Source organism: Erinaceus europaeus, chromosome 15, assembly GCF_950295315.1.
Source record: "Erinaceus europaeus chromosome 15, mEriEur2.1, whole genome shotgun sequence".
Taxonomy (NCBI): Eukaryota; Metazoa; Chordata; class Mammalia; order Eulipotyphla; family Erinaceidae; genus Erinaceus; species Erinaceus europaeus.
In genome coordinates this window covers 11,991,960-12,132,846 of record NC_080176.1, presented here as the reverse complement: position 1 = coordinate 12,132,846, position 140,887 = coordinate 11,991,960, and the positions used below count along the sequence as shown (strand labels likewise).

Below are 140,887 nucleotides of genomic sequence, written 5' to 3'. Positions count from 1 at the left end.
TGTCATAAGGTACCATCTTGGATGAGGTGGAGTCAACAATCAAAGATGGAAGAGCAAGACAGAAGGAATTCGGGATGTCCAATAGCCTGTGGTCCCCAAACAACCCTGGACAGCTGACTCTTAGGTTGTTAAGTGAAAGAGAAATAAAATATTATTTATCATTGGAATATGGAAATTTTATGAGCAACAAGCCATGTTGGACTTAAGATATAAGCTTGGTTGCTGAAACACAAGCCCCCACACTTAGAATACACTTATAACTTGTTATTATATAAGATACCCACACTCACTTCTTCTTCTAGCGTTTTCCCTCCTTCCGTAGCCAGTTAATGGCTTTGAAAGTGACTGGGATCCATGTGGATTCAGTCGGCTAGGAAGGATCGTCAGTTTCCCCAATGAATGGGTACTCACGGGATGCACCACGGGAAGGTCGATCCAATGCATCCCCCCACACTCACTAAATTGTAGCCAGTGTTTATTTCTCCATTTTCCAGATGAAAGTGGGAATGAAATTGCAGGCATTTAGAGAGGTTTACAACAGGGGTAGCCTTTAAAATAAGTGCCGTAAGAGATGGAACAATATTGGATTAAGATAGCTCTTTAGAGAAAAAAAAAATACAAAAGCCAGTAATACATTTGTTAAATCTGTGTGGATGCATGAGACATAGTTTGTAATGGAATAGGGATTTAAAAGTGAATTTAAGCTCCAGCAAAATGAAAACATCGATTCTCCTGAAGGAAACTAGGGCCAGGAGGGAGGAGACTGTGGAACCTCCAGTGGCTGGTTCGTTTGAAAGTGGCCAGTGTCCTTTGTGCCATCAGAGATGTTTTGGGCCAGAGCAAGCCCTCCTTTCCTCAGTGACTGTAGATTGTGAAGCTATGTTCCTGTTGCACCTGTTTATTATTCTGGGTGGTGAGCATGGGGCAAGCCTAGGTTTTATTGTAGGCCCACTGGCCCACAAAGATGGGGACTTGGGAGGGATTTGAAGTGTTTGTTGGCCCCCCAAAAGTAGCCAGATAAACCACAGTGGTGTTGAACCCCCAGAATGACTGGACCATCACCCCCAACTTGAGTCTTCTACTCTGGAAGTCTTTCTGTAGGCTCAGAATTCCAGAATCCAGTAGACCATTTGCACCCCAGGCTGATCTCAACTACCACCCAGAATACACTCTCAGTAGAGACGTATGTGGGTTTTGCATTCAGGAAGACCTGAGTTTGAATTTGAACTCTGCAATTTCCTCACCAGGTATGTTAACTTAAAAAAATGCACTTTTTTTAAATTCAGAATTCTTCATTTGTAATGTAGGATTCAGTCTTCTTTATCTCATTGCTGTAAGTGCTTATATGATGATTCCCCCCCCCCCCAGATTGGTTGGGAAGATTAAGTCTGGAGAGGAATTGATCAGCTTATTGGCAAAACATCCCCTTTCTGATGGGCATTGTTCAAGTGAGAACATCAGAGATTGACTTTTGAAGTCCAGAGTATATCCGCGGAGCAAGCTTGACTAAGAATGTGAAGTCCTGTGACACAGCAGAATCGATCACTGATCTTCCTCGGGAGAAATCAAGTAGGAATGGGCGCTGGATTGGCACAGAGAATGGTACCAGCCCTGACTCTCCTGTTAACTTAGGCTCTGGCATTAATTGTGCCCTTCCCACCCACTGGCCTCCATTTTTCTTTGTTTCAGAAATCCTCTCTCTGAGGATGATAACATCAAAAGCTGAGCATCCCTGGTATGACTTGGCCATGTCCCAGAGAGATGAGCTAATAGTGAGATTGGGTGCTGTCTGGAGTGTTTCCTGCTGCTTTTCACACCTCTGATTGCACCTGCCCAACATGCATTTCATGTGCCCCAATTCCCTCCTGCACTTGGATCACCCCAAGCCCACTAGGCCTGCAAAAAAACCTGGATCCCCTATGTTTAGGAAGACCCCTCTGCCCCATCAGACAAATGGCCAGCAGCACAAATTCCACTGGAATCTGCCCATTGCCTTGTGGGTGTTCTCTCTCTGCAAGGAGGCTGGAGTCTGTCAGGGTATTTACTTACTCAGAGCTGCATCCTGTCAGCTCCCTCCTCCCTTTTCAGATGGGCATTGTTCAACTGAGAACATCAGAGATTGACTTTTGAAGTCCAAATTATATCTTTGGAGCAATTCCAATTTTGTGCTACAAAGGCTCTTTCAGGAGAGCTGGAGGGTGGGAAGGAGCATTTCATGGGGTGGGTGGGGACAGGAGCCCCAGAGAGGCCAGGCATGGAGGTCACCCCCTCATAGGGTGAAGTCTTTGAAATGAAAGCAGAGCCAAACAGAATGAGAGATGAAAGGCTGAATGCTTCCTGTGATGCTCTCTACAGCCCAACCAAGCCTTGAGTTGCCAGGGTCCTCACTGCCAGAAACATGGAGCTCAGGTTCACAGGGACAGCACCGTGGTTGAACACAGGGCTTGTGTGTGGAAGGTCTCAGGTTTGATGCCTGGTACTGCCTTATACCAGAACTGAGCAGTGCTCTAGCATTTCTATCCCCTTCTCCCATAAAAATTTAAAGCATAGTTAGCTCACCAGGAGGAGCATTCACCTTACCATGCCCAAGGTCCTAGGTCTGAACTCTGGCGCTATCAGTCAGCACCATGGACAGCACCAGAGGAGCTCTAGAGGTGGAGTGGTGCTGTGGAATCTCCCTTCCCTCCTTTCTTGGTCTTTTTCTCCCTTCTCATTCTGTTTCTCTAAAACAAAGAATGAAAAACTCAGCCTGGGGAGACCATCCAGCAGTGGTATTGTGCGGAATCACAATTTACAACTGAAAAAAATAAAAACAACTATTTTTGAAGACAACTTTTAAGACTTATCAGTGTCCACCTGGCAAGATCTGACATCTTCTAGGGTGTCCCAAGGCCTCTGAAGCTAGAAATGGTGACAGGGACCCAGGACACTTGGCAGCAGCCAAAGTCTCACTGGTAGCTAGGAGCACTTCCACGTGATTCTGCTTACCTTTGCCACGTGTCTTTCAGTGGTGAAAAGTGTGTCACTTCTTCTCACTCCATTTTGCCACAATCCATTTTCATCAACTGCTCCTTTTTCAGGCGTCTGCCAAGAAGGAACTGCTTTGGAATAATCAGGTGAGAAATTAGACTGTTAGTCTGAAGGCTGGCAAATTTCACCCTCTCCCCACAGACAATACATCAGACACAGTTACAAATGAACTTCAAACACAGACATAATGCATTGGCCACACACACAGGGTGTGGGACTAAACTAGCAGCTCAGTTTGCTGTGCACTTTTCTCTTGCCTATTTGGAGCTTGTCTTGCAGGTCTTATTGGAGACTCCAAAATCAGCAGAGTCTTTTAGGGCATCACTATCTCAAGGAGCTGGGAGTGCACTCAGCAGATAGAGCATGTGCCTTATGGTACATGAGACTCTCGCTTCCTCATTCCCACATGGGAGCACCATGGACAGCACCAAAGGGACAGCCCCCCCACCATGAAAATGTTGACCCAGTAGTAGTGGGTTAGAGTCTGCTCAAGGTGCCAGCAACTTTCTCTCTCTCTGGAAAAGTGGGTCTGTGATTTAAACCCAAGCAACCTTACCACAAGGCCCAAATGGTGTGAACTGCTGGTTACAATGACCCAGAACTTCAACAACAATCCTGGTCACCCCGCTCAACCCTGCCTCTTGCTTCCTGGGAAGTCAAACCAAGTCATTTCCTTCCCTCTCTTGAGCCTCTGTTTCTCTTCTGCAGAGCTGAAACGACAACTCTGCCTCTGTCCCAGGACTGCAAGACTGCATTGAGACAACAAACAGAAAGCCTTTTGCCCCATTCACACAAGAGGTTAAGGCTGCAGTGGAACTCAGCTCTTCCAGGTAATGTGGAAAAAAAAAAAAAAAACTCCTCTGAATCAAGAAACACTTGAAACTTTGCTGTAAGCACTGGGAACACTTATGTAAATAAGGAAGAAAGTCTGTATCATTGAAGGTTTTCCAGTTTTGTTTAACACCTGGGGCATCTTCTAAAAATGAAATGTGAAACATAGATGAACAGAGGCAAAGTACTGTGTGTCACGGGTGGCACCCAGACTTATTTCAGGAGCTTCGTGGACAATTGGCTAATTTCTGACTGTTCACATTCCCCTTCCATGTCTTCCTTGGTCTCTGTGATGGGCTGAGGAGGAAGAGTCAGTGCCAATATGCCTTTAACCAGGTACAGTTGTAACATTCCCCTTGGACATGTAACATCAATACTAGTGCTCTCCTATCACTGCCCAGTCTCCCTTTATAGTAAAGGAAGAGGCTTGACAGCTACTTTTAATTTATCATGTGCCTACAGTGACAGTACTGTGTATATATTACTAAGGCTTTCCTATCACAGTAGTCCTTCTGAAAAAGAATTATTTATTTTTACGAGAAAGAGAATAGGAAAGGCCGGAGCACAGCTCAGCTCTGCCTTACATGGTGCTGAATCAAACCTGGAGTTTCAGATTTACAAGCCCTTTTATTTACCATTTAGCTATCTCCCTGGCCCTAAAACTCCTTTTAAAATGCACTTGTACAGGGGCCATTGCATAGCTCACCTGTTAGAATGCACACTTTACCATGAACCAAGAACTTGGGTTTGAACCCCAGGCCACCACACAGAAAGACCATAATAGAAAGAGGAAGCTTCCCAGATGGTGGAATGTTGCCATGGTGTTTCTCCTTTTTCCTCTCTGTGTCTCACCCTTTATCTAGGAAAAGGAAAAGGAAGAAAAAAAGAGAGAGAGAGAGAGAGAGAGAGAGAGACTTCCAGGAGTGGGTGGAATCATGCAGATGCAAAACGCTATAGAGCCCTGGCAGAAATAAAAATAACAAAACTCACTATGGAGGCCCAGGAAGTCAGTTATATTGCTAGCACTGGCTGGAGAGGGATGCTGAGAAGTACCACCACATGGCAGAGGGGAAGTGGGGAGAGGTCTCTGGACTGCAGGGAGGTGAGAACTGGAAGTTCAGAAGTGGTCATAGTTGGCCAGTAAGTGTTACTGGAGGTGACTGGTCTTGCTTCCTGGAGTTAGGCAGGTGTGGGAAAGAGAAAGAGAGGGGGACAACAGGGTGGGGAAGGGGAGGAGAGAAAGACAGACAGTGAGCTCCATGTGCAACAGACTGAAAGGTGCTTTGAATCCAGATCTCTCTGAAACAGGCTGATCACACTTGTCTGTTTGTCTCAAAGCCAATGTCACATCCTCAGGGGCCTTTCCCAGACCCACAGACCCCTCTGTCTATCGGGCTCAGGATACCTGGCACCATTGGTGATGATAGTTCTGTTTGTGTGGTGGTTGGGTTAAAGCTGGACCCTGGCCACCAAGCCCCCCTTGAATTCCTTATCAGGGCAGACACAGTGCCTCCTGGGGTTGCTGAGTGCACCCTGTTGCATTGCCGGTATCCTGCTGAGTGCCAGCATGAGGTAGGACTCAGTCACGTGTGTCTAATCACCCAGCCCCTGAAGTTATTCATTCATCAGTGCTTGTGTTTCCACTATGTTTGTCCCCAGGCCCCAGTTCCCCAGGCTGCCGTCTCCTGCTCCCAAGAGCAAGAATCAAATATCTGGCAGGCTCTTGTTTGATCTTGGAAGTGTCTAATGCGGGCGGTATCCTGTGCATAATTTCTCTGTTTGCTTTCATCTAACGGTCGTGTTTTCAATTACTCATTGATGAAATAATTTAGCTTCCTTGCCCACAAAACATATTCTGGCAAATTGACTTTCCAGGAAGATGCACCATCCACCTTCTGTGGCTCCCGTCACCCCCGCTGCCCACTCCCTTCTGAGAAGCTTGTCCTCAGGGGCCTCTTGCATTCAGTCAGCAGGTGTCAGAGCTGTGAAGCCAGCACCACCGGGACATGGCAGTGGCTGCTACCTGCCTCTTTGGAGCTCTTCTTCCTCATTCTTTTCCCAGCTTTGCCCCTGTTCCCCCCTTTTTTTTTTTTTATCCTCTTTATATTCTTTTTTTTTTTATTTAAATTTTTAATTTAAGAAAGGATTAGTGAACAAAAGCATAAGGTAGGAGGGGTACAACTCCACACAATTCCCACCACCCAATCCCCATAACCCACCCTCTCCCATGATAGCCTTCCCATTCTCTAGCCCTCTGGGAGCATGGACCCAGGGTCGTTGAGGGTTGCAGAAGGTAGAGGGTCTGGCTTCTGTAATTGCTTCCCTGCTGACCATGGGCGTTGACTGGTCGGTCCATACTCCCAGTCTGCCTCTCTCTTTCCCTAGTAAGGTGTGTCTCTGGGGAAGCTGAGCTCCAGGACACATTGGTGGGGTCTTCAATCCAGGGAAGCCTAGCCAGCATCCTGGTGGCATCTGGAACCTGGTGATGATAATATTAACTATTGATTGTCTTTTTGAACCCTAAGACAGCAGGAACCTCACATCTTCACTATAGAGCCCCTACTTCCCCCAGTCCTGGCACCCTTGGATAGGGCTCACTTTCCCGTATGCTTCTCCCAATCCATACCAAATAATATTGCATCCGCCGATCACAACCTAACCAAAGCAACGATTGCCATCTCAACATGCTTCACCTCAGTGTGTATCCAGAGACTTCACGTGTGGAATGACAACCCTTCAGCTTCATTACTCGGGTGAGACCTTTCCTTTTATAGTACACTCTAATTTCATCTCAGGTAGTTCACTTTCTAACAAAGTCCCATAACCTAGACATACACCAGTTTCTGTGAGAGAGAGCGTATGTGCACACGTATCCATAAACTACTGCAAAATATATACCTGAAAGCAGGATTACACTAGAGTTTGCAGTGAGTATCTCCCTAACACTTCCTCTCCACTATTCCAATCTTGGGATCCATGATTGCTCAACAAATTGTTTGGCTTTGTATGTTAACTCTCTTTTCAATCACCAGGTTCCTGTTCCCCTTTTTGACCCTGCGTGGGACTGGGTCTTCCATCTTGCTCCTCTTGATGCACATGAATGAGAAATTATAGGACCTTCCCCTTCAAACTTGAATATATGTCAGAACTATCCTTTCCCTTCCCCAGAGTCCTCTGACCCAATAAGTCCCCACGAGACTCCATGAGATCCCTGCATTTCTAAACAAGTTCCCAAATGACAAAGATATTGCTAGTTCAGGTTCTCTCATTTGAGGACTAGTGTTGACATCCCAACTCCACTGCACTTCCTGGCAGGATTCATAAAGTCACCTGGGTGTACAGGCCCAGGCCCAGAGCCACTGAGTCAACCGCTTGAGGAGAGACTGAGCCACCCCTGTGCCCAGTGCTCCTCGCTTAAGTGGCTATAGAGCTGACTCAGTGGAGCCATGTAGGACTTGGCTGTGAGAGTGTGGGACTATTTGGAAGTTTGGTAGAGCTTAGGGAAGCTACCCCCATCTTCACAGATGGAGGTCTGAAAAGACACCTCTCTTGTTAGCCTCTCTCCATAGAGATGAGCCAAGAGAGAAAAGTCTATCAGACTCAGCTTGCCCTTTGTCAGACTCCCAGAATTCACAAAGAGCCTATACCATCTCTCACTTAAGTTCCCCTGCTGTCAGCCAAATAGTTGCCTGCTTTAGAATTCACTCACTCAGAGTCCACACATTCCACTTCACCTTTTGATCACAAAGGAAGAGCACATCCTGTCACACACTCCTAACACCGGACAAGTGAGAAGCCCCCAAGACCTTGTCTCCTGGAGCCCTCTTGATGTCCTTAAAGCCTTGTTCTTCCTTCTCTATCTCACCTTACTGGTTCAACCACTAGTCTTCTCTCAAATGCCTTTGGATAATTAAATGCCTGCATCAGGAGACTAATTGTTTTGATCTTTATGTATCAACTCTTGTCACACCAGCCCCTGCCATAGGGGCATACTGACCTTTAAGAAACCTGTGAATTCTGACATATGTGAAAACTGTTCTTTGTCTAGCCTTCTATATTAACTCAAACCCACCCCCCAATAAACGAGTGTGTTCGTACCAGAATCCTTCCCGAGTTTTTTCTTTTCACGTAGTCTCTTGAACCAGTGATGAGAACTCGGTAAGTTTACCTTCCTGGCTGAGAGCCAACCCACGTGAGTGCCGGCATGAGAGGGTCCCAAGTTCGATCCCTGGAACTCCATAAGTCAGAGTAATGCTGTGGTCCTCTTGTTCTATCTCTAAAAAAACTCATGAAGAAAGTTAAATTTGGGGCTGGGGCAACAGCATAATGGCTATGCAGAAAGACTTTTATGTCTTTCATGCCTTACTCCCTGAGGTCTTGGGTTCAATCCCTGGCACCACCATAAACTTCAGCTGAACAGTGCTCTGGTCTCGCTCTGTATCTTTCTCTTGGTATCTCTCTTTAATTACAAATAAATAAAATAGTTTTTGAAATACTTAATTTTTCTATTTTCAGCTAATTCTAATGTTATCTGAAACCCAGAAAAGTTATGATTGGCCAGGAGGAAGAGGGGGTATCACATAGTAAGGCTAGATAGAGCCCAGGCCTTGTGTCTCTTAGTACAGAGCCCCCCACCAACCCACCCTGTCTGGCACATCGTCTGGCACCTGAACTGGCAGACTCAGGCTCATTAGTGTAGGTGACTTTACAAACAAGGACACTGAGGTACAGAGAGGTGGTACCCCTGCCTCAGCACGCAGGGCTGCCTGGCTTCATTCTGCTCTCTCAGTATGGAGGGTACCTGGGCTATGCGAGTGGAGGTGCCCACATTTGGCCCAGATGCACTCGGGTGAATAACAATCCCCAAGGAAGTTCAGACCTCGCCCTAAAGGAGGAAATGCTCTGCTCTCAAGGGACCTTGTGTCTGTCCCTGTTAATCTTGTGCTCTCAATTCCTCTTTCTTAGTCTCTGGGATCCCCTCCTGTCCCCCAGCCCCAGGACCCTGAGACTCTAGCAGAAATTCACTTGTCTCTTTGCACATCAAAAGTCAGGAAAGAGAGAGAGTTTTCTGCTCCTATTCACACACTATCTCTTGTTCCCTACAGCCACCTTCCAAAATAAGTTTCTCTGTTCCCCCCATTATTTTTACTTTTATTTTTTGGCTTCCAGGATTATCGATGGGGCTTGGTGCCTGCACTACAAATCCACTGCTCCTGGCGGTCATCTTTATTTCATTGATGTTATTTTTGTTGTTGGATAGGACAGAGAAAAATTGAGAGAGGAGGGGAAGACAGAGAAGGAGGAGGGAAAGATATGAAGACCTGCTTCATCACCCATGAAGTGATCTCCCCCACCCCTGCAGGTGGGGAGCCAGGGGCTTGAACCAGAATCCTTGCTCTAGTCCTTGCGCTTTGCACTATGTGTGCTTAACCTGGTGCACTACCACCCGGTCCCCTCTGTCTTTTAGTTTTAGGGGACAGGAGGTTCTTGGGGGCTGGACCAGAAGCAGACCCAGGGTGGTCTGGCTGCAGAGGGCAGCTCTCCTCAGGGTGCTGCCTTGACTGTGACTATGTGTGTATTCAGGACAATCATCCATTCCTGAGGGAAGAGTAAAGCCTGAATAAAACACATGCATCCCCCAGACCAGGCCGAAACAGATAGCAGGAGAGGGCTGGTGAGCAGAGCTGCTCCTCCTCCAGCCCCTCCTCCCAGGGCAGCTTCCACCTCCTCGCCCAGCCTTCCAGACAGTGGGGGCTCCAGTCTGGATGCTGGAAAGTCACGCCAAGTATCTGGCAGCTTGGATTTTCTGGGTGGCTTGTGCTGCCCATGTGCTTGGTGGCACCCTCCCCTCCTCCCTTCCTCCTGAAACTCTCCATTCTCTGAACCAGCTTTCTGCTTTGCTCTCACAGGACTCCCAGGGCTCCCAGGGAAGCTGGAGGTGACACGTTGGGGTCCTGGGGCCCTCCATGTGGAGCTGGGGTGAAATCCTGAGCCCTCACACTAGAGGAAGCAGTTCTCCACTTGGCCCTCAGGACTTCTTCCTCTTCTTTCTTCATCCTTCTTTCCTTTCTAATTCCTTCTTTCCTTCCTTTTTCTTCTGCTTTCCTGAATGACATGGATAAACTTCTCAACACCCCCTTGAACTTGAATTCATTAAGAAAATGAATTTCAGGGGCCTGCAGGTGTCTCTCTTTCTCTGTCTCTAATTTCCCTGCCCTCTCAATTTCTCTCCGTCCTTTCAAATAAAATTAGAAAAAAAAAATAGAAAAAAGAATAGCCACCAGAAGCAATGGATTTGTGCTGGCACTGAGACCCAGCGATGACCCTGGAAGCAAAATGGGGCACATGAGGCAAAGCCAGGTTAAGTGCTCATGGTGCGAAAGTGCAAGGACTGGTGTAAGGATCCCAGTTCGAGCCCCTGGCTCCCTACCTGCGGTGAGGGGGGTCGCTTCACAAGCGGTGAAGCAGATCTGCAGGTGTCTGTCTTTCTCTTCCCCTCCCTGTCTTCCCCTCCTCTCTCCATTTCTCTCTGTCCATCCAGCAACAACAACAATAATAATAACAGCAAGGGCAACAAAATGGAAAAAATGTCCTCCAGGAACAGGGGATTTGTAGCACAGTCACTGAGCCCCAGCAATAACCCTGGAGGGAAAAGAAAGAAAGAAAGAAAGAAAGAAAGAAAGAAAGAAAGAAAGGAAGGAAAAGAGAGTGAGAGTGAGAGAGAGAGAGAGAATGAATTTCCTGGGGGCTGGGCAGTGATACACCTAATTAGGCATACATATCACCATGCTCATGGACCAGGGTTTGAGCCCTCACTCCCCACCTATAGGGGGAACACTTCATAGTGGTGAATTAGGTCTGCAGGTCTCTCTCTTTCTCCATCTCCATTTTCCCTCCCCTCTCAATTTCTCTCTGCCCTTTCAAATAAAATTAGAAAGGAAAAAAAATAGAAAAAATGGCCACCAGGAGCAGTGATTTGTAGTGCTGGCACCGAGCCCCAGCGATGACCCTGGAAGCAAAAAAGCCAGCAGTGGAGCACTGATTGAGTAGACTTATTAACACGTGCAAGGACCTGGGTTCAAGTCCTCGCTCCCAACCTGCAAGAGGAAAGCATCATGAGTGGTGAAGCAAGTCTGCAGGAGTCTGTCTTTCTCTCTGCCTCTCTATCTCCTGCTCCTCTCTCAATTTCCCTCTGTCCTAGCAAATGAAAATATAGAAAGGAAACAAACAAACAGAAGGCTTGTTGTGGGCTCAGGCAGAACCCCCATGCTGGTGACCTTGGGCAAGCCAGGTCACTTAGGCCTGAGCTCCACGTCTATCTGCAGGGACGGCACATGGGCTGCCTCAGCAGATGGGGTTACACACAGGCGCCTAGCACGCAGACAGGGCCCAGTAAACGTGATCTGTCTTGGCAACTCAGTTCATCTTCCTAGCAACTCTTCATGTGGGTATTGTTGCCATGTTTTTACTGTGCTTTCTTAGCTGAGGCAACAGAGTCTCGGTGAAGTTGCCCTTTGCAAAGCTAGCAAGTGACAGAGCAGGGGTGAGAATCCAGGGCCTCTGGCAGCAATGCCTGGGCACCTTACTCCCAGGAAGCCAACATGGTTTCATGACCTTGGTCTCTGCCCTGAAAGAGATGGAGGAGACAGACAGTAGGGAGGAGAGTGGGAGTGGTTGGCAGGAGTAATTGCCCTAGGCATCCTCTGGGAGAAGGATTTACTCTCCCTACTCCCCGCCTCTGCGTGTGTGCCCAGGACAGAGGAGGGCCTGGGGGACAGAGCTGGAAGAGGTCACTGGGAATAGGGTCAAGTGCAGGAGAGGAGAAACAGAGAGACAAGGGGAGAGGGGGAGGGAAGTAGGAGGGACTGACAGAGAGGAGAGGGGTGGAGACAGCACAGGACCCTCATCCAGAGCAGGCAGGAAGGGGGGGGGCATGATGGTGAGGGGGTTGGCAGGGAGCTAGGGAGGGGCGGGTGGGGAAGGGGATGAACAGGGTCCCCTCATGGTGGTGAGCTAAGCTCTCCTGGTGGAAGAGGTGTTGTCATGGCAACACGGAGCACCAGATCAATGCTTGGTGTTCTCAGTCACTGCCAACTCCCTCCCCTCTGCTCTCATCTAAAGTGGGTGAAATAGGGTGGAGGTAAAGAGTGTTGGGGGGTGGGCACGGGTCATTCCTCTCCCTCTCCAAGCCTCTAGAGTGGCAACAGGGGTCTCCACAGGGCTGACGTTGGACTTAATAGGACTGGGGAGAGAGGAGGGCCCTATCCAATCCCCCACACACCCCAGCTCCCCTTTCAGTGGGATGAGGAGGAAGTACTGGGGTTCCTCAAGAGAAGGGGGGAAGATCCTGACTGCCACCACCAGGGCACAGAAGTCAGGTGTCCCTTCACTCACACAGAGAAAACCCCAGGCGAGGGTTGCGACTTCTTTCTAGACTTTCTGTCACGTGGGAATTGACAGAAAGGACCAGGTCTTCTCTGTGATTCCTTCCAGCTCAAAAAGCAATGTCGTATTTATTTATTTATTTATTTATTTATTTATTTATTTATTTATTTATTTATTTATTTATATTGGGGAATTAATGTTTTACATTCAACAGTAAGTACAATAGTTTGTACATGCATAACATTCCCCAGTTTCCCCTATAACAATACAACCCCCACTAGGTCCTCTGAATCCTTCTTGGACTTGTATTCTCCCCACCTACCCACCCCAGAGTCTTTTACTTTGGTGTGATACGCCAATTCCATTTCAGGTTCTACTTGTGTTTTCTTTTCTGATCTTGTTTTTCAACTTCTGCCTGAGAGTGAGATCATCCCATATTCATCCTTCTGTTTCTGACCTATTTCATTCAACATGATTTTTTTAAGGTCCATCCAAGATGGGCTGAAAACAGTGAAGTCACCATTTTTAATAGCTGAGTAGTATTCCATTGTGTATATATACCACAACTTGCTCAGCCACTCATCTGTTGTTGGACACCTGGGTTGCTTCCAGGTTTTGGCTATTACAAATTGTGCTGCCAAAAACATATGTGTACACAGATCTTTTTGGATGGATATGTTGGGTTCCTTAGGATATATCCTCAGGAGAGGAATTGCAGGATCATAGGGTTGGTCCATTTCTAGCCTTCTGAGAGTTCTCCAGACTGTTCTCCACAGAGGTTGGACCAATTGACATTCCCACCAGCAGTATAGGAGAGTTCCTTTGACCCCACACCCTCTCCGGCATTTGCTGCTGTTACCTTTTCTGATGTATGACATTCTCACAGGAGTGAAGTGGTATCTTGTTGTTGTCTTTATTTGCATTTCTCTGACAATCAGAGACTTGGAGCATTTTTTCATGTGTTTCTCGGCCTTTTGGATCTCTTCTGTGGTGAATATTCTGTCTATGTCCTCCCCCCATTTTTGGATGGGGTTATTTGTTGTCTTGTTGTTGAGTTTGGCAAGCTCTTTATATATGTTGGTTATTAAACTTTTGTCTGATGTATGGCATGTAAAGATCTCCCATTCTGTGAGGGGTCTCTTGGTTTGGGTAGTGGTTTCTTTTGCTGTTCAGAAGCTTTTTAATTTGATGTAGTCCCATAGGTTTATACTTGCCTTAGTCTTCTTTGTAATTGGATTTGTTTCATTGAAGATGTCTTTAAAATTTATGCGGAAAAGAGTTCTGCCAATATTTTCTTCTAAGTATCTGATAGTTTGTGGTCTAACATCCAAGTCCTTGATCCACTTGGAATTTACTTTTGTATTTGGTGAAATACAGTGGTTCAGTTTCATTCTTCTCCATGTTTCAACCCATTTTTTCCAACACCATTTGTTGAAGAGACTCTGCTTTCCCCATTTAATAGTCTGAGCAACGTTGTTGTTGTTTTCCCTTGATGACCTTAGTGGATATATTCTTCCAATTTTCAGGCAAAGAGACCGAGTCTCAAAGAGGTTCCTTGTATTGGCACCCATGCGGTGCTAGATTGGGCAGAATCCTTGCCTGGGAGAGGCTTAGGGCTGGAGCTGAAGACAGCTGAGGGCACCATGGTCCAAGTGCCCCAGAGGGAAAGCTTCACTTCCCAGGGGACCAATTTGGTGACCTTGGGCATGTCCCTGCACCTTTCTGGACCCTTCTTGTCACCACAATGGACCCTCACCTTCCAGACTCCTGAGCAGGAAGAAAGACAAGGCACTGCACCTACATGTAAGCACAGGGCCCTGGGAAGATTTCAGTTTAGGGGCTGGGTGGTGGCGCACCTGGTTGAGCACATATATTACATGTGCAAGGACCCGGGTTCAAGTCCCTGATCTCCACCTGCAGGAGAAAAGCTTTGGAAGTAGTGAAGCAGGCCTGCAGTGTCTCTCTGTCTCTCTCCCTCTCTATCTCCCCTTTCCCTCTTGATTTCTGGCTGTCAATATCTAGTAAATAAATAAAGATAATTAAAAAAAACTATTTAAAAGGGAGTCGGGCGGTAGCGCAGCGGGTTAAGCGCATGTGGCATGAAGTGCAAGCACCGGCGTAAGTTCGAACCCCCAGCTCCCTACCTGCAGGGGAGTCGCTTCACAGGTGGTGAAGCAGGTCTGCAGGTGTCTATCTTTCAATAACTGCAACAACAATAAAAAACAACAAGAGCAATAAAAGGGAAAATAAATTAACAAAATTAAAAACACTATTTAAAATAAAAATATTCAGTTTATAGTCTTTATTTATTTAGGTCAAATGGACATAGAATGTAAGTTTCAGATGAAGCTGGAGGTATAGATCAACCTGTCAATGCCCATGTTCAGCGGAAAAGCAATTACAGAAGTCAAATAATACTGCAAAAATGGCCACATAAGTCCAGTGTGCATACATGGCCCTATGTGATTGCAGGATATTTTATCTTGTTTTATTTATTTATTTTTTTATTGCCACCAGGGTTATTACTGGGGCATGGTGCTGGCACTACAAATCCATTGCTCCTGGCAGCCATTGCCCCCCCCCCTTTCTGCTTTTATTTGACAGGACAGAGAGAAGTTGAGAAGGGAGGGAAGATACAGAAGTAGAAAGAGAGACACCTTCAGACCTGCTTTGCTGCTAGTGAAGCTTTCCCCCCCCTGCAGGTAGGGAGCAGGGACTTGAACTCAGATCCTTATACATAGTAATGATGTGCTCAGCTGCATGCACCACTGCCTGGCCCCCAGGATGTTTTCTCTTGTGATGAGAACTTTTAAATTTTTTTAATAATTTTTTTATATTTATTTACTTATTCCCTTTTGTTGCCCTTGTTGTTTTATAGTTGTAGTTATTATTGTTATTATTGATGTCGTTGTTGTTGGATAGGACAGAGAGAAATGGAGATCGGAGGGGAAGACAGAGAGGGAGAGAAAGACAGACACCTGTAGACCTGCTTCACCGCTTGTGCTGAGCAGGGTACGGGGGAATGGAGACAGTGAGTGAGCTGAAAATGGCTGTGGGTGGTGGGTGGGTCATGGGTGTCATGTGGGCAGCCCGTGTGTCGGCCTCCTTCGGCACCAGACATGGGTCCCAGCTTCCCACCAGTAGCTCTTGCAGGGACTTTGAAAGATCAGGACCTAAACCAACCCTCACCAAGCTCCAATCTTCGCATCTGGGTGTATAAACCATAACTGGTGGTGGTGGTGATGGGGAGATCTTATGAAGGTGCAGGGTTGAATCCAGTAGATCCAGAGTAGATCCTGAGTGTTCTTCATTCCCAATGCCTCTGATCTGCAGACCACACTCTTGAGTGGTAAGTGACTACAACTGCAAACATGCCACACTTATTCTATGTGTGGGGTACCCAATCCATGTGCAACTTGTATTTTCTTGACCAGAGAGAACACTGATCAGCTCTGGCTATTGGTGATGCTGGAGCTTGAACCTGGGGCATCTCACATGCCCATCCCTTGTCTTCTCTCTGTGCTGTCTCCCTGGCCTCTCCTTGTGTTCTAAAACTTGCAAATAGCTTGCTTCTTTCTGCTCTGATTTTTCCCCTCTGCATTCCAAAGACACTTCCCTAGCCCTAGGCTGCAGAACCATCTGGCTTAACTGTGGTAGGAAAAATAAAAAGGAAAGGCGTTTCCTCTAGTGATACCTCAGTATTGCCCCAGTGGTGATTCTTTATATATATATATTTATTTTTCCCTTTTTGTTGTCCTAGTTGTTTTCTATTATTGTCATAGTTATTATTATTGTTGATAGCATTGTTAGATAGAACAGAGAGAAATGGAGAGAGGAGGGGAAGACAGAGGGGGGGGGAGAAAGATAGACACCTGCAGACTTGCTTCACCACTTGTGAAGCGACTCCCCTGCAGGTGGGGAGCCGGGGGCTCAAACCAGGATCCTTATGCTGGTCCTTGTGCTTTGTACCATATGCGCTTAACCCACTGCGCAACCGCTGACTCCCTCTTTTTTTTTTTTTTTTTTTTTTACCTCCAGGGTTATTGCTGGGACTCAGTGCCTGCACTACAAATCCACTGTTCCTGGAGGCTATTTTTTCCCTTTTGTTGCCCTTGTTGCTCATCCTTATTGTTGTTATTGCTGCGTTATTGTTGGATAAGACAGAGAAATTGAGAGAGGAGGGGAAAAGAGAGAGAGGGGAGAAAAAGACATCTGCATCTGTCTTCCCCTTCTCTCTCCGTTTCTCTCTGCCCTTTCCAACAACAACTGCTTTACCGATTGTGAAGTGACCCCCCTGTAGGTGGGGAGCCGGGGCTCGAACCAGGATCCTTATACAGGTCCTTGTGCTTTGTGCCATGTACGCTTAACCTGCTGTGCCACCACCCAGCCACCGTGTTGATTCTTAATTGTTAGTTGTCATTAGAATCATCTGGAAAGTTTGTAGAGATGCAGACTGTTGGAACTCATCCAAGAGTCTCTGACTCAGGACACTGGTATTTCTAACAAGTACTGACATGAGGCAGATAGTGTCAGCATAGGACCACAGGCTGAGAATCACTGTATTACATGTCATAAAGGGTGTTTTGGTCAACTTCAGACCAATATATGGTGTAGGTTTACAACAGGCTACACCACAGAGCTTGGTCATATCATCTAGGTTTGTATGATTTGTCCTAAGATGTTCACACAATGACAAGAGAGCTTAATGCATTTCTCGGAATGTGTCCTCAACACTAAGTGATATATGATGATTTGCTTAGGGCAGCATTCTTTAGCCATGCCTGTTGGCGTTAGATTTACTCGTGCGTCTGTCATCCCCTTAAAGGAGCATCTAGTATGGAGTCTAGATCCCTGGCTTTGAGTCCTGGCTGCACCTCTAGCTCCAACAGTGACTGTGTCTGTGGTAGACTGGGTTGACTGCACAGGATGAAGGACCTGAAGAGCAATGGTATGTAGAAAAGTAGAGGGGGAGGGGAGACAGCATAATGGTTATGCAAACAGACTCTCAAGCATGAGGCTCCAAAGTCCTAAATTCAACCCCCCACACCACCTGATAAGTGATAAGTGCTCTAGCTTAAAAAAAAAAAGTGGTCTGGGAGGTGGCACGATGGATAAAGAAAGCACTGGACTGTCAAGCATGAGGTCCTGAGTTCAATCTCGGGCAGCACATGTGCCAGCATGATGTCTGGTTCTTTCTCTCCTCCTATCTTTCTCAGTAATAAATATTTTTTTTAAAGAAAGAAACAAAAAGTAGAGGTGAGCTGGGGAGATGTGAAGCAGTCATGCAAAAGGGCTCTCATGCCTGAAGTTCCAAGGTTCTAGTTTCAGTTCCCAGCACTGTCATAAGCCTGAGCTGTGTAGTTCTCTGGTCTTTCTCTGTGTGTGTCTCTCAATGAACAAACCCATAAATAATAGAAAAACGGGCTTATGTATTCTCGTGTGACACCAAATTCAGAGGCAGGTGATACAAAGTTAATGCAGTAGCTCCTGTATATTATCAGTGGTTCAGACTCCTACAATCCTGCTCTCACCTCCTTACCATGTGACCCTAGTGATCAAGATGCCTTCATGCCTCTGACCTTCAAACATGTGTTCTAGAAGAAGGAAGGGGAGAGCAGCAAAGGCTGTGCCTTCTAAGTCAGGCCTTCCTTGAAGAAGACTTTTCAGAAGCTACACCTAGCAACCTTCTGTTTCACTGATCAAAAAAAAAAAAAAACAGTCACATGACAATCCATTCCTGGAACAACTGTTGGAGAATGCAGTTGTTCTTAACCTAGGTTTATCACTGCCAACAACAAACTCTTGCTCATCAGGACAAAGAAGAGAGCCTTCATTGCTTGGGTCCCAGCCCCAAGGAACCAGGGCTTCATCTCTCCAAACAGAAAATGAAGTTGAGCTTATTGATCAAAAAGACCTTAGTCAGTCCCAAAGTTACCAGAGCTCCCAATTCTGTACTTGAACTCATTGGTGGTGCTCAGGAATAAAGAAAGAGCTCAGTTAGTCTGAGCAGTTATCACAAATGCCTGCAGTCTGGTGAAATGTCAGAACACATCCTGTGTCTTCCTATCCGTTCGTTCAGACACCTACCACACACATTTTTCAAGCACTTCCTCTCTGCTAAGTGCTAGCTAGGATGCCACACTGAACAAGTCAGACATGGCTCTTACTCTCGGTGACCCTGGCGTTTAGCTAAGAAGATAAGACATGAACAAATAATGCTGTCAGTGTTTGGCCATGAGAGTGGATGTATTATATTTAAGTGCCATAAAGAAAATGGGGGTGTGGTTAGGTGGGGGAGGCAGAGAAGATCACCCCCCTCCCCCATGATCATTTCGAAGCCAAGACTCAAGGGAGAGGAGTCATCACTGCACAGTCAGAGGAAGTGGACCTGAGACAAAGAGAACAGCCAGTTCAGACACCAGCCCTGAGGCAGGAAAGTGCCAGCTCCTTCTAAGAAATGAAAGATGGCCCACATGTCCAAATGTCATGATTGAGGAGGAGGCTGACTCAGGATGAGGACAGAGTGGTCAGTAGATGCCGCAGCCCAGAGGACTGCACCAGTCCCGGGGGCAATGTGCATTCACTCCAAAGGCAGTGGACAGTCTCTGGTGTGTTTAAGGTAGAGGAGGGGCAAAGTTGTCATGAGCAGAGCTGCGGCTTCCCAGCATCCTCTGGGAATGTTTCAGGGGGCAGAGTAGAGGTGAGGTGTCCTGTAGGGACATGGGGGTGGCAATGAGTAATCTCCTTGAGTACTATCTAATACATTCACCCACCCATCCATTCACCAACCCATTACTCCATCTATCCATCCACTCATCTCTAATTAGAAGTATTCTGTTCATCTACCCAACCATCCATCTATCCTATTAACTACTTATCATCCCATCTTATTCCCTCTACCCCTTCATCAACCATCCATCCATTTATCTACCAATCATCACATCCATCCATCCACTGCCCACCTATCCATCTACCTGTCATCTTACCATTCCATCCATACATCCATACATCCCTACACACATACAAGATTACATCAGTATACCCATCATCCACCCACTCACCCACCTACTCAATCAGTAGAAATTTAGAAAATGTCTTTAAGGGGGCCAGGTGATACCACACTTGGTTAAACGCACACATTACAGTGCACAAGGACCCAGGTTCAAGTCCCTGGTTCCTGCCTGCAGGGGAAAGTTTCATGAGTGGCGAAGTAGGACTACAGGTATCTCTGTCTCTTTCCATCTCTATCTCCCCTCCCTATTCAATTTCTCTCTGTCTCTATGTAATAAAGAAAAAGAAAAATGAAAATAAAAAAATAGAAAATGTCTTTAAGTGGCAGGCTCTATGCTAGTCATGTCGAGCGAATAAAAGTGTTCATGCCCTCTGGGAGGTCATAAGTTAGAGGGGTAGAGACACACACAAACAAGTCAGCACAGTTCAGCACAGGCCATAGAACCAATGTGTTGTAAGAATGGGGGAAGAGACTCTCACCAGTGGTGATCTGTTTGCCTCATGCATATGGAAGGGGGAAAAAAACAGCATACTGAGGATGAGGGCTTTCCTGAGTCACAGTGAAATAAACACATTTGAGTGCAAAAGCAAGATAAGAGGAAGTTGACAGACTTGGAATATATCTTGAGGGTAATAAAAAAAAATCCAAGGGGATGATTGGAAAGTTGACATATCTCCAGAAGGAGGGAACAGCCCAGGCATCTTTCCCAAAGGGTCTTTCTGCAAGAGTCTGAAACCTTCTTGCTGACAGGCCGTTGGTAAGTCATTGGCTGGACTCCTGTACTTGTCAGCGAGAACACGACTGTCTCTGCTTGAGGCCCCAAACAAGCCCTTCAAACCAGGAAGCCAAGGATCTGGGAACAGAGAGGCATGGGGCTGAAAGCCGAGGGGCCCATAAAGGCAGTTCAGCACAGTGGTCAAGACCTTGGCCACCAACTGCTTGGATTCCCAGCCCATCTCTGCTGGCTGCTGGCATGTGCCTTGGTAAATTATTTGGCATCGGTGTGACTCAGTTTCCCATCTCACAGGTGATAAAAGTGTGTCTTTCTTGTGAGGGTTCAAAGACTTAATGTTGCTTTGGTGCTGAGGTGTGTGCCTATTGAGCAGACCTGTCCTGTCTTGGCGCTTTTCATCAATTCCTTAGAGGTGCAGGCTTAGCCCAGGTGCTCTGTGGCTCCCAGGGAAACTGTACCCCAGGGTTAGCCATGAAGTGTGCTGACATCAGTTGTGGTATTGTGTCTTCTGGATGTCTTTCCCTTTATTCCCTGAAATGGTTGTTCCAAGGACCTTGCTTCCTGTTCTAGATAACTTGTTATTCATGCCCAAGACTGTCCTTCCATCTGTCTCAGGCCTTGGTTGGTAGAAAGACTGTGGAAATGGAACAGCTTTGGGCTTCAAACTCTGTTCATCTCTCTGCATTTCATTTAACCTTCCTGGACCTGCACTGGTTTGACATTCAGGTTGTGCAGAGGGCTGTGTGGAAGATACATGGAGATAAAACAGACAAAAAGCTCAAGTTCAGCTGAGCGGTTCACACTGAAGAAAGTGAGAGGATGGGAGAAATCACGGGTCAGCCAGGTATGTGATATAAAGAATGACAGTGTGAACTCAGAGCCTGAACCCCTGGCTTCAGATCTTCCAGTTTCTTCTTTTGTATCCTATTTGGGTCTAGAAAACCATATGCCCCAAATCACAATCACCCCCAGGGAGGGCAATGCCAGTGTGTTCCCCTTTGTCACTACCACACCCAGAGATTCTGTCTGACCCTTCTCTACAATATTTGAGGGGATATTGTGTTGTAATGTAACTTAGAAAGGGTTTTTGGTGGGGCTGCTGAGGCGTGTAAAAGGATTCACAACGGGGAGGGGTCACACAATATTGTCCTGTGTCTGAAGGCCTGGGTTCAATCTGACATCACATGGAGCAACATGGATAGTGGAGTGGTACCCTGGTGTCTTTCTGTCTTTCTTCTCTCTGTCTGTTTCTCCCTCTTCCTCCACTCCCAAAATGAGCCAGGGAGGCCACTCAGTGGTATCATTTAAAAAATTAAATTTTTTAAAATATACTTTTTATTTTTATATTTTTTAAGATTTTATTTATTTATGAGAAAGATAGGAGGAGAGAGGAAGAACCAGAAATCACTCTGGCACATGTGCTGCCGGGGATCAAACTCAGGACCACATGCTTGAGAGTCCAAAGCTTTATCACTGTGCCACCTCCTAGACCACAAAATTAAATTTTTTTTTTTGAGTAGTTCCAGTTGATGTATTTTTCTTCAAATCTACCCAACAAGCATCCCCCACCCCACCCCCCAGCTCTTGAGAAAATGTGATGTGGCTGAATGCTTGCATCTTGAGGTCTGTTCCCTTATTGAGTTTTTCTGGTATACAAAGTGCAAGTCACACAGAGAGCAAAGTCAAAATCTGGAGATCATTCTGACTCAAGAAGAGATGACTTTCCTGGTTGATAATCAGTCATTTCAACCAATTTCCTTGGTGTTCTGTGCCTTAAGGAGCTCTGGGTTCCAACCCCCGACTTGGCCTCTCACTCACTGTCTCATCTCAGACCCATTTCTTCACCTTGTCTCTGTTTCCCTTGCAGGCGAGGGTTCTTAGTTCATGGTAATGCCCACTTCCTAGGGTTGTGGTGGTGAGTCAGCTGGTTCTCCTTTGTCAAAATGCCAATCCCAGTGCCTCAAACTCAGTCTCAACTCAGCTAATGCCATGTCCCCTCAGCCACCCTCAAGGACCATTTCAGAATCATCTATTGACAGTGGCAGGTGAACATCTTTGCTGAAATTGGATTTAGGCTCTGCTCCCCACCCTGGGTACAGAGGCACTGAGTATAAATATGACCTCCAGCAGTTTTTAAGTCTTTGATCGCTTTGGCTGGGGCTGGGGTGGGGATTGTGAGGGCCAACTCACCAGTGCTGAGAGGTCTTGCTCAGACAACCAGGCGTGGGCAAACATCTCCAACTTCAATTAGCAGTGAAGAATTAGAGACCTTCTGGGCAGCTGTGAGAGAATGAGTCTTGGTTTGCACAAGCTCTCTCCCCGCACATGCCCCTGCCCCCTACTCTGTTCTCAGCTTCTTGATTCCATTCTGAGAAAGGGGGAGGGGTGATTTAGGCTTAGGGACTCAAGCAAACCTGAATTTGAATATTGTCCCTACTACTAAATCTCACTGAACCTGAGATGCACCATTGTTTTATCACCAAGAATAAAAGAATAAACAAATACAACCTCCCAAGGGCTGTGGAAATGGTTCAGAGGATAGAGTGCAAGCCTTGTGTACATAAGGCCCTGGTTTCTATCTCCAGCACCACATCTGCCAGGGCAGGCCTCCAGTCTCTCGTCCCCCCCCCCCATTAAACAAGCAAACAAATCTCTAAGAAAGAGTTGCTTTCCTTTCTACATAAGTGAGCATGCCAGCACTTAGTAAGCAGCTGCCACATGCCAAACCTTCAATCAGACACAAGCTCACACCCTCTTCATAGTGACCCTCTGCCCACCACCCTCTGCTTTGCAGAAGAAACCAAGCTCCAGAAAAGTGTTCTGACTTCTTCAAAGTCACAGAATTTATACCTGCCCAGACTTGGACACCCAAGCATACTGCCTTCTCTGAGCTGCCTCATAGTGAGTTCCCCATCACTGAGGGTAATTTAATGCAGAGTGGACAACCACACAGTGGTAGCTGTGCTGAGAAGACGATCTAATCAACACACAATGGGCATCTGTAAATTTGTAAATTACAAGCAGGGACCAAGCAGGAGGGAAAAATAAAAAGACTTAAGAGCTTAAGTGACTAATAACTGCAAAGTCATGATTGGGATAATTGGGCTAGCTGGGACTCAACCCCAGGGTTGTCTAGCTCCAGAATACCTTCATCATGGAGCTCAGAAAAGAGGAGTTGAGGCAGAAAGTAAATAGCCAAATAACTACTCAATTCTTGTGAACATACTGGTAGGGGTTATACAGGACACTAAGTGGGGTACTGTGGTAGAGAGGATGGAGAGAGAGAGCTTCTAGAAGAGAAAGAGACATCCGCTCTCAGATCACTCCTGTCTTGAAGATTAAATCTGCAGCATCAGATGTGCACACCGTGTATTATTCAGCACCTAGGAATTCCCCGTCATGGTAGTCATTGTTAACAAAAGTAAAATGCAAACTCTTCCTCAAAGCTCATAGTGAAACGGAACAGGCTGCATGTGCTTTGCCCTACCTGCAAAATCCGGATCCAGTGTCTTGGGGGACAGGAAGGAGGAAGCTGGGGTCACAGGGTTGGGGTGGAGGGGGCGGGCAACTGGGGGACTCACACAGTGCTTGGTGACTCCACTCAAGGCAGGGCAGAGAATACCCAGGGGCCAAGTCATCTTCCCCCACCCGCCCACCGTGGAGCAGGCGTATGACCTTGGGTAAGTCATGTCTCATGTCTGGGCATCTGTTTGCTCATCTGTGAAATGAAGGTTGGGTCTTCAAAATGAAGATCCCTTTCTGCTCTCTGCCTCTGTAATTCTGACCAGAGCGGCCCACTTTGTGCTGGCATGTGCCCACAGTGCCCTCTATTGGCCATTTAGTAGAATGCAGGGGACAGTGCAGATGCAGGAAGAGGGATTCTGTGTTTGGCTTGCATGGTGCTGGAGAAGTGGAGTCTTCTAACTACCCCTCTCTTATGAAAAGGGGAATTGGAATCATCGGGGTTCATATAGAAACTAGCTACCAGCACAGGGTAAGGGAATATGACTTCCTAGAATCACAGAAGTTTGGAATAGGAAACACTAAAATCATGTCATTCTTCCCAGCTCAGCTCCTGTAGGTCTAGTGTTAACCTCACACCACCTAGAGGTTGCTCAGAAGAGGCATGTCTGCACTGAGTCTGTCTTTCCCTTTTCCTATTTTTTATTATCACCAGGGTTATCACTGGGGCCTGCACAGTGAATCTACTGCTCCCAGTAGCCATTTTGGTTTTTGCCTTTTTGCTAATTTGCTAGGACAGAAAGAAATTGACAGGGGAGAGAGAGATAGAAGAGAGAGAGGCAGAGAGACACCTGCAGTACTTCATCGCTCATGGAATTTTCCCCCATAAAAGGGGAGCAGGGCTCGAACCTGGGTCCTTGCACATGGTAACATGTGAGCTCAACCAGGTGTGCCACCGCCAAGCCCCATTTTTTCCCCTTCCCCTTATGCCACACCTAAGAATGAACCCTAGATCTCATGCATGAGCCCTATTCCCACTGAATGGTCCTGTCTGGCTGTTTACTTTTTAAATTCTTTATTTTAGGGGGAGAGAGAGCAGGAGATACACCACAGAACTCCCCCTGGTGCTGTTTGTCCATGGTGCTCCCATGTGGTGCTAGAGATCAACCCATGACCTCCAGCTTAGCAGGGTCCATGCATTGATTCTCAAGAATGAGCACTGGGCCATGCTTTAGCAGGCAAGAAAATGGCAGAAAAAGAGAACAGGCTGTACAAAGGCCCTGCGGAAGGAAGGGGCCTTTGACTGCTCAGGAATAGAAGGAAAGGGAGTTCATTGGTGCTGGACAGTGGGTACTCAGAACAGGAGCACCATTTGTTGGGTGGAATTATAAACACCTTGGAAAACGGCTTGGCAGTATCTACGCAAGCTGAGTCTCTACGCGTCCCCAGAAATAGGCCACTTGTGCTCCCCCGAAGCCACGGGCAAGCAGGCAGCATGCCCCATACCTGCTGACAACTGGAAGCAGCCAGCGTGCCCTCCCCCCCCCCAGAGTAGTCAGGATGGATAAAAAGGCTTAGTTCTTCCCATCAAACGATATCGGTCAGTGGAATGACCAAACTCTTTAACTAAACATGACAACTTGGATCAGGTTCACAAAGACAAGGTTGAATACAAGATGGAGTCAAGAGACAGGCATTGTGTGATTCCTCTCACACAAATTTAAAGAGCAGACAGAAGCGCTCCACAGTGCCAGCACATGGTAAGGAGTAACTGAGGGGCAGAAGGGGACTTCTGGGGTTGATGTCTTCCTAGATTCTGAGCTGGTCCTGGCCACACGGGAATGTCCATTTTGCTAAAATTCATCAAGTCAATCCCACAAGATGTGGTCGTGCTGTGTGCACTAAACTCCAGTTGAATATAGTGGACACATTATGTGGCTGCCAAACGCCTTCACCTTTGTCATCACAAGGACATCACTGTCCTTGTGTCCTTGTCGGCAGGAACAAGCAGCACAGCCACCACTCTGGGGAGGGCAAAGCCCTCAGTGTCACTCCCCATTCCCCCCGGGACCCTTTGAGCAGAGAAGACACTGAGCAGACTTCTCCCTGCCCAGCATTTCAGGAGCAAAGCCAACTGAGGCTTCTGAGTCCAAGTGGACGAATGGGAGTCTGTCTCGAGACAGTCCTGTGTGGCCGGAGAGAAAGGTATTTGCAGGGCCCCTTCACAGCCTGCCACCCTCCTACTGAGAGAGTCATAGATCACTAGATTTCCTGGCTGGGGTGTCATGATCTTAATTGACACATGGCCCCAGGGTGGCGGTGGGGGGGGGGGATCATTGACTTTCCTGAGCTAGTCCATCAATAGGAGTTAGACCAAAAGAGGAATAGTCCTTTCCCAGTGCCCCCTGGTATAAAGGGGAGGGGGGATAGATCATCTGGGAGCTTTCTCTGAGTCTTAGGGTCCTACAGCACTTCTGAGTTCCTGAGAGTGAAAGGATCTGGAAGATGACTCAGGAAGCGTGATTTTTCTAAGCAGTTGGCCTCAGTTAACTGCAGCTGCTCACACACACACACAGACACAGACACACACACAGACACACAGACACACACACACAGACGCACATACACAGACACACACACAGACACACATACACACACACAGACACACACACACAGACACACACACAGACATACACAAACACAAACACACATACACAGACACACACACCCACACGTTTGGCCACAGTTCTGAGGCAGGTTTGTAGCTGTCATTGTGGTGGAGTTTCAGGATCATACAGGGAGGCAGTGCGGGGGACTAAATATAGCTTTGGCAAAGGGTCACTTCATTTTACAAGGAAGGAATTCTTTGGGCAGAGTGGAGACCGCCTTGAAGCAGATAGCCATGGCGGCATCTCCCTTAAGCATGTCTCCCCAGAAGCACAAATCTCCTTGCTGGAATTTAGAGGAGACACCCCTCTCCTGCTGAGCCTTCTTTTGTTAACTCCCTCCCCTGCTCTCCAAGACCCCCATCTCCTGCTGAGCTTATGCACTGAGTCTTGTGGGTGTTTTACTTGGTTATTCTGAGTCTCTTCTATGTGTATAGCAGGTATGTCTGCTGTCAGCTAACTTCCCCTCTTCTCAGTCCGTTTAATGCTTGTTGGATTCCTTTCCCAGCCTCTGAAGAAGACGAGTGGTACAGGATGCTTTGTTTTGTGTCCCTCACAACACATATTTTAAATTTAAGGAGATCCCTGAGCTCAGATTCTGTCACTTCGTTGCTGTACAGCCTTGAGCAAATTTCCTTAATGTTCATCCTCTCATTCAGCATCCTCACCCGTAAAAGCTGAAAGCAGGTGTGTGCCCCACCTGCGGGCAGCAGATAAGTGGCAGGAAGTTGCCATCTGTATGATGACAAGAAGCCCCTGGTGCCTCTCTGTGCCTCAGTGAATTCCTCTGACGTGGGGGTAACAAGCCCTACTGCAGAGGATTGCTGGGAGGGTTAAGTTAGGCAAGAGTGGGAGGCATCTGACACCCTAGTTGTATACCCCATGTGCTGGGGGGGGGGGGAGTGGCTCCCTTCCTCATGCTCCTTGAGTCAAGTCCAAGGATGGTCTCCTTCTGGCCACATGCAGGAGACTAGAGGGTAAAGAGACTCAAGAGTGGCTAGGGAGATAGCTCAGCTGATAGTGTGCAGGACTTGGCTATACAAGGCTCCTGGTTCGATTTCTAATACTGCAGTTTTCCTGCTTTGCCTCTTGTGTGAAGCTCTCTCTCTCTCTACCTTATATGAAATTTGTAAAATGAATCTGAAAAAGAGATGCAAGGAGCATCTGAACCCATTAATGGGAAGAAGAAGGGACAGCTGTGGTGGTCCTGGTGCTGGTGGTGCTATCTTTTGCCCCCCCCATGGGTGTTTTACAGACACACACACACACACACACACACACACATTGACTTCTTGCCATTTATTGACTTTCTTCCTTTGTCACTGCTGCTTCCCCTGAAGGACTAGGGCTGGGGGCACTTGTTTGGGTCTGGGACCCAGAATCCAAGTGTTTGCCCTTTAGAATTGTAGCGCTCCATGAGTTTGCAGCTGGACTAAGACATGTCTGGTCAGTGTCTCTCTGCAGCTCAAGTCAGCATGGGAAGGACCCACCTCACATGGGGTTCCCAGAAATCCAAGGTTTGGCAGAATCCCACACAACAAATAAAAAAAAAATCCTTTTGTGTCTGAAAGTTCTTCTCTGTAACTTTCTAAGCTGTTCATTGCCATTTGCCTCCTCTGGGCATTCAGTTCTACACTTAGTCTCCCCAGCCCCATATGGGCTTGGGGTTCTCTCACTGCTCCCAGACACACATGCATACACACACACACACACACACACACACACACACACACACACACACACACACACACACACACAAAGGAGTAATCACCCTTCAGCTTCTGTCAGCTCAGCTGGTCTGTCTGTCCCTGTTTAGTTGACTGCCTCTGCTTTTCTGTGCCCTCCACCAGCCGCTTCTGGAAGCTCTTTCAGGACAGAGAATACGGCCTCCCTAGGGGCAGCTCAGCTGTCTCCTTGCTCCTCCATTGCCCTTCCAGGCCAGAACTTGCAGATGCCAGAGCCACCGTCATTTCCCACCTGCCTCTCTGTGAGTGTAGCAGCTCTGCATCCTCTCACCAGAAAATGTTCAGGAAGCTGCTATTCATGGTGCAGGAAACAGAACCCACGGGGCTAAGTGAAGCCTCTGCTGTGGTGGCCCCTGGGGACAGCTGCCCTAGAAGCTCCGGCATTTACTACAGACCTGCCTGTCCCATCTCCTCACCATCCCTGGGTGGGTCGCTGGCCTGGCAGCGGGCGATGCACTGACCCAAGCAGGGAGATTAGATCCCCATGGCTGACTTGATGCTGTCCCCAAATTCGGAAGTGACATGAAACCACAGTGTCGATATTGACTCGAGGATGAACAAGCAGGGAGAACTAGTTTCAGAGAGAAAGGACCGTGACGAGAAGCCCACAGAGAGGCAGCTGGGATGGCTGTGTGGCTTCGGCAAGGTGATGGGGTGGAGGGGAGACTGGACACGGCGGGGTTTCCTGTGCGTCCGGCTTGTGTCTTCTGGCCCTTAGACTTCATGCCCCTTTGTCCTTGTCATTTGCTGCCCTTTTACCAGGAGTGGGGCTCTATTTCTTGTACCCAACTCTGCTCTGAATAGGGGGAGACTTTGGAAAGACTTCTCTTGACAGGTAGACAGGCTTTGCCCCCCTTTTCCTGCCTCCTTCACCCTATGTTATTCTCTGTGAGGCCTGCTTGGAGCAGCTTTCTGTGCAGCCGTGGGGAGGAGAAGCTTCTTCATGTGTGCCTTGCTGTGGGGTGCTTTGTGAGGATTCATTAAGGAGTTCTCCCCAGGCTCTGCTGCCACAGCCCACTGGCAGGGCCCCTGTGACCTCTTCCTCTGGGATCTTCCTGCTTGAATCTCAGAGCAGGTGCCCCTCTATTCCAATCAGATGTGGGGTGACAGCAGGTCTGCATTCCCCTCCCCCATGGGGCAGGTCCAGAAGCTCTCGGGCCCCAGGGGAAGGAGTCTGTGTCAGTTCCATGGAGTGATGGGGGCAGGGGAGCAGTGGGGACCAGCCTCCCCATGGCAGGGTCTATGCAGATGGCTCTTTGGTGCATTTCCACAGCCAGTGCCAAGACCACAGTTGGGGGAGTGAGGCAGAAGCAAGCACCTGCTCAGCTCATTAGTCATAAGTGGGTGGTTGGGAGAAGTCACCCCTTTTTTCCTCCTTCCTCCCAAGAACACCAGACCAGTTATCCCCCTGGAGTTACAGACACATGCCACACCTCTGGGAAAGGCTGGGATCACAAGGACATTGAGAAAGTTTACTCTCAAGGGTCCATGGGAGAAGAACCTGTTCGTGATCTGGAGGAGCTAGAGGGAGAACCAGAAGCCATCATCACCAGAGGGAGTGGGGGGCACACCGGTGTCCAGGCCAGGTGGCCAACGGAGTTCTCAGAACAGCTGAGCCAGGAGGACTGGGACGAGGAGGCTGGGCCAGGCTGCCATGAAGCCTGAAATGCAAGAATTCTGAGTGTCAGGGGCGACAAAGACAGAGTTTTGGGACTCAGCTGGTGGGCCCCTGGCTCCTGTGTACAGTGGCAACAAAGGCAGAGTGTCCTTTTTGTCTGGTCTGGGTGGCAGTCCCTGGAATGTGGCACCAAGGGTCTTGTGTTTGGGGCAAAGCTATCCAGTGACCAGGCAGTTTCTCCCTTCCCTCTGAGCACTGGGAGCAGGGTTTTTTATTGCCTGTGTGAGAGATGTCTGATCTGCCCTTTCCAGGTCTGGTTCATAAAACATTCGGACTGGGGAGCTAGCTCAGCCCATTATGGTGCCACTTGCATGACTGAGGTCCTAGAGGCTGAAGGTTCAATACCTGGCACCACCGTATACAGACCTAGCCACAACTCTGGTTCCATCTCTCTTTCTTTTCTTTCTTATTCTCTCTCTCTCTCTCTCTGTGTGTCTCTCTGTGTTTCTGTTTCTGTCTCTCATAATAAGTTAATAAATAAATATATTTTAAAAGGCAGAATTTCCTAACACAGCAACTTGACAGAAATCCAGGCCAGATGACTTGATGCTTTAGAGACCCACCTTGGTCCTCATTTTTATTTTGTGAATAAATAAATAAATAAATAAATAAATAAATAAATAAATGGTCTGGGTGGTGGTACACCTGGTTAAGTGCATGCATTACCATGCACAAGGAACCAAGTTCAAGCCCCCCACCCCGTCCCCTCCTATAGGGGGAAAGCTTCACAAATGGTGTGAAGTAGGGCTGCAGGTATCTTTCTGCCTCTCTAACTCTCCCTCCCTCTCAATTTCTCAGTAACAGCAAATAAAATAAAGTTAATTTTTTTTCAATTACAAATGACTTAAAACCTCCTACATGATTCTCCATATCTACCTTCTAGGGACAGATGAAGAAGATCCAGACCAGGACATGGGGGGAACACTGGAATTGCCAGAAGTTTCCAGAAGACAGAAATCTGAGTTCCCAGTCATGGCTAGACTCAGAACTGCCTCCCCCTGGGTGAGTCAGGGGGAAATATACTATCGTCAAAAAAAACCAGGGACTGTTTGTCATAGCAGCTAACATGACTGACTAGTGCAATCAGGTGTAGTCATGTGACTAGGCATTAGCCAATGACGTGGAGGTGGAAGGACTTAATGTGACTTAAAGCTCTTTGACTACCATCTGTCCTCCATCCTGTTGCCCAGGTTTGAGCTCTGGCAGCCATCTTGGGCCATCAAGATGAGGGCTCACACCTGAAGATGGTAGAGAAGTGAGCTGGAAGGAAACAAATTCTGGGTGACTGCATAGTATTCCCCTATGAGCTGCTTTTGGTTTTCATTTGTATGCAAAAGAAACAAGCTTCCATCTTTGCTAAGTGGTCTGTCACACTTCTCTCTTTTATTGAGCTATCGGAAAAGTCACAACAGATTTTTGCACCAAAAAACAGAAAAAATATGTCATTACTTCCCCATCAACCCAGTATTTCTAAACAACTTGAACATTTTATTGTCTGTTTCCCAGCTGGAATATGAACTCCAGGGGCCAGGTGGTGGTGCACCTGATTGAGCACACATGTTACAATGTGCAAGGATCTGGGTTCAAGCCCCCAGTCCCCACTTGTAGGGGGAATACTTAGCGCATAGTGAAGCAGGGATGCAGGTCTCTCTCTCTCTCTCTCTCTCTCTCTCTCTCTCTCTCTCTCTCTCTCCCCCCCTCTCTATCTCCCCTTTCCCTCTCAATTTCTAGTTGTTTCAATCTGATAAATAAAAAGAGTACCAAATAAATTTTTTAAAAAAGAACATAAGCTCCGTGGTGGAAGGAGCCTGACTTGTCTACCTTCAGAACACCTGACTGCTCTACCTTTGGAATCCAGAACAGGCCTGGCACATAGTAGCTGCTCCTCAAACATCTGACTCACCTGCTAGGCTGTGAGCATCTGGATGGCTTTGCCCACATTAATGCCTGGCATTATTGGGGTCTGAATGAGTGAGTCCTGAGTTAAAAAGAGGGAGGGGAGAGTCAGGAGGGAGAGTTCAGGGCAAGAGAAAGTGACCAACCTGCAGTGCTGGGGGTTCTGCTCATGACGCCAAGGGCCGAGGCACCTGGGGACGGAAGAAGAAGGTTAGTGTCCTCTCAGTTGAGCTCCGGTGGTTGCTACAAATCCTCTCATCCCATCACCACAGCCAGTGATGCCCCACACTGGGGTACCGACTACCTAGCTGGTACTTAAAAAATTATTAGTGGGGTTAATGGTTTATAGTCAATAGTAAATAAAATTGTTGGTACATGTGTAAAATTTCTGTTTTCTGCAAAACACCCTCACCCCCACAGCCTGGGCCCTCCAGAGGGGAAGGACTCTGGGGGGAGGGGAGGCTGGGGAATGATGGTGGATTTTAAATTGCAAGTTTCTAACCTCCCAGCTACCCTTTGGCCACCTGAGGCTCAACTCGGGCAACTCAAGGCAGAGCCTTCATCATGGGACAGCTTCAGTTTACCCATCTTGATGAGGCACTGACCTCCTGAGCCCCTGGAGGGCACTGCTGTGATAATTCACATTCATGTGCTTAGCACAGGGCCAGGCACAAATTATCATCAATATTTTTGCTATGATTACTAATTTCTAGCAACTATAAAAGAATTACTAATATTACTGATAAATAAATGTTACCACATCTTCATTTCTGTAGGACAACAAAACAATGCCGTCTGAATTTCTGAATTCCCTAACTTTGGCGAGAAGTGAAACCAAAGTAATTTTCAGTCTCCCTGAATGCATGTTCTAGAATGCTGCCGCTGGATTTGTGCGAGACAGCCAGGGGCCAGAAAACCACATTGGGTTAGAATCTGGATTTCATCTTAGAGATACTGAGTTATGAGGATGTGGGAGTAGAAGGAAAAACGAGAAAGGCTTGGACTTGGAGTGAGAGCCAGCTAATCCTAACTCCAGTCGTGTGGGAGCTGTGGGCCTCAGGCAAGGCACTTCATCCCTTTGAAGCTTCATCTTTTCAGCTGTAAGTGGAGTGCAGCCCGGGGAGGTGGAAGTGAACTGGTGGGTTCTGAGAGCTTGGCCTGGCCTGTCTCACAGGAGGCCCAGCACAAGCAGTAAACGCAGCTGCTACTGTTTCCCACAGCAGCTCACAGAAACAGGTTCACCAGAAGAGGCTGCGCTGAGAGGCAAGAGAGGCCCGAGGCTGTTGGGGTGGTGGCCCAGGCACCTGTGGTCAGCTGGCAGTGCCTGGCTCAGCTGGCTTTGTCCCCAGATCTCAGCTACTTACCTCTGCGGGTGATGGGTCCCAAATCCAGAACCCTGGCTGGATTGAGAGCTGTCACTTGACTGCGGAGCCGATTTTGTGAGCAGGACTGTGAGGATGGAGAATTCTCATGTCAAATGTCAAAGCCCCTAAGAATGGGAACTACTCCCCAGAGGACTCTAGCTCTGATGCTGTGGTTATCACCTTCTAGAAAGTTCCATGTCATGCCAAACTCCCCTGAGGCACCTGCATTTGAATCTCATCTCTCTCTCTCTTTTAGCTATCTAATTTGGAACTAATTTCACCCCTATATTTCTGTTAAAGAATGACTTCCAGGGCCAGGTGGTAGTGCATCTGGTTAAGTGCACATAGTACAAAGTTCAAGTCCCCGATCCCTACCTGCAGGGAGGACACTGGAGGCAGAGAGAGAGAGAGAGAGAGAGAGAGAGGGAATAACTTCAACTTTTGAAAGTTAACAACACTAGGTATGCCTGTGACACCAAAACACAAAATAACCAGCCAACAAATGGCAGCCATTGTCAAGCAGTGCCAGATGGACACTGGAGTCGCACTGCCTTCAGACCTGATTCCAGCCCTAATATTGTCTAGCTGTGTGGTCCTCCTGCAGGGGACTTCTATATGCTTCTGTTTCCTCATCTGTCCACTGAGATTGCTGAAAGAATCTGCTGCAAGGATTATTGTGAGAATTAAGCAAGTAAGACATAAGGACATTTAGTGCAGTTACTAACAGAGAGAAAACACAAGACAAGATAGTTGCTAATAAAATCATTTAAATGTGTCTTGTGGCCACCCCCCCAAAAAAAATTAGTAGTAGACATGCTAATGTATTTGCTTTGCTTCTGGGGACATAGTGATTGTCGGAAAATAGATTTTTTTTTAAGGAAGACTAAAATCTACTCATTCATCTTTCCTTCTTCCATCCTGTTCATTCTCCCACCCACCTTCCATTTTTCTATCTCTTCATCCATCCAGCCTTTTTCTTTCCTTATTCGTCTCCTTCTTTACAGTTATTCTTAAATCCAACTAAGGTCTATAAAGAGTCTATCAGATGTTAAAACCCATGTCAAGCTTGGAATCACTCAGTCCCAAGAGATACTCACCGGCTGGCATTGTTCACTGGTGGAATCGCACAGGTGAACCTCACAGTGCAGATAAACCAGGTCATAATTCCCAGCAAACATGAACATCTGAACCGAGAACCGGCTTTCTGAGGACACCCCATTCTCTGCCACATAGATGGTGGCATCATTCTGATTTGGGCAGCTGGGAGGAGAGAGGACAACAGTCTAATATCTGCAACAATCAGGGGTCCTGAGACCCTTGGCTGCACCTCTAATTTTAAAGAAGTCACCAGAGAGAATAAAGTCCTCTTAACTTCCCTCCAGCCTGGTAGCCTGGACTTCTTCTGAGCCTCAGGGCTTCCTCCAGATTCAGGGCTGGAAGGAAGTTAAGATTCAGGGCTGGGCAGTGGTGTACCCACTTGAGTGCACTTGTTACAGTGCACAAGGACCCAAGTTCAAGCTCCTGCTCCCCACTTGCAGAAGGGAAGCTTCACAAGCAGTGAAACAGTGGTGCAAGCGCCTCTGCATCTCTCTCCCTCTCTATCTTGAGTTCCCTCGGCCTCTATTCAATACATAAAATTAATTAAAAATATATTTTTTAAAAGACATATGGTTTAAGTTTGGGAGGCAGCAGGGGGGCACATCCTCTGGAGTGAGAGAAACTGGTTTCAAATTCCAACCTGATGCACTTTGTGAAGTGATCACTGACAGGTTACTTCAACTGACTGCATCTCTATTTTCTTATCGCTCAAGTGGAGACAGACATGGGCAATCTTCACAACCCTCCTAGAGCCGACATGAGCATTGAAGAAGCTAATCCATGTCCAAGCTTAGCACGGTGCTAGGCACTACAGCTAAGCTCTGCAATGCTTCGCAGTCCTCGTATTACCTTTTAGATCATCATCTAAACCCTTGGTTTCACTGCCAGTTAATGACATTCAAGCTGATTCCATATTAATCAGAGTCAGCATTAGCAATCATGGGCTATCATTAATCACCCCCTATTTTCAAGCTATGAGACACTTGCCAAAGTTATAAAAAATATTGAAATGAAAAGAAAATGGAAACCCACTGAGATCTCTTCACAATGCCCACAGTGCATGGATACTTTAGGCTGGAGTTTTAGGACTGATCTTCCCTGGGTAAAGGGTCATCATATATAACACCAATTTTTTTTTTCCAAAGAGGAAAGCCAGTTGAGACAAGCTTCTAGGCAGAGATGAGGTGATCATTTTCCTCTCAAACCTCAGGTAGAGCTAAACGAGAACTCCCAGAATGCTCAGTTACCTATTTCTGATGATGAAATACTTCACGGGGTCTTTCTTATCCTTGGTGGGTGTGGCATAGCAATTCCGCAAGAGCAGCTTGAACTGGGACGTGTCCCCTCTCTCCAAGATGGCGCCCACATAGAGCATGGACTTAACAGACAACAGGACGGCTTCATCGCCTTCATAAGGAGACGTGTAGTTCTGGTCCTGGAAGAGGGCCATCCTGACAGTGAACTCTCCCTGCCCACTCAAACTGACGTTCAGTGAACTGAGAAAAGGCAAATCAAGAGAGGGAACATCAGGTTTCAATCAGGACAAAGAAAACAAGCATTGCACTTAGGTGAGGCTATAAAAGCAGAGGCATGTATCTGATCCCTAAGCAAACAATTCAGTCGTTTGCTTAAGCTGAGCATTTATTGTCTTCTAGGTGCTGGACCTGACAGACCTCACTAGCTCCTTCCTTCACTTGAAGGGCAACCAGAAGTGCATGCCTCTGTCCTCTCCCCTGGAGTGTGAGGCTTGGAGTCAGTTCTGTGGGTCTCTTTCCCACAATCTTCAGCAGGAAAGTATTAACCAGATGAGTGGCTTTATTTGGTTATTCCTATGAAAGCTGGACTCTACCACAATAAAGTAAGGGAGATAAAAAAAAAATCTGTGTACACATATGTTCTTAGCAGCACAATTTGTAATAGCCAAAACCTGGAAGCAACCCAGGTGTCCAACAACAGATAAGTGGCTGAGCAAGTTGCGGGATATATACACAATGGAATACTACTCAGCTATTAAAAAATGGTTACTTCACCATTTTCAGCTGATCTTGGATGGGACTTGAAAAATTCATGTTAAGTGAAATAAGTCAGAGACAGAAGGATGAATATGGGATGACGTCACTCCTAGGCAGAAGTTGAAAAACAAGATCAGAAGAGAAAACACAAGTAGAACCTGAACTGGAATTGGCACATTGTACCAAACTAAAAGACTCTGGGGTGGGGGTGGGAGAGAATACAGATCCAAAAAGGATGACAGAGGACCTAGTGGGGGTTGTATTGTTATATGGAAAACTGGGAAATGTTATGCATGTACAAACTATTATATTTACTGTCAAATGTAAAACATTAATTCCCCAATAAAGAAATTAAAAAAATAAATAAAGGGGAAAGAAAAAGCACAGAACTTGAAAAAAATTAATGACTTTTGATTACATATTTATTTGTTATTGGATAGAAACAGAAATTGAGAGGGGAGGAGAAAGCAGAGGAAGGAAGAGACAGAGAGATACCTGCAGCCCCACTTCACTTGTGAAGCTTTCCCCCTGCAGGTGGAAACTAGGAGCTTGAATCTGGGTCCTTGCACACTGTAATGTGTGTGTTCAACCAGGTGCACCACCACCTGGCCTCAGAAATTGAAGATGTATATTCATATTCATGCCATTTGGTGAACCCACAAGGCAATGGGGAGATAAGAAGGGCACCCTGGATTTCTGACAGCCACAGAGCATCCCCTGGCAAGCTGAGGAATGCTAAGGGCTTCATTTGCCCCCCCCCCCCCCCCACTACAGAGTGATGGAGCAGGGAACAAGACAGACAAAAGCCCCATCTCAAAAGGAATTCTATCCACACTATTCTTTGGTTCTATTTCTGGTGATTTGGGGCTGCTGTTTTATCCAATCAAAACTGATCTCAGCTTCAACCCCAAGTCTGCTGGGAAGCCTTCCTGGCCCCCTCCACCAAGATTAGGTCAGTGGCCTTTGTTCCCTGACCTCATAACTCCCCCTGCTTTGCCTGCACTGCATTCCTCTTCCTTGGAAATAATTATTGATGTAATTAGCAGTTTAATGCCTTTCTTCCTCAAGATAAATGGCATTGCCATCCAGTTTGGGTCCTTAGCACATTTAATTAACACTGCTGCGTGTTGCTGCATTGCTTCTTAATAATAATCTTTAATACCCACAACACAGCCTACATCTGCCTGGTTCATGCTGCACATTAATATGTGATCAACTAGTATTTGTGGGGTGAACCATCAGTGCATGGAGAGCTCCGAAAGGAGGCAGGTAGCACCATGTGGGCACCGAGACCTAGGCCTGAAGTCGCGTGACTGATGTCGGGGTTATGGGTCAAAGGGTAAGGGGCAGTGGCCTACCTTACGATGGGCTGTAGGGCAGTTTGGAGGCTGACTTTCATGTCCAGTGGGTAGGCACACTGGAAGCTGACCTTGAGGATGGTGTCTCTGATAATGAAGTCATTGACCAAGGAGACGGTGTTTTTGTAGATGGCATGAGTTTCGTTTCTCTTTGGCACATAAAAAACAAACAAACAAACAAACATGGTGTGTATGTGTGTGTGTGTAACTGATACTAAGATCTATGTGACTCCATGGTCTATGTTGTCGACCCCACTGCCTTCCCTGACTTCTGATCTCAAGGAGGTTGATGGGGGCTCCTCCCCAGTGGCTCTGAGACTTGCTTGCAATGAGACAGTGAGAAACTCTCAATAGAACAACAGGGGCCAGGGAGATAGCTCAGCAGTGAAACTTGTGCCTTGCATGTATAGAGATTAGGGTTCCATCCCTGGCATGAAATACTATTATTTTTAAACGTAGGCATCTGGGTGAGGGGTAGCTCAGTGGGTAGAGTCAGCACTTGAATGTGCGGGACCCCACAGTTGAGCTTCAGCATCCCCCTACACTGGAGCAGAACCCAGGCCTCTCCCTCTCATAAAATCAATCAATCAATCTAGAGATAAATAATTGACCCTTGGGAAGTGGCAGGACCCTCATCATTCTGAGCTGAACTGCTCTGAGTACAGCTCACACCGACTGAGCCTGAACCTAAGATTTCTAGATTCTGCACAGACCACTGTGGGTGTAATCTTACCTCCCCCCACCCAGAAGCCCAGAGTCAAAGAAACTTGCCCAAAGTCACAGAGCTCAGAGATGGATCCTACCATCCTTGCTCCTAGTTTCTGGCAGCAAAGGTGTCAGTCCTCTTACCTCCAGAATGTTCCCACAAGCAGCAGCCTGAACGGGGCTGATCACGGACATCCAGTTCCTGTCCTCTCTTTGCATGATGCTGCTGCAGTTCCGGTCCTGCAGGTAGGCACTGACCTCATCCCCAAATCCGAGGCTGCTCAGGTGACACCGGTCCAGGGACACCTTGATCTCACGGTCCCCACAGTCCAGACGAGGCTGCAAATCGTCGACACCTAGAAAGGTGAGAGGGGAGTTGGTGGAACTGGTGGGGATCTGGCTGCAGAAGGCAAAGCCACTCTCCCAGCCTTTCTGGAAAAGTCTCTGGTCCCACTGGGAGCGTGGGCGGAGTAGAAGGGCCCTGGGATCTGGGTGGAATACAGATCTGTGTTTGCAGAAGGTGATGCCGGCAGAGAAGCCTCTAGTCCAAGATTACCAGGCACCCAGTGTGCAAGTGTGGGGAAGGGGTCATGTCCATTTCACTTTGGGGTCTCTGTCCTGCATCCCTAAGTGATACTCATGGTGGGGTGTTATGTATTCTCCCAGCAAAATCCATCGATTCATTCTTTCACTCACTCATTTGTTCATGCCTGTATTAAGGTTCAGAGAGGATGAGTGCCCTATTGCAGATGCCAGAGCTACCTTGTGGCAAATCCAGGACTGGCATAAGAGCCTGCCCTGAAGATGTTTAATGCTGGTTCTCAGGACCTTAGTCTCTTCTGAGTGCAGCGCCCCCCCCCCCCGCCCCAGGCCAGAGCCACTTCCGGAGACTGTGGTCCAGTGGCTGACCTGCAAGCCTGTTCCATCCCCGCCCACCCATCTTTGCACCTGCTGTGAGAACCCACATTCCCTGGCCTCGTTTCCAGCCTCACAGACCCTGGCCCATGTGTTGTCCTCTCTTTGAAGGCCCCTTCCTCCTATCAGCCCACCAGGGTCTCCTCCCAGTCAGTGGGGGTCCCCTGTGCTGGCCTAAGTGCTTACCGGTGCTGTTGAGATCCTGTCTGCAGAAGCAGCCCCAGACACCGTTCTGAAGTGTGCACTCCTCCTCCGGGCGGCAGTCCTGCTCACACTTTTTCTGTGCGGTGGAGGCGTCTCCAGGGTGGAAGCACAGAACAAGAGAGTCAGGATGCTGAGCAGGGCCCACCTCAGGCCACCAAGGCCAACCTGTCCTTGTAACACCCAGGGCTCTGTGACTTGGTAGAGTGAAGGATCAAGTCTCAAGCTCAGATCTTCTGACTCCCAGCCCAGCCAATTGAAGAGCTCGGAGCTGTCATCTTAAAGCTTCTCTCATGGCAGATCCTGTGCTGAGTACTTGGCCTGCATGACTTGGTTCAGGTCTCACGGGAACTACATGAGACAGGCTGGCCTAGTGTTTACTCATATGAAGCCAGAGCACCTGAGTTCCAGTCACAGATCCACAAATCTCACCTCTGGGACAGCAGGAGAGTGTGACCTCTCTGTGTGACTTCCTACCCTACCCCAAATCTAGGATAATTAAATAAAATCTAGTTTTTACTGGAGTTGGTGGGAAGATTGAAGGAGTTAACGCCCTTCAATGCCTACAACAGAAGCAAGGACTGTGTAAGCTTCATGCATCAGCTGTGACTGTCGACATTACCCACTTTTTCACGTGAAAAAAAACTTGAAGAGGTGGATCCTAAATCCAAATAAGCCTGGCATTGTTTCACTTTTCCCAAAGGGGCACCAAGGAATGAAACATGGGCCTCACACATGCATCACCCTGTTCTAGTTGCCCATTTTTTAAAATTAATTTTCATTTTTATTAGTGATTTATTATTGATTTACAAAACTATGAGATAACAGGGCTATAATTCCACACCGTTCCCACCACCAGAGCTCTGTGTCCCCATTCCCTCTATGGGAAACTGCAGCCGTCCTCCCAAGGTCACAGATATGGGTTGACTATTACATACACATCCATTTTTTTTTCCTATGGTCCTGCCTTCCCTTCTACATTAAACCCTGCTACTACTTCTGAATGTCTCTCCTTTTTTCCTCTTCTATCTCTGGGTCCTGGTGGAATTGGAGTTCAGAGCCCTCTGGTCATCTGGACCTAGAATTTTCCCCCCACTGGGAGTATGGACCAAAATCCTTTGTGAAAGACGAAAGGTGGGAGTTCTGACTTTTGTAATTGCTTCTCTGCTGGACATGGATGCTGTAACTTCCCAATTTGTTTCAACACTAGTGTCACTTGGCTGAGGGAATGTTGATTGGCAGGGTTGTTGATGTCAGTGGATACCCTTCCCCAGGACAGATGCCAGTAGATCTCATTCTCCACCAAACCATTGTCCTGTTTCACCACAGGGACTTGGGCCCAGCCTCCCCTTGGTGCTCCTCCCTCCTCCCCCATTTCCCTGTCCCCAAATCTGCATCCATAGAACCCAGTCCACTGAGGTTTAGCCTGTACTGCCCTTTGCTTTGTTCCCTAGATCTCATCTGTGAGTGAGATCAACAGGAATTTGTCCTTCTTCCAGCCCAATTTCTAAACATCTTATATATTGAGAGAGAAAGACAGACATACATACAGACAGACAGACAAACAGAGAGGAGAGACACTACAACGCCATTCCACCATCCATGGATTGATCTCCCTTAGTGCTGTTCATGGTGCCCCCATGTTTGTCAGGGCTAGAATCCAGGGCCTCACACATGATATGATGGACACTCACTCTACCTGATGAGCTATATCCTAACCCCTGAGTTCTTAGTAGTATAGCACGCATGACACACAGGTATATATATCAAGATAGATTTCTCAGGAGAAAGTCTACCCTTGAGTCAGACTTTCTGGCTATATTTGAAATGTAGAAAGACGCAGTAACCCTTGACACTTTTTTTTGCCTCTGGAGTTATTGCTGGGGCTCGGTGCCGACACTACAAATCCACTGCTCCTGGTGGCCATTTTTTTCTATTTTATTGGATAGGATAGAGAGACACTGAGAGAGGAGGGGGAGATAGAGAGGAAGAAAGAAAGACACCTGCAGACGTAATTCACTGTTTGTAAAGTATCCTTCCCCCGCCTGCAGGTGGGGAGCTGGGGGGCTCAACCCTGGATCCTTGCATGGTCCTTGCATTTTGTACTATGTGTGCTTAACCAGGTGTGCCACCGCCCACTCCACCCCACCCCTGCCTTGATGCTATTCCCAGCTGAGCAATAGCAGGCAGGAGCTGGGTGGGTGGAAGGGGAATGGGGATGCCTGCTTCAAACCCCCTGGTCAGCCCCACCCACTCTGCCCAGCCCTGGGCACTTCACTGGGCAGCCCTGGCTCACCTGTGCAGTACCTCAGAGTGCACGCAGGGGTGCCATTCAGCTGGTACACATAGTAGCCACCAGGACAGGCCTTCACCTGGATCTGCTGCTTCCAGAGGCAGCAGTTGCCACTCCAGTGTGCGCAGGCCCTGAGGCTGACGACGCCCTCCTCCACGGTTGGGTGGGTCCCATTCAGCCACATGGGTGCCTCTGTCTGGCAGCGCTTCACCGGGACGCAGGTGTCAGCCATCTTGACTCCTCCATCTCCCACAAAGCGGTACCAGCCACTCAAGTTACTGTCACACCTTGCACCAGAGTCCACTGCTTGGTTCTCTGAGCTTCTGGAAGGTTCGTCCAGGGAGACGTAATTCTGGCAGGGGTCCAAGTCCAGCCCGGAGGAACTGATATCCAAGGGATTTCTGTAATCTGGAAAGCAACCATGGGCTTGGGGTTACTGAGGGACCCCAGAACCTGTGAGACTTTCATCCTCTCAACACACTCCTGTGTGGGACATGCTGGGGACCAAATAGGTCCAGAAGTTCAGGATCCGGCATTTAAACACATCACCTCAGGGCCAGATTATCAATGAAGTCGCTGTGCAGTCTTTAAAAAAAATATTATTTATTAGACAGAGACAGGGAGAAATCAAGAGGGGGGGAGAGAGAGGGAAAGAGAAAGGGAGACATCTGCAGCCATGCCTCGCCACTTGTGAGGCTTCCCCTCTGCTTGTAGGGACTGGGGGCTTGAAACCAGATCCTTGCACATGAGAGCATGTGCTCTCAACTGGGTGTGTCCCGCCCAGTTCCTTTGTGGGGTCTTCTACACAGAGAGAGATAAGGCAGGGTCTCTACCCAGCACAACCCCAGGGCCCCAGGGTATAGTTTCTCTGTGCCTCTACACACTTGATTCCATTTAAGCAATAGCTGTGTCTTCATTCTAAGGGTCTACACGCCCAGCAGAGAATCCTTAAAGAGCAGTAAAAGAAACAAGAGTAGGAGTGAAAGCTATAGTAAGACGACTCCCTGCCCAGAAAGACATTTGCTATATAGTATTCAGATCTCTTCTATGCATGTGCTGAAAATAAAAGTTAGGGGCTGGGAGAGAGCACAGTGGTAATGCAAAAAAAAACCTCTCATGCCTGAGGCTCTGAGATCCCAGGTTCAATCCCTGGCACCACCAGAAGCCAGAGCCAAGCTGTGATCTGCTAAAACAAAAAACCAAATAGCTAAAAATTAAAATGATTTGAGAGGGGCAGCAGAGAGAGCTCACTAGGTAGGATGCATGCCTTGCTTTGTCTGTGGCCCTGGTTTATGTTATGCCACCAGAAGAAACTCTGGTGTTGTAGGGTATCTCCCTCTCTCTACCTCTATGTCTCTATCTGAGTAAAAAAAACATCCTGGGACAGTGAGGTCCTAGCCCTGCAAAAAATAATAAATAAGAAGTAAACAAACAAAATAAAAAAGTGACTTTTTACTTTTCTGTTAGCAGTAGGTATATACAGTGTAAAATTTCTTGGCCTCAGCACCATTGGCACTGGTTTGTGGGGACTGTCCTGTGCATTGCAGGATGATTAGAGGTATCTCTGGACTAGATGCTTGCAGCACTGCTAGATGTCTCCCTGGAGAACAGAACCACTTGTCACATAGGACCTGAAGGAGAACCACAGGTCACATAGGACTACCTCCTACTGTTGACCTTATTTACTTATTACCAGAGCACAGCTCAGCTCTGGCTTATGGTGGTACAGACGATTGAACCTGGGACTTTGGAGCCTTAGGCATTAGACACTTTGGAACCTTAGGTATGAAAGACTTTGTATAACCAATATGCTCTCCCCACTCCCCAGCCCACTGCTGATCTCTTGTGCAGTTTTTAAAAATAGATGCAGGGACCCAGATGTGTGATGAGCAGAGAGGTGAGGGGGCCCCAGGCTGGTCAGTCTGGCTTTAGATGCAACTCTGTACCTGCTGGCTGGGTGACCTTGACAGGTGGTTCAGGTCCCTGAGACGCATCAGCAGATCAGCAGCTGTGAGCCACTGGTTCCGGTCAGCACCCATTCCCACGCCCTGGGGGCACGCTGTTTGCCACACCTGTCTCCCCAGACTGTTATTTACTTAATGTGTTCTCTTCCCGGACTCCTTTATGAGATTTTCTTCCCCAGGAACAATGCCCATGACAGCCCAAGTGTAAAGTGCCAGAAATGTTCTTAATCCACACGAGATCTGTATGTAGGAGTGGTCTTTGAAAGGCTATATGAATCGGTTAGGCACCCCATATTGGGAAACAGGTCCCTGGTTTGGGGAAGTAAAATCAGATGCAATTTAATTATGAAGATTATTCTGGGGCCCAGGCAATGATGAACCTGGCTTAGCACTTACATTACAGAACATAAGGACCCAGGTTCTACCCCCTGGTCCTCACTTGCAGGGGGAAAGCTTCATGAGTGGTGAAGAAGGGCTGCAGGTGTCTCTCTGTTTCTATCCTTCTCTATCTCCCCCTCCCCTCTAAACTTCTCTGTCTTTATCCAATAATAAATAAATACATATTTTCTTTAAAAATATTATTCTGTTTCCATTCAAGGTCACCTCTTCTGTACTTTTAAAAATATTTTATTTATTTTTAATGAGAGAGGGCCAGAGCACCACTCAGCTCTGGCTTATGGTGGTATAGGGAATTGAACCTGGGACCTCAAGAGCCTCAGGCATGAGAGTTCTCATGATAGCATGAGAACCACTAGGCTGTGTGGCCAGCCCAGCTCACCTAGTCCTGATTTGTTGAGTGAGCACTTGGGTGGTGAACCAGGGGGACATTTAGCAAAAGAGATGCTCCTGCCTTGTTTATGTGCAGTCTCCACACTTGCTGTTCTTGGCTTAACTCCTCTTGCTCTGTTGTAATTTCTCAATCGTAAGTGGAGTCCTTCTCTAGCTCTTTCCTGGAGCCCCAGCCACAAGTTCTAGGATACTTTTGGCCTGGTGTTGAGCCTGAGAACCCCTCCTCCAAACTTCTAAGATGCCCAACCCTTTGATTTTTTAGAAGAATCACAGAAATATCACTAAATGCAGAAGGAATGCAGAGGAAGAAGGCACTCACAAGAAAACAAGAGCTCCTGGGTGATTCACATCCTCATATATCTGGGCTTCCCTCCCACATCCCGGGCACAGGGCCTTGTGTTAACTCACTCCCATTGTCCTTCCAGGGGGAGTTTCCAGGTTGGCTCATGGAGGGACTGTGATTGATTACAGTCTCTCATTCTGCTCCCCTTGACTTCTCTGTCAAGGTCCCAAGTCCCTTCCTGCGCTCACTCCCAGGCAGGGCCGGGCCCCAAGGACACCAGGCAGGCAGACAGAGCACGCACCTTGCTGCTGTGTGGACACCAGGCTCAGGACACAGGAGGCCACGGCCAGCCACAGGGCACAGGAGGCGGCCATCATTTCTGGAAGTGAGATACACGGTCACTCTGCAGTGTGTGGACTCTGCGTGCAGCTGGGGGGTGGGGAATGCATATACAGTGAGGGCCAGGGGACGGCAAGCCTCACGTCCCAACAGCACCAGGGCTGTGCTAAGGCTCAGGGTCCCTCAGCTCTTTTAAGACTCTGAGCCTCCCTCCAGGGAAGGAAGTATCTGTACCCCCACTTCACAGAGGAGGAAGCTGAGACTCAAGAGCATGTTTACCCCAGAAATATTGACTGAGTCCCTCCTCTGTGCCAGCACCACCTGGGAGGTAATTTGCTTAAGTCCCCACACCTGTGTTCTCAGGAATGGACCTCTGACACCTTAGTGGAAGGCTGCCTTGTTTCTTTTTTATTTCACAATGATATAATATAATGTAATACAATTAATACAATACAATACATATATTAAGTATATGCCTTCTTGTTAAATATTTATTTGGGATAGAGACAGAAGTTGAGGGAGGAGATAGAAAGAGAGACAGACAGAGAAGGACCTAGTGGGGGTTGAACTGTTATGTGGAAGAATGGGAAATGTTATGCATGTACAAACTATTGTATTTTACTGTCAACTGTAAACCATTAATCCCCCAATAAAGAAATTTAAAAAGCTGAAAAAGAGAGACAGAGAGACATCTGCAGCCCTGTTTCACCGATCATGAAGCTTCTCCTCTGTAGGTGGTGGCCAGAGGCTTGAACCTGGGCCCTTCTGCACTGTAATGTGTGCGCTCAACCAGGTGCAGCATCCACCAACATTACTGCTGTGGCTCAGTGTCTGCACAGCAAATCCCCTGCTCCAGGAACCATCTTTCCTTTCTTTTTTTCTCTTTGATAGAGACAGAGAAATTGAGAGGCAAGAGGGATCTAGAGAGGAGAGAGAGACCTGCAGCACTGCTTCTCTGCTCATGAAGCTTCCCCCTAGGTGGGGACTGGGGCCTTGAACCGTGGTCCTTAAACCTGGTTACTGTGCACTTTACCTGCTGTGTCGCTACCTGGTCTCCTCTTTTTCTCTTCCTCTCCATCTCTCTCTCTCTCTCTCTTACTCTTTCTCCCCCCCCCTGCTTTTTTTTCCCAGTTCCAAGGAACAAACCTAGAGCCTCATGCAATTGGAATGCCACTGAGCTGCCTCCCAACCTAATTGTTTTATCCTCCTATTGTTAGAGAGAGAGAAAGGAAAAGACACCATAGCCCTGCTGCACCCTGCCAGGAGCTCCATCGGTGCTGTCCATGGTGCTCCCATGTGCGCTGGAGGTCAAACCCCGGGCCTGAGGTACGTACGGTGAGGCACGCACTTTGCCCTGAGAGCCACATCCCAGACCCCCGGGCTGCATTGTTTCAAAGCAGGCATGACTTGCGGAGAGAAGATGGGGTTATAGGAGTTGCAGTTTGCCAAGAGGAAAGCCAAAAGCCAGCTCCCAGCTGGCTGGCACTGCACAAAGTCCTTGAGGCTCTGAGGCCAAGGGGTCCTCCAGGCAGAGGGAAGGGCCACAGCACCGTCAGAACCTACAGACGAAAGGGGCATCCACCCTGCCTTGGTCCTGAGCATCAAGCACTGACCTGCAGGGCTGTGAAGCATCTTCTGGGGTTGGGGGCATGCTGACCCCTCCAGCACAGCACGTGGCATGCAGGGGACTTCAGTCAAGGTGTAAGAGATGAAGAAATGGATACATTCAAGGACAGGGGGCAGAAGTCAGGAGCTGTTATGGAGAGCCTGCTCATGCTCAAAGGAATAACATTTCCTCTTCTGGAGAGCTCTGTCCTTAAATAGGCAGACCACTGGGTGGCCTCTTATAGCCTCTGAAAGACCTCAGATGGAGACAGAGATCTCTGTCTCTGGAAAAGTTCTGGTGAACAGGCTCTGAGCGACAGCAAGGACTGGCAGCTCTTAGAGATGCCCACCTGAGGAGAAGCTTCTCCTGTTGGGAGCGTCCAGGTGTGGGTAGAGAACCATCTTTAGGTCTAAGACAGCTTGATGGAAACTGGGGGGTCATGGCTGACCGGACACAGAGAGGCCTTAAGAACACTTGGAAGAAACAGGGCATCAACCCCTTGCTGGTTCTGAATGTTTCCAGAAACAACCCTCAGCAAATTCAGAGGGTCAGGGGTAGGGGACCCAGGTCCCCGCATTCCTCCAAAACAGGAGGAAGCCTGCTGAGGTGTGAAGCAGAACTTACCTTGGAGTGAGAACAAGGAGCGGGTTCCTTCTCCTCTGGCCAGTCATGGGAAAGCAAGCCTGCTGTGAGTATTTATTTACTTATTTTTTTTACTGTGATTTCCCACCCATGTGCCTCTCCATGATTGGTGCTGAGGTATGACTGGATTGGTGCTGTGTATGCCAGGCGTACACAGGGCCTGTTGGGTGCATTGACGATAAGATAAGCGATGGACCGCAAAGGATGGGGAAAAAGGGGATGGGGAAAGAAAGGACTTCTGCCACCACCTCTCCCCCCTTCTCCAGTGCATAGCCTCCAGCCTCCCTGCAGTTGGTCTCCCCCTTGTGCAAACATTACTCTGTAAACAAGAGTGAGACAGGCTGACAGCATGGGAATGCTCCGGTGCCCCAGAGTGCTTTGCGCTCCCTACTTCTCACATTTAATCCTCATGCTCACCCAGTGACTCTGGTGCCATGTTTATTACCAAAAACTAAACACTAATCAAAAGGAAGCCTAATACCCACAGAAGAGTGGAGATAAGTCAAACAGGCATTTGTTTGCACAGTGCGTTTCCAACTGTACTCTGTGTTCCCAGCTAATCACCTTAGAACACGTCTGCTTCTGTCTGAAGGCTGCTCTGCTGGGAAGCAGTGAGACAGGGTGGTAGGTGGTGGAGGTGGGGAGGAGGGAGGGTAAAAAGAAAGGAGAGTGGGGGCTGGAGAGCTCCCATTTGGGGTCCAAGGAACCTCCCCTACCTCAGAGTCAGGGGAAGTGGAAGTGGGGGGATGGGTGGTGATGGAGAATGATGGAATCACACAGGTGGACAAGCCTTCTGGGTTAAAGCTGTACACAAGGCTCTGGGTTCAAGCCCTGGCACCATCTGCGAGCACCATAGACAGCACTGGAGTCACTGTATGAGTGGCAGGCCGGTGTTGTGGTGTTCCTCCTCCCCCTGCCCTCTCTTTCTCTTTGCCTCCAGGGTTATTGCTGGAGCTTGGTGCCTATACTACAAATCCACCGCTCCTGCAGCCATTTCTTTGCTTTTTTTTTTTTGGATATGGCAGAGAGAAATTGAGAGGGGATGGGATGATAGAGAAGGAGAGAGAAAGACCACTTATGAAGCAACCCCCCTGCAGGTGGGGAGGCTCAGACTGGGGTATGTCGGTCCCTGTGCTTCATCCTATGTATGCTTAACTCAGCGTGCCACAACCCGGTCCCCTGTCCCTCCTGTCTTGCTTCTCCTTCTCTCTCTCTCTCTCTCTCTCTCTCTCTCTCTCTCTCTCAAATAAAGAAAACATGGCCTGAGGGTGCTGCTTAGCTGTGGGACAGCACATGTGTGAGGCTTTGGCAGCACATTTTAAACAGCAACCAGAATGGTTTCTCCTCCAACCCCTCTAGAAATGCAGGTTGCCTTCGAGATGAGAAAACATGCAGCTGCGAGGAAGCTGTGGGTCTTGGGCTTTCAAACTCCAGACTTGAACCTCGCTCTCAAGGCAGGGTAGACATCAAGGAGTTCGTCAGTGAGTCAAATCTTTAGAAGCCAGGGTCTGGGCAGTGGCACGCCTTACTAGAATACAATGTGTAAGGACCCAGGTTCAAGTCCTTGGTCCCAGTCTGCAGAGGAAAAGCTTCACAGGTGTGTCTTTCTGTCTCTGTCTCCCCACTTCCTCTTGATTTCTCTCTGTATCTACCTACTCAATAATAAGTACAGTATATATATATTTTAAAAGAAAGGAAGATAAATCTTGCAGGACAAATGGTGACTGCCTCTTCAGTGTCACCCCAGGGCTTTTTAAGGAGCCAAAGCTATTTCTGGTGGGCGGGAGCACAGAGATCCTGGCATTGACAACAATTTCCAAAATGTCAATCTGAAAAAAGAAGTCCTCTGAGTCCCCTCTTCTAGGCCTTCTGCATTTGGAGGACTGGCAGCTCCTTACTGTGGAGTCAGTAACCACCACACATTCAGGATTTCAGTATTCACCCAGGTGCACAAACCAGCCCACGGGTCCACTCACTCTGGCCAGGGACTTGTCCAAGTCTCCCCAGAGGCCACTCCCAACCTTTCCCTGCCTTTCAAGTGCTCAGTCTTGCCACTTCCCTGGCACCCCAGTTCCAGCCACCATGTCAGGAGGGTGTTTTTGACCACCTAAGGGGACCCCTTGCTTCCACCCTAGTTCCCTTCCATACTATTATCTCCCCCTGCAGCCAGATGCCACAGTGTCACCTCCCAGCATTAGCCCCACTTTCAGCATTTGGAGCTGACCCCCTGCCCATAACTCGTCCCTCACACACAGCTCTCCCCACCCGCCTTGACTTTCTGTGGTTCAGCCAACTTTGCATCTCAGAGCCTTTCTGCACCTCCAAACCATTGCACATCCTCCTCCTCCTGTTGGCTCCGATTAATCTTATCTCTTAGATTCCTTCTCCGGAAGCCTTGTCTGATCTGGACAAGCTTGTTAGGGCTGATTACAGTCAGACCCGACCACCCTCTAAGGCTGTGGGATCTGTGTGGCCCTGTGCCCTCACTTGTAAGCAGTGCCTCAAACCCATGGCTGTGCACATCCTCAAACCTTGCTGGGGAGACAAGGGTCCTGCCTCCAGCTCCCCTGCACCTCTTTTCTTTCCCTTGCCTTGTCCACAAAGCGTTTATTGCCACATGTCATCACCGTTACTGTTGGACTGTAGCCGTGTGTAAACTTCAGCTTCTTTCCAGTGGGACTCATGTTTTGGGGGTTTTTGGTTTCCTTGGTCTTCATAAAAGCTCCTGGCCTTGAATTCAGGTTCAAAATATCTGTTTTGAATTAAGTGGAAGACCTAGCTAATGGAGAAGAAAGGAAGGGAGCAGTGTGGCAAAGGAACTCATTTGGCTGTGCTTTCTGGTCTTGCCTCGGACCCTGGTCTCTGTGCTGCCCTGGGTTCCGCCATCCCTGAGTCAAGAGTGTCGCTGAGGCTGCTCAGGGGTCCGCCAGGCTCAGCTCACAGTGGACAGGCCACATCCAAGGAAAGCGCTTACATAAGACATCATGAGATTAGAGGCCTCTTAGCTCAAGACAGGCTGTTCCCAAAGCCCCACTTGCTGATACACACATGTGGCTTTTCCAGGGACCGTGGGGGCTCTCAGGTGGTGGCAGGGCCTTGGCCCTTCCTGGAAAAGCTTCAGGTGGAGTCCAGGGAGGCAGCTGGTGCCGAGCAGGCCTTTCCCATTGTGTCAGCTTCCACTGACCCACTGGACAGGGAGGTTCAGAGACCCTCGGGGTAACCCAGTCAGTGGGGCACAGCTGTTGCTTGGCTCCTGGCTGAGCCTCAGGGAGCCTCCGGGATCCCCTCCTGCAAACTGACCCCTCCCACTGGGTGACAGGTCTGCTCACCACGGTTGCTGTGACAGTGACTGAGCAGCTCTATATTTCCCAGGTTGGAAGGCGGAAGGGCAGTGACAGAGGGGCCCTGGAACATACCTGGCACTGCTGTCTGTCCCTTGTCAGCTCTAAGGATAAAGACCCCTGGAGGCAGGGGCTGTGTTTGTGCAACCACTGGTTTTTTCCTGAGCACCATGCCTAGCACATGTTACCTACTCAAATAAAAGCTTCTAAAAAGCTGAGTGAGCCCTGGGAGGACATCTCTGTCATGATGATATCATACAGCAGCCTATGCCATAATGTATGATTATGGAGAAACAGCAGCCTGTCAGACCACTGCTTTGACAATACCTCATAGGCTGTAGTGATCTGGCCAAGTTCCCCTTCCCTTCCAGCTGCTTTAGGGCATAGGAACTGTGTCTGACCTGGGTCTCCAGAAGTTGCAGAGTGCCTGGCACATAGCAGATACTACGAAAACAGTTCTTGGATGGATGGATGGATGAATGGATGGATGGATGGGGCAAATATTTCTAGGATGGATGGATGGGACTATGGCTGGCTGGCTGGATGGGTGAATGAATGATGGATAGAGCAAATATTTCTTGGATGGATTGATGGCTGGCTGGCTGGCTGGAGCTCAGAGGCATGGCGCATTCTATCTGAGGTCATGCACCAACACCAGAATTGAACTCTGTCTCTCTGAACAGACTGTGACCTCCTTGCAGACAGGGATGGGGTCCAGATATTATTGGGCAGTGCCTGCCTGCACAGACCAGATGCTCAACAGACACTTGAATGAATGAATGAATGAATGAATGGATGACTTCAAAGACTGAGCTTTTCAAATTGCTATTTTGCAACATTCTTTTTAAAAGATTTTTTCTTTAATTTGCTACAAGAGATCCACAGGAGACAGAGAGAAAAAAACCAAGAACCCCCTGGTCCATGCAGTACTAGGCAGTGAATCAGGTGCCCCGGGCATATACGTTGAGCTATTTTCCTGCCACATTTTGCCACACTCAACGGGGGACTCATGTGTAGACATATCACAAGCTGCATGTTGACAGAAGGCAGTATTTAAAGGCAGGGCCTGTTTTTATGGAAGCAAAGGCTCAAGTGTGGGAGACAGAAGCAGGCTGGCTGAAGTGTGTGCCCCCTTTTCTGTGCCTGGTGCTCAGACTGTCACCTTCCCAGTCGCACAGAGGGAGCAGGTGGGCACAGAGTTCAGGGTTGCCATCACTGAGCCACCAGGGTGAAGGTCATGGGCAGAAGCAGCAGCAGCCAGGCCTTCAGATACCCTGAAACAAGGGCAGACATGGAGGAGTCACTGCTGTGAGCACCACTAGGCCTTCGTGCAAACTCCCCTCACATCCCCTCCACACCGACCGGCCAGGCACAGCTGCCCTCTCTGAGCTCATCTGTCAGAAAAAAAAAAAAGAAAGAAAGCTTTCTCTCTGTTGGCCCCGAAATCAATCAGAAGAACAATGCCCACTCTGGGTAGAAAAGGAGGAGGCACCCTGCCAGGTGGGCCAGTCTGAAAAAGGGAGTTTTTCCTCAGGCAGTAGTTTTAGCACTTTTGTGCAGTGCTCAACCTGATCAGCAGTCCATTGGTGACCTTGAGGGGTAATTACCTCTCAGGAGTATGTTGCTCCTAGCTCTGAGCATGCCAGCATGGGGTAAAACTAGCTCCCATTAAACATCAAGTGGTATAATGACTCCCTCACATACAGGTGCCAGGAACAAGGAACCAGGAAGGGGAAACCATGAGCCAGATTCACTTTATAACTAGCTTTTCAGATGACTCAGTGGCCACAGACGTGCCACCAGTCCTGGGGCCTTGTGAGCAGAGGAACAGGGCTTGCAGATCTGCTGTGTTTGTACCAGGACCAGACTCAGTACTTGGTGGGTAGTAGCACCCAAAAAATACCTGTCACTTGCAGAAGGACTCATCACACAGGTATATGAGGGCTAGGGAGGCAGCATAATGGTTCTGCAAAAGCCTTTCACGCCTGAGGCTCTAAGGAGACAGGTTTGATCCCAAGCACCACTATAAGCCAGAGCTGAGCAGGGCTCTTGTTTCTTTCTCATTAAAACTCAATAATATATATATATTTAAAAAGCAGGTGTGTGAGGTGAGTCTTGACGCTGCAGGGAATGACCCCAGTGCAGAATGAGAGTGTATCTGGCACTTGTGTACAGGCTGGTGACGAGGGTGTGTGTTACCACGCATGCCAGTACACACACACACACACACACCTGCAGTTGTGTGCCCCTGTGAGTGTGAGTGTGAGTTTGATTGCAAGCACATATGGGTGGTTTGTGTTCTCCTAGTCCTATTTGTGTGTATGGGGCCTGCCATTTGCACAGATGCAGATGTCCAGGTTTCAGAGCTGAGACCGAGCAGACCAGGTGTTCCTCTGCCCACAGGTCACAGCTGCCCTGGATGGAGGCTCTGGTGCAGGCGCTGGACTTACCCACGTAGCTGGAAGCAGCCCTGGAGGCTGGGGCCTGGACGCCTGGGGAGGGAAGGCGGAAGATCAGTGTGGGGGGAGGGAGGGCAGAGCTCCCCTCCCCTTCTCAGCCCACTCATCTTACAACCAGGGTGGTCGTTTTGATCCCAGTTCAGACCACATTACTCCCCTGCTTTGAGATCCCCTGCTGCTCTCAGGAGAGACCCCCAACCTTGGCAAGAGCTACAAGGCCCCACATGCTCTGCCCCCTTACCTCCCCACTCCCCCATATTATCCTCCCCCATCTGCCTGGCCTTCTCTGACAGCATCCCTTCCACCACAGGCCCTTTGCACATGCTATATGCCCTCTGCCAGAGATTATCTCTTTCCAACTCTCCATGTCCACCCACCCTTCTTTCCTTGACCCTCCCACCCCCCAGTTAATTTCTGAATCTTAGCTCCATTTTGCCCCCATCTTCACACTGGCTCTGGTCTTCTTCTAAGAGCTCAGAGGCCCTAATACATCTGCTTTATGGCCCTTATAGCAGTTACAGATGTGCACACTAGAGGACTCGACTAATGTCCCTCCCACTGGTCCCTAAACTCCATGAAAGCCCAGCCTGTGTCTGTACTTGCTTGTCAGGAGATGCCCAACCACCAGCAAAGGACATGTTATCTATCTATATGCAGAACATAGCTGTAGAGTGAATGAATGGACAGATGAATGAATTAGTGGAGGAATGAGTGAATGAATGAGTGAATGAATGAGTGAATGAATGAATAAGAGTTGGATACAGGAAGCCAGCTTACATTGCCCAACTTGCCCCAGAGTCCACTTGCTCCCATTCTTCAAATCCCAACAAGATTCCAAGAGCCAACACCCCCCCCCCCCCACCTCCAGAGAACATTCTCAGCAGGGTAGGAGGGCAGGGGGTGAGGGAGAGGCTCCTACTTTGCCGTTTGATGGGGCCCAAGTTCAGCACACGCGTCTGGTCTATGGCACCTCCACTGTGAAGCCTGGTCCTGGAGCAGGTCTGCAGGGAGAGAAGGGCCAGGGCAGAGGGGGCTGGGTGTGGCCCTGCCTGTCCCCAGGAGCGGCCTCCTGCCCCCCAGCTGCGAGTTTGGGGATGTGGCAGGAGGCAACTTCAGCTCCCTGCTCTCTTTATTTGTCAGATGCACAACTGCAGAACACTGAACTCCTCCTCCCAGCCTCTCCTCTGAGAGAGATAATAGCACAGTGCCTCCTAGAGTTGTGGGGAGACAACGAAAAGTAAGGTGCACAGGGTGGTGGGAGGGTCTGTTTCTGTGGCTGTGGCATGAGCTGCAGAGGCACTGCTGGGGTCCCAGCCGCCCGTACCCCATCTTTCTGCAAGCTCCACCCCTGCACTTTGGTGGAGCAGAGACAGGGCAACGGACACATCCCCCCTCCAAGTAGATCTCTAGAGCTGGGGCTTTGAGGGAGCCAGATTCCTCCAGAGAAGCTGGAGAACATTATTGGGGTGTCTCTTTTTGGGGGAGCAGCAGTTATTTTGCTGTGGCTGATGGTGGCCTTCTCTGGCACCTCGCCACCATGTTCTGGCTGGGAGGTGGGGGCACTCACAGGCTTGCACCTCTCGGTCACCGTGTCGCAGAGGTACACTTCACAATGCAGGTAGACCAGGTCATAGTTCCCGGCGAAACGGAACATCTGGACAGAAAATCGGCCCTGGGGAGACTCCCCGTTCTCCACCACCTGGATGGTCGAGTCCTCCACGCGGGGACACCTGGGAGGGGTGACCATCCCAGCACACATCAAGAGGCCAGTTAGACAGACACTCTGGCTTCTTCTGGACACAAATCTCGCTCTGCCACCCATTTGCTGAGCGACCTGGGGCAGCCCATTCAATGCCTCTGTGCCTCAGTTTCCCTGTTTGTGGACAGGAAATGATGGTTACAGCTGTGAGATAACCACGAGGGTTAAGTAGGCTGAGTTTTCTGGGATCTTAGCTGCCCTTTGTGTGTCCATGCAGGCGATGTGTGAGGAGAAACACTCTCAGCACCGAGCAGAAGCTACACCAGGTTAGAACTTCCCGACTTCCCACGGGGTAGCATTCCATTACAAACTGGCCCTCTACGTACTATGTGCCTGGGACTCGTCAGAGCCATGAGCACTGCTGGGTACTGTGGGTACTGACCGAGGGGTTTGTGTATACCCTCCCACGCACCCACCATCGGACCCAAATGCACTGAGAGGAAATTCAGTGCAAAAACTCACACATGTGCAGGGCTAGGCCTAGATACACAGGCACTGGGGTGGGTACACTGGGTGCCACCCCTTCTGCCATCTCACACTCCTGGCTCTGAACCAATTAAGAAAAGAGCTGAGTACTGTGGAGATGACACAGTGGTTCTGCAAAAGACTCTCATATCTGAAACTCTGTGGTCCCAGGTTCAATCTTCAGCACCACCAGAAACCAGAGGTAAGCAGTGCTCTTATTTCTCTCTCTGTGTGACTTTCTCTGTGTATCTCCCTCATTAAAGAAAAAATAGGATGGGATACGGAAGTCTGGTGGTGGGAAATGTGTGAAGCTGTACCTCTCTTATCCTATGGTTTTGTCAATGTTTCCTTTTTATAAATAAAAATTTTAGATAAATAAGTAAATAAAGGGGCTGGGTAATGGTGTGCCTGGTTGAGGGGACATGTTACACTGCACAAGGTCCAAGGTTCAAGCCCCCAGCTCCCACCGGCACAGGAAAAGCTTTGCAAGTGAAGCAGCGTTACAGGTGTTTCTCTGTCTTTCTCCCTTTCTATGACACTCTTGCCTCTCAATTTCTGGCTGTCTTTATCCAATAAACAAATAAAGATAATAAAACAAATTTTAAAATAAATAATCAAACATCATTTTAAAGAGCTGAATGCTGGCTATGCAGAGGACAAACTGAGAAGGGAAATTCTGGGGGTAGCATTCACTCTCCACGCTGTCACCCCCTCGCTTCATATCCGACTCTGAAATGCAAAGCCCAGGAGCCTAAGAAGTGGCTCAGTGTGAAACACAAATGTCTGCTCTGAGTGAGGCTCTGGGTTCAAATCCAGGTAGCACAATGGGAGTATCTTGGACAGCGTCAAGGATGAGAATGGGTGGAGTCCATAGATGCTTAAGCTGTGCACAGAGATAGAGAGGGAGAGACAGAGACACCTGCAAATCTGCTTCACTGCTCCTGAAGCATCCCCCCTGCAGATGGGGAGCAGGGACTCAAACCTATCTTTACAATTTTAAGCAAACACACTGACAGAGCAATCGATGGCATCTAATAGAAGTTCTAATGTTGCAGTATTCAAAAACACTCAGGAGCATGACTGTTTTCAGGTCTCATGAGAGTTTGATGCTTTGGTGATAGACTGTAACATGTGCACTCTAGCTGGTATGCCATCTCCTGGTCCTGGTAATGGCAGGAGGAGGGTGAGATTCCAGCTAGACTTAAGTGACCTCAAAACTGTGCTCTCCCCCAAACAAGTTAAAAAATGCCCCTACCCCAGGCCTAAGCCGCAAGCCATGCCAGAGCCTTTGTCTCACCCGTCCTGAATGATGAAGTACTTCAAGATGTCTGTGGCGTTGTCGGTGGGCGTGGCGTAGCAATTGGTCATTAGCAGCACAAAGCGGGACAGGTCGCCTCCGTCCAGCATGGTGCCCACGTAGAGAAAGGCTTCTGTGGACAGGGCGACAGAGGGGCCCTGGAAGGGCTCCAGGTAGGCGGGGCTCTGGAAGAGCGCCATGCGCACGGTGAACATGCCAGTCCCCCCCACGCTGATGTTCAAGGCGCTGCAGACAGAGAATGGGCCGGTGAGAGGCTGGGGCTGGGAACAGCAACGGCTCAGCCCCCCTCACCTGCCCGCAGCACAGGCAGGGTAATTATGTGTGCTTTTGTTGACCTGGAATCCGCCTGCCATTGTCCTGCAAATGGCAAAGTGCACACAGGCCTGGGCTCTAACTAGACTGAGCATCACAGCTGGAACCAGAAAGATACTTTTTTTTTTTGTATTTATTTATTTTCCCTTTTGTTGCCCTTGTTGTTTTTTCATTGTTGTAGTAGTTATTGTTGTTGTTGTTATTGATGTCGTCGTTGATAGATAGGACAGAGAGAAATGGAGGAAGGGAAGACAGAGGGGGAGAGAAAGACAGACACCTGCAGACCTGCTTCACCATCTGTGAAACGACTCCCCTGCAGGTGGGGAGTTGGGGGCTCGAACTGGGATTCTTACGCCAGTCCTTGCGCTTCGTGCCATGTGTATTTAACCCACTGCGCTACCGCTCTACTCCTGGAAAGATATTTTCATACTGATGGGTTGCTCCCTAGAATCTGAGGGGCTTGGTGACATACTCACATTCTCTAGGACACTGCTTGGCCAGGTGGCTGCAGGCAGGCAGGGAGCAGCCTTTTCCCCCAACCCCCCAAGTCAGCCAAACCTGCACCCTCACTGGTACCCAGCACCTCTCCCAAGCCCACTTGGCCTTGACAATATAAGACTGTGGGCAAGCTTCAAAGTGAAGGGAATGGCAGCTGGGGTGACAGAATAATGGTTCCGCAAAAGGCCATCATGCCCGAGACTCCGTACAAGGGGAGTGACAACCACACGCCCCTCCTGGGCGCTCTAAGCTCGAAAGGAGACATTGCCGGCTGCACACTCAGCATTGTGTCCGCCACAGAGTCAGCTCTCTGTGGATGCCTGCTATGATCCCAGTATCACATATCTGTAAGCCACCCTCTTCAGAGACTCTTGATCTTATTTAGTAACAACTGACTCTTTTATTAGTATTTTTTTAAATGCTGAAACTTCATGTACCACCAGATTGTGTGAAACTTCTCTGGTCCACAACTCTGATGCACTGCTATAAAGACTCTCAAACTCCAGAGAGGGAAGAATCTGCCATCTCTTTAAACTCCTTCCAATAACAGAGAAGAAGAGATGACCCCAATCCAGGATATGATTAGCTCTGCCCCACAGTGAGTCTGACCCCAAACCCCATAGAGGGCTTGGGTTGGGACCCCAGCCCCATAGCAGGTCTGATCTGGACCTCAGCTTCCCTCTGATCCAAACCCCTTGCCTCTCTCATAAAGCCAGAGTCCCAAGTACTAATGTTTATATACAGAGCACGATCATGCGTCTCAGAAAAAGCAAAAAGCAGAGTGCAGTAGGGGTAGCCAGCATCCCAAAGCTACCTCTTTAGAGAGTAACAGTCCCAGATTTGACTCCCAGCTCCAGAACTCCTCCCTGGGCTCCTCCATTGGGAAATATGCCTCACAAGCACCCCTCAACTCCCCCAGTCCTTATGGGTGGCAGCTGTCAGGCTGGACCCAGTGGTTAAGGGACTATGGGGTGTCCCTATCCAGGGGTGCTGGGGGTCCCCTCTGGCCGCACCTGACCATTGGCTGCAGGGAGGTCTGCAGGCTGACTTTCATGTCCAGGGGGAAGGAGCAGGCAAAATTGATCTTGATGTTGCGATCGCGGACGATGATCTCATCTGCCAGGTAGAGAGTATTGCTGTACGTGGCGTGGGTTTCGTTCCTCTGCATGGGGGGGGGGGGGAGAAGCCTGAGAACCTGAGTCGACATGCAAAGATGAAGGAGCATCCTCTGGTCAGTTCTGTCTCCCTCCCGCCATCCACATCCCAAAGTCATATATGAGCCTATGTTATGCGTTAGGTCCTTGGCTAAACGTTCCATATGTGTTCACTCCTTGAGTGACCCCAAGGGACAGGGCTACCACCTTACTGACTAGTGATGAGGTGCTGGGGGTGCAGAGACACTGCCCCACCCTGAGTACCTACCCAGAGTCTATGGACCCCAGCAAGCCTGGAGTCTCCCCATTTCTCTCAAGCACTATTTATACTGAAAACCAATGTCAAGCCACCATTAATTCAGGGTGGAATTTTAAAATCTATGCTTGGCCAATGGCAATAAATTTTCCTTCCTTTTGTCATCTTTCTTTCTTTCTCCTCTGCTTTAGGGAAGGAGGGAGGGAGAGATGGGTTCTACCCATACAGCCATCTTCCGTTGGGTCCCTTCTCAGGAAGTTTCCACAAGGCTGGTCCAGTGTTAGGTTCTCTGAACACAAATGCTGTAGACCCTGCCTCCTGTGTCAGCCAGAGATCAGCAGACCTGCTCTGGACCCAGCAGGGAACTATCATGGCCCCGTCTGGGTCTGCTTTGCCCCATCTGTAAAATGGGGTGCTGTCTCTTGAACCACCTTCATTCTTTGAAGCTAACACTTACTGAACACCGTGCTAATCATGCACTTTTGGCCTGCCCTTCTTTTTTCTTGTTAATACTTTATTCATTGGATAAAAGCAGAAACAAATCAAAAGGGAAGAGTAAGGCATAGATGTGAGAGGGACACCTGCAGGACTGTTTGTGAAGCTTTCCCCCTGCAAGTGGGGACCGAGGGCATGAACCTGGGTCTTTGAGCATTGTAATAATGTGCGCTCTACCCACTACCCAGCCCTTGACCTGCCCTTCTTAATCTGGCAAAGTAGCTTTATGATCACTCTATTTTGCAGCTAGGGAAACTGAGTCACAACCAGGCTAATGACCCTCCCTGCCAACCAAACTCACGGGCCTTGTGTATATGTAACGAGAGTCAGGACTTGAGCCAGGCTGTACTGCAAACCTCTCCCACACTTCCAGGACCTACCGTCATCACTGTCCCACAGGGGCCATGCCTGGCTGGGGTCACCACAGACATCCAGTCCCTGTCACCCCGCTCGGGGAAGCCTGAGCAGCGGCTGTCACGCAGGTACATGAAGACCTTCTCAAAGCCCAGGCTCTTCAGCTGGCACTTGCTCAGGGACACCTTGATGTTGTCCACCCCACACTTCAGCCTGCGCTCCAGCAGTGAGATATCTGAGGTGGGTGGGAAGAGCAGGGGATGGGTCTGGATGGGGTCCCTGCTGGCCTCTGGTGACCCCTCAGAATGATGGTCCTTGTCCTTGGTCACTGCCTACCATCCCCCACACAGAAAGGTCCTTGCCTCCCAAGCACATGGTCTCACCAGAGATGCTGAAGTCCTGTCTACACTGGCAATGTCCCCCATTAGTGAGCTGGCAATCACCAGAGATGCTGAAGTCCTGTCTGTCCTGGCAATGCCCCTCCTCCATTAGTGGACTAGCACTCACCAGAGATGTTGAAGTCTTGTCTGTCCTGGCAACGCCCCATTAGTGGACTGGCACACACCAGAGATGCTAAAGTCCTGCTTGCACTGTCAATGCCCCCATTAGTGGACTAACAATCACCAGAGATGCTGAAGTCCTGTCTGTCCTGGCAATGTCCCCCCCTCCATTAGTGGACTGGCACTCACCAGAGATGCTGAAGTCCTATTTGACCTGGCAATGCCCCCATTAGTGGACTGGCATTCACCTGAGATGTTCAAGTCCTATTTGCCCTGGCAATGCCCCCATTAGTGGACTGGCACTCACCAGAGATGCTGAAGTCCTATTTGCCCTGGCAATGCCCCCAATAGTGGACTGGCACTCACCAGAGATGTTCAAGTCCTGCTTGCACCGACAATGCCACATCCCATTAATGGACCGGCACTCCTCGTCCACGCTGCACTCGTCGCACGTCCCCTCCACGGAGCTGGGGTCTGCAGGGCCCCGACACACAGAGACAGACAGTCACCATAGAAGGATGCAGCCCCACCCACTCACCCACCCACCCTTCCCCGGGCTGGCGGTGCTGGGGGGGAGGCTCACCGGTGCAGTAGGCCAGGTGGCACTCGGGGGGCGCCGTGAGGTTGTAGACGTAGTAGCCACCGGGGCAGGCCTTCACCTGCACGGGCACGTCCCACAGGCAGCAGTGGCCGCTCCAGTGTGCGCAGGCCGTGCGGCTGACGATGCCGTCCACGCTGGACGGGTGCGAGCCATTGAGCCACATGGGCGCCGCCGTGTTGCAGCGCAGGACGGGGACGCAGCTCTGTGCCAGGCGCACGCCCCCCTGCCCCACGAAGCGGTACCAGCCGCTCAGGTTGGTGTCGCAGGAGAAGCCCGGCCAGTACTCGGTGCTGCGCCAGTACTCGTCCAGGACGCTGTGCTCCTGGCACGGGTCCGCGCACACCCGCGCCCCCTGCGCGCCGCCATAGTAGCCGTCGGGCACACAGTCCAGGCCCCGCCCACAGGAGCCAGGCGCGCATGCGCAGTGCCGCCCGTCGCCCAGGTAGCCCTCGGGGCACTCGCACGAGTAGTTGCCCTCGAGGTTGACGCAGGTGGCCAGGGGGTGACAGTCGCTCAGCCCAGGTTCCGCGCACTCATCCACATCGGTGCAACCAAGGCCGGGCGTCAGGCGGAAGCCGTCCAGGCATGTACAGGTGTAGGAGCCGGGCGTGTTGATGCAGTTGCTGTCGGAGGAGCAGTTGTGCGCCCCTTGGAGGGCGCACTCGTCCAGGTCCACGCAGGTCAGCCCATCGCCGGAGAAGCCCTCCCTGCAGGTGCACCTGGTGACAGTGCCGTCCTCCAGGCAGGTGGCGTTGCCGTGACACTCAGCGCAGCTTCCTGTGGACAGAGCAGCCCAGCCTCAGAGGGGGGCCAGCTCAGGGGCCAGCACTCTCCCAGAGGCTCCTCTAGTGCCCATGATCTTTATTTACTTTTTAAAAGATTGATTTGTTCATGGGAGAGGGAGAGGGAGGAGGAGAGAGAGAATCAGAGCATCCCGTATGATGTCAGGGATTGAACTCAGGACTTCATGCTTGAGGATCTAATGCTTAATCTACCGTGCCACCTCCCTGGTGCAATAAGCCCAGGGTTTAAGGCCCAGTCCCTGGCTGACCTTCCACTGCCTGCACCAGGAGGAGGCAGCTGGAGGGGGCAGAAGGAAGAAGAAGGAAGAAGGGAGGAGGAGGAAGGGGAGAAAGGAGGAGAAAGAAGAGGGAGAAGAAAAAGGAGAAGGAGGGAGAAGAAGAGGAGGAAGAGGAAAAAGAGGAGGAAAGAAAGAAAGGCAGGCAGGCACAAAATAATAAACCAATCGGTCATAGAGCCCAGATTCCCACCATCCATTCTTCTCCATGAAGCACCGCCTCTAAGATGTGTTTTCTTTGGAAACAACCACGTTCTCCAAGAACTCAACACTCAACTAGGATACAGGTGAGTCTGTGCCCTTCACCCAGCTGGCATGTTTTCTGTCTTCTGCTCTTCTCTGATCCCTCGCCTCCTCTTTGAAGATGTCCCCAGTTGTCCCTGGCAGGTGATAGGTCACACCTCCATGCTGGCCTGGAGGATCACCCTGGTGCTTGGCCTGGCTGTAAATGGGAAGCTGGAGTACAGAGCACCACACTTGGGCGCGAGCCCCTGGCTTCCTTCCCAGGGACAGGCTGAAAGCGGGTGGACACAGTGCATGGAAGGAACTCTATGGAATGATCTTGGAGAGGAGGGGAGGTGTTTGGAAGCCAGTTCTTCTGTGTGGCTGAGTGTGTTCCAGTTAATTATTTATTTATTTATTTGATCGGACAGAAATTGAGATGCAAAGAGGAGAGATGGAGAGAGACAGAGAGCAGCCCTGCAGCCCTGTTTCACCACTTGTGAAGTGTCCCCTCTGCAGGTGTGGATTGGGGATTTGAACCCAGATTCTTGAATCTGGTAATGTGTGCTCCATGAGATACACCATCCTCTGGCCTTCTTGATCTTCCAGCAAAGAGTCAGGGGGCCTCAGGGATGCTCTAGACTATAGTCTCTCAAGGTGAGATCCCAGGACCACAGCTGCACTATCATCACCTGGGAGCATGCTGGAAATGCGGAGCTCTGGGCCTCACTCCAGAACCCCAGAAGGGATCTGCATGTTATCAGAACTGCCTGAGTGAGTCTCCTGTACCAGAAAGTGTAAGAAATGGACCCAGAATAAGGTAAAATCTCCATCATGCTGGGAGAAGGATGGAGACCCAGATCTGCTTTGCGGCAGATACCCCCCCACCCCACCCCACCCCACACACCACTTACCTACTTCCAAGGCAGCAGTGGCTGCAGCTATGGTGACAGAAGTCAGCAGCACTACCAGCTGTGTGGAGCTGGGAGAGAAACGCTGGCCCATCCTTCCTGCTCTTCACAGCCACTTCCAGTCTGAGAAAGACCTGTCCAAAGACAAGAACAGATGGCCCCTGGGCTTTCTTCCTGAGCATGAGCCTGAGTGCCTGGGAACAGAGACAGGAGAAAAGGGGTGAAGGTAGGACCTGAGTGCTGCCCACAGCAGGAGGAGTGCTTTTCTTTATTTCTTTATTTTTTATTGTCACCAGGGTTATTGTTAGAGCTCAGTGCCTACATGATGAATTCACTTCTCCTGGTGGCTTTTTTAAAATAAGTTAAAACTCAAGAAGAAATTGGGGGAGAGAGAGAGAGAGAGGAAGAGACAGAGAAAGACCTGTGGCACTATTTCACCACTTGTGAGGCTTCCTCGCTGCAGGTGGAGACCAGGGACTTGAACCCAAGTCCTTGAGCCCATTGTGTTACCTCCCAGCCCGTTGAGGATTGCTTTGTGCACTACACAGCTCCTGAGATGACCCGTCTCTGAAGAGCCCCAGTTCTGGGAAAGGCTTGTCCCTCTGTGGCCCAACCCATGCCCCAGCCTCCATTCTCATCACTTTTGGAAGAACTGAATTTCCATTTAAAACATGAAGCCCCAAGGAAGCACTGGGGACTCTCCCTCTTACTGCTGGTAGCCTGGGTTTTTGGTTTTTTTTTAAAAACATGCCTAGCCCCTTGCCAGGCAGCTTCCAACTCACTCAAATCCATTCATTCACTCAGCAAACATTTTTTTGAGTGGCTACCATGTGCCAGACAGGGAGCAGGGCACCCTGGGAAGTGATAAGAGGGACAGAGAAACCCCCTGATGTCTCCTTACAGCTCTGTGCTGTCCCCAGGAGTGATTCCCCCCCATGGTGCTCTGTCATGTTTCCAGAGCTGCTTATTTTACCCAGTGAGGGAAATGATCCTCTGTGGATCCCACCATGATCCCAATTTTGACAGCAGCAAATAGGATTTGGCATGATGAGCAAATGCCTGGGACTTGGAGCCTGGGCAAGAACTCAGCTCTCTGTGTAACTAATTGCAGTGGTGTGACTCTAGGCAAGGTATTTCTTCTCATTCTTTCTTATTTTTGTTGTCACCAGGGCTTCACTGTTCCAATCTTTTTTTTTATCCTCAGGTGAAATGTAGATGATATAGGTAGATGTATAGATACAGATATAAAAACAGAGAAAGACACCATTGCACCAAAGTGTCCTCTGATGTGTCAGGTTCACTTTAAAGTCTTTATGTATTAGGTTAATTTTTTCAAGCCTCAATGGCCACAGTCTGCTATAATGATCTATTTATCGATTTGTTAATGGGGTGCCAGGGAATGAACCCAACCCTCATACAGGTGTGATACCACTAAGCCACCTCCCCAGCCTAGTTTTCATTCTATTTTTTTAACAAAAAAATTAGATAAACAAGGGAGAGAGGAATGCTGAAGGAGAGAGAGAGAAAGAGAGAGAGAGAGAGAGAGAGAAAGAGACAGACAGACAGAGAGAGAGAGACAGACAGAGAGAGAGAGACCATAACCTGGTTCCACCATCCATAGAGTTCCCATGGTACTTCTGTCTGTGGTGCCCCCATGTAGCAACAGGGATTGAGTCCAGGACCTTGCAAAAAGTAAGGCATATATATTTCCCTCTCTGCCATCTCCTGGCCCCTATGTGAACAATATTTTATGACCCACTGCACTGACTTTTACAGGCACACATGCAAAATATTTTTATTATTTTTTATTGCCGACAGGGTTATCACTGGGGCTCTGTGCCTACACAATGAATCCATAGTTCTTGGTGGTCATTTCTTTCCTTTTTTTTTTTTTTTAGATAGTACAGAGAGATGTTGAGAAGGGAGTGGGTAGATAGAGAGGGAGAGAGAAAAAGAGAAACCTATAACCCTGCTTCACTGCTCATGAAGCTTCCCCCCTGCAGGTGAGTAGTGGGGTTTTGAACCTGGGTCCTTGCACATGATACCATGTGTGATTAACCAAGAATGCCCCCTGCCAGGCCCCCACACATAATAAACTTTACAGAATATTTATCATTGTGTGCATTGCCTGCCTAGTTTATCTTTTGATTCTGGATTCAATTCACAGATGATTCCACCATCCACTGGTAGGTGGATTCTTCCAAAGTTAGTGGAAATTCAGCCCTCACCAATTTGAAAGCCACTGTGTGGGTCACAGATGATGGGTCATTGTCCCAGGGCTTTACTAAGATGCAATGGGGAAGGCAGGACTCCTGTTCATTGCTGTGTCCCCAGTGCCTAGTACATACATGCGGGACATTTAACTGGTTCGTGTTGAATACTTGAAAAAATAAATAAAACCATTGTTGATATCAGGGAAGCGTGGGGTTAAAAATGGGACTTACCAAAGATCATGAAATCAAGAACCAAGAGAGGAAGGACCCAGTCTAGGACAGACCTCAGTGTCCAATCTCTTATGTTCCTGTCCTCTCTTCCAGGTCAGTGGGAGCTGCAGACAGCTAGATGGGGAGCAGTGGGAGCAGAGGGGCAGAGAGTCTTACCTGGAGCCAACAGAGCGGAGTAAGTAACCCTCTGCCAGGCTGTGCGTCCTATATATGCCTACCCACCCTCTGCCCCTGCTGGCGACCTCTCCTCTGCTGGTTGTTTTTCTCAGGCTGGAATATTTCTTGCTTGGGGCCCCATGTTGCGTTCTCCTAGGCTTCAAGGTGGTTCTGTTTCCTGGTAGGTGGAGAGCCCACCTGACTGGCATTGGTTAGGGGGAGGTGGAGGAGTGGGGGGGGGGGTCACACTTGTGCCTGAGAATACTAGCCCCTGCTCTGCACCTTTTAGCATCAAGAGATTCCTTAGTTAGGAATTAACTGGGCAGTGGTACCAAGGTGCTAGCAAGGATAGAAGGGAGGTTGGAAGGGGGCAGCTTGTCCCTGGGGCCAGGCTGCCGGAGGATAAAGGGGACATGTATCTGTGGCCACTCAGGGTCCCAGTATTAGAGGAGCCCCTTTCTGAGGCACCCCCATCCTCATGGTCCTCCCCTGCTCCTCCCTGAGTCCAAACATGAGCAGGGGGGAATCTAAAATGGAGCTGATCCAGACATGGCAGCGCCAGGCCCACTGTTTGACTCAGGAGTCCCAGAAGGGCAGCTCCTGTGGGAGAGGAGGAAACCTTTTGGAATGGGCCGATTTGGGAACCAGTCGAATCCTGATGGGCCGCCTCTCTTGTACCAGTGGGTTCACTCCTTGGCCCTCCTGAAGTCACTTCTTTGCCTACAAACGGCTACATCTTAGAGGCCATTGTGAAGATAAAAAGCGGTGATGCAAATAAAGTCGGGCCACATTGATCCCACAGAGGGAGTCACAGCTAGTATCACAGGGATGGAGAAGGAGAGCCTGGGTCCACCTTCATGGCTCCCGACCTGGAGAGCCCTGCTGCTAGAGACCCCACAGGGAGGCATCAAGGACCAACTGCCCCTCTTCCTTATACTGCTCACCCGTCTGTGCCCCGCTTTCTGAGGTCACTGGTGCACACTCCTTTCCTGGCGCTCTGGTCAGGAACTCTGTTCCACATGATTAACCTAACACACACACACACACACACACACACACACACACACACACACACACACACACACACACACACCTTCCTCTGCCAGGGGTCTTCCTCTTACTGGCAGCCGTGTGGCCTTAAGGCTAAGGCAGGTGAGCTGCTCAGCGTGTCCTGAATACTAAACCTGCCTTGTCAGGGCGTCAGGCTCCAGAGAGTCTGCTGTTGCTTTCTCGTCTGGAAGTGGCCAGATTTGGGTGCTAGGGAGTGGGTGTGGGGGTAGTAGTGCTCAGGAACTGGCTCTGGGGGTCTGAGAAAACACAGGCTGCCTCTCTGTTACCTAGCAAATGGGAAGGAGAGGTTTGCAGAGACCCTGTTCACTTGACAAACATCTCTCTGGGACCTTGAATGTCTAAGGTCCCAGGTTCAAGTCCCAGCACCAAATATGCCAGAGCTGAGTGTCACCCTGTTCTTCCTTTCCCTGTCCCTGTCCCTGTCCCTCTCTCTTTCTCTCTCTCTCAGAAATATAGATGAATCTTTTAGAAAATACTTATTCTTTCCCCTAAGAGAGATTCAGTTGTCTCCAGGCTGAAATGACTGTCAAAAACCATCAGTACGAGCCTGTGACCAGCAGAATACAAGCCCTCAAATATGCCTGTGTCTCCATCCCCAGAATCTCTGCCATCTCCAAAGGACACTTTACAGGGTCTTAAGGAGAATAGCTGGGGGCTAGGTGGTGGTGCACCTGGTTTAGCACACATGTTACAATGCACAAGGACCCTGGTTCAAGCTCCTGGTCCCCACCTTCATGCGGGGGGGGGGAGCTTCACAAGTAATAAAGCAGTGCTGCAGCTATTTCTCTCTCTCTCTCTCTTTCTCTCTCTCTATCTCTGCAGGTTAAGTGCACATGGTGCAAAGCGCAAGGACCGGTATGAGGATCCGGGTTCGAGCCCCAGCTCCTCACCTGCAGGGGAGTCACTTCACAAGCGGTGAAGCAGATCTGCAGGTGTCTATCTTTCTCTCCCCCTCTCTGTCTTCCCTTCCTCTCTCCATTTCTCTCTGTCCTATCCACAACAATGACGATATCAATAACAACAACAATAACTACAAAAATAAAAGCAACAAGGGCAACAAAAGGGAATAAATAAATAAATACATAAATAGTCTTTAAAAAAATGTAAGCCGCCGCTGGAATCTAGAAAGTGAAGAGATTTTTCTAGAAGGACTAGCCCTGGTGACACCTTGACTTTGGCCCACTGAAGCTGATTTCTGAGCTCCAAAGCTTAGGAAAGTCACTCATAATGGAAGGTGTCTGTCTGTCTCTCTTTTGAGATGACTGTGAAATGATGTATCACAGTGACAAGGTGCTGGCTGGTTTGGAATGTCATTTGATCCAGGGATGTTGATTAACTGAGCATCTGCTATGTTCAAATAGAGTTCCAGGTGTTGGAAGTACAGGAGGGGAGAAAAAAAATATCATAGATGCATATTCGCATGGGTCTTACAGCCCTGGGGTGAATGAGAGTTAGCAGACTCTTATGATGCTTTCCAGTGCTGGTACTGAGGGAGATCTTGCTGAGGGGGTGAGCTTTGAACTGCAATTTGAAGGATGAAAAGACAACAGTTGTTTGAAGATGGGGTGGGGAGTTCTGTATAAGTTGAAGCAGAAAGAGTAGTCTTGAGGAGAGGGATAGAACTTGAATTGTTCAGATAGACAGGAAGTGTGGCAGGAGCCTAGAGAAAATGAGTATTTCTGTAGGGCTAGCCCTTCCTGGACTCTGAATGCTTGGTAAGCAGATTTGGTTTTATTCTAAAGGCAAAAATGATATAACTGAGTTTAAGCAAGATAGAGTCCTACGCCCTCCAGGCTATGGTTTTGAGGGTTTTTTTGTTTTTGTTTTTGCCTTTCAATTTCTGTCTTATCAAATCAAATAAATAAATTTTAAAAAGAGATAAACAGAGATAAAAAAAAAATAGACCAGATCATGTCCCAGCTTATGGTGGTGCTGGGGTTGAACTGGGAACCTCAGAATCTCAGGCATGAAAATCTTTTGCAAAATCATTATGCTGTCTTCCCAGTCCTGGAAACCTAGTCTTAAGGTTGGATCTCATCCCTATGGTGTCAAAATGCAATGTGGAAAATGTCCACCTTCTTCAATAGGTTCAATTCAAATTCTAGTGACCACCCCCCCCCCCGCCCCCATTCCTGGTAGAGGATGCACAGTGGTGAATGCACAGTCTCTGGACTTTACAGTTCTGTGTTCTTGACTGAGTGCTTGACTTCTCTTTGTCCTGGTTTCCTGATCTGTCAAAAGGAGATAATAAAGCCTCGCTCTCAAGGGCGTGACATCGAGATAAATACCCAGTGTGTGATGTTCATTCAACGTTGTCATTATGACTTTCTTTGTTGCCCTGTCTGAATTTCAGGCCAAACAGCTCTTCAGAGCAAAGCGCCACCTACCAGAAAACAGGGTAATGAACAAGACAGGGCCAGCTGTCTTAAGACTTTTATTACCCAGCATCTGCATAATCACCATGGTGATATATATTTTTATGGGACTATGTCCATTCGGAAAAATGATGCCTGTCCTTGGAAAGAAAAAAAAAAAAAAGACCAAACAAACCTATAATTCTTCCTTCCTTTTGGGTTTCATCTTTGGTGCTGGAGGCCCAGTTGGCTTTGGTGCCTTCTCTTTCTTCTCAGTTGTCTCCTTGTGTCCAGCAGGCTCTGCCAGCTTGGTCGTATTCTCCAGCTCAGGTGACTTCTGTTGAGGTAATTCTTTCTTCATGAAAGGTGCCTCCTCTTCCTCAACTACTATGTCCTCGTCCAAGCTTTCATTTTGCTCAATAGCTAATAGCTATTCAGGAAAGGAAGGGAAGGAGAGACAATGAAATAGAGGCAAGAACAATATGACCATTGTGACTGTTTTGTTTTGTTTTTTATACCAGGGTTATCTCTGGGGCTTGGTGCCAGCACTACTAATCCACCACTCCCAGTGGCCCTTTTTCCCTTATTTATTTATCTTTCTATTTCTTTGACAGGACAGAGAGAAATAGAGAGGGGAGGAGAGATAGAGAGGGAGAGAGAGAGGGAGTTGAGCACTGGTGCACCTGGTTAAGCACACATAATAACTAGTCGCAAGGAACCAGGTTTGAGCCCCCACTCCCACCTGCAGTGGGGAAGTTTTACAAGTGATGAAGCAGGTGTGCAGGTCTTTCTCCCTCTCTATCTCCTCCTCCCCTCTCAAGGTCTCTCTGTCCTATTAATGAAAAAAAAAAAAAAGTAAAAATGGCCACCAAGAGCAGTGGATTGGTAGTACTGGCAATGAGCCTAAGCACATGGAGGCAAAAAAAGGGAGAGGGGAGATAAACATCTGCAGACCTGCTTCACCTACTCATGAAGCACGCCCCTCCCCCTCCCCCGCAAGTGGAGAGCAGAGGCTTGAACCTGGGCCCTTGAGCATGGTAATGTATACACTTAACCAGGTGCTCTACCACCTGGCCCCAGACTACAGTGATGGCCACCACCAAGCCCTCCTTTTCTGGAAGCATCCAGAGGTGACTGGACTTGAGGCTTTTCCTGAATGCAAAAGGGCATTTGTCTTGGGGCTGGGGGGGGGGGTGATTGACCATCTATGATTTTTGCCCGTGTTAACGAGACCTTGGAAACCACCCTCTCTAAGTCCACAGGTATGACTGGGCATGTGACCCAGGACTCGTTAATGATATCTCTGTCCAGGATATCTGCCGTCATTACAAAGAATCAGGTGCTTTCTAAGCTGGAGGAGGTATCGATTGAGAGATTTGGGGCAATCTCTGTCCCCCTGTGGAGAAGTGAATGTTTGTGAATGAAGTCAGCAGTGAGAAAACAGAGATGGGGAGGCAGAAAATGAGTTTAAATTCTGTGTCTGTTCATACCTGACAGTCCACCAGTTCTACAGGATAAATCCTCAAAGTTAGCTCCGTCATAGATAGTTCAAAGTTAGCTCTGTCATAGATAGTTCTTCTAATTCTGCAATTTCCGGGGTTCTGACTAATCTAATGGCACCTCCCAGCAGAAGGCCACACCAAGACATGAACAGGCTCCAAAGAGAGGGGAGTCTGTCCCCTCTCATTGGAGAACAATGTCCTCAAGACATCTGGTGACCAGTTCAAGCCTCAGGGTCTTAGCTCATCCAAATGTTTCTAAAGTCTGCTATTTCTGCTCCCTTGCAAATGCCCTTGAAGTCAAGTCATTCCAACGGGATGGTTGTCTTTCCATCCTCAGTCTCTCTCTGGATATATTTGCAGATATTTATTTACTGAGCATCTACTATGTCCAAGCAGTGTACCAGACAATGGGGATATAGCAGGAGAGAAAAACAGACTTGTGACCTCATAGCACACCAGGGAGATAACAGGCAATATTCTCTGTGTGTTGGCAAAGCACAATGGTGGGATGCTTTCAAATGTTGGTACCTAGGAAGGTCTCTATGAGGTGGAAACATTTGAGCTAAGGAGACTGGTCTGTGGTGCACTCAATTAAGCACACATATTTACCAAGTGCAAGGATCTGGGTTCGAGTCCCTCTCTCCACCTGCAGGGGTTCCAGTTCACAAGCAGGTAAAGCAGGTCTGCAGGTATCTACTTTCCCTCTCTCTCTCCCTCCCCCTCCTCTTTCAATTTCCCTCTGTCTTATCTAATACAAAATTAGAGAAAAAAATCAATGAGGAGCAGTGGATTCATAGTGCCAGCATTGAGCCCCCAGCAATAACCCTGGTGGCAATAAAAAAAGAAGAAGGAAAAAAAAGAAAAGTGAAAAAGGAAGGAAGGAAGAAAAGAAAAGAAGAGAAGAGAAGAGAAAAGAAGATAAAGAAATATTAGAACTACAATTTGAAGGATGAAAAAGGCTAAGATGCATGAAAATCTAGATGGGGGTGTACTCTGTGGGCACAAGAATACAGATGTTTTTTGAGGGGGTACCAGGGATCATACTTGTATGATTTCACTGTTGACAGTGGATTTATTCTTGCCTGCCTCCTTAGAAAAAAAAAAGAGAGAGAGACTACAGCACTGTATCACCATTTATGGAGCATCCTCATGGTGCTAGGGGCTCAAACCTAAGTCCACATATGTGACGAGGTGTGCACTTTGTCAGGTGAGCTATCTCCCAGCCCCAAGATGCTGGCACTGTTGACACAGACTTGGAGGTGCAGCATAGGACAGAGCCCTCAGGGGCGGCTGGGTTGACTTACCACATCTTCACCCACAGAGCTGCTCTTGATTTGACTTTCCAGGAAGCCAGAAAAGCCCTCCAGGGTGTGTTCTCCCTTATACTGCACAGACTAGGAGAAAACGAAACAGGTTAGAATGGCAGCTTCTTCCCGAAAACCAGTGAGAAGCTTGGACATTAGCCGGGGCTCACAGTCCTGACATTCTGAGGGTCCAGAAGAGTGGGTTCCATCAATACTAGTAATATCTGCTGATGATAACACCAAAGTGGGGGCTGGAGAGACAGCCTGATGGTTATGCAAAACGACTATCCTGCCTGAGGCACCCAAGGTCCCAAATTCAATCCCTAGCAGTGCTTTGGAAAATAAATACGTGGTGGGGGGGGGGGGGGATAGCATAATGGTTATGTAAAGAGTCTGTTATGCCTGAGGCTTCGAAGTTCCAGGTTCAGTCGCCTCCCCCTCCCCCACTATAAGTCAGAGCTGAGCAGTACTCTGATAAAAAGAGAAGAAAAAAAAAGTGATTAAAAATAAAAAAACAAAACAAAATATCAAAGTAGAAAAGTCTCTGGTAATCTCTAACCTGCATAGTTTTTTTTTTTCTTTAGGGTGTGTCATACCTCAGTACTCACATGGTGATTCCATTAATTAGCTAGTACGGGAAGGGGAAGAACTCTACCCCTACATCAGAGGGAACACGTACCCTGAACCTGACCATCAAAACCCTTCTTCCTGGACCACGAAGACCTAAGCTGGACCCATCTGGAGCTAGTCTTGGGACTTTAGTGGACACTGATGGAAAATGCTCATTAGCTTGACCCTGAGAAGCTAAGGGGGGGGGGGGCGGAGGTGGCAAGAGCTGAGAGTGAAGCTGATTCAGTCGGAGGCAGAGCTGGAGAAACAGGGAAACTAAGTCAGCACACTGTCAGGTAGGTGGGTCCCAAGAGCCCATGCTCACTTCTTGCGAGTCTGTGGGGAAGAGCCTGAAGAAAGGGTACCGTTCCAGGTACATCAGCTGGATGTCGTTGGCTGTGATGTCGATCTTGGCGATGGTGATGGTGGAGTGGTTCTGATACCTCCTGCCCAGCTCCTCCAACGCCGGGAACAGAGCTCTGCACTTTTCCGACCAGGGTGCATCTGCAAGGGAAGGGCTGTTGTTCTGCTTCACTCCAATAAAAGGCCACGGCTCCCCATGAACACTGTCCTTATCCCCTAGCAGTTGGGACTCTTGGCAAGTTACACTCCATCTTTTATGGCCTTTTGTGATTGTAAACATTCCAGACACAGTACCTGGGTTGCCCCGTGGTATAATGGTGAGTCCTCTAGACTGAATCCAGAGATTGAACATAGTACCTGATCACCTTTAAAATAAATTAGATATCATGGGAGGGAAGGGGATACGGAGTTCTGGTGGTGGGAATTGTACGCCCTCTTATCCTATGGTCTTGTCAGTGTTTCCATTTTATAAATCAAAATTTAAAAAAAAAATTAGAAAAGCATTAACCCTGCCCACTTTCATTCAGGTGTTAACCTGCCTAGCAGGTTAGGGTGCTTTCTTCCATTTTTTGTTTTTGTTTGTTTGTCTGTTTATTGCCTCCAGGGTTATCTCTGGGGCTAGGTACCTGCACAGTGGATCCACTGCTCCTGGTGGCCATCTTTCCCCCTTACCTTTTACTTGATGAAACAGAGAAATTGGGGGCCCGGTGGTGGTGCACCTGGTTAAGTGCTCACATTACAGTGTGCAAGGACTTGGGTTCAAGTCCCTGGTCCCCACCAGCAGGGGGAAAGTTTCACGAGTGGTGAAGCAGGGCTGCAGGTGTCCCTCTCCCTCTCTGTCTCCTCCTCCCCTCTCAATTTCTGGCTGTCTCTATCCAATAAACAAAGATAATTTTTTTAAAAATGTTTTAAAAAACAGAGAAATTGAGAGGGGAGGGGAGTTGTATATACAGAGAGAAAGAGAGACACCTGCTGCCCTGCTTCACCACTCCTACAGCCTCCCTGAAGCAGATGGGGACAAGGGGCTTGAACCCAGGTTCCTGCATTCAACCAAATGTGCCACTACCTAGCCTCTGTTTTTCTCAAAATCAAGAAAAATACTAATGCTAGTGCTAGATAATGATTCCTCATGTTTTTCAGAAAGAGAGAGAGTGAGTGTGTGTGTGTGTGTGTGTGTGTGTGTGTGTGTGTGTGTGTGTGTGTGTGTGTTACCACACAAGTTTCCAGTTGTGGTTATCTGCCCACAGGTCAAAGTCAGCTGGTTAGTTAAACAGCAAACATGGGGTCTGAAGATGAACTGTTTTGACCTGTGACCATTGTGCCACACTGCCTTTAATCCAGTGGAGAAGAATGTGCTCAGCAAGTGCACGCGGGGGGCGGGGTCAGGGGTGACAAGCTCTACGGCCTCTAGAAAGGAGATACCGGACTTCCTTATGGACGGTTACTTAAATCAGGGACCGAGTCCAATAGGGAAGAAACCAACCCTCACAGGCTCACTGGCCCATGAACGTCTCTGGCTTTGTGGCCGCACAGCCCTCAACACTGAACATTTGGAGGATTATCTTTCCATTTACAACTATGCCTGTATGGCTACCCTTGCTGGGGCCATCTTGCTGGGGCCATCCCTCTTCCCTCTTCCTCTAGGAAGCCCTCCGAGCACTCCATGGGCCCAGGGTAGGAGCAGGAGGGAGTGTAATGACTCCGGCTTCAGGGACTGATCTGACAGGCCTGCTTCCCAGAAAAGGAAAGAGGCTGCATTTGCCTTTTCCTAGTACCACCTAGGCATATTTCTAGTCCCAGGTGCCAGGTAAGCACAGACAGACAGCTGGCCCCAGCTTCCTCTCTTGGGGCAGTGGCCAGTCCTTAGAGGCCTCTCCCTTTTGGGGGGAGTGGATGAGAGAGCATTTTTTCCTTATTGGGGGGTTTAATGCTTTATAGTTGACAGTAAAATACAGTAGCTGGGGGGGGGGGGGTCCAAGTGGTAGCACTGTGAGTTAAGCACACATGGAGCAAAGCGCAGGGACCAGCGTGAGGATCCCAGTTCGAGCTCCCGGCTCCCCACCTGCAGGGAGGTCACTTCACAGGCAGTGAAGCAGGTCTGCAGGTGTCTATCTTTCTCTCCCCCTCTCTGTCTTCCCCTCCTCTCTCCATTTCTCTCTGTTCTATCCAACAATGAACAACAACAAGGGCAACAATAACAGTAACAACAACAAGGGCAACCAAATGGGAAAAATGGCCTCCAGGAGGAGTGGATTTGTAATGCAGGCACTGAGCCCCAGTGCTAAATCCTGGAGGAAAAAACAAAAAGGGAGGGGAGTATAAAAAAATTTTTTTAATACAATAGCTGGTACATGTGTAACATTTCTCTGTTTTCCGCATAACAATCTAACCCCACACCTAGGTCCTCCTCTACCACCATCTTCCAGGACCTGAACACTCAGGGGGCAGCATTTTACAGGAGGTACTGGATCACCCCAAGGTTGGAGTCAGCCCACTCCTGTCACCCTCCAGGAAACGACAGCTTCACAGTGCACTTGGAACTCTGTGCCTTGTCACTCACCGTGTGAATGGGGTAAAAGCTGGGTAGTCTAAGTCTGGCTTTCCTGATCTGATCTGGATCGTGGGAAATCAACTTTTTTTGTTTGTTTTTTAGGAGGAAATAAGACAGATTCATTGTAGGTGTTCACTCAAGGGTAACACTGCCTGGTTTCATAAGAGAGACGTCTGGGGAGCAATGCTCCAGCCAGGCAGAAACAATGGGGAGAGGGTGAGAAGTCTAAGGGGAGCACAGGAAACAGACAGTCACAAGAATGCTAGCAGCCTTGACAGCTGTCATTTATCAAGGGCTTAGCCCACACCAGGCACTGTGCCCATCAAGCCTTTCACAGAAATCATCTGAGTGTCCATTTGGGCCACATCAACTCAGGTGCGTTAAATATGGGAGGCTTGGAGAGCTAGATCCCCAGGTAGGGCCCTGCCTGGCCATGTGCACTCTCCAGAGTCAAGCCCTGGCACCACATGGAAGGTGTTCTAGCACTGGAGGAAGTCCCAGTTTATCCCTGGAGCTTCCCAGGTGTAGTCCATGGTGCTCCCATGTTTTACTAGTGCTCAACACCCCCCTTTTTTTTTTTAAGTTTTCTTTTAAATTACTTGGAAGGGCAAAGAAATAAATTGAGAGGCAAAGGGGAAGATAGAAAGGGAGAGAGGGACAGAGACACCTGCAACATTTGCTTTGCTGGTCTGGAAGCTTCCCTTTGCAGGTGGGGCATGGGGGCTTGAACCTGGAACCTTGTGCATGGTATTGTGTGTGCTTAACAACGTGCACCACCACTCAGTGGCCCCTATTTTTTTTTCTTAATAATAAGAACTATACAGTGAGAGGGAGCAAATTGTCCATCCACCACCCATGGAGCTGAGGATGGAATATGGAGACTCGAGCCTCACACGCATGACTCAGACATTCGACTATTGAGCCACCCCCTAGCCTCCAGGCACCTAGAACTTGATTTGGGGGTACTTTGTACGGTGACTGGTTGCAAAGTCTCTGATTATGTGAAGTCACACTTGGCCAGTAGCTCTGCTGGGTCCTGGAGTATCTGACGCCCAGGCGCCCAGGAACACCATTTGTGGAGAACATCAGGACCAATGCCTCCCTCGGCCTCTGTGGAGATACTTACAGAACATCACAAACACGTCCCTCTCCTTGTCAAAGACCACCAGGTTGAAGTTCTTCCCCACAAGCTGCTTCACCGGCTTCTGGTCCCAGTATTTTGGAATCTCTTCACTGGGTTGATGTTTCTAGGAGGCAAATTTGGAGAAGTCCTACAATTTCTAGGAAGGTCTGAAGAGTAGGAACGCCCTGCCCTGAACAGGAATGAGCATTTTCTATTATCCGCATGAGAGCCTGAAGGGCGGAGCCAGGTCCTCATATCAAGCTTGGGTGGTGCAGGGCGAGTTGGGGGTCAGAGACCCCACTGAGGGGTGAGTTCCTACAGATCCAATTCACCGTGGTCTTGAGGAGTCCGAGATGGGAAAGGCTGAGAGCTCTTCTGTCAGACACAGTGTGCTTCCCCTGCCCCATGCCAAACAGCTGCCCCCACTAACTCCAGATGAAAGGGATTCGCCTGCACAGTTTGCTTGCTGCCAACCCCAAATTCATCGCCATTCCTCTCTTGCTTTCCAACCAGGCTGGCCCTCCACTGCCCCATTGGGCTCTTCTTCCTCTCACCTCAGGTCTCTGTCCCTGCTCCTTCTTTCTCTAGAGGACCCCCACCCCACCCCACCCACCCCCGCTCCCTTCCTTCTGTCTAGTAAGTAGAGGTAAATCTTTCCGGATGATCTCATGGGAGGACTTCCCTGCCTCGCCCCAAGCAAGCTCAAAGTCCTGAGGCCTTAAGTTCTCACAACACTGGCTGCCTTTCCTTATATTGATTATCCATGCTTATCCTCTGTATTTGCTTTCTGGTTATGTGATGATTCCATCTCTACCTCCCTGGACAGAATATCAGAAGGGACTTTTCCTCCCAGTATATTCTGTGATGTCAGGGCATGTTCTAGAAATGACTGAATGAATGAGCTTGCTTGAATGAATGCATGAATGCATGAATGCATGAATGAATGAATGAGTTCTTGCTCCTTTGGAAAACAGTGGCAGATGCCTCTGAATGTATATTTTCTCTATGTCCACTGCTTTGTGAATCTCTCCTGACTTCACCTCTTCCTCTCTGTGTCTCTTATAAATCAATGTAATGTTTAAAGATTATTTTCTTTTTGTTTGTTTGTTTAATTTATGAGCAATGGGGAAGAGGACACTGTTCTGACACATACAGAAGCTGGGGCCTCACACATGCAAGTCCAAGTCCTACACTCCGCCAGCTGAGCTATTCTTCCCCCTTCACCTTTGCAATTCTTGAATACTTTTAATGAGTGTTTTCAAAAGTATCCTGCTTTGAAAAATAAATAAAACGGTGACTTAACTCAACATCCTGGTTGAGAACGTAGCTGGTACTAAATAAACAGCACGTGATGTTTCTGCAGCCTCTCCTGTCTCCGCAAATGGAATCTCTGCTCACCCCACCCCACTCAGTGTTCCCCAAAGTCTTTGCTTGAGAAGTTCCTCCCTGTGTCCTCCCAAAGCAAGCATCTGCCCTGGGGTCAGCTCACTGGTCACTTTAGACAAATGTTAAGGCTTGTATTTCAACTGGAAAGTCCTGCCAAAGAAATGCCTTTACACATAGAAAATAAATGCTAAAATTATGGGATCCGGAGGAGTCCAAATGTTGAATAGGTAGGGTAGGGCACCAAAGGAAAAACCCTGTGGTGAGGGGAAAGGTGGACATTCGGTTTCCCGGGCTGGCGGGCGGGTGGGTGGGAGGGGACACAGTCTTTTGGTGGTGGGAATGGTGTCTATGTACACTCTACTAAAGTGTACATATAAATCAATATTTAATTAATATGAGAGGGGAAAATTTATTGTGTGTCTCGAACTTTTTAAAACACGGACTGAGTCTTTTTAATACATAGGCTGAGTCTTTGATATGTTGACTTTCTCAAAAGCCTAGACCAGGGAGAACAGAAGCAACCAGTGGCACAGCTATATACAAGATGCTGGGTATTGTACAGCAAACCCTAACAAAGGGGCTTTTCAAAGTTAACCCAATTACCAAATAATGTGATGATAACAATAACTATCCATTGTCTTCTAAGGCAGCAGGAACCTCACATTTCCACTATAGAGCCTATATTTCCCCCAGTCCTGGAACCTTAAGGTGGGGTGCACTTTCCTGCATGCTTCTCTCAATTCATATCAAATAATATTGCATCACAACCTAATCAATGCAACGAGTGCCACCTCAGCATGCTTCACTTCAAATTGTGTCCAGAGACTTCAGGTGTGGAAAGACAACCCTTCAGCTTCATTACTCAGGTAAGACCTTTCCTTTCATAGTAATCTCTAATTCCATTCATAGTATTCTCTAATTCCATTCCAGGTGGTTAACTTCCTAACAAAGAGTCCCAAAACTTAGATATAGACCAGGTCCCCTGAGATAGAGCATATGTTCACACGTACCATAAACTAGGGCAAAATATATACCTGAAAGCAAAAGTACACAGTAGTCTGCAGTGAGTACCCAACACTTCTGCACTATTCCAGCCTTTAGGTCCATAATTGTTCAACAATTTGTTTGGCTTTGTGTGTTAACTCTCTTTTCAGCCACCAGGTTCCAGATGCCAGCAGGATGCTGACCAGACTTCCCTGGACAGACAACGCCATCAGTGTGTCCTGGAGCTCTGCTTCCCCAGAGACCCACCCTACTAGGGAAAAAGGCAGGCTGGGAGTATGGATCAACCAGTCAATACCCATGTTCAGCGGGGAAGCAGTTACAGAAGCCAGACCTTCCACCATTTGCAACCCACAGTGAGCTTGGGTCCATATTCCCAGAGGGATAAAAAATAAGAAAACTATCAGAGGAGGGGATGGGATATAGAGATCTGATGGTGGGAATTTTGTGGAGTTGTATCCCTCCAATCCTACACTTTTGTTAATGTCTCCTTTTGAAAATAAATTAGAAAAATGTTGAATAGATTTTAGTTGGGGAGACAGGCAATTGCCCTCCATTGGACCCTGAGGTTGAGCTGTATTCTGTGTCCCCTCTCAGGTCACTAAAGCCAACAGGATAGGGAATGGGGGACACTTCTGAAGTACTGGAATAATCTTATTCAAGAGCAAACTAACCTTGGCATTTCTTCTCAGGAAGCTTTGGCTGAATTTCTTGAGGTTTTCATAGGTTATCTCATCTGAAGGCATCTTGTACCTTGCATCAGAGCTCAAGTTTAGGATCTGGACAGACGGGATGTCTACCTCTGTGATCCGGAAGTATTCAAAGATACGGCCGTTTCTGGGTTCATCTGCATCCACGAGGATGAAAAGGATCTGCCAAAAAGCAGAAGGGAGCTGTGTCTCTCTGGTTCATTTATGGAGGGATGGAAACCAAGAGGAAGCTGTGGGAAGGCACTTGTGGAATGCAAATAGCCAGTTTGTGGAGCATCTCTGAGTGGTGCAGCAAAGGCTTCCTTACACCAGGTGGATGCGGCCCTGTCCCAGTATATAAGCAGGATGGAGAGGCTGGTCTCTCCAGTCTTGTACAGGTGCCTTCAACACAACCACAGGAAGTCAGGTGCCAAACACGTAAACACAGGAAGTCGGGTACGAAACACCGGACCACAGGAGGTACAAGGTGGGCTTCTACCTCCACCACCGTCCTCCTTTCCTTGGCCAAACCAGAACTGTCCTCAAGAGAACTGTACCTTGTTTTGAAATTCCTTCGAAGCCAATTTATAATGCTGCATGATCAGACCAAAAGACTCCGAGGTTTTGGAGACAAAAAGCAGCATGTGATTCAGGACGTTCAAGTCATAAATCAGCTCCTTACTCTGCAATTATAAGAAGGACAGGTCGTCCTTGTTCACAGCTATCCCAGTGAGCCTCCTTCCCCGGGCCCCTCTGCTTACTGACCTGAGCGTTATATTCAATAACCTGGTCTTTGAGCTGTTCTTTGATGACTTGATTGAGAGCTTGCTTATTGGTATTGTCATTGAGTAGCTCCTGGCGAGTCACCACTTTTCCCTGGGATGAAAGAACGATGTTGGAGGGAGGGCAGTAGTTTTTATCATCGAGGCACTTAATAAATAGGACTGGCCCAATTTTCTCCTGACATCAAAGGAAAACACAATGATGACAGATGTCATTTGTCACCTAGGTCCCTAGTAGACCTGGACAGTTCAGCAGAAGAGTTTGGAGGTGGGATACAGGCTTGTGATCATCACGAAAATCTCTCACCTAGAAAAGGCAGGTGTGTAATTGGCAGATGGAGCTGCCTGGCTTTGAAACCCATCACCCTGTCCTGATTCAGAGCAACTTTTCACACATTGTCTCCAACAAATGATTGAATGTGACAGAGATGTTAAGGCAAGTGCAGAATTTCTGTGATAAACTTTCTAAGCAATCTCCAGATGTGAAGGATGCTTACTCAACTTTCCTTCTTTCCAAATGGTCAGACATAACCTCTGAAGGTTCTGTGTCTCCATTTTGATGCTGTTTACCTTTGTGGGCAATTTATTTCATTTTCATTAATTTTTTTAAAATTATCTCTTTATTGGATAGAGACGGCCAGAAATCAAGAGGGATGGGGGAGATAGAGAAAGAGAGAGACAGAAAGACACCTACAGCACTGTTTCACCACTTGGAAAACTTTCCCCCTACAGATGGGGACCGGGCTTGAACCTAGGTCCTTGTGCATTGTAACATGTGCACTCGACCAGGTGCGCCACCAACCGGCCCCAATTTTTTTCTTAATAAATCTTTGCAAATCGGGGCTGAATGGTGGTGCGCCTGGTTGAGCACACATGTTACGATGCACAAGCACCTGGGTTTGATCCCCCAGTCCCCACCTGCAGGGGGAAAGCTTCATAAGTGGTAAAAGTGTGACAAATTTCTCCCTCCCCCCTCCCCCGTCATCCCCTTCTCTTTCAATTTCTGGCTGTCTCTAATCAGTAAATAAAGATAAAGAAAAAAAATCTTTGCAAATCTAATCCTGGTTGGTGAATCCTTCTGAAGACCTAAACCAACACAGGAATGATATCACTCATTCTCTGTGACCAAGGGTCAAAGTCTGTGGAGGGAGGAGGAAGAAGTTCTCAGAGCCAGATGGTGGCACTCCCAGTTGAGCACACACATTACCATGCACAAAGACCCAGGTTCAAGCCCCTGGTCCCCACCTGCGGGAGGGAATCTTCGTGAAGCAAAGCTGCAAGTATCTCTCTTTCTCTCCCGCTCTCTATGTCCCCTTCTCAGTTTCTCTCTTTCCTAGCAAATAAAAGAAAGGGGAAAAAAATGCCCCTGGTGGCAAAAAAAGGAAAAGAAGAACTAGAGAAAGAAAGAGAAGCTGTTCTGCCCTAATTTCTCTCTACTCGTCTCATCTTCCCCATAGCCACCAAATCCAAATGTCTATTCTCTTCCCTGGACTCTGGCAGAAGTCTTATAATTTCTCCCCTTGTTTTCCTCTCACCCACCCCGACCCCTTCCAACCCCAGACACACACTCTGGCCAGAGATACTGCTCGAACACAATGTGATGAGGTCATTCTCATGCTTCGACACTTTAGTTGTCCCTGTCATCCTCTTGATAAAAACTCACACGCTGGAAATCGAGTTGGTGTTAGGAATGATGGATGGATTCAGCATTTGGTTTCTTTTTCAAATTGCTACCCTATACTCTCAGCATGGATTTTATATTATATTCCTCCACTGACCTAAAGCATCATCTTCCTCATATACTAAAAAAGTATGTCAGTATTTAAGTACATTTAAAAAAATATTTTTATTTATTTGTATTTATGATTGGATAGAGATAGAGAGAAATTGAGAGAGGAAAGGAGATAGGGAGGGAGAGAGAGAGACAGAGAGACACCTGCAGCCCTGCTTCACCACTCGTGAAGCTTTCCCCCTGAGGGCGGGGACCAGGCGTTTGAACCTGGGTTTTTGCGCACTGTAGTGTGTAAACTTAACCAGGTGCACCACCACCTGGCCCCCAGTATTTAAGTACATTTTGAACTCCATATTGTCCCATTCAAAAACTCAGAGGCCAGGGTATGTGTATACACACACACACACACATCCCATGTTATTTTCCAACTTAAAATATTTCAGTGATTCCCATGGACTTGAGTAAGGACACAATAGCTCAGAGAACATCTACTAAATAGAAAAGCCACGGAAACATCGGAGAGACTTTGATTTCACAAGACTCGCCTAGCTTTGTGCCACCCAGTTCCACACAGAATGTGTACTGAACCCAAACCAAGATGGCCATCTGACCTTTTTGAACACCAGGACACTGTCCAGGGTGGTGTGGAAGCGCCCCAGGGCGTTACCGATGGCTATCACACCAAATGTCAGCTCTGGGTAGTCTTTGACCACATCATGGAACAGCTCTGCTACTTCTTCTTCCAAGTCCTGGTTGGGGGATGAGCATGTGGTGACATTTTAGTAGGAAACAAAATGTCTGACTTGTGTAAGAGGGAAGGTGGCAATGCTGACCAATTCATCTTAGCTTTTCAAGTTCTGGGTATGGCCACCTAAGTCCCTTGCCAAAGGGTATCTTATACCCACAATGCACCCTTAGCTGTGGATTAGGCCAAAATTGGCAAACCCACAGAGGTTAATGGAGAAGCTTGATAAAATCAGCCTTTTCCTAGTGTTACAGTGTAGTCGGGATGCACTGGATCAGCCTTCTCGTGGTGCATCCCGTGAGGACCCATTCATTGGGGAAACTGACGATCCTTCCTAGCCGACTGAATCCACATGGATCCCAGTCACTTTCAAAGCCAGCAACAAGCAGCTCCTGACAGCTTTCAACCTGACCTGTTGACTGGCTACAGAAGAAGGGCAAATGCTAGAAGAAGGAACAGTGTAGTCTGTCCCAACACAGTTGAGGTTACAAAATCATATACTGCTGGGGACCAGATGGCAGTGGACTTGGTTGAGCATGTATATTACCATGTACAAGGACCCAGGTTCAAGCCCTCAGTCCCCACTTGTGGGAGGGAGGGGAAGCTTCACGAATGGTGAAGCAGTGCTGCAGGTGTCTCTCCTTCTCTATCTCCCCTTCTCCTCTCAATTTCTCTCTGTCCTATCAAACAAAGAATTAATTGGTTAATCAAAAATAAATTCTAAAAATGTACTGCTTAATTGCTTGCAGTTAAGATTTGACTTTGTGTTGTACAAACGATGAACTTGGTCTCAAGGGATGATTGTTTGTTGGGGATTAAGCCTTCTTTCATTCTTTGGCTTCAAAAAATATGGGGTAGAAAATGTTGTCAAGGAGTGGGGTAGAAGGGAAAGAGGCGCCTTCTCTCCTAGTATAAAAAACAAACAAACAGAGGAGCCAGGCGGTGGTGCACCTGGTTAAGCGCACACATTACAGTGCACAAGGACCCGGGTTCAAGCCTCTGGTCCCCACCTGAAGGGGGGAAACTTCAGGAGAGGTGAGCAGGGCTTCAGGTGTCTCTGTCTCTCTCCCTATCTCCCCTTCCCTCAATTTCTCTGTCTCTATAATGGATACATAAATATTAAAACAAATAAACAAGTGACAAAGAAGTTCCTGCATTCAACAGGGAGGTGGAGAGGGGTCATCCAAGTGATAACAAGTGAGATTTTATTTAGGATGGTTAAGAAATTCATTGGGGAGTTGAGCGGTAGCGCAGTGGGTTAAGCGCACGTGGCACAAAGCACAAGGACCGGCATAAGGATCCTGGTTCGAGCCCCCGGCTCCCCACCTGCAGGGGAGTCGCTTCACAGGCGGTGAAGCAGGTCTGCAGGTGTCTGTCTTTCTCTCCTCCTCTCTGTCTTCCCCTCCTCTCTCCATTTCACTCTGTCCTATCCAACAATGATGACATCAATAACTACAACAACAATAAAAAGCAAGGGCAACAAAAGGGAAAGTAAATAAACATGAAATTAAAAAAAACTCACTCTGGAATGCTCTGGAAGCAGAAACAATTAGCTGATTATTCACTGATATGCTAAATGGCCCCTCAGGAGATCAGCTGTGCCACAAAAACTAATTCAATATATACCTTTACCCTTTCTCTCTCCCCCTCTAAGTCCCCCTTTCCCCATTTCTCCCTCTTCCTCCCTCTCCCTTGCCAAGGCTTGTTAGTTTCTACCACTTTGGCTCCTGTCCCTGCCTCTGTTTAACCCCACAGTGGCCACCACCACAAAAGCAAACTACTCCTCCTTCTCCCACACAGCCCTCACCACACATCCAAAGCCCTCCTCCCATCTCTTGACACTACCCCCCCCCCCATACCTGAAAGAAACCAATGATGGCCAAGGGTCTGGACCTCACGAAATCTACCAGCTGCTGGGATTCGTTGAACAAAAAGACCTTCTGGCTAATTTGTCTTCTCAGCCACACGACCAAGGCGGCAGATTCCACCACTCCTGGAAAAGAGTGACAGTTAAGTGGACCCCCCCCCCCCACACCGCCTCACAGACCCAGCCCTGCCCAGCCTGGCTAGAGCCAGGCAGGTCAAAGAGCTGAAATGTCTGGTTTCACCTTTCTAGCCTCTCAAGGCAAAGGTCAGGTCCTCCCTACACCCATGCCCCTAGGCAAAGACTTTAACAGCAGTTACTAGTCTGTTGAGTGCTGACTAAGGGCCAGGATCTGCACGGGGTCTGTGTGTGTCCCTTCTCACAGTTGCTCTAGCAGTGACTTTTAATCTCCCCTCTTTTGTACCCGAAGATGGTGAGCTTCATTGTGCCAGTGGACACCCAATTTGTGAATCTGAGAACCCAACCCAGAAAAAACTCAGCCCTCTTTTTTGAGACAGGGACACACAGAGAGATAGCACCAGGTGGTATTGCACTTGGTTGAGCACACACATTACAGTGCGTGAGGATCCAGGTTCAAGCCCCTGGTCCCCACTTGCAGGAAGGAAGCTTCATAAGTAATGAAGCAGGGCTGCAGGTGTGTGTGTGTGTGTGTGTGTGTGTGTGTGTGTGTGTGTGTGTGTATCTCACTATGTCCCCCTTCCCTCTCAATTTCTCTGTCTCTATACAACATAAAGTAAAAATACTTTAGAGAGATCAGAACACTTTCTTTCTTTTCTTCCCTTTCCTTTCCTTTTCTTTTCTTTCTTTTTCTTCCCCACCAAAGCACTGCTAAACTCTGGCTTCTGGTGATGCTAAAGATTGAACCTGGAAACTTTGATGCCTCAGGCATGACAGTCTTTCACATAACCACTATGCTATCTCCCCAGTCTCATTATACTATTTTTATGTGGCGCTGGGGGCATCGAACCCAGGACTCCAGAATTACTGTTGAATCGCCTTCATGCCGGCTTTCTTTTCTCACCCACTTTCCAAAATGGCAGGAAGACAGGCTTTAAATCTCTATATATGTAAACTAAAAGAGAGGCAAGCACAATGACCTTGGAAAAAATCCATTATCTCCCTGTGGTTCCACTTCCTCAGCTGAGACACCAGTGCCAGTGCAGGTCACAGACACAGACTTCTATCCACCCAGCTTATCCAGCACAGCAAACACACATGCACACGCGCACACGCGCACACAGACTCCCAGTTTGTACTGGCAGACCATATAGACAGTATCTGGGGAGACAGCACCTGTGACCCTGCCAACGTGTGTCCAAGGCCCCAGACAGGCATACTTGCTTCCATCATCGATCTCACATGCTGGCTGGCAACGTAAATATTCCACACACATTCCAGCTCTGCCATGCACGCAACCCATATTAGTCTAGTCCCTGCCACACCCGAGGAAGCCTCACTGCTCTGTGTCTGTCCCTCTCTCCCTCAGTCTCTGTCTCGGAAAGTCACCCCAGAGCAGTGAAGCCTTGGAACACCACCACCAAATTATTTTCTGCTGTAATGTTGAATCCTCCCCAAATTCCTGTGACTCCCTTAGCCCACCCTAAGCTGGGGGGGGGGGGGTTAGCTGATACCCTAAGCCCTAACAACACACATCAGCCAGCCTGCCCTTGAACTTCACACGAGTGGTGTCACTGAGGGGCTCCTGGGTGTCAGGGTGGGATTGCAGCTCTAGCCTCCCGCCATGTGAACACCCCAAGGGGTGGGATGTCTGTGTGTGTGATTCAGTAGGTAGAACTCAGGTTGTGTGTGAGAAGCCACAGCAAGTTCAGCCTTTTGACAGCAGAGAGGAGGGAGAGAGCGTGCTGATGAGGGGCTGAGGGGTGGGGGGCGTGGGGAGACACACCCAGGCCTCCCGGAGAAGCACTGATTTTTCAGACTACCCCCAGACTACCCCCTGACTACCCCCTGACTATCCCCCTCTGAGGCAGGTGGTGCAAGTGAACTGCTCAGTCTTTATTTTTAATTAATTTAATTTCATTTATTCTGGACGCAGAGAGAAATTGAGAGGGAAGAGGAGATAGGGAGACAGAGCAAGAGAGAGACCTGCAGCACTGCTTCACTGCTCCTGAAGCTCCCCCCTGCAGGTGGGGATGGGGTTTGAACCTGCGTCCTTGCACATTCTATGAGGTACACACTTGGCTCTTTGTGCGTTATAGCATATATGCTCTACCAGGTGTGTCACTGCCTGGTCCTGAAAATTGCTTTTCTTATGGGATTTCTTTTTAATGTATATTGAAGTGCAAAGGAACTGATTTTAAAAACCTGGAGTTAGCTCAGCTGGTAGAGCTCAGGACTTGCACAGCAGAAGCTCTTAGTTTGACCAGCCCTGCACTGCATGTATCAGAGTACTAATCTGGCTTTTCTGTTTGTTTGTCTCTCTGTTTCTCTCTCTCCTTCTCTCCCTCTCTCTCTCTCTCTCTCTCTCTCTCTCTCTCTCTCTCCCCCCATCTCACATAAATGCTGAAAAATAAAAATGGGGTCGGGCGGTAGCATAGCGGGTTAAGCGCACATGGCACAAAGTACAGGACCGGCATAAGGATCCTGGTTTGAGCCCCCGGCTCCCCAGCAGCAGGGGAGTCACTTCACAGGCAGTGAAGCAGGTGTGCAGGTGCCTATCTTTCTCTCCCCCTCTGTCTTCCCCTCTTTTCTCGATTTCTCTCTGTCTTATCCAACAATAATGATGGCAATGACAATAACAACAACAATGATAAACAACAAGGGCAACAAAAAAGAGGGAAAGAAAGTCTCTAGGAGCAGTAGATTCGTGTTGCTGGCACTAAGCCCCCAGCAGTAACCCTGGAGGCAAAAAAAAAAAAAAAAAAAAAAAAAGGTGAACAAGTTTCCTTCCAGTGGGTCTCAATTTCTGGTCATCACGACCCCGGCTCAGGTCCCACCTAACACGCCGTCCCTGCTGTCATGCTGCTCCTGTCACAGTGCTCTGTGCTGGCTCCCCCAATCTCCTAGGCCATCTCAGGCATCCAGGGCTATCTAGCTTAGCCACAGTTGGCTCTTGCCCTTCTCTCTCTTCCTGTCTGTCTGTCTGTCTGTCTGTCTGTCTGTCTGTCTGTCTGTCTCTGCCACTGCCATATTTACTCAGCAGCTCCTGGACAAGGTGCTGGAGGAAAAAGACTGGGTGGACATGGGCATCATGGCTGGAAAAGCCAACTGGAGGAGACACTTGACCTTGGGCCCCTCTCCCTGGGATGCATGAGCTCCACAGACCCCCTCCCCCCATGGCAGGCTCCTTGACACTGAGGCGGCACAGGGCTCATTCCCAAGAACCTGTGGACCTCCTGGGAGTCTCCCCTGGTGGCTGGCTGGGAGCCAGAAGACAAAGTGACAACCGAGGTGTGAACACTGTGTCAATGATTGACTGGGACCACGGCTCCGCTGCATATTTCTGGGTACAAGCTGTTAACGCGTCGTTAACTGAGGCCACTGGAGGCAACTGGACCGCCCCACTCATCACCCTCCAAGGAGATGGCCAAGGCCAAGTTATGGACCCAGCCTCCAACCATCAATCCATGGCAATTAGAGGAAATGGTGGAGGGGATGGTGATCCCCACAAGGACTCTCCCTACTGCTTCCCAGAGAGGGCAGGCGATCAATAAAATAAGTATCGTCACTTAGTGCATACCTGTTGAATGCCAGGCCCAGCCAGGCAGTCTAGTTCACTGAGAGATACTCAGTTGACACATATGTGGTGGAGAACATTCTACCAGGTGAGAGGGCTGGGGGCTTCTGTGCTTGTCAGCTTCAGCTCACACCTGCTCTGTGCCAGCGTCTGTCCATTTGTATGTTGAGCACATGAAGAGTCAGGATCCACCATGTCCCCCCATGGAGGCACATGGTGCTTCAAACAGCCTCAGTGCCAAGACAGGGCTTGACACACAGTAGGTTCTCAATTCAAATGAGTGAATTAGGGAGTGGTGGTATGTGCCTTGTACGGGCAAGGTCTTGGGTTTGATTCCTGGTGCTGTATAAATGGCAGAGTGGTGTTCTGCGCTCTCTCTCTCTCATAGAGAAAGAGAAACACTGCAGACCTGCTTCACCATTTGTTCATGAAGCTCCCCCCCCCCCTGCAGGTGGGGAGCAGGGGCTTGAACTTGGATCCTTGCACATAGTAACACGTGCATGTAAACAGGGCCACCACCTATCCCCCACAATGTCTTTACTTCTTTTTTTTTAAACTAAGTCAGTGGGACTAGAAGAATAGCTCACTGGGCAGGATCTTGCCAGGGGTGCTGCCCACATAGAAGGTGTCACCATGCCAGGGACACTCTAGTGTGTGTCTCTTCTTTGTCTCTCTTTCTGAATGAAAAAGAAAGCCAGCGGGGGCTCAGTGAAATCATGCATGTGTGAGGCTGAAGTCCACACATTCTGAATGAATGAGCTAGTGAGTTAAGTGGGTGATGATAGACTCTAAGATGTTCGGCGGTCACTCTATCCAGCCCTGTCTTGCCCTATCATTTCCCAGTCTCCCTTCCAGTCAGTCAACTAAAGCTTTCTTGGCCTGAGTCATTCTAGCACCCTGGAAAAGTTATTCTAAAATAAAAGGCCCTCCTGCTTCTTGGCCCACTAGCTGAGATGCACGGTGGGGTGAGGGCAGCTCCCCTCAGCCTGGTTTCCCCAGCCTAGTTTCTTTGCTGTAGGGCCACAGAGCAGGGCCATATTACCCAGCCTTCCATGGGCTCAAGAGACAAAATGATACAGGACAGAAAGTTGGTTATGTTTTGTGTGTGGCAGTGTTACCTTCACAGCTGACGGGCTCTGATCTGTTCCCCTCAAAAAACAACTTCAGCTCTGGGGCCTTGGTCACATCGAATTCCTCCCGCAGCGTCTCCTCCACCGTGATGTCCACCTTGCCAAAGCCAATGCCGTTCTTGCCTTTACCCATGATGTCCACAGCCTGGCCCAGCTCCTTGGCCAGGTTCCTGGATGACTTTGAGGATGGATTGTCTGAAAGACCAGAGCAGAGACGGTAACTCTGGAGCCTCCCTCACAACCATCTCCTGAGGAGGAGACTCCGCTCAACTTGCTCCTACCCAGGGCCTTATTCAGGCCCAGCTTCGGATGGCCATTGTCAGGAATGTGACCTGCGGGGCAGCAGGAGTCTCTGGGTCCAGCCACAGTGGAGACAATGCAGGTCAGGGGAGATTTCCCTCACTCTCAGAGCCCTGTGTTCTTCATGGGTAAATGAGATTGTCTGGAGTGAGTATGACTATATATTTAATAGTGTTTATTATTCTTTTTCTTCTTCTTTAAATTTTTAATTAATATTTATTTATTCCCTTTTGTTGCCCTTATTGTTTTATTATTGTAGTTATTATTGTGGTTGTTACTGATACCGTCCTTGTTGGACAGGACAGAGAGAAATGGAGAGAGGAGGGGAAGACAGAGAGGGGGAGAGAAAGACAGACCCCTGCAGACCTGCTTTACCGCCTGTGAAGTGACTCCCCTGCAGGTGGGGAGTCGGGGGCTCAAACTGGGATCCTTAACCTGCTGTTCTACTGCCTGACTTCCCCCCCTTTTTTTTTTTTACCAGAGCACTGATCAGCTCTGATTTATGGTGATGTGGGGGATTGAACCTGGGACTTCAGAGCTTCAGGCAAGAGAATGTCTTTGCATAACCATTATGCTACCTACCCCTGCCCATATTTATTATTTTATAAAGGAGCAATATGAATAAAGTCATGTAACTCTCCCAGAACCCAGACAGGTGTTGTTATTGTTGTCATCATCAATGTCAGGACTTCACAGCTCCAGGCTGGTCTTTTGTTTGTTTGTTTGTTTGTTTTCAGATAGAAAGAGACAGAGCTCACACCACAGCACCAAAGCTTCCCCTACATGGGAGGAGGGGGGGCTTGAACTTGGGTCATTCAGACAGCAAAGCTGGTGGCTCACCTGGACAGCTATCTCAGCCCAATATTGTCATCACTGTCTCAACTGTGGAGATAAGGGAGCTGGTGAAAATGGCACCCTCACCCTCCACCCCAGTCTGCTCTATGACCTCTGCTGACCTGAAAACCCCTCAAGACAACACCTGGTTAAGTATGGCCGCAATCTATTATTGTCACTCCTCTTATTGTAAGATTTCCATGGTCAGAAATTACAGGGAATTAGGCTAGAGAAAAAAAAGAAAGGATGAGAAGAATGAGTGCCACCTGGTGGTAGATTCTGTAGCTAACAGGCCAACTTGAATTCCTACCCCAAACTGCATGACTAATGTTATGTTACGCTATGTTATGTTCATTATTCTGTACATTGTGTGTGTATTGTATTATATTATAGTAATATAAAGCATAATAATAGGTCAGAGGTGGAAGGGGGTAATGGCAGTGCATATACTGAAGTGACGTTCTGGTTAGTTTTCTCTCCTCCTATCTCTCTAATTAATTAATTAATTAATTAAATCTTATTTTTAAGAAAGCACCAGAAGTGAGAGACACACGTTGTGGTAACCTGAAGGCTAGAGTCTGGAGAGTCAGATGGAGGGGACCTAACTCACAATAAATAATCGAAATGAAGATTTAGGGGCTGAGTGGTGGCACACCCAGTAGAGTGCACACACTGTCATGTGCAAGGACCTGGGTTCAAGTCCTGCTGGCAGGGGAGGAGCTTCATGAGCTGTGAAACAGGCTTGCAAGTCTCTCTCTTTCTTTCCCTGCTGTCTCCACCTCCTCTCTCTCAGTTCCAAGAAAAAAAAAAGAAAAAAAAAGGAAGAAGAAGTCTTCCAGGAGTAGTGGATTCATAGAGCTGGCATCAACCCCCAGCAATAGCCCCGGCAGCAGCAAAACAAATAAAAATAAATAAAAATTTTAAAAAGAATTAGAAGATTAAATCACCATTCATCCCTCCATCCACTCATTTTCCCATCTATCTACCATCCATCCATCCATCCACCCACTCATTTGTGTATCTATTCACCCATTTACCCTCCATCACTCATGTACTCTCCATTACTCATTCACCTCCTCATCTGCTAATTCATCCACCCGTCTGTCCATTAAATATTTTAATCTCTTTGCTTGAGGGCTGAGGACTCCAAGTGTTGGGGTCCCTGGGGCTTGGAGGTGAACTGCACAGACCCTTTCAGCCCTCAGTCTATGATGTTGGTTACAGCACCTGGGACTCAGGCTAGGTGTTGTCTAAACATCCCTGTGCTTCAGTCTCGCCAGCTATAGAATGGGGGTATATTAATCAGACCTTATGCCTTAAGGTAAAATGAGGGAGACAAGAAGGGCCAAACTTGGGCACAGGTGTACTGGAGAACCATCATGGAGGCTCAGGTGGGAAGTGTGGGCTTGCTCTGAGCAGGTGCTCTTGGAAGGGGAGATTCTTGGAAACAGAGCAAAAGAGTGTTCTTGGACGGGGAGATGTTTGGAAAATTAGCAGATCTCCTGGCTCTGGGGGAGGGCTGGCACCAATCCCCCAGGCCTGCGGTGCAGCTCTTGGGCAGAGTGCGGGGTGAGGGAAGGCAATGGGGTCATGTTAGAGTAGGCACCGGCTTTCCCAGTGTGTAGACATGCTAATGGCTAATGGGCCTGGAGTCTGTTTACCTGGGTCTCTGGCAGATAACCCCTGCTCTCTGTTCTGAGCAGCTGCGTGCCTCAGGGAGGGAGATATGAGCACAGGGCCTGGAGCCTGGAACCCACCATGGGGATTGGAATGTGCCTTTCCAGGTCCTGGTCTTTTATAGGAGGCACCCAACCATGTCTGGAGACATGGCCACAGTGTCGGAGGGAGGGGGCTGCTGGCATCCAGCGGGTAGAGGCTGGAGATATTGCTATGTAAAGGACAGCCCACAGCGCGCGCGCGCACACACACACACACACACACACACACACACACACACACACACACACACACATGGCCTCCAAACTTATCCAAACAAAATATCAATAGTGCTGAGAATGAAAAGTCCCTATTTTATTTACCAAGTTCCAAAGGAAGCATGAAAGAGTCACCAGCGTGGTGTTTTCCTTGGGGAGACTTTTTTTTTGTAAAGAATCCATTTACCCCTAGGGGGAATAAAAGCTGATAAAATGCTGTTTCCCAAGTGATTCCTGTCGCCCCACCCCCAAAGGTCACTTTGGAAGGCCAGCCAGGTTTTTGAAAACTCATTTTGATTTCAATTGCATGGGAAGGAATCACATACTCAAATGTAATGAGTCAGGGCCTGTTTACAGATAAGGAAGCCTCTTGCGGCCATGCTGCTTTGAAGTGGCTGGGTTGCTTTCTGCTAACGTGTTTTTTTTTTTTTTTTTTTCCAAATGGCTGTTATCAAATGCAATTAAAGAAAGTAAAAAATGATTGGCTCCTTGGGTAGCCTCGAGTTCATTGTCAATCCCAAAACTGCAAGGGGCCCCCACAGACTTGCCCATCTCCACTGCCTGACCCGCCTGTGTCGTTTCTGAGAGGGCGCATGTGCATAGAGATGCGTATCTGGGCGCTAACTGCATCCAGAATCCTTCCACACCTCCACGAAGGGTGCGAGATCTAGAGGTGAGGGATGCAGCAAAAAATAGGATGAGGGCAGGTGCACCTGACAGAATATATGTGTTACACAACTGTGAAGCAGGGCTGCAGGTGTCTCTCCTATTCCCCCCCCCCCAATTTCTCTCTATCCTATCAAATAGAAAGAAAGAAGGAAAGAAAGGAAGAAAGGAAAAAGAAAGAAAGAAAGAAAGAAAGAAAGAAAGAAAGAAAGAAAGAAAGAAAGAAAGAAAGAGAAAGGGAATGAAAAAAAAAGGAAAAATGGCTGACAGGAGTGGTGGATTCTTGGTCGTGCAGACACCAATCTCCAGCAATAAATAAATAAAATAAATAAATAAATGGCCGGCGGTGGTACACTCGGTTAAGTACACATAGTACTATGCACAAGGACCCAGGTTCAAGCCCCTACTCACCACCTGCATCAGGGACACTTCTTAAGCGGTGAAGCAAGTCTGCAGGTATCTCTTTCTCTCCCCCTCTCTATCTCTTCTCTCCTCTCAATTTCTCTCTGTCCTATCAAATAAAAAGGGAAAAAAATAGCTGCTTGGAGCAATGAATTCATAGTGCTGACACCGAGTCCCAGCCATTACCCTGGAATCAAATACATACATACATAAATTAATTAATCAATTAAAAGGAAAAAAGAAAGGAGGGGAAGATCTTAAAAATAGGTCCTGAATTGCTCAACTGTGAGAACCACTTGCTGACAGCCTATGGCAGGCAGAGCTGGTGGCAGGCTTTTGGATTCTTCCCTGAACAAAGGACTCATGGAGTCCTCAGTGGTGCTTGGGCTGGTGGCCCCAGTCGGTGGGCAGAGGCATGCGGGGAACCAGTTGCTGGCACGCCGTTCAGCAGAGTGGAAGCAAGTGGATCCAAATGGCCCTTTCTTGCAAGGGCTTGCTCCTTGGTGGTGAGATAAATAGAGCTGCTCCCTGGTCTTTGAGGGGGGACCATGAGCAGCCCCAGGCAGATGGAGGTCCGAGGCCTACATAGCACTAGACTTCTTCTGGACTGAACGGAGGCTAAAATAATCCAATCAGATTTTTTCCTTTCTGGATATTTCTCAGGGTAAGGGCCCCAAATGAATTTATTTTTGGTTCTCTGTTGCAATACAATAAAAAAAAAAAATTGTAATGTGCCTACACCTGCCAAGTAGGGTGGTTCTGGGGCTCAGGGCCATTGAACTACTGTGTGATTGTGAACCCCGACTCTGTCACTGAGGCAGCCTGGTTCAGAGAGAAGCGACTGGAATGGGGGTGGGGGGAGCGGAAGGCCTAGACTTCAGGCAGGGGACTCAAGGGAGGCTAGCTGGATCAGGTGACAGAAAGTGACAAGCACATGATCTGATGGAAAGTTTTAAGTGTCACTCAGCCCCTAGACCATTGTCACATTGCAGGAAAGTAGCCAGTGTTCTGCTGTTTCAAGAGCAGGTATGGATTTTAGTGAAATCATGAAATGTCCTCCAAATAACAATACAGATGGTGTGGACACACAGGGCTCCTGTGTGGGGATTTGGGTGACAGGAGGTTGTTAGGGACCGTTCCTTGAGCTCTCACCCAAACCCGCCGTCACTGACTGTCCTCTCTCTGTGTTCCAGCAACTCCTTATATTGTCTCACTGAATGGTTTTGATGGACTGGTGTGGTCTTCCTACCCGTGTTCATTTGACAGAAGGGAAAACTGAGGTTTAGCATGGTAAACACACCAGAAAGGGAAACGTGGCTCAATCAATGCCTTTGCGGGGACAGAACAGTCTCCAATCCGCCCCAGGAAATCAAGATAAAAAGAAACAACAGTTGTCTGGCAAATTGCTCAGCACCCTGAGAGCTCAGTGCTTCCATCTGGAAACCAGAGATGATGCTATACACCGGGGTTTTGCAGAATAGGAGGGATGTATGTTCTCGTGTTTTCAACCATATGTGAAACTCCTCCTCTGGCCTCCTGGAAGCCAGGGAACTAGGCCCACCCTGCCCTCCATCGCCCAGAAGAGGGGACAGACAGACTCACGGAAAAGCACCATGAGAAAGCGGGTCTGGTTTAGCATCTGGGTCAGGCCAGCTGGCGTCAGCACCATAAGGTTGCCATCCACCTTGATGTGTAAAGGCTGGGAGACGCTCGCCTCTGGGGAGTCCTGGGTCTTGCAGATACCGGAGACCGTCAGCAGCAGCAGAGCCTTTCCGAGCAGCTCCATGGCCGTTCTGCACATGGGAGGGACGGGAGCCCTTATCAGCGGGTGGCCCAGCCCCACGTCATCAGTCATCACTCCTCCTCCCCTGCAGGGCTGTGTCCTGGGATCTCAGACAACACTGGAGAGGAGGTGAGGGTACATCAACCTTGGGCTGTGGACAGGGCAGAGAGGGATTGATAACTGGGACCCTCTGGATGGCCAGAAGTGGAATCACACACAGGCCACTGGAGCCCATAGAGCCCCCAACACTGGGTGAGAGTTTCTTGCCTCTGGGTCTGCACCCAGTTGCCCCAGCTCCTCTTTGAATGCACCTCAGGCTGGGGAGCGCACTACCTGGCAGTGCATACTGTTTGGATTTTTTTTTCCTCAAACAAATCTTCTCAAGAGTAAATATTTATTGTAAAAGTTATCCCCAAGGAGGCCAGGCAGTGGTGCACCCAGTTGAGCATACACATTACCATGTACAAGGACGCAGGTTCAAGCCTCTGGTCTCCACCTGCAGGGGGGGAAGCTTCATGAGTGGTGAAGCAGGGCTGCAGGTGTCTCTCTTCCTCTCTCAATTTCCCCCTGTCCACCTGCAGGGGGGGGAAGCTTCATGAGTGGTGAAGCAGGGCTGCAGGTGTCTCTCTTTCTCTCTCAATTTCCCTCTGTCCTATCAAGTAAAAAGGAAGGGGAGGGAGTCAGGTGGTGGCACAGCGGGTTAAGCAGCTTAAGGATTTGAGCCCCTGGCTCTCCACCTGCAGGAGAGTCGCTTCACAAGTGGCAGGCCTTCATGTGTCTGTCTTTCTCTCCCCCTCTCTGTCTCCCCCTCCTCTCTCCATTTCTCTCTGTCCTATCCAACAACAACGACATCAATAACCACAACAGTGTTAAACACCAAGGGCAGCAAAAGGGAAAATAAATAAATAAATAAATAAATAATAAAAATTTTTTAAAAGGGAGGGGGAAGAGGAAAGATGGCTTGCAGCAGCAATGGATTAGTCATACTGGCGCCAAACCCCAGCAATAACCCTGGTAGCAATAATAATAAGACAAAGTCATGACTAGGGTGGAGAGGTGGCTCTTGGGGGGAGTGTCTGCCTTGCATATGTGAGGGCCTGGGTTCAATCCCAAGCATGACATGAGATCAGCAAAGCTAGAACACACAAAACTTCACGAATGGACAAGCAGTGTTTTGTGCTCTCTGTCCCCCCCCCATGTTTATTTTGATTTTTCTAATTATTTTTATTATCTTTATTTATTAGACAGAGATAGCAAGAAATCAAAAGGGTCTGGGGAATAGAGAGGGAGAGAGACAGACAGACGCCTGTAGCACTGCTTCACCACTTGCAAAACGTTCCCCCTGCATATGGGGACCAGGAGCTTGAACCTGGGTCCTTACGCATTGCAACATGTGCGCTCAACCAGGTATGCCACTACCCAGCCCCCTTCTCAATATTTATTTACTATTTTTAATTTGATAGGACAGAGAGAAGTCGAGAGAGGGGGACAGATAAGGAGAGAAAAAGAAGGACACTACTCGTGAAGCTTCCTCCCTGTAGGTTTGGAATGGGATTCGAACCCTGGTCCTTGCCATGGCAGTATGTGAGCTCAACTAGGTGCATTACTGCATGGCCTCTTTCTCTTTCTTTCATAAACAAATAGAAATTGGAATGGGGAAGTGGTTCAGCTATAGATTATATGCTAAGGGACTTAATACCCAGCACCACATCATTTTTTTTTAAATAAAAATCATCACATATGGGGACCAGGCAGTGTCAAAACCAGTTAAAAGCACATATTGCCATGTGTGAGGACCTGGGTTCAAGCCCCCACTCCACACCTGCAAGGAGGAAGTCATCATCATAACACTTGAGAAAACTCTAAAGTGGAAAGTAAAAATGTCTCCCCTATGTAAGTAAACTGCAAATAAAAATGGCTTGAAAAAAACAACGGCTACTGTTAGCAATCTGAAACACTTCATCCAGGAGTCCAGATGATTAAGTCAAGGCATATATCTGTGTGCACCTGCCTGCTATCCACGGATTATTAGTGCTTCTGTTTTCTTAGCAATCTGGAAAACATGACAGGCGCCTCTCAATCGGAGCTCATGCCCAATCTATCCTGATTTCCTCTCTCTGTTTTGTTCTTTCATTCCTCCCTTGTTATCTTTGACACCCTGAACTGTCTGGGTGAGGAGTTCTATCACTGCAGGTTTCCCTTGCCCAAAGCGTCTGTTTCCACCAGCAGTTTAGAGCATGTGCTCACCCCCTCAGGCCGTCATGCAGGCTCTTCAAGTTCACACCCAGCTCCTCACCCACGACACAGTCACAGCACAGTTGTGAGCTTAAGGCTAGATGGATTTCAGCGTTTGTGTTGGTTGCTGAATCCCTAGCTCCTGACATATAGGAAAACAAACTGAAGGCATGTGTGAATGAATGTAGGTGGAAAATATGTTTGATGAACTGAAGATTAAAAGAAAAAAAAAAGGCAGCTTAGCATCAGAGATCTCACATTCCCTGCCTGCCTGAGGCCCAGTACCACACAAGACTAACCAAGACAAAACCACTGCAGCTCTTTGGAAGGTAGAGCCATGCCCCATCTTTGTCTCATTCATTAAAAAAAAGAAAATGGAATCAGGTCCAGAGATACCACAGTGGCCTTGGATGCAGGAAGTCCCAGATTTCATACTGGGTACTACCAGTTGCCAGAGCTAAGCAGTGAGTGCTCTGGTTGAAAATAAAATAATAAAGTTGTGGGAAGGGCTCAGCAGCAGAGCACATGAGTAAGAGCCTGAGTTCTCACCCCAACACCACATAAACGGTGACCTTCCAAGGTCACCCTGGTACCTTGGTACGATGAGAAAGCTATAACTAGACAAAATGAACCAATCCGGTTTGCTTATTTGCCCCTCAATTCATTTAAGTGCTAGAGAACGTGTTATCTAAAAGTTCTTTGCTGGGGTCTGGGCAGTGGTGCAGTCGACTAAGTGCACATAAGACCAGGGTTCAATTCCCCTTCCCCACTTGTGTTGGGGATGCTTCACTATTGGTGAAACAGGTCCTCAGGTGTCTCTTTCCCTCTCTCTCTATCTCTCTCCCCTCACAATTTCTGAATTTCTCTCTGTTCTATCAAATGAGCAGAAAAAAAAAAAAGGGCCTCCAGGAGCTATGGATTCATAGTGCTAACTCCACCCATAACCCTGGAAGCAAAATAAGCAAACAACAACAACAACAACAAAAACCAGTTTTTGGGAGTAGGGCAGTAGCACAGCGGGTTAAGTGCACGTAGTGCAAAGTGCAAGGACCGGTGTAAGGATCCCAGTTTGAGCCCCCAGCTCCCCACCTATAGGGCAGTCACTTCACAGGTGGTGAAGAAGCAGGTCTGCAGGTGTCTATCACTCCCCCTGTCTGTCTTCCCCTCCTCTCTCCATTTCTCTCTGTCCTATCCAACAACAACAACATCAATCATAACTACAACAATAAAACAACTAGGGCAACAAAAGGGAATAAATAAATATTTTTAAAAAACCAGTTCTTTATACAGATGGTAGCATCAAAATACTGGAGAGATAACTTTATCCTACATAACATCCAAGCACCACCTCTCCTTAGCTATGGAGACATGAGGCAGTGGTAAGGACAACCTAGAACCTTCCCAGGACTGACCCTCTCTAGTGCCCAGAATCTTTGCTTGACAGGATGAGGCTAAGTTTGGAACTGTGACCAGGGGCCTTCTGGGAGGAAGTGGAGATGCTCTGAGAGGGTCTGGTGGCACTGTCAGAGGGTGAAGGGACCTGGCTCTGTGGTTTGGCCTTGGCCCAAGGGGTTCTAGCTCAGCCAGGCAGAGGCCTGAAGGGGCGCTATGGGGGCCCTCCCTCACCTGTTCTTCCCTGTAGGCTTTTGACACAGCATTCCTGGGTACCCCTGATAAGTTCTGGGAAGGAAGCAGGTAAGTGCCAGGTTTCCTGCCACCCAAAGCAGCACAGAGAATGAATGTGCCTCAGAGTTCAAGCACAGAACTTGCATGTGTAAGAACCTGGGATCAGTCCCTGGCATCAATCCTTGGCAATCTTTCTCTTTTGCTCATTAAATCTACACAGAGATAAATTTAAATCAGGCTGGGAGATAGTACAATAGTTATGCAAAAAGACTTTTATGCCTGAGGCTTGAGGGTCTCAGGTTCAATCCCCAGCACCACCATAAGTCCATGGCTCTCTATTCCACACAGTCCACTCTGCACTGTGGCCTGGAGGTGGGCAGGCTCTGGGCCCCCAAGTCTTTCCCATCTCTGACCTTGGCCTCTGCTCCCACCTTGCCCACAGAGTACCAGACTTCCTCCAAACACATCCCGCTTTGGGTCCCTGGCCTCTGGCTGAAGTATCCCCTCCCCACACAACCTTCAGCCTTTTCTGGCCATTCAGGTCTTGGGACAAACCCTAGCAACTCAACTCAGAGGACTCCTAGATGCTGTCTCCTGGATTCTTTTTTTTTTTTTTCTGTTCCAGGGTTATTGCTGGATCTCAGTGCCTGAGACCCAAATCCACTGCTCCTGGAGGCCATTTTTCCTGTTTTGTTGCCCTTGTCGTTACATTTGTTGTTGCCGTTATTATTATTGTTGTCGTCATTATTGTTGTTGTTGTCATTCCTGTTGTTGTTGGATAGGACAGAGAGAAATCGAGAGAGGAGGGGAGACAGAGAGGGGAGAGAAAGATAAAACCTGAAGACCTGCTTCTCTGCCCATAAAGTGACCCCCCTTTGCAGGTAAGGAGCCGGGGCTCAAACTAGGATCCTTATGCCGGTTCTTGAGCTTCACACCATGTGAGTTTATCCCTCTGCGCTACCGCCCGATCCCCTGTCTTCTGGATTCTTACGTCCTCACTCCCCTAAAACTTCACTTCTGACTGCTTCAGGGTTTGCCTTCTCATTTCTGAGTGTGTCTTGCTTTAATATCTGTACGTATCTTTTTCATTGCAAGTGACTTTGTTCGTAACTGTTTTCCATCTTCCAGATGTTTGCCTGGCCCAGCTAGGGTGCTCAGGGACAGTTGAATTAATACCCTCGATCAGTCCTCACGTAAACCCCACCATCCATTTGTGTGGTTCCCAACCTAATAGCATTGGGATCTTTAAGGAGAACTTTTAAAATAATACTGAAAGACTGACTCCCAAATCAAAAGGTTCATTGGTATGAGGTTGGGTTGGTCTTTATTATTTTTTTTCATACCATATGGGTGGTCCAAATGTGGAGATATTTGTGTGGTAATAAATGATATTAAAAATAATAATAGTAAGGAGGCTTGGGAGGTGGTATAGTGGTAGAACGCAGGACTTGCAAGCAGGTGGTCTTAAGTTTGATCCCAGCAATAGATGTGCCACTGTCTCTCTCCCTCATTAAGAAACAGATAGGAGGAGGGGTGGTGACACGCACCTGGTAGAGTGCACACATTACTACCTGCAAGGACCTGGGTTCAAACTCTTTGGTCCCCATGTGCAGATGAGAAACTTCATGAGTGGTGAAGCAGTAACACAGGTGTCTCTCTCTCTCATCTCTCTCTCTCTCTCTCTCTCTCTCTCTCTCTCTCTCTCTCTATCTGAAAACAAGTCAGCCCAAGTGGTCAATCCCTGGTGACTCAAAGAAAGAAAGAGGAAAAAAAATACAGATAAAGAAAAAGAGAGGAGGACAAAAGAAAGAAAATTCTCTGTGAAATAAAATGAAAGACAGGGGCTGGGCAGTGGTGCACCCAGCAGAGCATACATGTTATCAAGTGTGAGGATCCTAGTTCAAGCACTTCTCCCCATCTGCTGGGGGTGGGGGGAGTTTATGAGCAGTGATACGGGACTGCAGGTGTGTCTATCTCTCTCCACCTCTATTTCTCTTTGTCTCTATTGGAAAAAAAAATAAAAGTAGGAAGGGAGGAAGGGAGAAGGAAGGGAAGGGAAAGAAATGAAGAAAGGGAAAGGGAGAAAAAAAAAGGCCACCTGGAGCTGTGGCAAAAAAAAAAAAAAAAAAAAAAAAGGCAAAACAAGCATGGAGTCATCCCAAATCGGGAAAAAGTCTAACTTCAAGCCAAAGACTGACCAATAACCATAGAGCAAATTTCCACCAATCAGAACTGTCCTAACAAACCCTCATATGTAGAATTGATTCAAATGAGAACTAGCCCCTCCTATTTCCCCCCAGGTAAGCTGGTGCTTACAATCAGTGCTGCTTAAGTCTGTGTTTTCTGGGCTGCTGTCTTGAGACCCCAAATAAATCTTAGATTCCAGCTGAAAAACTGGAACTGTAACATGGCTGTGATCTGACTCGCCTTTAGCTTCTCAGGCCACAGTGAAAATTTACAGTGAAATTTGGTGCCATGGAGCCACTTTGGCAGGAGGAGGGCTGCCAGGTTAGACCCATTAGGCTGAGTCACCATTTTAGCTCAGGTTCTTACCTGCAAGAAGCCTGGCTTCTCTTGGGTCCTCTGGAGCCAAGCACAGACCAAGCTGGAACAGCTAATTCTGTGACCCTAAAGAAGGCAAATGAGAGGCCTGAAGAGCAAGTCTCTGGCTTCTCTTTGTGGTCTAAACAGGCTCCAGCAGCTGCTGGGTTCTCTAAAGAAATCCGGAGCAAAGGAGTCTCTTCCAGGACATGCTGAACCCACAGAGCCTCACTGTCAATGTTCTGACTTCTGGGGTTCTGGAGAACCAAGGCAACTGACAGCAGAATGGGCCATTGTTGAGTAAGCAGGCCCTGCCCTGCACTTGCTGGGGGTGGGGGGTGGGGGGACGACGACAAAGATTCACCCATGGACAAGTGGGGTTGGGTGGGGTAATAGAGCTCACAGGAAGGGCCAGAAACAAAACATAATTTGGGGTGGTGGCTCATCCGGTAGAGTGCACACATTACAGTGTCCAAGGACCCAGCTTCAAGCTGCTGGCCCCCATCTGCGGGGGTGGGGTGGAGGGACGGAAGCTTCATAAGCGGTGGAACAGTGCTGCATGTATCTCTCCTTCTCTTCATACCTTTCTCTCTCTCTCTCTCTCTCTCTCTCTCTCTCTCTCTCTCTCTCCCTCCCTCCCTCCCTCCCTCCCTCCCTCCCTCTGTTTCACTCACCCTGACTGCCAGGAACAGTGGAGTCGTGCAAGCAGTAATCCCAGTGGCAATAAATAAATAATGACTGTTGGGTGCTGGGTGTAGTGTAGAAGGTTTCAGAACTGAGCAGCCACTGACTGGAGTTTAAATCCCATCTCTGCTTTAAAACAACTCTATGGCCCTGGTCATGTCATATGCTTCCTGGGGTTCCATTCCCTTACCCATAACACGGCACCTGACGGCGAGGGCTGTGGTAAGAGCTATAGGAGAGGACAATAGCAGAAAGACAGGTAGAAAACATGGCCTTATAAGGCAGGAGCCCCTGCCCTGGCCTCACCTTGTGCAGGTGACCAGATTCATACTACCTGTGGGTCTCAGTCACTTTGTACCCCTGGGATATATGTAGCCTTATTCATCTATCACCCTTCAGTAAGCTGGGGGAAATGTTTAAAAACTGAACAGAAGATGGGGAGGTAGTTCATCCTGTCTGAGCACCAACTTGTTACGCCTGAGGCCTCAGAAGTCACAGGCTCAGTCCCTGGCACCACCTTATACCAGAGCTGAGCAGTGCCCTGGCTTCTCTCTTATTTTCATCTCTCTGTTTCATAATAAATAAATCTTTTAAAAAATATTTATTTATTTATTCCCTTTTGTTGCCCTTGTTGTTTTCTTGTTGTTGTTAGTGATGTCATTGTTGGACAGGACAGAGAGAAATGGAGAGAGGAGGGGAAGACAGAGAGGGAGAGAGAAAGACAAGCACCTGCAGACCTGCTTCACCACTTGTGAAGAGACTTCCCTGCAGGTGGGGAGCCAGTGGCTCGAACCAGGATCCTTAAGCCGGTCCTTGTGCTTTGTGCCACCTATAATTAACCCACTGCGCTACCACACGGATCCCAATAAATCTTATTTTTAAAAATCTACAGAGAGTCTTGGAGATAGTTCAGCTAGTAAGGCACAAGGCCCTGGCTTTGAGCCTCAGAACCACAGGCTGGCACCAAGGGGAGTCCCTGGGTGGTGGAGCTCTGCTGTGATATTCCATTTATTTATTTATTTATTTATTTATTTATTTATTTATTGCCTCCAGAGTTATTGCTAGGGCTCAGTGCCTGCACTACAAATCCACTGCTCTTGTGGCTTTTTTTTTCTTTTTTTTTTTGGATAAGACAGAGAGAAATTAAGAGGAAAGGGGAAGATAGAGAGGGAGAGAGAAAGACACCTGCAGACCTGCTTCACCACTTGTGAAGTGACCCCCCCCACAGGTGGGGAGCCAGGGGCTCGAACTAGGATCCTTGAGTGGGTCCTTGCACTTCGTACTAGGTGTGCTTAACCTGCTGAGCCATCACCTGACCCCCCCCCCACACACACACTTTCTTCTTAAAGAAGTAGAGAATGAGAAAATTGGGCCAGGGGAGATTATTCAGCAATGGCGTTGTACATACAAACATACTTACATGCATGTTTGAAAATGACAAACACTAAGGAGAAAAACCAAGCAGAGAATGAAGGGTGGGGATTGTCAGAGTCTAGTTAAGGTGACGGGCAGTACACTGGTTGAGACTTGTGAGTGACCAGGAGATACTGAGCCCCGTGGGAGGAATGTTCTGGCACAGAAGCCAGCAGGCAGAAAGGCAGAAGGCGGTGCTGGCTGCTCCCAGCTTATGAGGACACAGGGTTGGTATTCAGAAGCTTTGCTGGGGACGGAGCCAAGGTGGCAACTCTGGAGCTGCAGCTTCCCTGAGCTTCAAGAGGCAGCAGCTTGCAACCCGGGATCCGCTGGATAGGGTAGGATACTGGGCTGTTTGTAGGAGGGTGAACACGGGCTGGTCAGAGTGACACCAAAATACAGTCCTATAACTCTCTCTTGGGCTGACAAACAGAGGTCAGGGGGACAAAAGAAAATCCTTTGATTATTTCTGAGCTCACCCAGCCACCACCCCAGTACCAGCCTACAGAGGCAGCACAGCTGCTCCTAGAAGGCTCCCCAGTGAGCTATTTTCTTTACCAAGTTTCCTGGCTCACCAGAGGTGTCATTCCAAGCCTCTTCCTTTAACTTCTCTCTCTCTTTTTTTAAGTGGCTGGATCTCTGAGTGACAAAATATCTGACCAATCAGAGCCTTATCCCTGCCTGGGAAAGACTGCCTGGAGGGTTTGTTTGTTTGTTTGTTTGTTTGTTTTGATCTTCTCACAACTGGTTGTCTTTTGCTCAGGCTGCCTGCAGCCAATCGAGCGGTCCAAGCTGCAGACTGACTGTTAGGGGTTTTCTACTCTATTTTTTTTTTTTAAAAGGGAAATTTTTTTTAATTTAAAAAAAAAGAAATCAATTGATAATCTCCTTTCTCTAAAGGAGGAGGCAACTGTCTTCACGTACAGCTCATACAGGCAGCTAATTAAATGAAATGAAATCTCTACTCTATTTTACTTTATTTTATTACTACTATTATTATATACACATGTCCCTTTTCCATCCACCTTCTTCAGGTTGACCAAAATTAACCATTGTTGTTTTTTCCATTGCTAGGTGACTGGGTGTCCTATCCATTGTGAGAGGAACTTGTTTCTCTCTACCTCTTCTCTCCACTCTCCCTTTCCCCTCCTCCTAGCTAATTAAAAAAAAAAAAACTCTTTTCTTTCACTGCTCTTCCTTTTTTCTTCTTTCTTTCTTCCTCCTTCCTTTTTTTACTCTTTTCTTCCTTCTTCCTTCTTTTGTTTTCTGAATTCACTGATACATGCTTGTGAATTATTTTGGTGAAAAAATCTGACTCGGAGTGGACTCTATGTGTGTGTGTGTGTGTGTGTGTGTGTCTTCTCTACTTCCCTTTCTCCCTTTATATCCCTAGAATCTATAGTGGACAGTAGATTTGCATAATTGTCTATTCTTGTTTTTCCTTTTTTGCTATCTCTTTTTCTTCTGTTTGGTTGCTATTTTTTTCTTGGACTGGAGGTGTTGTTTGGATAAACGGTATTGGTTGAACTGCATCAATCCTTGCCTCAGTTACTATTGTTGTAATTTCTGAGGTTGGTGACTGTACTTGTCATAAAGGTATTTAGTATAGCATGGCTTGTACTCAAAACACAACAACTGAAGAATGACAGAACAGAAAAATAAAAACCACATTAATAAAAAGAATGGTTGAATCAAGAGCAAATAAAACTGCTACCACAATGAATCAGGACAGAAGCCCAGAAGAAACTCCGAATCACTCAGAATTAACCCCAGATAAGAAAAGTATGCAACCCCAGCTCTCCACCTGCAGGGGAGTCGCTTCACAGGCGGTGAAGCAGGTCTGCAGGTGTCTATCTTTCTCTCCTCCTCTCTGTCTTCCCCTCCTCTCTCCATTTCTCTCTGTCCTATCCAACAACGACAACAACAATAATAACTACAACAATAAAACAACAAGGGCAACAAAAAGGGAATAAATAAATAAAACAAATATTTTTAAAAAAAGAAAACTATGCAAGCAATAGTAAACCTAATAATCACAGAAATGAAGACAACTATGGAGGAAAGGGCCATCAGAATTAGGGAAACAACAGAGGAGAACCTCGAAGAAAATACAAGCTACCTTGAGGTAATTAGAGAAATGAAAGCCGAAATAGCTGAGCTAAAAGGCCAACTAGCAGAACAAGCTAATACTATAACTGAACTGAAGAAAGAAACTGAGGGAAAGGAAAGCATGGGTCCATCCTTCCAGATGGATAAAGAATAGGAAATCTATCAGGGGGAGGGGATGGGATGTGGAGTTCTGGTGGTGGAAATTGTGTGAAGTTGTACCCCTCTTATCCTATGGTTTTGTCAGTGTTTCCTTTTTATAAATAAAAAATGGGCAGAGGAAAAAAAAGAAAAATTTTAAAAAGATTACATTAAGAAAATTTAAAAAAAAATTTTCACAGGAGAGACAGAGAGGAAGAGAGAAAAAGAAACCAGAGCACCACTCTAGTTCATGCAGTGCCAGTGATGAAACCAGGAACTCAGGTGGCTAAGTCCTACACTCTGCCTGCTGAGCTATTCCCCTGGGCCACAGAATGAACTCCTTTCAAGTGTGCAGTTATTAATGATAATATAGCTACTTTCTTTTTACGAGAGCCCTGCTCAGCTCTGGCTTATGGTGGTGTAGGGGATTGAGCCTGGGACTTTGTAACCTCAGGTATGAAAGTCTCTTTCCATAACCACTCTGTAACTTTATTTATTTTAGATAGGGACAGAGAGAAAAGGAGAGGGAAAGGGAAGACAGAGAAGGAGAAAGAGGGGAAGGGAAACACCTGCTACACTGCATCACCACTTGTTCAGCTTCCCCTCTGCAGGTGGGGACTTGAACCCAGGTCCTTGTGCGTTGTACTGAGTGTGCAGTATCAGATGTGCCACTACCACACCCCAGGATGGCTATTTTTTTATATTTATTTATTTTCCCTTTTGTTGCTTTCTCATTGTTGTAGTTATTATTATTGTTATTTATGTCATCGTTGTTAAATAGGACAGAGGGAAATGGAGAGAGGAGGGGAAGACAGAGAGGGGGAGAGAAAGATAGACACCTGCAGATCTGCTTCACCACCTGTGAAGTGACTCCCCTGCAGGTGAGGAGCCGGGGGCTCGAACCAGGATCCTTATGCTGGTCCTTACGCTTTGCGCCATGTGTGCTTAACCTGCTGCGCTACCACCTGACTCCCAGGATGGCTATTTTAAAAGTAATTTTACAGAGGTGTGCAACCATGATCTTGATTCAACTTCAGAGCATCCCATCACCTTCCAGGGATCCCCTGTGCCTGTCTGGAGGCACCCCCCATCTACTTTCTCTCTCTGTACTAGAAAGTTCGGAGCAGAGAAGGGATAAAGTCTGTGACACCAAGTGTTACTGCTCTAGCCCTTCTGCTGACACATATGAAAGCCCCTGTTCTTCCAGAGTAGGCAGTGCCCTGGATTGATCTGGAAAACAGTCCGCAGGCCAGGGCAAGCCACCAGGAAACAGAACCAGGATTTCATCTCCCCACCTCCTGTTGTGGAGGGAGGGATCCTGGAGGGTAGTCACCAGGGCCACTCTCACTGAGCTTCAAAGTGTGCTGGCCAGCTGAAGTCATGTGGCCGCTGTTGGCCTGGGATCCTGCCACCTTTTGGTGCCTGTGTGGCTAAAGTCCCCTTGGAGGTGGAGTCAAAGCTCCCCAGCTTCCACAGGAGCCTGGTAGTGTGCTGGCAGGAAGACTTGTTTTCAGCCCCTGAAGTAGATCTTAGCCACCTTTTTTGAGCTTCCTGGGTTCAAGAACCAGGTAACAGAGGGGAAAATTTCCAGCCTCAGGTATCAGCTATCCACTGGGCTTGGCTGATTCAGCTGTGAAAGAGGCACAGTCTGCAGTGGCCTTGGGGCCCTGGGAGGAGGCCTGGGGACTCTCTTGGGATCCAAGGAATCCAAGAAAGAAAAGTAAACAGCCTGGGGTAGAATTCAGAGAGGTAAGAAGTTGGGAAGGAGAGGTCAGGAAAGGGGAGTCCACAGGTCTGACTTGTGCCCACTGCCTAAGCCTTTCTGGAAGGTGAGACCAGAAGTCACTTCTTTCCCTTCCCCCAGTATCACTATATCTATAAAATGCAGAAAATAGCATAGCACAGAGTTGATGTGGGCCTAAGGATTACGCCGGAGGGCTAGTGGTGGTGTATGGGGTTGAGTGCACATGTTGTAATGTGCAAGGACCTGGATTTGAGCCCCCGGTCCCCACCTGTAGTGGGCTAGCTTTGTGAGTGGTGAAGCAATGCTAAAGGTGTCTCTCAGCCTCTCCCTGTCTTTATCTCTCTCTATCAACCCCTTCCCTCTAGATTTCTGTTTGTCTCTATCCAATAAATAAAGATAATAAAGATAATAATTAAAAAGAAAGGATGACAGCCTCCACTAGAGAGTGTTTAGAGTTTTACTTCTTTATTGGTTTTTGTTTGTTTGTTTTTGCCTCCAGGGTTATTGCTGGGGCTTGGTGCCTGCACTACGAATCCACTGCTTCTGGAGGCCAACTTTCCCATTTTGTTGCCCTTGTTGTTTCCCTTGCTATTGTTTTGTTGTTGTTGTTATTGTGGTTATTGCTGTTGTTGTCGGATAAGACAGAGAGAAATCGAGAGAGGAAGGAAAGACAGAGAAAGGCAGAGAAAGATAGACACTCGCAGACCTGCTTCATCGCTTATGAAACGACACCCCGGTAGGTGGGGAGTCGGGGGCTTGAACCGGGATCCTTATGCCAGTCCTTGGGCTTCGCACCATGTGTGCTTAACCCCCTGGGCTACCATCCAACCCCCTTGCTTCTCTATTGTAAGAGGCCCCGTGAGGAGAAATGAATCCAGGGTTTCAGACATGCACAACACTGCTGAGAGGCCTGTTCCTCCAGAAAATTCCAAAGCCTTACTTTTGGAAAGTGGGAAAGACAAAGAGTGAGGAAGCAAGAGAGACAAAGAAAGAAAGGAAATACCAGTGGGCCAACCCACCATCCATGGAACTTCCCTGGTGCTCCCATGTGGTGCCAGGACTCAAACCCAGGGCTTTACTCCCAACTCTGTAAAGTAAGAAGCTGTCTCTCAGGCCCTGTTTTACTTCTAATTTCACTACTTTTCTTGTTGCTTGTTTTGTGTGCTTTGGTCCATTTAGGATGTTCTAATATTGGATTGCTGGAAAAGACATGATGCATTTGTACATAGAAAACACAGAAGGGGGTCAGGTGCTGGTGCACCTGGTTGAGTGCCCATGTTGCAATGTGCAAGGACCCAGGTTCAAGGTCCTGGTCCACATCTGTAGGGAGGGAAGCAGGGAAGAATCACTGCCCCCCCTCCCCTTTCCCTCTCAATTTCTCGCTTCAATAAATATAAGTAAAAATATTTTTAAAAAAAGAAAGAAGGAGGTCAGGCGGTATGCAGTGGATTAAGCACACATGGTACAAAGCACAAGGACCAACATAGGGATCCTGGTTCCAGCCCCCGGCTCCCCACCTGCAGGGGGGTCACTTCACAAGCAGTGAAGCAGGTCTGCAGGTGTCTATCTTTCTTTCCCCTCTCTGTCTTCCCCTCCTCTCTCCATTTCTCTCCTATTCAACAACAAGAGCGACATCAATAACAACAATAGTAATAACCACAACAACCATAAAAACAACAACAAAATGGACAACAAAAGGGGAAAAATAGCCTCCTGGAGCAGTGGACTCATGGTGCAGACACCAAGCCCCAGCAATAACCTTGGAGGCAAAATAAAAAAAGAAAAAGAAAAAAAAAACATTAAAAAAATACATCATGACTTTCTCAACAGCCTAAATACAATGATTCTGGGAGTCAGGCTGTAGTGTAGCAGATTAAACGCACGTGGCGCAAAGAGCAAGGACCTGCATAAGGATACCAGTTCGAGTCCTGGCTCCCCACCTGCAGGGGAGTTGCTTCACAGGTGGTGAAGCAGGTCTGCAGGTATCTATGTTTCTCTCCCCCTCTCTGTCTTCCCCTCCTCTCTCCATTTCTCTCTGTCCTATCCAACAATGATTACAATAATAAAAAACAACAAGGGCAACAAAAGGGAATAAATAAACAAATAAATACAATGATCCTACACCAGGTGGTTAAAACGTGTTTGTCTCTCAGTTCTAGAGTTGGGGAAGTCCAAACTCAAAGAGCTCCGACTGTCTTACTTCTGGTGAGTACCTGCTTTCTGGGCAGCACTGTATCTTCACCATGAAGAAGAAATGAGGGGGGTTCTGCCAGACGTGGGTGGGTATCTCTTTTATAAGGACACTAATTACAACCAGGAAGCTTCCAACCCCATGACCAAGTCACCTCCCAGAGACCCCACCTCTGGGTTCAAATTTAACATGAGTTTTAGAGGAGATAACCTTTCGTCTGTGTCTGCAGCCACAATCAACATGACCTCTGTCCAGACAAACCTGGTAGAAGGGAAATGAGGATACAGCCTGTGGTCAGCTGCTGCTTCTCAAACGTCAGTGTGCATGCAGCTACTCACCTCAGCTGTGGTTATAGGGCAGGTTCTGATTCCTGGGGTGGAGGATGGGATCTGAGGGTCTAGAGTTCCCACACACACCCCCAGGGGATGGTGTTGTTGCTGCATCAGGGACAGGATGATGCTAGTAGGTTGGCTTAGCCATAGAACACATGCCTTGCATGCATGAAGCCCTGGGTTCAATTTCTGACACTGACCATGATGGAATGGTGCTCTGGTGTCTCTCTCTCTCTTTTTTTTCTTAATATTTATTTATTCCCTTTTTGTTGCCCTTGTTGTTTTTTATTGTTGTAGTTATTATTGTTATTGATGTCATTGCTGGATAGGACAGAGAGAAATGGAGAGTGGAGGGGAAGACAGAGATGGAGAGAGAAAGAGAGACACCTGCAGACCAGCTTCACCGCCTGTGAAGTGACTCCCCTGCAGGTGGGGAGCCGGGGGCTTGAACCAGGATCCTTACACCAGTCCTTGCACTTAGCGCCACCTGTGCTTAACCTGCTGCGCTACCACCTGACTCTAGCTCTGGTATCTCTTACTCACTCAAAGATGACTAACTAACTAACTAAATGAATAAATAAATACATAAATAAATAAATACATTGTCCGATACAGTGCCTTCAACTGTTAGTGGCTGCTCAGTGCCTGAAATGAAATGGGACTAGTCCATAATGAGATATATTATGAGTGTGAAATTCACATTAGATTTTAAGGGCATGGTTCAAAAAATATTTCTAACAATCTGTTTTTATGTTGTGTACATACGGAAATTACAGGCTATTGATAATTATGGTATAGGTGTTATAATCAATTTTGCCGTTTTCTCTTCACATTTTTGAAGAAGCAGTTAAAAAGAACTTGAGCACACATGCTATACAGTGCACAAGGACCCAGGTTCAAGCCCCCGGTCCGCACCTGCAGGGGGAAAGCTTTGCGAGTGGTGAAGCAGGTCTGCAGGTGTCTCTCTGTCTCTCTCCCTCTCTAGCTTCCCTCCTCCTCTCAATTTCTGGCTGTCTCTATCCAATAAAGATAATAACAAAATTTTTAAAAAGAAAAGTTTTTTTTTTTTTTAAAAAAAGGAATTATATATTATGCCTATGGCTCTAGAGCTTCCTTGGACTTTATCAGATGAGTTCAGGATTTCCCAGATGGCTTTAAAATATATATATTTAGAGGCCAGACGGTGGGATACTCAATTGAGCGCACATGTTACAATGCAGAAGGACCCAAGTTCAGATTCCCAGTTTCCACTTGTGAGGGGCAACTTTACAAGTGGTAAAGCAGTGCTATAGGTGTCTTTCTGTCTCTCTTCCTCTCTACCTCTTCTTGTCTCTTGATTTCTCTCTGTCTCTAGGTAATAAATTTAAAGAATACTGACATTAAAATAATAATATATTTATTTAGTATCTAGGGAATAGTTCAAGTGGTAGAGCATCAGACATTCATGCCTGAGGTTCCTGGTTCCATCCCCAGCACCATGGGTACTGGAGGGTCGCTTTGGTTTTTCTCTCTCCTCTGCCTTATGTGAGACTTTTTCTCTCGTGTAATAAGATCAATCTTTTAATATGTGTACTTATATGCATATTTATTATGTATTGATCTATACACATATTTATTTTTAAATAGGTATTTATTTACTTATTTATGTGTGTGTGTGAGGGGGGGCACCAGCTGATCATTCTAGCATATCCTGTGTCAAAGATCGAACTTGGGACCTCACACCTCCAATTCCTGCACTTGATCACACTTGTGTGGGCCTGCATGCTCAGTGTTTACTCTGGCCTAGGGCACATGAAAAGGCCTTTGGGGGGTGGGGTGTGTGTGTGTTTTGAAGAACTGTGCTCTAGGAAGTGGACTGTGAGTTTCTGACCTCAGGTCCAGTGAGATCCGCAGACAGTGAGGGGCAGAAGGGATGCACCTCAGCTTAGAAGGGAGAAGCAAGTTCTCACAGCAGAACACGAGTCAAGACTTGGCCTACACATCACTAGGTACTAGACTAGGCCTGCTGACGGCAGGCTCCATTTCAGCCCTAAACCCAGAGTTCAGGGTGACATTCTCTTCTCTCTTTTGAAAAAAAAAACTTTTCATTTTTATTTTGATAGGACAAAGAGAAAATGGATGGCCAATGAAGGGATGGAGTTGGAGAGAGAAAGACACCTGCAGCATTGCTTCACTGCTTGTGAAGCTCTCATACACTCAGCCAGTCGTAACACAGCCTGACCCCTCATTTTATCCTTCTCTTTGGTGACAGGCGAGAGGCGACCACATGAGGCTGTGGCTAAGAGGCCCGGCCCTCAGGGCATTGAGGAATGGCCGGGGCTTCTCTGGTCCTCAGGGGCAGCCTCCACGGAGACCTGTCCCTTTGAAGACTGTGGCCATGTGGGAGGCCATCAACCTGGGGAGGCAGCCGGTGCCTGAGTACTTCAATTTTGCCAGGGACGTGTTGGATGTGTGGAGTCAGCTGGAAGAGGTAAAGTTCATGGTGCCCTCAGGGCCATCTTGTGCATCCGAGGCTGCCCTTGGGTGCGCCAGTGAGCCTCCAGGCTGTAGAACAGGTTGATGTGGAATTGTTCAAGGTTTTTTTTTTTTTTTTTTTTTTTTGCCTCCAGGGTTATTGCTGGGGCTCAGTGCCTGCACAACGAATCCACTGCTCCTGGAGGCTATTTTTCCCATTTTGTTGCCCATGTTGTTGTGCTTGTAGTTATTATTGTTGTCATAGCTGTTGTTGTTGGATAGGACAGAGAGAAATGGAGAGAGGAGGGGAAGACAGAGAGGGGGAGAGAAAGACAGACATTGCAGACCTGCTTCACCACCTGTGAAGCGACTCCCCTGCAGGTGGGGAGACAGGGGCTCGAACTGGGATCCTTATGCTGGTCCTTGCGCTTTGCGCCACGTGTGCTTAACCTGCTGTGCTACCGCCTGACTCCTGGAATTGTTCAAGTTCTAAAATTCAGACGCATGTGAGCCTGGGGCTGGGGAGGGGGGTTGGTGATTATGGTCAAAAGCTATGAGTCTTGGGCACTTGAACCATCCCTGTGTTTCTGGCGTTCCTGAACCCTAATCAAAGTGAGGCACTTAGGTCACTTTTGTTTCTCTTCCAATTATTCTAGTCAAGCGAAGGAGGAAGCCTGGCTTTGCCACTGCTCTGGCTTTACAACCTCTTTCTCACTTTCCACACTTTCCTCTAAGTGAGGATAGAGCAGGGCTCAGGCTCAGTGCTCCCCACAGTCCATAGCAGATTGGGGAGCTGAGGAGGCTCTCTTGCTGTCTGCCTACATCTCTGCAGACAGGCTTCCATCTGCACTTCCCCTCTCTTACAAGTCAGCAAGTCCCTCCATTCTCTCTACTTTCCACTTATGTTAAATAATTCTAAATTGTTTCTAGAATGGAACTGGGGGAGGGTTAGGGATGCACCTGGATGATTGCACACGTTACAGTGAGCAAGGACCCAGGTTCAAGCCCCCAGTCCCCACCTGCAGGGGGAAATCTTCACGAGCGGTGAAGGACCACTGCAGGTATCTCTTTATCTCTCTTCCTCTCTGTCTCCCCCATCCCTTTCGATTTCTGGCTGTCTCTGTTCAATAAGTAAAGATAAATTTTAAAATTATAAAATGGGACTATGAAATTTCATTTTAAAGAAATGCATTTGGGAGTCGGGTGGTAGTGTAGCAGGTTAAGTGCACTGCAGCGCAAAGTGCAAAGATTGGCTTCAGGATCCCGGTTCGAGCCCCCAGCTCCCCACCTGCAGGGAAGTCACTTCACAGGCAGTGAAGCAGGTCTGCAGGTGTCTCTCTTTCTCTCTCCATCTCTGTCTTCACCTCCTCTCTCCATTTCTCTCTGTCCTATCTATCAACGACAACATCAATAACAAGATCAATAATAACTACAACAACAATAAAAAACAACAAGGACAAAAAAAGGGAAAATAAATAAATATTAAAAAATTAAAAAAGAAATGCATTTATGTTGACTTCAAGGAGAATGTGTTGAAAAAAAATAAGATTATATCTACAAGTAGTTCAGACAGTAAAAGTACACCTGGTTAGCGGATAAGGCAAAATAATAGAAAGATGACAGAGGATGACTGGAACGGAAAAGTAGGCCCTGCAACCAGACAGACCTGAGTCACACACTTGCACTTGAAATGTGATCTTGGGGACTAACAAGATAGCTCACCTGGATAGAGCACCTGCTTTGTCCAGTGCTCGACCCGGCTCCAGCTGGGCGCCCACTGTTCTCGAGAAAGGTTTTAATGTTACTATATTTCCCCTCACTCCCTCTTTCTGTTTCTATCTGAGAAAAGTCAGCTCAGAGCAATGAAACTGTGGTGATGATAAAATAAATAAACAAATCAAGTGAATTAGGACAATTGCCCTAAGTCTTTGGGCCCCCTTTTTCTTTTCTCCTCTATAAAGAGGGAGCCATATACATGGCACTTGAGAATAAAGTGAAAACTGTATGCAAGACGGGGTGAGGTAGATAGCATAATGGTTATGCAAAGAGACTCATGTTTGAGGCTCAACCTGGGGGTCCAGTTTTCCACGCCACCACAACCCAGAGCTGAGCGGTGCTCTGGTAAAAAAAAAAAAAAAAAAAAAAACGAAGTGTATGTAAGAGGGAAAGCTGAGAGGCTGCATTCCTAAATGTTTACAAAGTGTAAGTCCACAGCCTGAGGAGATGACTTTACATAATGGTTATGCAAAGTCCAAATTCATTTTAGCATATGCTAGGATCAGCCTTAGAAGATTTCTTCTAATGATAAAAACGTATAAGAAGAAGGAGGAGGAGGAGGAGAAGGAGAAGAAGAAAAAGAAAATCAAGGTGGATATGGATGAAGAAGTTTTGAAAATGCTCTCCTCCACAAAAGTCACAACAGTAATGGCAAATGATAAAAATCCAAGGAAGTGTGTCAGCATCAACTATTTTTTCTCTGCTTAAAATTGTGGAAACTTAACAAAAGGGTGGAGCAACCCAGGAAGAACTTACTAAAGAAGTGCTTGTGACAGATATGCCTGCCTCTCAGTGTCAAAGCAAGTCCTGAGGCCTTCTAACTCACTCTGGCCCTATCTCCCTCCCTTGAGTTTCAGTTCCACTTCAGCTCTGTGGCGACCTTGAACACTGAGAGCCTGCGGGGGGGGGGTGGGGGTGGGGGTGCAGCCAGGCGAGGGGAAGGGCTTGAAGCCGAACTCCATCAAAGTCTCATTCCCAAAGAGCTGTCTTTGGTTTGTCCCTTGCACACTGCACTTGCCTGAGTGGTGCTCTGCTTCTCTCTGATAAGTAGATACATCTTTAAAATTAGTTTGGAGATTTATGAGAGAGGGAGGGAGAGAGAGCTATCAGGGGCCAGGCAATGCCATATCCCATTACAGTGCTCAAGCCGGTGGTCCCCATCTGCAGGGGGAAAGTTTCCTGAGTGGTGAAGTAGGGCTGCAGGTGTCTCTCTCTCTTTCCCTCTCTATCCCCCTTCTCTCTCAATTGCATGCTTTCTCTCTCCAATAATAAATAAAAATATTAAAAATAAATATCATAAAAAAAGAGATCAAGCACAGGAGCTCATGTTTGAGAGACCAACACTTTACTGCATCCCCTGCTCCCTGCTTCTCTCTCTCTCATTCCCTCGATTTCTCTTTATTGAGGAGATGAATGGTGTATAGTCAACAGTAAATACAGTTGTTGGCACATGTGTAAAACCTCAGTTTTCTGCAAAACACTCTTACCCTGGAGTCGGGTGGTAACGCAGCTGGTTAAGCCCATGTGGCACAAAGTGCAAGGACTCGCCTAAGGATCCTGGTTGGGGGCCCCGGGTCCCCACCTACAGGGGAGTCGCTTTACAGGCAGTGGAGCAGGTCTGCAGGTGTCTGTCTTTCTCTCCCCCTCTCTTGACTTCCCCTCCTCTCTCCATTTCTCTCTGTCCTATCTAACAACAATGACATCAACAACAACAATAATAACTACAACAACAATAAAAAGACAACAAGGGGAAAATAAATAAAATTAAAAAAAAAAAAAACACTCTCACCCGCAGCCCCCTCCATCTTGTGCACTAGGACCTGAAAGCCCCCTCCCTCCCCAGAGTCCTTTACTTTGGTGCAATACACCAAACCCAGTCCAGCTTCCGCTCTGTGTGCTTCATGGCTGGCTGTGTCTACGATTAGATTAAACCTGGGACTCCAGAGCCTCAGGCACAAGTGTCTTTTGCATAATCATTGTGTCATCTCCTCAGCAACAGACATTAAAAGAACAGGAGAGAGCCTTCGGGTGTGTGTCCTTGTCTTTTCACATTGTTTTGATGTTTGACCCCTTTGAATGTAGCAACTATGGCTGAAAGATTAGACACACAACTCACACAGAACTCCTCAACCAATGGTCTTTGTTCCTCTCTGCTTGCCCCGCCCCCATGTAGGCTGGACACCGGCCCCCGAACCCCGCCTTCTGGTGGGTAGATGGCCAGGGGGCAGAGGTCAAGTGGACCTTCCAGGAGCTGGGGGAGCAGTCCCGGAAGGCAGCCAACGTGCTGGGGAGTGTGTGCGGCCTGCAGCAGGGTGACAGAGTGATGCTGGTTCTACCCAGGGTTCCGGAGTGGTGGCTGGCCAACGTGGCTTGTATGCGGACAGGTCAGTGTGCAGGGCTGGGCCCCCCAGTCTGGGCGGGCACAAGCCTGCTCAAGCTCTGTCGTGCCCACCAGGTGTGGGAGATGGAGCCACTGGGGCTCAGTGTGGATCTCCCTGTTCCTTTCCCCTCTGCCCAGCCAACACCCTGTTGATTTTGTATGAATGAGGTCAGAGCCAAACTGGTCACGTGACTGGGCACAAGTCTCATCTTCCGCCAAATGTTTTCAGGTGGGATGAAGGCCAGGAATGCTACATTTCCGGGGTTGTTTGTTTGTTTGCTTTAATATTTATTTATTTATGATTCTCCACCAGGGTTACCACTGAGGTGCAATGCCAGCACTACAAATCTACCACCCCTCACCCTCAAGAGACCAATCTTTTCTTTTTCCTTTTTGTTTTTTATTTGCTAGGACAGAAAGAAACTGAGAGAGAGGAAGACAGAGAGAGAGAGAGAAATAGGCCTGCATGTTGGGTAGTATGCCAGCTCCCCCTGGCTTTTGCTTAACCATATGCCTATATAGGGATTGATTTGTTCAAAGCTTTGGTCTATTTACATAAATCACTTTTACATTTACATAAAGCACCACCTTCCCTCCAGGGCATTGGTGGTTTAGTGGTAGAATTCTCACCTGCTCCACCCCCTCTCCTTGTCACACCCTGATCCTCTCCTTGTCACACCCTGATTTTCACCAGTCACTTTTCTCTCCACCCTCTCTGCGTCACATCCTGTTCACACCCTACTTGGGAAGTATATATAAAGACAACATTGTTCGTTTTAGTTAGTTGTTAGTGTAGTCTAGCTTGGTATAGATTGCTCTGCGTCCTGCATGAATAAAGAGATACTGCGTACAGCTCAACCACAAGTCCCTGGTCGTCTGTCTCCTGTCAGTGAAGCTCAGCCCGACACCTGCAGACCGGCTCCACTGCTTCTGAAATACCCCCTGCCCTCCCCACCCCCAGTGCTGCCTCATGTGGAAAACGGGGCTGGAACCTAGGTCCTTCCACATGGTGAAGTGTGAGCTCAATTGGGTGCACCACTGCCCGGCCCCCAGATGAACTTATTTTTATGAAAGACTGAGAACTACTCAACTCTAGCATATGGTGGTGCTGGGGACTGAACCTGGGGCCTGATGTCAGTGTCATCCATGTTCAAGGTCATGGACACTAGAGGCTGACCACCTCCCTGGATGCCCAGTTCTGCTCTATGACATATTAGCTGTATGGTCCTGGGCAAATTATTTCATTTATTGGAGGCATAGAGCCTAAGTCACTGTTTTCATCTTCCAGATAGGTATAGGATAGCGTCTTCTCCCCGCAGGATGGTAGGAATGAAATGAACTGATGCAGGGAAAGCTCTTTGCACATGGAAGTGTTCCACAGCCTTTCCCCATCACCATCACCATTACCATTCTGCTCATGTTACCTTCTCCAGGTCAAGTGTTCCAACCCTCTCCAGCCAGTCCCGCTGCAAATTCTGGCAGGGAGTTTTGTACTTCACAGGGTCTTCCCTCTCTGTGTGATCTCAGGGGCTGTCATGATTCCAGGCATCTCCCAGCTGACTGAGAAGGACCTCAAATACCGGCTGCAGACATCCAAGGCCAAGTCCATCATCACCAGTGACTCCCTGGCCCCGCGGGTGGATGCCATCAGTGCTGACTGTCCCACCCTCCAGACCAAACTGCTGGTGTCAGACAGTGTCCGACCGGGCTGGCAGAACTTTCGAGAACTCCTCCAGTAAGCTGAAGTTCTCCGGGGAGCACAAGGAAAATAAGGCTGAAACACTACTATTCTTGGCACTTTTTAAAATTTTCCCTTTTGTTGCCCTTGTTGTTTTTTTTATTGTTGTAGTTATTATTGTTGTTGTTATTGATGTCATTGTTGGATAGGACAGAGAGAAATGGAGAGAGGAGGGGAAGACAGAGGGGGAGAGAAAGATAGACACCTGCAGACCTGCTTCACCGCCTGTGAAGTGACTCCCCTGCAGGTGGAGAACTGGGGGCTCAAACCAGAGGCACTTTTTTTTTCTATCTTATTCTGTAGGACAGAGAGAAATTGAATGGAAGGGGAAGGTAGAGAGGGAGAGAGAAAGATACCTGAAGACCTGCTTCACCACTGATGAAGCATCCCCACTGCAGGTGGGGAGCTGGGACTCAAACCCATGTCCTTGTGCATAGTGCTATGTATGCTTAACCTGGCCCGATACTCCCCTTTATTACTTTTGTTTTAGATTTTACTGGGGTTGGGTGTTTAATGGTTTATAGTGTAATTTCTCATGTCCCCATGGTAAGTGTCTGCAAAACACTCTCATCTTCAAACTTAGGTCTTTATTCACCATCATGCCCCAGGACCCCAAAGCTCCCCCCCCACACCAACACACACACTCCAGAAGCTCCCTTGGTCCTCTTTTTCCAGAATGCCTTGCTTTGGTGCAATACACCCAACCTGGTCTAAGTTTTAGGCTGCAGGAGGTGGAGGGCATTGCTGATTACACACAGAATGAACCAGAAAGGAAGTTGACATTGTACCTAAGACCTAACCCTGGTGACTGAGACTCCTTAAGACCCTCTAGTCATTCCCTCCTCAGTAACAGAATTATCCCTAGATAGTAACAGAATTATCTTCTTTGCAGTTGCTTCTATAATGGTGACAATCATAGAGCTATTAATCATAGTAAATGAGATCACCCAGACTGTGCACTTAGTACATAGTGGCTGGTCAACCGCTAATAGGATCAGAGCCGCTGTGCTTAGTATGTGCCGGATACTGGGAGAGGTAAGCATTCACCCACATTTGCTGATGCAACCAAGATATTTTATTATTATTGACTTAACATTGGTTTGTAAAATTATAAGAATTCAGGAATATAGTTTCACAACTCACTGCACCTACCACCAAAGCTCGCTCACACACACATACACACACCACCCTTCCCTCTGATAATCACTATAACCCTCTACAGTGTCTAAAACACCATTTGGTACTGTTACTATCAATGTTATTGTTGCTATCACTACGTTCATGCCTGGAAGTACCCACCTAGGTTTTTTTTTTAATATTTATTTATTGAATTTATTCCCTTTTTGTTGCCCTTGTTGTTTTATTGTTGTAATTGTTGTTGATGTCATTGTTGTTGGATAGGACAGAGAGAAATGGAGAGAGAAGGGGAAGACAGAGGGGGAGGGAGATAGACACCTGCAGACCTGCTTCACCGTTTGTGAAGCAACTCCCCTGCAGGTGGGGAGCCGGGGGCTCGAACCAGGATCTTTATGCCAGTCCCTGCGCTTTGCGCCACGTGGGCTTAACCAGCTGCACTACCGCCTGACTCCCGTTTTTTTTTTTTTTTTAATAGCAGCAGAGAGAGAAAGAGACCACACAGAAAAACTTTCTCTATAGTAAATTTTTTGTATTGCTTTTATTTTTTTATTGGATAGAGACAGCCAGAAATAGAGAGGGGAGGGAGTGACATAGAGGGAGAGAGACAGACACCTGCAACACTACTTCATCACTCCAAAGCTTTCCCTCTGCAGTTGGGGACTGACTGGGGGATCAAACCGGGATTCTTGCGCATTATAACATGTGCAGTATGCCAGGTGTGTGAGCACCCGGCCCCAGCATCAAAACTTTCTTCTATGCAAGGGGGGCCAGAGGGGATTCGGGGTCACACACATGGAAAAGCAATCACCCAGGATTTGTCATGTCTCACAGGGAGGCATCCACGGAGCACAGCTGCGTGAGGACCAAGAGCCATGACCCACTGGCCATCTACTTCACAAGTGGCACCACTGGGGCCCCCAAGATGGTGGAGCACTCCCAGGCCAGCTACGGTCTGGGTTTTGTGGCCAGTGGAAGGTACCAGGGGACAGCTCAGCTGGGGGGTCTGAGGAACAGAAAGTAGGTGAGAGAGTCTGAGAAGAGTATGTGAGGGAGAAATGGTAAGAGTTGACACAGGGCTTTGGGATTTCCTTGGAGTGAGATGCTGTTGGGGGAATTTAATAAAATTTGGTGTGGGGGGGGTGGGGCTGAGTGGTGGTGCACCTGATTAAGTGCACATAGGATGCAAGGACCTGCACAAGAAAATGGGGGTTCGAACCCACAGTGGGCACGCTTCACAAGTGGTGAAGCCTGTTTACAGGTGTCTGTCTATCTTCCTTTCTATCTCTCCTTCCCTTCTCAATTTCTTTCTGTCCTGTGGAATAAAATGAAAAAAAAAAAAAAAAAGGTGAAGGGTAAATATGGCTCCCAGGATCATGGATTCATAGTGCCAGCGCTGAGCCCCAGGGATGATCCTGGAGGGAAAAAGAGAGAGAGAAGTTTAATTTAAAAAATTTTCGTAGGGTGTACATTGCAAGGGCTGAAAGACAGCTCACCTACCACTGAGCTCCATGTCTTTTTCATTCTCTATTCTTTGTTTAAATCCTAGGTATACAAAAGATGTTCAATGAATGCTTGTTGAGGCAAAGATAGGCTTTATGTCCTTGTGCAGGTTTGACAAGTGTTAAGTAAGCACCCACTGTGGGCAAGGTTCCAGATAAGACAGCATGCGTATGGCAGGAGCCTTTTTCAAGATGGTGCCACTGCGGGGCGTTCTGACTTGCCCTCCTCTCTGGCAGGCGGTGGGCAGCCTTGACTGAGTCAGACATCTTCTGGAACACAACCGACACTGGCTGGGTGAAAGCAGCCTGGACTCTCTTCTCTGCCTGGCCCAATGGGTCTTGCATTTTTGTTCATGAACTGCCCCGAGTTGATGCCAAGGTTATCCTGAACGTAAGAGACAAGAATTCTTTTATATGGTGGGCACACACACACACATTTATTTATTTATTATTTTGATAGGACAGAGAGAAATCGAGGAGAGAGAAGACAGAGAGACACCTGCAGCACTGTTTTACCACTTGTGATGCTTTCCCCCCGCAGATGGGGACTGGGGGCTTGAACCTAGGTCTTTGTACATGGTAACCCATACACCCAACTAGGTGTGCCATTGCCTGGCCCCAACATGTGTACGACTTAACATGAGTATTTCACCCCACCCTGCAATCCAGGTGTCTCCTGCCCAGCTTTTTCCATGAGTTTTCTCATGAGTGATGATACCAAGGGCAGTGGGTGATGATACCTGGCAATGGGAACATGAAGCCCCAGCTCACCTGCCGGGTCTGCACAAACCCACCCCGTGAGTCTAAGACCTCCCTGTTGTCTCTGCTTAGACCCTCTCCAGGTTCCCGATCACCACCCTCTGCTGTGTCCCCACAATCTTCCGGCTGCTCGTGCAGGAGGATCTGGCCAGGTACAGTACAGGACATTTTTTATGCCGGGCTAGGCTGAGGGTGTTTCTTCCTGGGCACATGCTCTCTGGGTTGGAGAGAAGTTGATGGGAGCCAACCTAGTCTGCTGCGTGGGAGAGGGATCAAGAACTCGTGCCGGGCTAGGTCGCGGGAGAGAGAGTCTCTGGGACTTGCAGAGAGGGAACACAATACAGTGTTGCCTTTATCGATCTGCCTTTATATCTTCTGAGATGGAAGTGGCAGGTCGGAAAAAGGAAGTGGGTAGGATAGGGAGTGGGGAGAAGGAAAGAGCGTGAAAAGTGGCAAGCTTCCATGTAACCAGTGGGGATTAAACCAATGCCCTGCAGGCAGGGCGGGTCTGAGGCAAAACAGTGATTATGTAAATAGACCACAGCGCTAAGCAATGCAGGGGGCCTGGCGTAATAACCAACAGTACAGCCCATCTGTTTGGTGCCTGGAGGGCCTGGATATCTGAAGATAGGGATTAGACACCTGCAGGTGCACTTGTCATCTCATTCTCTCTCTCTCTCTCTCTCTCTCTCTCTCTCTCTCACACACACACACACACACACACACACACACACACACACACACACACGTACACACGCCCTCCAGTATGAACATCTCCTCCCCTCCCTGAGATTTGCCTCCAGGTAGAACAGATTTTATTTTAAAAGTATTCATTTATTTATTTATTATCTTTACCAGAGTCCTGCTCAGCTCTGGCTAATGGTGGTGCTGGAGATTGAACTTGGATCTTTGGGGTCTCAGGCATGAAAGTCTTTTTGCATAACCCTTAATGCTATTTATTTCCACCATCCTGAACAGATTTTAGAGAAGCTGCAATCTCAGTGCTTGAAGCAGGTACCCTTCCTTCACTTCTGCACTCAGCAGAGCGGCTGCTACTTCTATGAGATGAGAGAAGCCTCTGGGTAACCGTTAGCCACTTGCAGAAGGGGACTTGAGGCTAAGGCATTAGGTCTGGGGGAGCTAAGAAACCCATGGTCATCAATGTTGTGTCCCTCAGCCCCAGCTTCACTCCCTGAGTGCCTGCCACTGGGCACCAAGGCATGATTGTTGAAGCCAAAATGGCCTCTGCTGACAGGAACAGTCAGGGTGTTGGGGCTTGTGGAGGGAGGTCTGTGACTTACAGTGACCTGCTGACCCCTGTGTCTCCATCTTCTTTTTAAAATTTTTTTTATATTTATTTATTTTCCCTTTTGTTGCCCTTGTTTTTTATTGTTGTTGTAGTTATTATTATTGTTGTCATCGATGTCGTCATTGTTAGATAGGACAGAAAGAAATGGAGAGAGGAGGGGAAGACAGAGAGGGGGAGAGAAAGATATACACCTACAGACCTGCTTCACCGCTTGTGAAGAGACTCCCCTGCAGGTGGGGAGCCGGGGGCTCAAACCGAGATCCTTACGCCCGGTCCTTGCGCTTCACGCCACATGCGCTTAACCCGCTGTGCTACCGCCCGACTCCCTGTCTCCATCTTCTGTCCTCTCTTGAGGCACAGACCTCTCCCCCTGTCTGGTGTATCAGACCACGGAAGGCCTAAGCAGTGAGTTCTTCCATAATGTGTCATGAAGAAACTTCTCGCAGGCCAGAATTCATTCCTTTCATTGTACACATCTCCACATCATAATTTCATTTTATTTTTAATGTTTTAAATATTTAATATATTTCTTTTAATGAAAAAAAAAAAGGAGAAAGTTAGAGATATAAAGAGCCTAAGACCAGAGCCCTGCTCAGCTCTGGCTGATGGTGGTGCTGGGGATGGAACCTGGGAGCTCAGAGTCTCAGGCATGAAAGACTTTTGTAGAATCATTATGCTTTTTCCCCAGCCCTTTGCATCATTATTTTAACCAAGACAGACTCCAGATGGTATGTTCAAGGCAAATTTTGCTACACAATGAGACAGAAATGGCTGGAAATATGTGTTTATGAGAAGATGAAATAGCTCCCTTGTATAGGGCATTGAGTTGCTTCGTCACGTGCACACAAGCCATTTCAAGCCTGGCCCCCACACAGTGAGGGAGTTTTAATGGTGTGGTCTCTTTCATTCTCTCTCTCTCTCTCTCTCTCTCTCTCTCTCCTTTCTGTCTCTCAGTCCCTACTGGGGGAAAAAAAAAAGTGTGCTTATACTCACTGATTTTTCACATTTTGGATAATCTGTTGAACTGAGACATAGTTTTGCAAATTATCTATATAAATTTTTAGCCCATGTGTCAGAATTTTAAGACCCAAACAGGTATATTTTCTATCTTTAAATTTATATATATATGTGTACTTATTTATTTTCCCTTTTGTTGCCCTTGTTTTTCATTGTTGTTGTAGTTATTATTGTTGTTGTTATTATACAGGACAGAGAGAAATGGAGAGAGAAGGGGAAAACAGAGAGGGGGAGGGAAAGACAGACACCTGCAGACTTGCTTCACCGCCTGTGAAGTGACTCCCCTGCAGGTGGGGAGCCGGGGGCTGGAACTGGGATTTATGCCGGTCCTTGCGCTTTGTGCCACGTGGGCTTAACCCGCTGCACTACCGCCCGACTCCCGATCTTTAAACTTTTTAGTGTATTTATTCTTTTTTTATATTTGTTATTGGATAGAGACAAAGAGAAATTGAGAGAGAAGGGGGAGATAGAGAAGAAGAGAGACAGCGAGACACCTGCAGACCTGCTTCGCTGCCTGTGAAGTGACTCCCCTGCAGGTGGGGAGCCGGGGGCTCGAATTGGGATCCTAATGGGTCCTTGCGCTTTGCGTCACGTGTGCTTAACACGCTGCGCTACCGTCCAACTCCCTTTAGTGTATTTATTCTTTAATTTATGTCCCAACTAGCTTGGGCCCCCAATGTTTCCAGATAACTCATTTCGGCCATCCCTCTTGAATCTTGCCGAGTTATGTTAAAACCTACTACGTCAGGTTCTGATTCAGTTCCCATCTCTGATAAGATTGAGATTTTCTTTTAATTCACATATACAACCCCTCACTTCCCATCTGCAGGGAGGAAGCTGCATGTGTGGTAAAGCAGGGATGCAGGTGTTTCTTTCTCTCTCTCCTGCCTCTCTCAATTTATTTCTGCTCTATCACATAAAAAAAAATGCAGGGAGTCCGGCGGTAGCACAGTGGGTTAAGCTCAGGTGGCGCCAAGTGCAAGGACCGGCATAAGTATTCGGGTTCGAGCCGGGGCTCCCCATCTGCAGAGGAGTCGCTTCACAAGCAGTGAAGCAGGTCTGCAGGTGTCTTATCTTTCTTTCCCCCTCTGACTTCCCCTCGTATCTCCATTTCTCTCTGTCCTATCCAACAACAATGACATCAACAACCACAACAATGTTAAACAACAAGGGCAACAAAAGAGAAAATAAATAAATATTAAAAAATGCAAAGAGCTGGGTTTGAGTCCCCACTCCCCACCTGCAGGTTTGCAGGTGTCTCTCCATCTCTATCTCCTTCCTCTCTCAATGTCTATCTGTCCTATCGAATAAAGGGAAAATGGCTGCAGGGAGCAGTAGATTCATCCTGCTGCCACTGAGCCCCAGTGGTAGGGAAAAAAAAAATGGAAGGAAGGAAGGAAAAGGGAGGAAGGGAGGGAGGGCCAGAAGTGGTGGATTTGTTGTGCAGGCACTAAGGCCCAGTGATAATCATGGTGGCAAAAAACAAAAACATAAATTTACCTGATCATGAGGGGCAGTCCTGGCTAAAGTGCTGGAGTTGTGAGTGTGAAGTTATGGGTTCAGTCCCCAGTATCATGGAGACTGACGTGATGGTTTGATTCTCTCTCCCCCTTCTTCCCCTCTCTCATGTTAATAAATTTTTTAAAAGGAGGGAGGGAGGAAGAAAGAAGAGGAGGGAGGGAGGAAGGAGCCCAGAAGTTTGCTGTCTAGCGCCATCTAGTGTTTGCATCTGCACAGAGGGCTGGCAGGGACCCTCACCCAGCCCCTGTCTTCCTCATGGAGAAAGGTACCAGTTTCCCAGCTTGAGGCACTGTTTGACGGGAGGAGAGGCCCTCAACCCAGATGTGAGGCAGAAGTGGAGAAGCCAGACTGGCTTGGAGCTGCACGAAGGCTACGGCCAGTCAGAAACAGTGAGTGAGGGACTAGTTCCCTGCTTCAGGCTACCACCTCCAGCAGGGCGGGGGATGGCTCACCAGCCAGTGGGGGAGCAGGGGTGGTTACAGAGGTCCCCACAGTCCTGGCTGTCATTTCTGGGGCTCCTATCAGTGACTGATCTGTTCACTTGGTGGGTGGGGAAGGAGAAGTGGGCTATAGAAGTCCAGCAGCCTTCTCCCTTGCTTTAAAGGGATTTTCTATTTTATCTTATCTTATTTTTTAAATAGAGACAGAGAGAAATTGAGAAGGGAGAGGAAGATAGGAAGAGAAAGAGAGATACTTGTATCCCTGCTTTGTACCCCTACCCAGCCCTTAAAGGGAAATTTAAGTATTTCACTCCTGGGCCAGCAAAACGGCTCTGTGAGCTGAGGGTATTATCTGTCCCCAGCATCAGCTGACAGAAACCACAGTCAGAAGCAGCGTCCCCCACATCCATCTGAACTGGGGTTCAGTGACAGGCTGGGTCTGTTGATAGGGGGTGGGAGACAGGTGGTGTGCACCTGGTTGAGCACACATGTTACTATGCACAAGAATCCAGCTTCAAGTCCCCCAGCTCCCACTTGCAGGTAGAGAAGCTTCACAAACAAGAGAACCATCCTGTGGTGTCTCTCTTCTCTCTGTCTCTCAGCCTCCATCTCAAGGGAAAAAGAGTCTGCCAGAAGCAGTGGAGCCGTGCAGGCATGAAACCCCAGGGTGGTGGTGAGGACAGATCCTCTGACAGGAAAAATTAATTTAAATGAAAAGAGAAAAAAATAAATGAAAAAGTAGAACAGAGAACCAAGACATTGTACATGCACGAGGCTCCAGCACTTCCATATAAAGGAACAAACAAATGAGAGCGAGAGCGAGAGTGAGAGCGACAGTGAGAGAGAGAGATATGAAGAAAGAGGGAGTGAGAAAGTTTTTGAGGGCATATCAATAGAAAGGGACAGAGAGAGAGAGAGAAAGAGAGAGAGAACAGAGAAAAGGAATCTCAGGCATCCCAAGACTCCCCTTCCTGACCCTCTTCCCCTGCAGGTGCTTATCTGTGCCAATCCTAAAGGCTCCCCCATCAGATCTGGATCCATGGGGAAAGCATCCCCGCCTTACGACGTGCAGGTAGGCAGCCTCCCCAACTGATGGTTCAAAAAAGAGAAAGCAAAAATGCACACTCCAGGCTGGGCAGTGCAGATGTCTACTGGCTTGTGACCTCTGACCTCTCCCTCAGATAGTGGATGACCAGGGCCAGGTCCTGCCTGCAGGAGAAGAGGGGAATGTTGCTGTCCGCATCAGACCTGCCCGGCCCTTCTGCTTCTTCAGTTGCTATCTGGTGAGTGGCTAGAAGGGGCCGTTTCATGGCCAAGCACTGTGCTCCACTCTGCTTCACCCCAGCCGCACCTGCCAGGAGGAGGCTGGGAGGGTGGCTGACAAGGTGCCATTATTGGTGACTTACCTGATGGCCACCGGCCAACTTGTGCAGGACCTGGGATATAAATATGGGTGTTGAGAGCAAAGGGACAACTTCATCTCTTTAGCACTGAAAGGCTCAAGATTAAGAGGACAGTGGCTTACCAAAGAATGAACTGTGATTACATGTCAGAGCCTGGTTTATTTTTTTATTTTTTCATTTTTGAGAGAGATGCAAAGAGAGAAACACAGAAACACCAGAGCACTGCTTAGCTCTGGCTTATGGTGGTGTGTGTGTGTGTTGGGGGGGATTGAACGTGAGATTTAAGAGCCTCAGACATGAGAATCTGTTTGCATAACCATTATGCCATCTCCCCACCCCTCAGAGCCTGGTTTTGAGGATTCATTTTGTCTTGGTCCTGATCCTTTGTTGTGTTAGCTGCAAACTCCTCCCCTAGTATATAAGCTATTTTCATGTTTTCTTTGTTTTTTTAATTTTTTTTTTCACCAGAGGATGGTTCAACTATGTCCCACCCCTCTCAGATGTTCTTTTTTTTTTTCCCCCTCCAGGGTTATTGCTGGGTCTCGGTGCCTGCACTACGAATCCACTGCTCCTGGAGGCCATTTTGTTGCCCTTGTTGTTGCCCTTATTGTTATTTTTGCCAGTGATGTTGTTGGGTAGGACAGAGAAAATCTAGAGAGGAAGGGATACAGAGAGGGGGAGAGAAAGATAGACACCTGCAGACCTGCTTCACCACTTGTAAGGCGACCCCCCTGTAGGTGGGAGCCAGGGGCTCAAACTGGGATCCTTACTCTGGTCCTTACGCTTGGCGCCACATGCGCTTAACCCGCTGTGCTACTGCCCAATTCCCCCCCACCCCACCCCACCTCACATTTTCTTTAAGGGTCTTTTTTGTTGCAAAGAAGTTTTTGTTTGTGTCTTCATTAGGTAACTTTTTACCCTGATAAAAAACACGTGCTGGTTTCATTCTCTCCCAATAGTTTTAAAGCTTTGCCTTGGACGGTCACATGACTAAACTCTCTGCAATTTGTGTGTTGTAAGAGGTAGGGATTTACTTTTTTTTTTTTTCACCCACCTGGATAGTCAATTCAACATACCCTCCTTTCTCCAGTAATCCGTTATACCAACTTGGTAGAGATTTGTTTTGGCATAGACTTCGTTTGGCAGTTTCTTCTGTTTTGTAAGTCATTTTTTTATCCTTACACTGATTCCACAGAACTTTACTCACACATACAGTCTGTCTGTCTGTCTGTCTCTCTCTCTCCTAGGTCAAGTAGAGCAAGTCTTTTCTCCTTATTCAACTTGTTTTGACGTGTTTTACCTAAGCTTGAGCACCTGTTCTTTCATGTACATTTTAGAATCAACTTGTCAAACTCCACAAGAAAATATCAGCATTTTAATTGGGGTTAAGTCCACACATCAGCTTGGTAGAGAATTAACATCCTTGTGATATTAAAGCTTCCTACCTCTTCATGTGCTTATAGGGTATTTAGTTTTCTGTGCAAACTACTTAGAATTTTTGCAGTAGATTTTCAGGGATTAATAGCATAAATTCTTTCCTTGGACGGCATTTTTAATTGACTTATGATGTACCTACAATAAAATGCGTCTAAGTTCAATGTAAAAGTGACTTTTAACAAGTGTGTGAACCTACTTAACCAATATATTTATCACCCCAAAATGTCCCGTGTCCCCCCTGTGGTCAGCTCCCTAACTCCAGCCAACTGCTACATTACTTGTGGCCAGCCTAGACTGGTTTTCTATTTCTTTCTTTCCCTTAAAAGAGGGCATTCCCACAATCTTACAGCTTCTGTTCAGCAGGGCCACTGTGGACAGTTTAGTCTTTGGAAAGGATTGAACTTGCTGTTGAGGGGTCCCTAGACTGCTGTCTTGGGGGGGGTAGGGGGAGGCTGCCCAGCCACAGCCGGCCCAGACGACTCTTCAGACACTTACTCTGTCTTTTCAGGAGAATCCTGAGAAGACAGCGGCATCAGAACGGGGGGACTTTTACATCACAGGGGACCGAGCCCACATGGACAAGGATGGCTACTTTTGGTTCATGGGAAGACAGGATGATGTGATCAACTCCTCAAGGTCAAACTGTCACCTGCTTTTCCCTTCTCCCTTGGGGGTTGTTGAGGGTGAGGTAGGGGCATCCATTATTAAGAATCTGTTTTGCTCTTCCAGCTATCGGATTGGACCAGTTGAAGTAGAAAGCGCCCTGGCCGAGCATCCGGCTGTGCTGGAGTCAGCCGTGGTCAGCAGCCCAGACCCCATCAGAGGAGAGGTAACATTGCCTCCTGCTTCTGTATCTGGTATCAGTCACCCAGCAAAGTCAGCCGGTGGGTCCAGACTTCTCCATATCTCATGTCATTGGGGTTCTGTGCAATCTGACCACTTTCCTCTTAGTCTTAACCTCTTCTGAGGTACCAGTGTTCTCCAGAAGACCATGATGGAAGACACCAGTGCTTTGTTGTTGAGTGGTTTCAGAGTTGGGTCCAGAAGTGGCAGACAGATGGCTGAGAAGTCTGAGTGGCCGGTGCAGGTTCTGTTATCCATCCCGCCCATAAAAACAGTCCTTTCCTGAGTGCAGCTAAGGACAGAGCAAGCCCAGCAGACACCATTGCTGAAGGTTCTCACCTGGGAGGAGTAGCCTCCTTGAGTGAGGGCTGGCCGGAGAAGGCCCCAAGTATAATCTTTTTGTTTGCTTTATTTTTGTTTGTCCCATGGGGTAGGAGAGTGAGGGTCAGAGCACCACCCTTTCATTTAAAAAAAAATTGGGGGAGTCGGGTGGTAACACAGTGGGTTAAGTGCACGTGCCTGGCCTAAGAATCCCGGTTCAAGCCCCGGCTCCCCACTTGCAGGGGAGTCGATTCACAGGTGGTGAAGCAGGTCCGCAGGTGTATAACTTTCTGTCCCCATCTGCCTTCCCCTCCTCTCTCCATTTCTCTCTGTCCTATCCAACAACGATGACATCAATAACAACAATAATAACTAAAACAACAAAACAACAAAGGCAACAAAAAGGAAAATAAGTATTAAAAAAAATTTTAATGTTATTATTATCTTTATTTATTGGATAAAGACAGCCAGAAATCAAGAGGGAAGGGGGTGATAGAGAGGGAGAGAGACAGAAAAACACCTGCAGTCCTGCTTCACCATTCTTAAAGCTCTCTCCTGTAGGAGGAAAGCAGGGGCTTGAACCTGTGTCCTTGCACACTGTAACATGTGTGCTCAACCAGGTGTGCCACCACCTGCCCCCCCCCACCGCACTACCCTTTCATATGTAATGTTCGGTTTGAACCCAGAGCCTCAAGCATGCAAGGCCCGTGTGTTGTCTCCTGAGCCACCTCCCTCCTGCCCCCTATAGGCCATTTTGGAAAGAGAGACATTAAGCTTCCTTCTCAGTAGCATCAGGACCAGAAGTATGACTTTCAAAGTTGAGAGCTCTGGACTGTTCACAGCTGCCTAATTAGAGATTTGTGTTGGAAACCAGATTTGGGGGGGCTTGGCAGTGGCACACCTGGTTAAGCCACATATAGTATTATGCACAAGGACCTGGGTTCAAGCCCCTGGCTCTCCACCTTCAATCAGGATGCTTCACAAGCGGTGAAGCAGGTCTGCAGGTGTCTCTCTCTCTCTCTCTTCCTTCCTGCTTTCCCTCTCTATTTCCCTTTCCCCTTTCAAATCTCTCTCTGTCTCTAACAATATATATTTTTAATTTATTATAATTTTTATTTATTTATTGGATAGAGGCCTCCAGAAATTGAGAGGGAAGGGGGAGACAGAGAGGGAGAGAGACAGAGACACTGGCAGCACTGCTTCACCACTTGTGAAGCTTTCCCCCTGCAGATAGGGACCCAGGGCTTGAACCTGGGTCCTTGCACACTCAACATCTGCACATTGATGCCCCCACCTCACTCTCAACATCCCCCAAGGGAGAAGGGAAGAGCAGGTGACAGTTTGACCTTGAGGAGCTGATGACATTGTCCTGTCTTCCCATGAACCAACATGTGCACTCAACCAGGTTAAGTTAATATTTAAATACATATTTTTTAAAAAGAAACTAGATATCTAGATTCCAACTCAGACTTGCTGAATCAGGATAACTGGGTGCACAGCCTAAGGAACCTTCATTTGCCCACATGAGCCCAGCTGAAGGGTTTGGGGGCTCAAAAATGGGAGGCAGAAGCCCTATCTCTGTGCTGGAGGAATCACACCCGGAGAAGTATGACGTGACAAACAACTGTGTGGGCAAAGTTAACCCCCAGAGGGTTTCAGAACAGAGTCTGGCACAGAGAAAGCACTCAGGAAATGTCTGGTAGTTTGAACAGTAAGAAATAAAGCTGCTAAGGCTGGGCAGTGACACACCTGGTAGAGCACATATGTTACCATGTGCAAGGACATAGGTTCAAGGCCCCAGCCCCCACCTGCAGGGGAGAAGCTTCACAAATGGTGGACCACCACCAAGAGCAATAGAGTGGTGTAGGCACTGAACCTCGGCGATGATCCCGGTGACAAACAAACAAAAGAAACAGAAAGTAAAAGCAAAGACAAGGAAAGAAGAGAAGAGAAAAAGAGGAAAGCCTTCCATGAAAACCAGGTGTGTCTGAACACACCATGGTAGTGAGACTCCCATCTCTGAAAATATGCAGGGGCATAACCCCTTAGCAGGATGTTGTTGGCAACATGGTCTGCTGGAATGGAGAAGCAGCCTGCCAGCCTAGAGCTTTAAAAAAAAAAAAAGGCTGGGAGTCAGATGGTAGCACAGCAGGTTAAGAACCTGTGGTGCAAAGCGCAAGGACCTGTGTAAGGATCCCAGTTCGAGCCCCCAGCTCCCCACCTGCAGGTGAGTCGCTTCACAGGAGGTGAAGCAGGTCTGCAGGTGTCTGTCTTTCTCTCCCCCTCTATGTCTTCCCCATCTCTCTCCATTTCTCTCTGTCCTATCCGACAATGACGACAACAATAATAACTACAACAACAAGGGCAACAAAACGGAATAAGTAAATAAAAATAAATAAATAAAGGCTATTCATGTTAGTGTGAAAGAGAAACAAACCAAGTCTCTGCTCAACGCTGGCTTTTAGTGGTGGCAGGGGTTGAATCGAGACCTCAGAGCCTCAGGCATGAAAGTCCTACCACTGTGCTCTCTCCACAGTCAGAAGTCTTGAACTCACAAACACTTATCATAAATACTGTTCCGTTGAGTTTATTTATTTATATTATTATTTGTTTATTTTATACTAATGAGAGAGAGAGAGATGCAGAGAAGAAAGTCAGAGACTCTCAGAGTACTGCTTCTTCTTCTTCTAGCGTTTGCCCTTCTTCCGTAGCCAGTCAACAGCGTCAGGTTGAGCCTGATGTAAAGTTTCGAGACCTCCTTTGAATCTGGAGAGGTGGCAGTCGTTGACTATGTGGGTCATAGTCTGTCTGGAGCCGCAGGGGCAGTTCGGGTCGTCTCTGGCTCCCCAGCGATGGAACATAGTGGCGCACCGGCCATGGCCTGTTCGATAGCGATTGAGGAGGGCCCAATCATAACGTGCTAGGTCAAAGCCGGGTTGACGCTTGCAGGGGTCTATGATGAGGTGTTTGTTCTTTACCTCAGCTGACTGCCAACTCTGCTCATCTCTGGCTTATGGTAGTTCAGAGGATTGAAGCTGAGACCTCAAAGCCTCAGGCATGAGAGTCTTTTGCATAACCATTATGCTGTCTCCCCAGGCCATTGAGAGTTGGCAGTCAGTTATGATTGGGCCCTCCTCAATCGCTATCGAACAGGCCATGGCCGGTGCGCCACTATGTTCCATCGCTGGGGAGCCAGAGACGACCCGAACTGCCCCTGCGGCTACAGACAGACTATGACCCACATAGTCAACGACTGCCACCTCTCCATATTCAAAGGAGGTCTCGAAACTTTACATCAGGCTCAACCTGACGCTGTTGACTGGCTACGGAAGAAGGGCAAACGCTAGAAGAAGAATTGAGTTTCTGTCTCTTCCTCATGACCTGTCCATGACCTGGCTTTGAGCCCAACCACCTACTGAACTGAGGAAGCTTCAAGGCTGTGGTGTCCCTCCCTTGCTCCCTCTTCCCTCCTCTTAGTATCTAGAAAAGTTACCCAGGAGCCCAGTGAAGCTCCAGCAATGATAAAAACAAACTAAGCTAAAATAAGTAAAAAAAGACTGATTGATTTCATTTTCTTGTTTGCTTGTTTTGTTTTTGGCAGGTGGTGAAAGCCTTCGTAGTCCTTTCTCCAGCCTACTTATCTCATGATCCAGAGAAACTAACCCAGGAACTCCAGGAGCACGTCAAAAGAGTGACGGCTCCATACAAGTACCCCAGGAAGGTAAACATGGGGGGGGGGGGGGACAGACGGGAGGGACTCCCAGTTCAGGCTGAGCTGGGGGCCCTCCTCAGGCCAGGCTCTGGAGGGATGAGGCCAAAGTAACCCTAACTGCAGCTTCCCCATCCCCTCCCTTGAAAGCTTTCCTGTTCTTTATCCCTCTGGGAGCATGGACCCAGGATCATTATGGGGTACAGAAGGTGGAAGGTCTGGCTTCTGTAATTGCTTCCCTGCTGAACGTGGATGTTGGCATGTTGGCCCATACCTCCAGCCTGTTTCTATCTTTCTCTAGTGGGGCAGGGCTCTGGAGAGGTAGGACACATTGGTGAGGTCATCTGCCCAAGGAAGTCAGGCTGGCGTCATGGTAGCATCTGCGACTCAATGGTTGAAAAAAGCAGTCATATATAAAGCAGAACAAATTGTTTAATAATCAGGAACCTAAAGGCAAGAATATAGCAGATGAGATGTGGAGTCTCCATTTTGGAAAAAGCTAGGAAGTCTATTTTAGGTCTATTCCAAGGGGCCCATGACTTTACTAATTTTTGCCTGAGCCCAACAGCTAACATGCAGGTGAACCAAAGGTATTGTCTGGGGAGATGGTGTCAGAGTTGCCATTTGGAGGAAGTCATGAGTCAAACACAGAAACCTTCCAACAAAAAGGCATAGAGTGATGACTCCTTGGAAACACGAGTCCTTCTGGAAAATGATGGCTTCAGAGTGTTTTGTTTTATTTTGTTTTGTCTTATGGTCACCAGGTGGCCTTTGTCTCAGAACTACCAAAGACGGTTTCTGGAAAGATCCAACGGAGTAAACTGAGGAGCCAGGAGTGGGGGAGATGAGAAGCAGCCCTGGAGAGACCCACAGACCTCTGATGCTTCTGAGGGGAAGAAGAACGCCCCAGCTGGGCCCTAACTTAGAGCACAGCCCTCTCACCCCACCAGCACCAGAGGCATCTTCAGAGGTGTCCATGAGCTGGGAAGGGAGCAGAAGGCATCGTGGAGCCAGCGAACATGACCACTGTGCAGCCAGCAAGGGCCTTCTGGTGTGACTGTCCCTCTGTCTGGGAGCGTCCCCAGCAGCTGCCATTGCTCACACCTCCCAAGAGCCTCAGCCAGTCCCCCAAAGGATTTCTGTCCCAATTGTTCCATTGCCGGTGGAAATGTCACCACTGACATCCTAGGGATCATATGATGATGATATGATAAAGATTTAAAAAACAAAACAAAACAAAGATGTGTGGAAAAATTAGCCATAACCTCTTACTCCAAAACTGCACCTCTGGGTATAGTTGTAAGACAAATAATTCAAACATATTTCCCATTGCATCACTAAAACTCATGGGGAAAAAAGTGACCTGGGAGGTGGTACGGTGGACAGAGTGCCTGACTTGCAAAAATGGGGTAGTGAGTTCAGTGCTTTGCATCGAACATGCCAGAGCAGTGCTCTGCTTCTCTCCACCCTTTCATAAATAAAAAGTCTTTAAAATGTGGGGAAATTGAAGGAAATCACTGTCTAAATAATTGCATAGGGACTGGGTAGGGGTGCACCTGGTAGGGCAAACATGTTACAATGTGCACGGACCTGGGTTCAGGCCAGTAGCTCCCGTCTACAGGAGAGAAACTTCATAAGCACTGAAGCAGTGCTGCAGGGATCTATCTATCTATCTATCTATCTATCTATCTATCTATCTATCTATCTCTATCTCCCTCATCCCTGTAGATTTCTATATCTCTACCCAATGAATAAATAAAGCATGTATTAATAATAATAGGGTAATAGAGGGGCTGGGTGGTGGTACACCTAGCTAGGCACACACATATCACCAAGCACAAGGACTCTGATAAAAGCCCCTGCTCCCTACCTGAGGAGGGGATGTTTTGAAAATAGTGAAGCAGGTCTGCAGGTGTCTTTCTCTCTTCCTCTCTACCTCCCCTCCTCTCACTCTCTGTATCCTGTCAAATAAAGTAGTAAGGAAGAAAAAGTGGAGAAAGGGGGTCGGGTGGTAGCGCATCGGGTTAAGTGCACATGGCACGAAGTGCAAGGACCCAAGGACCAGCGTAAGGATCCTGGTTCGAGCCCCTGGCTCCCCACCTTCAGGGGAGTCACTTCACAAGTGGTGAAGCAGGTCTGCAAATGTCTTTCTCTCCCCCGCTCTGTATTTCCCTCCTCTCTCCATTTCTCTCTGTCCTAACCAACAATGACATCAATAACAACAATAATAACCACAACAATGATAAAAAAAAAGGGCAATAAAAGGGGAAAAAATAGCCTCCAGGGGCAGTGGATTTGTGGTGCAGGCACCGAGCCCCAGCAATACCCCTGGAGGAAAAAAATAAAGTGGAGCCAATGATCATCTGGAATGGTGGATTCATAGTGCCAGCACCAAGCCCCAGTGATAATCCTAGTGGCAATAAATAATAACAACAACAATAATAATAATATAACAGCATTTAACCATTAAAAATGTGCCTCAAGGGAAACTTGAACTAGATTAATTTCAAGTCAGGATGAAAATAATATGTATATGATGAGGAAATACTACTCTGAAAAGTGAAGGAAAAGATGGAGCTGGGGAAAAGGCTGACGGAACAACAGGAGGTGTCCACAGTAATGACTCTGGGTATGGACATGACTGCGGAGCAGCTGGAGGTGACTCAGCAGGCAGAGCTAAAGGGTTTGCATGTGTGAGGCCCCAGGTTCGATCCCTGGTACTACCATAAACCAGAACTGAGCAATGCTCCAGGAGAGAGAGAGAGAGAGAGAGAGAGAAACAGGGAAAATAATGAATGACAGATTTTTGGTTGTCTCTGCATTTCTATTTTCTAAGTTTTTTTTTAAATTTTATGAATCTACATAACTGTTTTGGTTAAAAAAAAACTTTTAAATAATGAGTGACCTGTGAGGTACTGCAGTGTATAATGTTTAAACTCTCAAGCATGAGATCCTGAGTACAATCCCTAGCCAACACATGAGCCTGAGTGATGGTCTGGTTCTCTCTTCTCTTTCTCATAAATAAAGACATACATATTTAAATATTTAAATGTATACATCTGGGGGCCAGGTGGTGACACACCTGGTTAAACGCACACATCGTAATGTGCAAGGACCCAGGTTCAAGCCCCTGGTCCCCACCTGCATGAGGAAAGCCTCAGGAGTGGTGAAGCAGGGCTGCAGGGGTCTCTCTGGCTCTCCCTCTCTATCTCCCCCTTCGCTCTCAATTTCTGTCTTTATCCAATAGTAAATAAATAAAAATATTTTTAAAATTAAATACATACACACACACACATCTTAGGGAAAAGGAAGGAAGGAAGGAAGGACTCCTGAAGCAGCCTGCCTCAGGTCTGGCTCTTCATCCACACGTGGACGTGCGTGTACCTTGGGCCAGGAAAAGGCACAAGGGCAGAAGCCATCTTCCTAGCCCAGACCCGGAAGCAGGAGGCCCCAGGCTGCTGAGACCTGCCCTACAGAACAGCAGCAGATGGAAACTCCAGGGTGATCCTCACACCACTCACCTGAGCCTCGGCACCTCTTTGCGCATACCAGTCAGCCCAGAGCTGAGCTCTGGAAGTGTGAGGATAGCTCAAAGCCAGCCCAGGCTGCTATGATAAGGCATTTTCACAGCTGAGCTTTGTTCCCTCAGTTCTGCAGGCAAGAAGCCCAAAGTGAAGGCATTGGCAGAACTGGCCTCACTTTCAGCCTCTCTCCTTAGCTTCTAGATGACCTTCACCAGTGTCCTCGTTATAGCCTTGTCTGAGGCCTAATTCTTTCTTTCTTTTTTTTTTTAAAGATTTAAAAAAATATTTGTTTATTTATTCCCTTTTGTTGCCCTTGTTGTTTTATTGTTGTAGTTGTTGTTGTTACTGATGTCGTCATTGTTGGACAGGACCGAGAGAAATGGAGAGAGATGGGGAAGACCGAGAGGGGGCGAGAAAGAGACACCTGCAGGCCTGCTTCACTGCCTGTGAAGCAACTCCCCTGAAGGTAGGGAGCTGGGAGCCAGGGTCTTGAGCCTGGATCCTTATGGGGTCTCGAGCCTGGATCCTTATGCCGGTCCTTGCACTTTGCGCCACTTGCACTTAACCAGCTGCACTAGGCCCCACTCCCTGGCTTAATTTTTTCTAAGAGCTACAGTCCCCTAGGGCTAGAACCCACACTATGAGCTCTTTTTACTTCAGTTGCCTCTTTAAAAGCTTTGCCTTCGGGGAGTTGGGGGTAGCTCTCTCCCAGGGCCAGCATTCTCATCCTCTTAAGTGTGTGACTGGCAGGAATGGTCAGTGCTGCCAAACTCTCTGGCACAGGTATGTGAATCCGAGTCCAAAGATTCCCCTCTTCTACTGAGTTCCTGCTGCATGCCAGGCATTGGGTTGATGATTTTGAAAACATCTTTTACTTATTTACCACTGGAATAACTGAATCACAAACTCAAGTTTGAATAAGTTATCATAATAAAATTAAAAAAACACCTGACTTTGGATCTACTTCAACATCAAACAAGCTCCCCTTTGCAGAAACAAACCAGGTTACCATTTGCTAGCTCACCCAGCTCAGAGTCTCTTAGACACATGTTGTCATGTGCTGGAACTCTGCCTTTTATCAAGTTTAGGTGCATGCCCCATACTTCACACAGCAAGATTATCCTTTACTTTTCAGGTGAGGAGACTCATGTGCTGGGTAGGGGTGGCATAACTTCTTCAAGAGTACGTATTCTGTCAGTAACATTTGGAGCCTGACTTCAAATCTAGACAGATTTCAGGCCCTCACTTTTTATTTAATTATATTTTTATTTATTGGATAGCGAGAGCCTTAAATTGAGAGGAAGGGGGATAATGAGTGAAAGAGACAGACACCTGCAACACTGCTTCACTTGTGAAGCTTTCCCCTTGCAGGTGGGGCCAGGTCCTCACTTTGTAAGCAGGAATTTGTACTATATACTCAGGGACGAAGAGTTTTGCTAATTACTGGAGCTAAGGAATGAGGGGAAGTCTCTGAACAGGGAACAACAAAGAATGAATCCAGTCTTAGAGAAATAGGCAAGGGAGGCCCTGATAACAGCCATGAGCAGAAGTGGTGGGTGGAGTGTTATCAGTAACAGCATGTGTGTGAGACCTTCTCCCAGGAGGTGGAGTTCCAGGCTTGGACCTGGGACTGACTCTCCGTGTGACCTCAAGCAGGTCTCTGCTTCTCACCGGGCTTGTGTCTCCCCAACTTAGTGATCTGGAAAAGTCTCTGTTCTCCTGACTCTGTGACTCTAACCAAACTGTTTATGTTCTCATGTAAAGGATGCCCTTGTGTCTGCAAACATTCTCTCAGCCCACCCTCACAAACACCTTATGAGTGTTATGCCCAGAAGTTTGAGTCCCGATCTCACGCAAAGAAGACCAGAATCACATGTAGCAAGAGCCTTTATTAGGAAGCTTAAGCTTAGGCCACCAACACCCTTCCAAGCAAGGGGAGAGTCTGTGACCTCGATCACTTCTCGTCCCACCTTTTTAGAATTATCACAGGGTGAACACAGGTGGAAATATCCACATGGAACAAGGAACAATTGGCTTCGGGTCAACAGCTGCTCTCAATATTCGGGGCCCCTCTCCAACCCCACAGTGAGAAAGCTAGTTATATCTTATGGATGAGGAAACTGACGCTCAGGGGAGCCAAGACCCAAGTCATCTAGTAATAAGAGGTGGAATAGGGTGAGAGCTAATGTTTGACTGCAAATCCCATACTCTTGGGCCTTCTTTATACTCCTGCAGATTTCTCTGGGTTCCTGAAAGTAGACAGGCCTGAGAGTAGAGCTCACATGGGGAGAAGTGTCCGTCACTCTGGGATGGATGGAGGGGCCTTTGTCAAGCTCCCTGGGCAGGAGAGAGGAGAGAGTTTGCAACAGGATGTTATTGGAATTGCCTGAAGGAAAAGACATAAGAGAATCTCAGAGAGAGAGAGAGAGAGAGAGATCTCAACTCTGTCTTTCACATCCCCCAGGACCAGGGAATTCATGTTTCCTGGCTTCAGTTTTATCTATCCAGAGGATATAAAATAATTCCTACTTTATAGGGCATTTTGAAGGATAGAGAGGGATGACTCAGGGGCCAGGCGGTGGTGCAACTACTCATATTACAATGCACAAGGACTGAGGTTCAAGCCCCTGGTCCCCACCTGCAGGGGGAAGGCTTTGCAAGAGGTGAAGCAGGGCTGCAGGTGTCTCTCTGTCTCTTTCCCTCTCTATCTCCCCTTGTTATCAATTTCTGGCTGTCTCTATCCAATAAATAAAGATAATAAAAATTTAAAAAATTACCCAGAAATTTAAAAAGTCTTAAAAAATAAAAATAAAATAAAAGGATGACTCTATTTGACGTATTTGTATTGGCACCTTCAGCCCCACCCCACCCCAACACACGCGCACACACACACACACACACACACACACACACACACACACACAATCACACGACATACCAGGTACTTGAGAAGCCAAGTTTAAGTAGCCAGTTCCATAGTTCCTGTCTTGTATTATCTTTATTTGTTTATTCATTGGAGACAGTCAGAAATCGAGAAGTGGGTGATAGAGGAGGACAGAGACAGAGAGACAGTTGCTTCACCACTCACAAAGCTTTCCCCTTCAGGTGGAGACTGGGGACTCAAACCCAGGTCCTTGTGCATTGTAACATGTGCGTTCAACCAGGTGCGCCCCCACCTGGCCCCCAGTAGTCTCTGTCTTCACAGAGCTATAGCAAGGAGTGAGCGAGAGACACAACAGCTGAAGGGGAGAAGCCAGCAGGCAAGACAAGAGGCTGCAATGTTAGAGAGGACTCACCTAGAACCTGACAATACACAGGAGGCCAGTCACTTGAGTGTTAGAGGAAAGAGAATTTCACACTGAGGGAACAGCAGGTGCAAAGGTCCTGAGGCAGCATCTATATGACACACTGGTGGGACAGCAAACGGGTCCATAGA

At 47.9% G+C, this 140,887-nt stretch overlaps 5 protein-coding genes and 2 long non-coding RNA genes across 10 annotated transcripts in view; 4 read left to right on the top strand and 3 right to left on the bottom strand.

Moving 5' to 3' along the window:
- Window positions 1-29,315: 29,315 nt before the first annotated feature.
- Window positions 29,316-47,024, bottom strand: GP2 (glycoprotein 2). Of its 2 annotated transcripts, none has more exons than XM_007516549.3 (11): window positions 46,990-47,024; window positions 44,722-44,799; window positions 41,388-41,792; window positions 39,077-39,187; window positions 38,120-38,331; window positions 37,271-37,419; window positions 35,148-35,396; window positions 33,900-34,062; window positions 32,803-32,887; window positions 31,585-31,629; window positions 29,316-29,525 (listed from the first exon to the last, which is right to left on the bottom strand). In XM_007516549.3, exons 2-11 carry the CDS (start codon window positions 44,795-44,797, stop codon window positions 29,467-29,469), a joined length of 1,554 nt encoding a protein of 517 aa, XP_007516611.3. In that variant the 5' UTR covers window positions 44,798-44,799; window positions 46,990-47,024; the 3' UTR covers window positions 29,316-29,466. The 2 variants fall into 2 exon arrangements, with proteins under 2 accessions (XP_007516611.3, XP_060028837.1); XM_060172854.1 differs by having other exon boundaries at window positions 44,722-44,849; window positions 46,990-47,020.
- Window positions 47,025-51,157: 4,133 nt separating this feature from the next.
- UMOD (uromodulin) lies at window positions 51,158-62,924 on the bottom strand. Its single transcript, XM_007516588.3, has 10 exons — window positions 62,734-62,924; window positions 60,502-61,296; window positions 60,285-60,392; window positions 59,445-59,653; window positions 58,173-58,321; window positions 56,329-56,574; window positions 54,375-54,537; window positions 53,727-53,808; window positions 52,799-52,840; window positions 51,158-51,622 (listed from the first exon to the last, which is right to left on the bottom strand). The coding sequence occupies exons 1-10, from the start codon at window positions 62,822-62,824 to the stop codon at window positions 51,561-51,563; spliced, it is 1,947 nt and encodes a 648-aa protein (XP_007516650.2). The 5' UTR covers window positions 62,825-62,924; the 3' UTR covers window positions 51,158-51,560.
- Window positions 62,925-68,818: 5,894 nt separating this feature from the next.
- On the bottom strand, window positions 68,819-101,817 carry PDILT (protein disulfide isomerase like, testis expressed). 3 transcript variants are annotated; one of them, XM_007516589.3, is made up of 12 exons: window positions 101,586-101,817; window positions 94,991-95,181; window positions 89,241-89,447; window positions 84,403-84,536; window positions 82,410-82,547; window positions 80,050-80,160; window positions 79,842-79,967; window positions 79,270-79,467; window positions 76,211-76,331; window positions 72,496-72,674; window positions 71,562-71,651; window positions 68,819-69,185 (listed from the first exon to the last, which is right to left on the bottom strand). In XM_007516589.3, the coding sequence occupies exons 2-12, from the start codon at window positions 95,172-95,174 to the stop codon at window positions 68,952-68,954; spliced, it is 1,722 nt and encodes a 573-aa protein (XP_007516651.1). In that variant the 5' UTR covers window positions 95,175-95,181; window positions 101,586-101,817; the 3' UTR covers window positions 68,819-68,951. The 3 variants fall into 3 exon arrangements, with proteins under 3 accessions (XP_007516651.1, XP_060028856.1, XP_060028857.1); XM_060172873.1 differs by having other exon boundaries at window positions 94,991-95,322; window positions 101,586-101,810; XM_060172874.1 differs by having other exon boundaries at window positions 94,991-95,289; window positions 101,586-101,810.
- On the top strand, window positions 77,939-80,545 carry LOC132533089 (uncharacterized). The gene is made up of 2 exons (XR_009544975.1): window positions 77,939-78,459; window positions 78,748-80,545. It is a non-coding gene; the product is annotated as an uncharacterized LOC132533089 (long non-coding RNA).
- On the top strand, window positions 82,544-83,274 carry LOC132533091 (uncharacterized). Its single transcript, XR_009544977.1, has 2 exons — window positions 82,544-82,788; window positions 82,994-83,274. It is a non-coding gene; the product is annotated as an uncharacterized LOC132533091 (long non-coding RNA).
- An 8,003-nt stretch (window positions 101,818-109,820) lies between the features above and the next one.
- On the top strand, window positions 109,821-135,425 carry ACSM5 (acyl-CoA synthetase medium chain family member 5). Its single transcript, XM_007516550.3, is given in 15 exon segments — window positions 109,821-109,866; window positions 112,436-112,654; window positions 116,588-116,798; window positions 118,322-118,529; window positions 120,501-120,644; window positions 121,406-121,559; window positions 122,000-122,079; window positions 126,040-126,163; window positions 127,206-127,286; window positions 127,396-127,497; window positions 129,563-129,690; window positions 129,784-129,883; window positions 133,820-133,939; window positions 134,692-134,710; window positions 134,713-135,425. Coding segments are annotated over 14 exon segments (1,710 nt in total). The 5' UTR covers window positions 109,821-109,866; window positions 112,436-112,450; the 3' UTR covers window positions 134,748-135,425.
- A 3,093-nt stretch (window positions 135,426-138,518) lies between these two features.
- LOC103107741 (acyl-coenzyme A synthetase ACSM2B, mitochondrial-like) overlaps window positions 138,519-140,887 on the top strand; it is a 23,376-nt gene continuing 21,007 nt past the window's right edge. The window contains exon 1 of the mRNA XM_007516551.3: window positions 138,519-138,586. The gene's annotated coding sequence lies outside the window, so the exon portion shown is untranslated. The remainder of the gene's footprint in view (window positions 138,587-140,887) is intronic.

Coding starts and splice junctions, on each gene's coding strand:
- GP2 (XM_007516549.3), bottom strand. CDS start 44,797: ATGATGGCCGCCTCCTGTGCCCTGTGGCTGGCCGTGGCCTCCTGTGTC. Junction 35,397..37,270: donor GCCCTACAGCCCATCGTAAG/GTAGGCCACTGC, acceptor GCCTTTTCTCAG/TTCACTGAACGTCAGTTTGA. Junction 31,630..32,802: donor GGGACCCATCACCCGCAGAG/GTAAGTAGCTGA, acceptor TTCCGTCCCCAG/GTGCCTCGGCCCTTGGCGTC.
- UMOD (XM_007516588.3), bottom strand. CDS start 62,824: ATGGGCCAGCGTTTCTCTCCCAGCTCCACACAGCTGGTAGTGCTGCTG. Junction 56,575..58,172: donor TCCCTGCAGCCAATGGTCAG/GTGCGGCCAGAG, acceptor CTCTGTCTGCAG/CGCCTTGAACATCAGCGTGG. Junction 53,809..54,374: donor TGACCGAGAGGTGCAAGCCT/GTGAGTGCCCCC, acceptor CTCTCCCTGCAG/ACCTGCTCCAGGACCAGGCT.
- PDILT (XM_060172873.1), bottom strand. CDS start 95,243: ATGACTGATGACGTGGGGCTGGGCCACCCGCTGATAAGGGCTCCCGTC. Junction 89,448..94,990: donor CTTTCTCATGGTGCTTTTCC/GTGAGTCTGTCT, acceptor CTGGTCTTTCAG/ACAATCCATCCTCAAAGTCA. Junction 79,968..80,049: donor TTATTGAATATAACGCTCAG/GTCAGTAAGCAG, acceptor TTATAATTGCAG/AGTAAGGAGCTGATTTATGA.